This window comes from Nycticebus coucang, chromosome 3 (assembly GCF_027406575.1).
Source record: "Nycticebus coucang isolate mNycCou1 chromosome 3, mNycCou1.pri, whole genome shotgun sequence".
In the NCBI taxonomy this organism is placed as follows: domain Eukaryota; kingdom Metazoa; phylum Chordata; class Mammalia; order Primates; family Lorisidae; genus Nycticebus; species Nycticebus coucang.
In genome coordinates, this window is record NC_069782.1 from 111,248,565 (window position 1) to 111,392,743 (window position 144,179).

The window sequence follows — 144,179 nt, forward strand, 5'->3', positions numbered from 1 at the left end:
AATGTAACAGACTAGTGTGATATTGTGAAAGGAAAAGGCTGTCAAGAGCCTTCAAAACTAAATTATGATGTAGATCTAGCTAGATATTTGCTATACCTCTAGGTGGAATGATGAAGGTACATTTCTGGTCTTCAAAACACCATGCAAGAAATGAAATGAAAGTATTTCTAGTGGTTGCAATGAACAGAAATGGATAAAAATTCATTTGCCATATCAATACCTGCATATTAGGTATAGGGGATATACTAATTTAATCAAACAATGAAACCACATCTGGTATAGCAGCTGTAGTTAAAGTCACCACTTGGTTAAGCCTACATGAATTCACTGTCATTCCACAGGTTCCATCTGTTTCCTGCATGAGCCAAATAGATAAGTTGAATGAGGATGTAGTGGAATCACAACATCTATGTATTGTCCTTGATGGTAACACCATCTCTATAATTACCCCAGAAATGCAGTTTTTCTTTGGGTTTACTCTTTTCCTAGGTAAAGGCTTCCACTTAACCTTTCTCACCAAAATCATCCTCATTGAAAACGAGCCTTGGATTTATGGGATTCTGTCAGCTGATGAGTATATCTATTCCAATTATGCATTTAAGAACTGGGGAAATAATGACAGGATGTTGGGAGCCAGTCGCGCCATTATGAAGTGACCTGAGCTAAATCTCTACCGATCAGGCTCAGCGACTGTAGCACAGTGTTACAGTGTCAGCCACATAAACCGAGGCTGGCAGGTTCAAAAGCAGCCTGGGCCTGCTACACAACAACAACTGCAACAAAAAAAAAAGCTGGGCATTGTGGCGGGTGACTGTAGTCCCAGATACTTGGGAAGCTGAAGCAAGAGAATAGCTTAAGCCTAAGAGTTGGAGGTTGCTGTGAGCTGTGATATCACCGCACTCTACCGAGGGTGAAATAGTAATACTCTGTATCAAAAAAAAAAAAAAAAGGAATACTAAAATAAAAATAAACAAATAAATAAATCTCCACTGATCACCTGACCTCTGCTAAGTCCCATTCTGACTGTGGACGGTAGTGACAGTTGAGTATCCTGGAATTAGTGAAAGTTTAGAGCCAGAGTCCAGTAATCCCTGGAAGATCTGGTTATGACAAATGTTTACTTACCCTGGTAAAAGACTGTAGGTCTCCTGGTTGGGAGAAAGATTAACAGTATCAATGTTTGGCAGTATGCCTGGGTTTTTTCTAAGGAAGGAGTTTCTCTTTCATTCAAGGGGTTCTGGGACTGTAAACTGGCTCTAGTCTTGGAATTCAATGACAGGCTGCAATTCTTTTTATGATTCAGGTTAGGTGTTTGCTCACTTGACCTAGAATTTTTATGCTAATACAGACCAAGTAAGAATTTAGCACATTTTCTATCTACTTCACTTCTGGAAACTTCATAATTAACTAGCTAACACCATCGGTTAGCAAAAGTCATACTACTCTAACTGCTGCTTTGACTTTGCTGTCCACACCCATCTTGCCTTTGGTGTTGAGTGCCTGGACTTGGCTACTGCAGCACCTGTGATCCAATTACTCCCACTGCATTTAGGTTTCTCAAAACAGTAACCACGATTCCCATTATAAGGCATGCCCTATGAAGAGTGGTGACAGAACTCTTCAGAGATGCTAGGTTTCCCCTCATAAATTTATTTCTCACATTCATGGTGAAGAGCATGTCTTCTAGCCCTGCTCTGTGTAGATGAGTATATCTTAAACGACAAATCCACTCTAACATTCCACTCTTCCTAAGTCGTTTAATCCCTTCCTCTACATTAAACCAAGACAGGTCCAGAATTTCCAAGGTGCTCAATGTGAGCCAGCTTTTGTTCTGTTTCAGCCAACCAAATAAACAGAGCTCTTTCTATCCCCGTAAACTATAACACTAAGTGAAGGATCTCTGTGTAGTGAGATTTATCGATAAATTCAGCCTAACCTAACTTTATGTTCCTTCCATCATGATCCTACCCTTGACTATCTACTCCAATTTCTATATATATAAGTTAGAAAACTTAAGTCATCCCTTTTGAGTACAGCATACCATCTCCTGGGTCACACTTTGTTTTTCACCTTAAGGAACTGTTGTGACATAAGTCTAGGAATAGGTGCAGAAGACAAAAAGGGTGATAGGTCCTAAGGATAATCAGTGTTGCCTTGTCTGGCAAATGTCTCAGTGGAAGGCATTCCAGTTAATTCAGATAGTGCAGGTTTAATCCTAGGGTGGACAGGCAGCTTCAACTGTAATAGAGTAAGAAAGAAAGGCCTATTTCAAAAGGTATCATTTGAGCTAAATGATGAAATGGAGGCAGCCCAGTAAGGGTCTGGGAGTGTTCCAGGTAAATAATAGTATGCACAAAGATCCTGGGGTGAGATGGAGACTGGCATATTTGAAAAAAGGAAAAGGTTCAGAACAGTATTGTTGTATAGATGTGTCTTTGATATGAAGTTAAAAATAAGAAGAAAATTTTAGTTTTTTACCCAAGAGGACAGACCTAGTTTATAATTTAGTAAAATTTTCATTAATTTAATACTGACACTGGTTGCTCAAGAATTTTTCTTCACTATAAAATTTTCTACTTGGAATATAACTTGATACATTTCTCCTTTGATATACTGAAGCCCAAAGCCTATTAATTTTTTGGAGTACTACTATCGCTGGTGTCATGAAAATTTTATTTAACTATAAGTTGTATCAGAATCTTTACCAGTTCTGCTCATTTCTACAAATGATATATCCTGACAACATATGTTCTTTGTTTAGAATCAGCAAGAAAAGACTTTGAAAAAAAAAACTAGGATAGGTAATACATCACAATTTCTGGAATGGTTAGTCTAATGTCTTTTTTTGTGTGTATGTGTAATGATTTGTAAATCTCTGTGTGTGTGTGCACTAGAAGTATTTTGCTCAAAGAAAAAACTGACCTTTTACTGTTCGGACATTTTACGTATGTCTCGTTCCTGACCTTAGATTTTGTTACACTACTCCCTCCATTAGACATACAATATAATGTTCATACTGACAAACAGCCTCAATTCATAAGTATTGTTTGCTATTTAAAAGAGAGCACCAAAAATTAAAAAGATGTGATGGAAAGATTTTTATAAGAACTAAAAAGAAACAATAGGATGAGTACATATTTTTCTCATCACTTTTTTCCAAATATTTGTTTCCGGTTTAGCAAGCACTGCATTTCTCTATTTCCTGCATGTATACGACACACACGCAAATATATATATGTAATATATATTAAACATATATAAATATATGTGTATACATAAGGTACAAAAATATATAGACATTTTGAGAAAGAAAAAAACTGTATTAACATTGTAAAAATATATGCAGGCATCAACACTGTTTGTTACCATGTATATTGTATTTTGAACTGTATCCCTTGTAATTGCAGAAGTTAAATGTAACTTGTGCATTACCATTTCAATACAGTTTTTTCCCTTTCTTAAAATTTGTATACATTTTTGGGGTACCTTCTGTATTTCTTTAAATCACAGTAATTTTGTGGATAAGTTTATGAATGTTTGTGTCTTTTATAATATTTAAATTATATATTGATTCATTAATGTTAACTATAAAGTTTCATATTAAAGCATGAATTGAAAAAAGCCATTAGCTACACTTATGGAGCCCATGAAAATTAAATCATAAACATGGAAAATATAATTTCCAAATTCTTTGTGGAATTCTTAATGGCATAAATATTTTTAAGGCTGCCTATGTAGTTCTGGATAGATTTGACAGCAGATGAAATGAATCAATCTAATTAGAGAAAACAGAAAGTTTCTTTAGTCCCAGGTCATTCACCAATATCATACTAGTTGTATACAGGACACTGGTAACTAATATAGATTTGTACTTCTTGGGGACTGACGTAGAGGGAGTGCATGTAGATACTGGGATTTAGGAATAAGCCCTGGCTTAAAAATACATATGATCAAGTTTGAGGTTTGTATATTTATTAATTTCTGGAGTAAAAACTTGAAAAATCCAGAAGATCAATAAAAAGGTCATTTAAATAAAGCAGTAGAAGGCATCCGTTTTTAAAAATATTTTAATACTCTAATGGTACAATGCCATTCATGGCCTACTGCAGAGGTAGAATCAGAAACTAAAGAAAAAAGATGACTTTTTTGTTTTAGTTTATTAAAAATTAAATGAAGTTATGGAAAAAGGGAAATTTTGACTAGCAAGTTCCTTTTTAAAAGGGTAAGTTAGAGTGTGGAAACTTGAACATGTGAACTGTGAAGTGAAAGCTATTTATTCTGGTCAGGAGGTTGACACACTTAAAAGAAAGTATTAATAATGACTATAGAAAATTTTAAGGAAAAAAAAAGTTGACTGAAAGGCCTCCTGAACTCCCAGTTTTGTGACCAGGTGCAAGGGAACCAGAATACAAAAATTCCTGTAGGTTCAAGTCGTCTTTTATTACCAGGGTCAGAATACTAAGAAGATTGGGAAATCATTCTCGAGGCCCGCCTTCCTTGAAGAAAACTTTATAGTGTTCTTATACCCTTCCCTAAAGTTAGTACATTTTAGCTACAGATCATAAAAACCCTTTTGTCACACATTGCAGGACACTAATTGTCAAGCCCTTTTGTCTCAAGTGGTAGGGCACTAGCTATGTATATATATATATATATATTTTTTTTTTTTTTATTAAATCATAGCTGTGTACATTAATGTGATCATGGGGCACCATACACTAGTTTCATAGACCGTTGGACACATTTTCATCATATTGGTTAACATAGCCTTCCTGGCATTTTCTTAGTTATTGTGCTAAGACATTTACATTCCACATTTACTAAGTTTCACATATACCCTTGTAAGATGAACGGCAGGTGTAATCCCACCAATCCCCCTCCCTCTGCCCCCCTCCCCCCTCCCTCTGCCCTCCTCCCCCCTCTCTCCCCTTCTTTTCCCCCTTCCCCCTATTCTTAGGTTGTAACTGGGTTATAGCAGAAGACCAAAAATCACGTCACGACAAAAATATTTGTACCAGCACTAGCTATGTATAATTAACCCTCTTAGCTCAACACCAAAAGACAGAGTACCTAACAGGGTGACTGCATTCCTAAACCACTTGATGTTATCTTCAGCCCGGACCAGGATGGCTTGAGCCAGGGGAGTAAGGGGCAAAACTTGACTCACAGTTAGGTCATTAACTTTTACAGCTCATAGGGGATTGAAGCTGTTTTTCTCTCTTACAGTTTTTTTGTTTGTTTGTTTGAGACACAGTCTCACTATATTGCCCTTTGGTATAGTCACAGATATGGCTCCACAGCTCACAGCAACCGCAAACTCTTGGGCTTAAGCAATTCTCTTGCCTGAGCCTCCGAAGTAGCTGGGAATACAGATGCCCGCCACACGCCCAGCTATATTTTTGTTGCAGTTGTCATTGTTGTTTAGCTGGTCTGGGGGCTGGGTTCAAACCCACCACCCTCGGTGTATGCGGCTGGTCTATAACCACTGTACTACAGGCACCCAGCCTCTCTCTTACAATTTTAACAAAAAGTATGTATATTTTTTTAGCAGTGCCATAAAAACAAACAAACAAACAAACAAAACTTTACAATTTTTCTACTTTGAAAAGATTTTTGAAATACATTTCGGTTATTCTTCTTTCTGTCTTGAAAATTGTAGATGTATGTTGTTTTCCACTATGTTCATTCCAATTCTTTCTGATTTGGGAGTACTATTCAGAAAGATTTTCATAATGTGATGGAAAGAGTAATTTTGATTTCCATGTTGGGAGTATTCAAAGCCAGAGCATGTTTGAATCAGAAGTTAAAAAGAGCCTGTGAGGGAGGAAAATTTCCACTTCAATCCTCCTGGGATACCTATTAGGCTGAGAATTACACTGACATAAGACAAGTTCTACATGACATGGAAGCCCCCACGAGGAAATGAAGACCAGAAAAACGCAGTTTGAGTTACATACCGAACTGGACAAAGAATAGTAAAACTGTGAAAATGTGACTAAATTATGTGAGAAGGCTTAAAAGATGATAATTATTCTAACAAAGTCTATATAAAATTCTCATAGTTTCAATTCTCATCTTTGAGAATAAGGACATTACAACTTTCTTGAAATAAATCATCCTCTGCTTTTAAGAAATAACACCAATGTCAAAGTGGTCTTCTTGCACCTGGTATTTTCCAAGTATCTTTACTAAATAGTCAATATGCCAGAACAACATATTTTAACCCTTTCAAACACTGTTGAATTATCAACAGAAAAATATCCAAACCCTTAAAATAATTTAAAGAGGTTTAGCTATGAGTGACCATGGCCCAAAGCCATGCCCAAGAATCCTTGAGCAAGTAGTCTGGCCCTGGCTGGGTTATAGTTTGGTGCTATACATTTTAAGAAGACAAAAATCACATATGAAGTCACAAATAAATACATGAAAGGCCTACAGATAAGACATCTTGAAGACATGTTTGTTTGGCCCAACAAATAAGACATCTTGAAGAGAGGAATTACAGTTTATAGATGACCTAAAGATTCTTTGATTTGTAATTCATTACAGAAATGAAGCTTTGTCTAAAAGCTTAGAATGATTTAAGCTAAGAGAAATAAATCTGTTAATTAGGAACAAGCCACTGGATGCACACTGGACATATACCCAGACTCAAGTAATCTGTTACATAAATGGAGGAACTGCAGATGTGGTTCAGGCCTTGCCCTATAGGAACTTAGTCCTGTTATTGAGTCACAAAAGATACTTCCAAGAAGGGAAGGGGGCACAATGAGGCATATCTGACCTCCTTTCTCATGGCCAGCCACTTAGCTTTGGGGTGTTTCTTGAGTCCCCTTGGCCAAGAGGGGGTCCATTCAGTCAGTTGAGGGTGTTTAAAATTCTTTCCAGTTCACAAAATAATTATCTTTCACACTAGCTATCAAATTTTAAAGTTAAAAAAAATCAGAATATTGGTGTAAAACTACAGTTATCAGGTTACTTTTTTTACGTCACTATGTGCCGCACCCCCGGCATCTAGCCGTGGTGAGGTGGCGCTGTCCGCGTTGTAAACTACGTGGTTAGGTGGTCTGTGCTCCCCGGAGCGATACCCCCAGCCCCCCTGGCTGCGACAGCAGCGCATAAGTTGCCTAGCATGCCTTTTAGTGAACGTAATGACTCACGAGGTGCGGCATAAAAGCCTAAGAAACCTTTACCCTGAAACCTGTTTGTTGAGCTGAATGCCTGATTGTTTTGAGAAACTAAGAATAAACATAATGACTTACTGATCCACAATTAAACACAGCAAGAATGGCTGTGTCGAACTTAGTGGCTCCAAGTAAGCCTGGTCAACAGCACGTCCCTACCATAAATGTCAGTGACTTGAGACAATGCAGGCACAGCAAACAAGATGTTTCAACATGACATGCACTATCACCGCCTGCAGTAAAACTTTACTTAGAAAAACATCTTACTTCACTAATTTTCATATGTAATACAAATCAATAGAGTAGTTTAATGTTTAACAAACAATTACTTATGAATCAAAGTATAGTTACTAATAGAGGTAACAATATATATAGAAGTAGTCAAGCATTATACGTAAAAGACTATGTCCAGCTATTTTAAAAATAAGATCATAAGAAACTGAAAAGAGTTATAGAACTAAGAGAAGTCACAAACCTTGACATTCCTAGATAAGGGGAAGTAACCAGGTGTTACTGATAAAACCACCTCCCTAGAGCAAAAACCTTGAAAAGATAAGCCACCTCCCCAAAAAACAAAAAACCTTGAAAACATGTAATGCATGATAAACCGCATATGCAGACACAAAGATAATTTGTAAGCATAAGCAAAATAATGATTACATTGTTTAAACCCTGGGAAGAAAATGTATAAATACCAGACTTAAAAATCAGTAAAGTACAACTGTTTTCATCATCACTCGTGGTGTGTGGCAGTTTGTCATTCCATCCTGCGTCGACCTTTCAATCAACCTGTAACGTTCACCCTGAGCACCCTCGGACTGAGGCCCATCGACCGGCGGGCCGCGACAACTATGCATAATTAGAGTAACTATTATCACATCTTGTCTAAACATAGAATACTTTAAAGGTGAAATAGAGAAGAGTAGTTGCTTAGTCAAGACAGTAAGACAACATTGATAAATGAACTACCCAGAGCAAAGTAAATATAATGGTGCCATATAAAGGGGTAATTACCTCTTCTTTGTATATTTGTTCTGTCCTAATACTTGTGGCATGTTCAGAGCCATTGTGAGCAGCATCTCAATCTGCAATCTGTTTTTAACTCAGTCAGTAGCTTCTTTCCCTCTCCTTATTATCTGTGTTTCCACCCCCTCAGGTACAGATACCATAGCATCATAATAACCATTCATGGGAGGCACACATTAGCACTTTCAACTTTCTCTGTTTGATTAGAAAACAGATGTGTTTTCTATCAAGGTAAGTTCGCTTGTTTCTACTTGCTGAAAAGAATCACACTGGAAACAAAAATATGAGAAAAGCTTGGGTACATATTTTCTTATTTAGAAAGGGTTAGAAATGGAAAATTCTAAGATTTCCTATAAGAAGATAAAAACAAATATTTATATTTCCTAATATGTGAAATTCTGCCACCATTTTCCCAGAAGCAAATCTCAAGAATGTCTTTTCCTTTTAAATGTTTAATAATGTGAAAATTTTGATCTCATCATCTTGAGAGAGTGTGAAATGGCAGATTCAAAATTTACCATGATCTCTGATACAAATATATTTTGACTGATATAACTGGTGCTTCTTGCTCCTGGAAATGTAGTATTCATTCAGTAGAGAATTCTTCACATATTAATAGTGAATTCTTATAGTCTGATTGAATTGTTCGAATATCAGCTTGTTAATAACAAAAGTATTTGTTGTCTCTATGGTGATAGAAGAATTATACTCACATTTAGTAGCCATAGCCTAGAGTGTACTGTATTAGAGCTATAAATATATACTATCATATTCTAACCTCTTTCCAAATTTAAGCAGTAAAAATATCTGGGAAAATCAGAGGGGAATTAAGAGTGAATTGGTAGTTATCAATTATAAAAACTGTCTGAAACATAAATACAAGTGGAAGTAGATAATTCTGAATATATTTATCTTATTTTAAATTAGTAGTTGACATTGATTAGCAGTATTCTATTAAGGGATAGGAATATAGTGAAAACTCATAGAAATGTGTTGATGAAGTTGGATGAGATCAAATGGCTGGATAGAAATGGGAAAGACTTTGGAGAAAACATACCTTGGATAATGGCAGGGCATTTGGAAATATTACCTCTGAAGAAAAAAGAAGAAAGTACAATCTCAGTCTTCACTCAAGTTGGAGGTAGGAAGAAATATGAAGTCCTAATGTTGAATACAACTACCTGAATAGTGTGAAAAGGAGAGTCTGGATGTCTTACCCGGCAGTGAGGAAACAGATCTTCATCCAGCATATTTCCAAGATGATATGCCAAAAATTCAGAAGAAGTCATTTAGAGAGACAAAAAATCCAGAATTTCTTTCTCTTCCCTACGAGTTTACTATGTTATTCAGGATGAGGCAGACACTTGCTTCTGCTGAGTCCAGTCCACTGGATCCCTGTATGTCTTCTCAGTTGTGGCACCTTCCTCCTCATTCCTTTTCTACTGACCAAGTCCATTTTTGAATTTGTAGGTCAGAATTATTTTTCTAAAATACACATCTGATTATGTAATTTTCCTACTTCAGTTCATGTAGTGCAGCGGTTCTCAACCTGTGGGTTGTGACCCACAGGAACTGTATTAAAGGGTCATGGCATTAGGAAGGTTGAGAACCCCTGATGTAGTGGCTTCTGATCACCTATGATTTTTGAACTTAGTAGGATGAAATATTTGCATCTACAAACATGTCATACCAAACTCCTCGTGGCTTTTTTTATCCCTGATTTGGTAATACTGAGCCCACTATAAGTACATTCCAGAAATACACATATGTGCCATTTTATTATTCATTTACTCACTAAATACTTCGTAGGTACCCTCAATTTGCACAGAGAAATGCTGGGACGGGGGAGAGAACAATGAACAAGGTGTTTACAGACTCTAAAGTAATTGACCAGGGTTTTTCTTCCCACTGACGGATAAATGCTTCTCTTCCAGGTTCCCACAGCATCTTGTACATACCTCTATCTTAACATTCATCAAAATATAGTGAAATATTTCCTATAATGCCAATGTACCATGAGCTCCCTAAGGGCAGCATCTAAATTATTTGCACCTTCATTCCTTACACATGACATGGTTCTATAAACTGTGTTGAATATAGGAAAAAAATGCTTATATGGTACTTTGAAGAAATATGTGTATAATGATAATTACAAACTGCATACAAAATGTGGGTTATAAAACAACAAATGCTTAGGATTTCACACAAAAATCAAAAATTGATGTAAAACTTGAGAAAAAACTTACATTTTGAAAAAAACTGTGGTTAAGGAGATCTATCACACCTCAAAAAAAAAAAAAGAAAGAAAAGAAAATCAGAGGGAAATAATATGAAACACAGACAACATTAGGAAATGGAGATGAAATAATCGGAATGTAAACTATACTAAGAATCTAGTTATTAAGTGAACCAGCTTGAGGTATGAGATGACAAGTTACAGGATGGATGAACGCTGATGAGAAACGGTGACGTCTCATCAGTCAGTGAGAGAAAAATGATGATGATTTAGTACTGAACATTAAGGATAAGAAATACTTAAATGAAAATATGGAAACGAGTTTGGATGAGGAATATAAAAGGGGAAGATATCAAAAAGGGAGAGCATTTTTTGTTTATGTACTTAAGCCAATTATGGACAAAATCTAGTCAAGAGGATCTGTGATAAAGCAGATGAATTGGCATACAATATCTTGTTCAGGTTCTGAAGAGCTAGAGAATTATTAAGAGTAGGGCTGGAGGGGGACAATATACAAGTTAGCATTAACAAACACTAGATTTTATGCAAGCAGGAGTGTTGGGACATCTTGTGGATCACAACTATTTAGGTAGTACAGGAGAAGGGATTAAGGAGTCAGAAGGAAAAATCCTGAAGCCAGTGAGAAATGGAGAAGACAGGTGGGCACTCAGGAGAGAATCAATTCAAGGTCAAGAGGAGATGTGGGTAAATGGCAGGTGGGTCAAATGCTTTGCTGAACAGGCAGGTCCAGACTTCTAGGAAGAGTGAATTGGAAACATCTCCTTGGCTGTAGGATTAAAAACTGCATCATACTGTTCACCTTTTGTTGATGGTTGGCTTTTGAGTTTTATAATCACTATACAAAAAGAAATGGCTTCTAGTTCCAAGACAAAACATATCTGAACAGACAAAAAAAAAAAAAAAAAAAGAAAGAATAAAAGAATAACCAGTGGCAGGAAACACAAATATCAAGGACAGAACTTCCATTTAAGGTAAATGAATATAAACAACAGTAGAACTAAAGAAAATAACTATCAAAATAATAGAAAATGGTTTTGTCCATTTTCCTTTTTCCATCAACTTTGAAATGTACAAGGAAAAGATTATGAAAGATAACAATGAAATGAGCATGCAACCTGTAGTAGATAGAGGATGCCAGATTCACAGTACAGAGCACTAACCATTATATGGAACTATTTCCCAAAATTAATTCAAGATAGGTTGACTTAAATCTAAGACAGGAAACATTAGAATTGTAGAAAATAATGTTGGGGAAACTCTTCTAGATATTGGCCTAAGCCAAATAATTTATAAAGAAGGCCCTAAATGGCAATCATAGCAATAGCAAAAATAAACAAATCAGACTTAATTAAATTAAGAAGCTTCTGCACAATGAAACAATCAACAGAGTGAACAGACAACCTACAGAATAGGAGATAAGCTTTGCATGCTGTCCATCTGATAAAGGGCTAATAACCAGAATCTACAAAGAACTAAAGCAAATCAGCAAGAATAAAATCAAACAACCCCAGTAAAAGGTGGGCAGATGATATAAACAGAACTTTTTTAAAAGAAGGTGAACTAATGCCAAATAAACATGAAAAAAATGTTCAACGTCTCTAATTACCAGGGAAAGGAATATTTATACACTGTTGGTGGGACTGTGACATAGGACAACCTCTGTGGAAAATAGCATGAAAATTCTTCAAAGAACTAAAAGTAGACCAACCATTTGATCAAGCAATTCTACTATTGGGTGTTTACTCAAAGGAGGAAAAGTCATTTTTTTCAAAAAGAAACATGCACTTGAATGTTTAATAAAACAGATTTATAAATGCAAAGATGTGAAATCAACTTGAGTGTCCATTAATGCATGAGTGAATTAATAAAATGTGGTGTTTGTATACAGTGGAATACTACTCAACCATTAAAAATGAATTATTGCCTTTTGTACAAATCTGGGTGGAAATGGAGAACATTCTCCTTAGTGAAGTGTTGCAAGATTGTAAAAACAAACACCACATGCACTCACTGTTAAAGTGACCAGGACTCATGTGCACAGATAGAAGTAAAACTCAATGGAAAGTAGGCAGATGAGAGGCAGATGGGTGAAATCATACCTACTGAGTACAAGGTATACTCTCTGGGTGATGGTCACAGTGATAACTATTTCAAACAGTACAAAAACAATGCATGTACCAGGAGTGTCCAACGTGAGACCTGTGGGCTACATGCTGATTTTGTGAGGACTTTTTTTGCTTAGCTGTGGTGTCAGATATCATGAAAAGTAAACATGGGCCCTTTTTTTGCTAATAAGCTTTCTTTAGTGTTTGTGTATTTAAAATGTGGCCCAAGACAACTCTTATTCTTCCCATGTCTGGTAGAGGAAAAAAAAAAAAAATTCAGGTGTTTGGATATACTTGAATTGTAACCAAAATATTTGTACCCCAGTACTATTCTGAAATTTAAGAGAATTAGAGTATGCTGAGAACGATGTGAAAACAATAACTAGTAACAATTTAATATGCAGATAAAATATGCTAAATAGAAATAGCATTAACAACAACAAAAAGGAGCCATGAGCTCATGTGACAAGAATGATGTTTCAATAAAAATGCAAGAAAAAGTGACAACTGTCATGAAGAATCAATATAGCTCCCAAGGAGGATTAAACAATTTTTCAAGTGACTAACTTTAAAAAAGTAATAATAATTACTGCTTTAATATAACCTTTTATATTTATCCACCAATCTTGAAATACCATGAGAACAAGTACATTTGATGTGTCTAGACATTTAAAAGTAGACATGGTATATTTTTTGTACACAATTTGAGATAATTCTCCTTTGAAAAACAACTTCTGTTCTGACAATCAGCTTTTAGGTCTTTGTTCAGCGGAAGCCACATTATCACATTAAAACCAAAGGTCAGACATCTGTGAAACATTGTATTAAAAGCCAAGAAGCTGAGACTGACAAATTATTTCTCCTTCATCTCAATATAAATTGCAGATCAAACAGTGATCTGGATTGACAATGGCCATCCAGTCTGAAATGAATTGTATTCCATTTAACATCTAAAATGTCATATTGGGCGCTGCATGTGGCTTTAATTTTCAACTGCCCTAGTCTTATTCTTGGTATTTGTACCTTCCAAATATGCTTTTTGACCTTCACATGATAGGATTTTGTATCTGTTATGAGCAAGCAAAATCTTTGACATATTCATTGTATCCAGTAATTGCTTATTTGCTTATTCATTTGCTTTTAAAAAATATATTTACTTTGTGAATCAACAAAAAGAAAGAAAATTTTAATGAAATTATTTTTAGCAGATGGTAACATATGGAGAAAAATATTTTAACGTTCTGGGAAATGAGAAATATTTGAAAATGGGCATGTGAAACACATTTTCTCAGCAGAATCAAGAATTAACAGATATAACTATAACAATGAGCATACATTTCATGTTTACTCTATGACACATACTTTATATTCAGAGTCACTAACTAAACCTCGCAATGTAGTTGTTAAAAATGTTTTTAACTTTTTCATTGTATGCAAAAAAACAGGTAATTATGAAGATAAAATAAAACCACCAGTACAGAGATTTCCTTGAAAAAACAGGTGCATTTTACAAGGGTATATGTCAAATCTACTAAGTGTAGAGTATAAATGTCCTAACACAATAATTAACAAAGTGCAGTGAAGCTATGTTAACCAGTTTGTTGTAAGTATTTCAAATTGTATGTAAAATAAGCACATTGTATCCCATAAATGCATTATTGTACACAATTATGATTTAATTAAAAAAAATAGAGAATATTTTACTTTCTGCTCTTTGCATCAGATTTTTCCAGTCTTCTTTTCAATACATGCCCACTTAAAAGGAATTCTCAGGAAAAAAAACTAAAAAGAAAGAAAAAAACAAAACCCTTTCCCCATTAGGGTAAAGTAATGCTAGTACATTGTACACTTTCTGGGTGAAGGAAACAACTACCACTGGGACTTTAACCTTACAAAAGGAAACTATGTAACCTAATCATAAGAACCCCCATTTTAAATGGAAATTAAATAAAAGCACTACTTCACTATTTACCAGAAGTGAGGATTGATGTGAAAGTGAAGATACAGGCAGCTAATTAAATCAGAGGTAACAGACACAAAGCTAACAAATGGGCTTTGGAGGCACACTAGTGTTAGAGAATCAAGCTCTACTGTTTACTAGTTTTGCTATGTGGAACAATTTACTTTCTAAGCCTCAATTTCCTTATCTATAAACTGAGTCTGATGACACTTGCCTCAGAGAAGTGTTCTAAGAAACATACTATCTAATGCTTAAAAGTAGAATCAATAATGTTTATTTTTCTCTACCTAAACCATTTTTTTTTTTTTTTGAGACACAGTATCACTTTGTCACCCTCAGTAGAGTGCTGTAGCATGATAGCTCACAGCAACCTCAAACTCTTGGGCTGAAACGCTTCTCTTGCCTCAGCCTCCCAAGTAGTTGGGATTATAGGTGCCCACTGCAACACTGGCCTATTTTTCGAGATGAGGTCTTGTTTTGGCTCAGACTGGTCTTGAACCCGAGAGCTGAGGCAATCCACCTTCCTCAGCTTCCCAAGTGCTAGGTTTACAGGCATGAGCCACCAGGCATGGCCCCTAAACCATTTTTAAATAAGCTTGATTTAGTGTAATACAGTTAGCAAAATAAATATCTTTCTCATTGTTCTTTGAGGCAATCTCACAGTTTTTCAGGCCATTTTTCTGTCCTGAATAATGTTTAAATAATTAATATCATGTTCAACAAGGACATGAACCAGTCAGAGCTAACATGGACCATGGTTCTACAGAACCCCTGCTATGCCAGGCACTAAAACAACAGTTGATGAAAAATGAGTATTGTTACAATGTCCATACTTCCCAAAGCAATCTACAACTTCAATACAATCCACCTCGAAATACCAGTTACATTTTCCTCAGAATAAAGAAAAAATAATCCTAAAATGTATATGGAACCACCAAAGATGCAGAATAGCCAAAGCCTTCCTGAGCAATAAGAACAAAACTAGAGAAATCACATCACCTGACTTTAAATTATAGTACAGAACCAAAGTCACAGTAACAAAAACAATATGGTACTGGCATGAAACAGACACACAGGCCAATGGAAGAGAGTAGAGAACCAAGAAGTAAATCCATACATCCATCTCAAACTTGTCTTCAACACAAGTGCCAAGAATAGACAGCGGGGAAAGGATAGTGTCTTCAATAAATGGTGCTGGAGAAAGGGTATATCCATATGCAGGAGAATGAAACTAGACCCTTATCTCTCACCATATACAAAATCAAATCAAAATGGATTAAAGACATAAATATAAGAAGAATATATGAAGCTAGAAGAAAACATTGGGGAAATGCTTCGGGACGTTGGTCTGGGCAAGAACTTCTTCAGTAATAATCCTAAAGAACAGGTAACAAAGGCAAAATTGGGCAAACAGGATCACACCAAGCTACAAACTTCTGCCTAGCAAAGGAAACAACCAACACAATAAAGAGACAGCCTGGAGAATAGGAGCAAATATTTGCAAACTCCCCATCTGAGAAGGGATTAATAACTAAAATATATGAGGAGTTCCAACATCTTGATAGAAAAAATCAAATCTGATTAAAAAATGATCAAATGATTGAAATAGACATTTCTATAAAAAGACATGCAAATGGTCAATAGATACATGAAAAAATGTTCAACACTATTCGTCATCAGAGAAAAGTAACTCAAAACTATAATGTGATATCATCTCACCTCAATTAAAATAGGACGTGGGGGAAAGAGAACCCTCATACACTGTTGGTGGGAATGTAACCTAGTTCACTCTGAAGAACAGTATGCAGGTGCTTCAAAAAACCATATAGAGAAGTACCATATGTTAAGTGAAATAAGCCAGGCAGAGAAAGACAAATCTCTCATATTTTAATTCATATATGGGTGCTAAATATTAAAAATAATTGATCTCATGGAGACAGACAGTAGAGGAACAGTTACCAGGGATGGCAGAGGGCAGCACGGAGAGGGAATAAAGAGAGGATGATTAATGGGTCCAAAAACATAGTTAGATAGTTACACAGAATGAACAATACCTGATGGCACAGAAAAGTGACTATAATTAACAATAAGTTAGGTATTAAAAAATTAATAAACAAAAAGCTGAATTTTGTATGCTAATAAAGATTTAAAATCTCTATTGAGATTTAGTATTTTATTAACACTAATTATATATTTTTAAATTTAACTGAATATATCTTATCAAATTCATAATATGGATATTTTATATCTTACTATAATTTTCTTAAAATCTCTATCTATATCTAGGTTATTTTAATTTCTTCATTTTAGAAATAACAAAGTACAAAAATAAGCTTCCACTGAGTTAGTTGTAAAATATTCAAGGAAATAACTTAAAAATATGAAAAGCATAGAAATATGTTTCATGGAGACATTTTCTTAAATCATTGCTTTACTTCAATTTTCTTCTAAATTTGTTTTCAGAATTGTTGTTCATGTTCTACTTTATTTTGTTCCTAAAGTCTGGAACCCTGTTTTTTCAGATTCTTAAAAGGCATAAGGAACAGGATAAAGACACTGTTTTGGTGACTTTGTCAGTGATGATAAACTGACATTGTTATAAATTCTATAAAGCAAATCAGTAATGTTGCTCATTTTGGAATCTGGGATTTTAGTCAAGAGAGCAAAGTAACATAGTCATGAAGATGAGGAGATTAGGTTAAAACTTTGGAGTCCTAAATTTAAATTGTGACTATCACTGTGAACTCATGACATGTTTTCCCATTTAAAAAAAAAAAAAGAGAGAGAGAGAGAGAGAAAGTCTAGATACGTTTATGCTAGGCCAAAAAATGCTCCCCAAAGATGTCAAGTCCCTAATTGCCAGAACATGAATATTAACTTATATAATAAAAGTTCTTTTGAAGGTATAATTAAGTTAAAGATCTCGACATGGGAGATTATTTTTCATTATCCAGACAGGCTCCAAATAATCAAAAGAGTCTCTGTAAGATGGAGTCAGCAGAGTTAGAGGCAAAAAGATACGTGATGACAGAAGCAGAAGGATGGAGGCAAAGAGGTTGGATGGATGCACTGCTAGCTTTCAACATGAAGGGTGGGATCATGAGCCAAGGAAGTACGCAGTCTGGAGAAGACAGAGAACATAAGATGCTCCCCTACAGCTTCCAGAAGGAACACAGCCCTGTCCAACCATTTAAGACTTCTGACTTACAGAACTTTAGAAGACTACAATTTGTGCTTTTTAAAGCAACAATGTTTGTGTTAATTTGTTACAGTAGCAATACAGTCACTGAAAAAGATCTAGAAATAGTGAGCAATGAATTTCCAAAGTGTTCACTAACCACTTAGATTGTGTTATCTGGATACAATTTTCTACCAAAAGGAATCAGTCAAGTATCCTTGGAGAAGTGCCTGATTGTGGGATGAGTCAGAAAATGTACAAGATGCTCTTGTAAAACTAGATAGCAGAAATGATATGATACTGTTGGATCATGTATCCTTGAACCAATTTGAAGAGCCTGTCCCTGGATATAGTTGAGATAATAAGAATAATAATTGTATCTATAAGTACATAATTATATCAAAAACGAAGTCAAAACCAACACAAAAAAGTTCATTGGTCACTATTAGAGAATGATGGGTAACCAAATTAAAAACTGAGTAGAGAGGGAAAGAATCATAGAACTTATCTCTCTTTACTATAAAAACTGTAACTCAGTTTAAATGAATAATTAATAGAAAAAGGTTTTTTTTTTATAAAACTACACCAGTTACTTCTTTTTTTTTTTTTCGTTTTTAAATAATTTTTAATTCCAGGTAACACTTGCCAACAAAAAAAGTTTTACTGCATTAGTAATCATATTAATATCAAATTATTTGACTTTAATCAAATCATAACAAAATCAGGATAGGGAAACATAAACTAGTAACTTGTTCCCTTACAATGTATAATTTTAACATATTTTCTAAATTTAGGAGGCTAAAATGAAAGCATGTGTGTAAATTGTGGACTTTCAAATATATAAAATACTATTGACTTACAAGAGTTTTTTTATGCTGATAATTGAGATCTAAAACTTTTAATACAGTTAGTATCTATAATTAATGTTGTGTTTTATGGCCCAAAGTTACTGGGAAACGAGTGAATAGTCAATGCTGTTTTAATTTGTCTTAAAAGCCAGTTTGTTTGTTTTCTAAGTAGGCAATTTAGTATTGATACACGAATCCAACTAATCACTATCACATGTTTTTTTTTTCCATTGCAGCTTAATTTTATCATTTTTTTTATTAAATCATAGCTGTGTACATCAATATGATCATGGGGCACCATATACTTGTTTCATAGAATATTCGACACATTTTCATCTCATTAGTTGACATAGCCCTCCTGGCATTTTCCTAGTTACTTTGCCAAGACATTTACATTCCACATTTGCCAAGGCTCACATGTACCCCTGTAAGATGCACCACAGGTGTGATCCTTTCAATCTCCCTCCCTCTACCTATCTCCCTCCTCCCTCCCCACGCTTTCCCCCTTCCCCCGTTCTTAGGTTGTAACTTGGTTATAGCTTTCATGTGAAGGTCCTAAGTTAGTTTCATAGTAGGGGTGAATACATTGGATATTTTTTCTTCCATTCTTGAGACACTTTACTGAGAAGAATATGTTCCAGCTCCATCCAGGTAAACATGAAAGAGGTAAAGTCTCCATCTTTCTTCAAGGCTGCATAGTATTCCATCGTGTACATATACCACAATTTGTTAATCCATTCGTGGATCGATGGGCACTTGGGTTTCTTCCATGACTTACTTCTAATGATGAAATATACAAACGGAATATCACTTTTATCCAACTCCCACCAATATAATAGCTTCTAGAAAAGAATACTAATGACAATTAACACCATATAAAGACAACTAGATGTTATGTATTTTCTGATAAAAATGCATAACATCTAAGAAATAATCTTGCTAAGAAAATGGACCTGAATCTCTGAATCTAATTTCTTTTTTTCTCCAGAAATACAGGTGAAAGTGTAACATGTTCAGCATTTATGCAAGGCTACATGTGATATACAAATTCTGAGACCTCTAGTGACAAGTTACCTAAAATTAAATAATATTTCTTTAGATATTATAAGGATATCATTGCTATGTCTATTTAAAACAATAGAGATACTTACTTATATTATTATAAAGTAAATGATATAATGGCTCAGATTTATTCTAAAGTAATCCAATACAGAAGTACAAATGAAATGAGATTTGCCCTGAGTTGGTAATTAATTATTAAAGGGTAGATGAAACAACTTTTTTTATAAGTTTGAAATTTATCCTGATGAAAGGTTTTAAAAATTGTGATTACAGTAAAACTTCTGTAAGTTGACCACCCAAGGGACTGTAACAAACTGGTCAACACGTAGATAGATGGATAGATAGATATCATATATATACATATAATCAGATTAACTTTACAACAAATTTATATATATATTATATAAAAAGAGAGAGAGAGAGAGAATATACAGGATGTACATAAAGGTCATGTTCAATCTACTATGTTAAACTATTTTCAATTACTCACGAACTTTTTGGATACTCTGTACACACACACACGCGCACACACACACATATACACACATATAGGGCTTCATATACAGTCTTACGCTTTTCTTCTTTTGTTCCACTCCAATGATATGTGAATTTTATTGAATACTATCTATAAAGATAATCTTAGTCGTCCTCACAATTGCTCCAGAAACATAAAACAAAGGTAGTGCTTGTTTTTTCTTTGTGTTTATTAATTTGGGCAGGGTAAATGTTGATAGCAAAAAATAAGGTGAATGACAAACTGATAGAGCACAGCTGAGAGAAGAACTACATAGCTGCAATTCAGGCAGATGAAGTTTTACTGAAATGCCCTAATTTCTGTAGCTGAAACCCACATTTATGAAATAATGCTGTGAGTCTCTTTAAAAACTGGTAATAATTCAATTGATAGAATTCAAAAGAATATTACAGAAAAGTAACACCTATTATGTTTCAGAATTCTAACACATGTAATCAATAATTCATAATAATATCTAGTCTTCAACCTTCTATTATTAAATAAGTAAACAAAGAATTATGCCAATCAAATTGTTATAACCATTCTATTTTACTTTTAAGGAATATGATTAACTCTCCTCATTGATGGCTTTCATCTATGATTTAACAGAAGGATTAGAGTCATAACATGGAGGATGAGATTCTGCTTGTTATTTATTAAAGATAGGGAATGTGGAGCAGGTTCTGACTTTTCCCGTTCCACAGTTTTCCCCAAGAAGCAAATGAACTTCTGGCAACACCCTGTACTTTAAATGAAAGTAAAACTGGAGGGGAAAAGTGTGGGAAGAAAGTGAAATTCTGTTAAATCGATTAGAAGAAACCACTGAACAGACAAAAAATTAATAGGAAAGTGATTTTTATACAAGTCTGTATTGCTTACACCTTGGATTTAATAACCTAGTAGATATAACTATACTTGAAAAATCTCCAGAATCACTATGGGGTTCAAGGTTTAAAATTACTTTTTCATGCATTTATAAGTTTATCCTTACGTAAGCTTCTTAATATATTTTTAAAAAATTACAATTTCCTCTTTTTACAGATGATGAAACAGAAGTTCAAAGAATAATTAATTAGTTCAATATTGACAAAACTATATTTCAACTTTTTTCATTTAATTCATTTATCTATTTATTTAATTATCACAAATTTATTTGTTACCTTTTATGTTCCAAGTAGTGTACTGTTCCAAGTAGTTTAGTATACAGTGGTGAGCAAAAAAGACAACATATTTGCCTTAGCAGGATTTATTTCACATTCTAGAGGGAGACAGACAAAAGAAATGTAAGCAAACAAATAAATATATACTCAAAGTTATATATACTCATTACTCAAAGTTTTCCAGAGTACAAGAACCAGTAAACAATTATATATAATATAGAGATTTTATATATGTCTAACACACAGTAAATGAGCGTTTGTATATGTATGCATAGAGAGAGATTATAAAGAATTGGTTCACACAGTTATGGAGGCTGAGAAGTCCTGTAATTTGTCTCTGGAGAGTGAGCCAGTGGTATAGTGCCCATCCCTGTGCAGGTGAAGACAATGACTCAGCTCAATAGCAATCAGGCAGCAAAAGTCAATTCTCCCTTACTCCACCTTTTGGCCTATTCAGGCCTGTGACAGGTTGTATGAGTGAGGCCCATTCACACTGGGAAAACAATCTGCTTTATTCAGTCTACTAATTCAAATGTTAATCTCATCTATACACATTCTCACAGCAACACAGAAAACAACAGCCACACAGAGATAATTTTTAATAAAATTTTAAATAAAATTTTAAAATTTTATTTTTTAATAAAATATTTGCATGCCATATGGCCCATTCAAGTTGGCACAAAAAATTAAGCATCATATAAATGCTATAAAAAATACCACCCGAAGGCCCATTTGAAGGTCTGTTGAGACTGGAAGGATTAGAAAAATTATCAGTCAAGTGAGAAATGATGAGAATAGTGAGTGCTCCAAGCAAAGAAAACATCATATTTGAAGGACTTCACCTTCTATGTGCGTGTCTGTGTGGGAGAGGGCATGCTGGGAGAGTCCTCCACATTTGTCAAGACCTAAAGCCATGTTTACTTTGAAGCCTCACATAAGACTATAAAGTGGGAGGGACCAAAGGGAAGACAGGAGAAAACAGTAATGTTTAATACATGGTTTAGTAATGTTTAGTACATGGTTGAGAAATCTCAACTCTAGGAAGCTTTCCATCCAGTCTGCAGGCTCTCATATGGGATTTTCTGAACCAAATTACCTAAGCTGAAGAGACAAGGACCACATCAATAAGATTTTCCATATTTAGTGGCCTAATTCTATCTTGTGAAATACCTATAACACTTTATAATTTCTTCTATGTCATGGCAAAGTGATATCTCTGTAGGGCTTCCTGGGATGTAGAATTTCCTCTCTCTCTCTCTTTCTCCCCCCACCCACCATTTAATTACTTATCTATTTTTTTGTTTCTTATAACGTGTATCCTCCATCAAGGAAACCTATTTGACTTTTCATAAAATCACTGAAAACATGGATAAGTGCTTTGAAGCTTCAAAGCCTGTCTCATTAACTATATAAGAGTTTTTCCCCCCTGAGGAAAGATTAAAGTATAACTTGTGAAAATGAGAGAAATACAAAAATGAAAAGAACCATTCAACAAAAGTGCCTCATTCTCATGCCATTCAAGTAATATATTTCCACAAGTGTTTGATTTCAAAGGAAACTATATCTAAAGAAGCAAAGAAAAATTTACTAAAATGATTATATCCTTTCAAGGGCCTCATCTCCAACTGTAACTAAATGTAACATGGTGACATTATGAGCACGACAGCATTTTATATATTATTGAGTATAATTTTAGGATTTGAAACTCTCGTGTGGCAGATCTGGGAAGATTAATTTCATGATTAATCATGAATTAATCATGAAAGACAGGGCAAGTGATTCTTACTCACATGAAGAGTCACTTTTGCATACAGACACTCAAGTCTGGTGACAAGAGGAAAGATATGGACAATTCTAGAATAAGAGCCCAGCCCCACAAGGCAACAGAATGGAAGTTAATTCATGGTTGAAACTGTTGCCATCAACAAGTAGCTTTTAACACAACCCTAGAAGCTGTAAGTATCCATGTTTATCTATCTGCCTAGAAATTACTGCCTTTCAGTCTAGGCACTCTCTTGCCTGATGTACATACACAGATTTTGTCTGTCTATTAAATATTTACTCATCTTTTAAGAGTTAGCTTTATCACTTATATTTTGACACTGAAATCACTTCATGCAATTATTTGTATAAAGAACCTATGATGGTTAATTTTAGGCATCAACTTGGAGGGTGTTTTAGATGAAATTAACATTTAAATTGCTTATCTTTGAGTAAACAGAATGCTCCCCCAAATTTGCATGGGCCTAATTCAATCAGTTGAAGGCTTGACTAGAACACAGTGACCTGCCTCTCAGACCGCTTTCAGGCTCATCCATTCTCCTGGGCTCTATCTATTGGCGGTAAGAATGGAATTGCCCTGTCAACTTTCCTAGGCATCAAGCCAGCTGACTCAGCTCACAGCTCATATTCCCAGGCTCCATAATCACATGAGCCATTCCTTATAATCAATCAATCTCTCTATATGTATGTGTGTGGATACAGTGTTCCATTTCTCTGAAAAACACTAGTACAGGAACTCTTAGTACTGGTAGGAGGCAATAGGATGGATATTCTTTATCAGTATATATATATTTTTTTAAATGTCCAAAATTTACTTAAGTAGTCCACAATATAGTTAATTCATTATCTATGTTCTCTTACACTGATGACTTCTTTACAAATGGAATGACTACAATGTTAAGTGTTGGGTTGAAATAATGGGAATAATTTCTTTTAAGAACAAATATTAAAATTAATTTTTGATAAAGATAAAAATTAGAGACATGAAAAATGTATTTGCATTGCTAGAGGACAAACTTTTAGTAATTTTGCATGGTCTGGTTCGATTCTACAGCAACTCTGTTAGAATTTCAGAATGTGTTTCTCATTGCACTCATCAGATTCCATTCTGAATTTTTAAAGAGGAAATACTATCATAAAAGAAGAAAAAAGTGAGTAGTAGTAACATTATCAGCTAACAGAAAGTAAGCTTAATTAAAAGACATTGAGCCTGTTTCCTTCATTTTAAACTTGAAGGCATGTCAGCTTGTAGAAGTAAAGCAGTTCATCCAAAACTATGCAGCTGAATGCAGGAGAATCCAAGACTACCAGTCTTTTGGTTATAAATTCAGTTCTCTATCTGTAAATTGGATTCATGTCCTCGTTATGAATATTAAGGCCAAAACGTATTTAATTTAATAAAGCACAAAGATAATCAAATCCCTAGAAACCCTGTTCTCCGTTTCTTTTCCTTCTGGAATTTTGGCCCAGAAGCAGATAACCCTTGTTTTTTCTTCACTCTGCTTCTATTTTAATTGTTTCCATTAATTTAAAAACCTCCAAATGCATGAAAGATTAAAATGTGATCTGCCTGGCTACTGCCGGGCGCATTTCCACCATGGCAGTGTATCGCAACCGGCTCGCGTGAAACCATTAAAATGTGATCTGCCCTTCACCCACAAATTTAAGATAGGTACATGGTAGGTATAAAATTTCATTAGTGAAACCTGGTTAATTACACACTGAACTTCCACTTAAAAGTTTTTCAGAAAGAGATATACCCATGTACATTCTTTATTCCACAGTTTTATTCATTTTAAAATTATATTCATTTTTATATCTAAATATATTTTTTCATGAAAAACATAGTATAGTTTCCTAAGTATTAAATGTTCCATTATATGTTTTAAATCTAAAATTAAAATAATGGCCGGGCACATTGGCTCACATCTAAGCTATAATCCTACCACTCTGGGAGGCAAGGCAGGTGAATTGCTTGAGCTCAGGAATTTCAGACCAGCCTCAGCAAAAGTGAGACCCCTCCTCTATTAAAAATAGAAAAACTATTAGGGCCTTGTGGTGGGAGCCTCTAGTCCCAGCTACTTGGGAGGCGGAGGCAAGAGAATCTCCTAAACCCAGGAGTTTAAGATTGCTGTTAGCTATGATACTATGGCACTCTACGCAGGATGACAGAATGAGACTCAGTCTCAATAAATAAATAAATAAAATAGCCAGGCATGTGGTGGGCACCTATGGTCCCAGCTACCTGGGAGGCTGAGGCAAGAGAATTGCTTAAGCCCAAGAGTTTGAGGTTACTGTGACCTGTGACGCCTTGGCACTCTACCAAGGGTGACATAATAAGACTCTGTCCCCCCCCAAAATAAAAATGTTCTACTTCCTTTTTTTTTCTGTTTAAGTCATTGTACCACATGCAAAAACATACATCCAATTGCCTTTCCTTCTCCCCATTGTATAACTGAACATATATGTATGAGTATGTATTTATTATTCAATAAAAAAGGCAGTGATTAGGTGTAGTGAAATTGTGAATGAAATTTATGGCTCTTAGTCATAAAACAAAAACTTTTCTTTGCCTACCATATGTTAATTTCAGTGTTGTTTCATGATTCATTTTTATGGTTGGGGCAATAAGGTAAAGCATTCCATTGATTTATAATAAGAAATGAAATTTTGTTCTCAAAAAACAAAGCATGATATTAAAATGGTTGTAGAAAGAGTAAAAATTATCTGATCAATTATTAAATACAGGAATATGATCCTTAGGCTGTGATTAAATGTATAATTCTGAGTGATTTAAAGTTGTGGAATTCTGTTGTTTCAATTGACAAAATGTGTACTTTGGTCAGCCTAGTCTACCATAATAAATGCCACAGACTTGGGTGGCTTAAACAGCAGAAATGTATTTTCTCACCGGCTTGGAGCCAGGAAGTCCATATCAATATGTCATGATTTGTTTCTGGTGCGATCTTGCTCCTTGGCTTGCAGACTGCAGCCGTCTTGCTATGTCTTCACGTAATCTGTTTCCTCTGTGTGTGCCTTACTGGTGTCTCTTTTCTTAAAGGACACTAGACTTATTTATTGTATTAGGGTTCCACCATTATGACCTCATTTAACATTAACTACCTCCTTAAATGCCATATCATCAAATGGAGTCATACTGGGAGTAAAAACTACAACATGTAAATTTGGAAGGAAGTCAGTTCAGAACAAATCAATTCAGAACAGCACAGACTTTAAAAAATTATAAAAGACTATATAACATGGATAAAGAGCAGTGACTACAACTCCGATTTAGGGTCAGAACTCTTGGACTAACCTTATATATATATATTTTACTATCAATCTTCCCCGCTATTGTAATGGATCATTATACCCATATTTCTGTCCCAAATTACCATGGCATCGTGGGTAACATAAGAGTACAATGTGAAGGAAACTGAACTGTTCTTATGGTACAATTGATATGTAGTTGATAACATTAGTATTGTTTAATACTAACTAAATATACGCCACATGTTCTGCTAATTTATGTATATTCCTAACCTTCTGGTTGTCCAAATAAGTCTATAAATTTTATGAAATAAAATTATTTTCAGTTATTTACATTTAAAAAAAAAAAGCTGGAGGAGGGCGGAGCAAGAAGGCAGCCGAGTAACAACTTCCTTGCATCTGGGCACCGTGAGTCTGGGGATATAGGACTCCAGGCATCTCTGGCTGGTGGGATCTGCCTATCATCACCCCTGAGAGGATACAGGGAGTCAGCGAGAGACTTCTGGACCCCAAGAGGAGGACTAAAACAGTGGAAAACCGTCCACAGGCACGAGAACTTAAAGAGCAAGAGGAAGTGAAAGGAAAATTAGGGCAAGGAAACAGATAAAAGAAATCACTCATGAGGAAGAATCAGCAGAAAACTCCAGGCAACATGAAGAACCAGTCCAGAACAACCCCGCCAAGGGACCATGAGGTAGCTACTGCAGAGGATTCCACCTATACAGAAATGTTAGGAATGACAGAAAGGGAATTTAGAATACACATGTTGAAAACAATGAAAGAAATGATGGAAACAATGAAGGAAACTGCTAATAAAGTGGAAAATAACCAAAAGGAAATCCAAAAACAGAATCAAATCAGAGATGAATGATATGAAGAATATAAAAAGGATATAGCAGAGCAGAAGGAAATGAAACAGTCAATCAGGGAACTTAAAGATGCAATGGAAAGTATCAGCAACAGGTTAGACCATGCAGAAGAAAGAATTTCAGAGGTAGAAGACAGTTTTTGAGATAACTCAGATAGTAAAAGAGGCAGAAAAGAAGAGAGAGAAAGCAGAATGTTCACTGTCAGAATTATGGGACTTTATGAAGCATTCCAACATACGAGTTATAGGAATTCCAGAAGGGGAAGAAGAATGCCCCAGAGGAATGGAAGCCATACTAGAGAATATTATAAAAGAAAATTTCCCAAACATCACCAAAGATTCTGACACACTGCTTTCAGAGGGCTATCGGACCCCAGGTCGCCTCAACTCTAACGGAGCTTGTCCAAGACACATTGTGATGAACCTGTCCAAAGTCAAGACAAAAGAAAAGATTCTGCAAGCTGCCAGGAGTAAGCGCCAGTTGACCTACAGGGGCAAATCCATCAGAGTGACCGCAGACTTCTCTAATGAAACTTTCCAAGCAAGAAGACAATGGTCATCTACCTTTAATCTACTTAAACAGAACAATTTCCAGCCCAGACTTCTGTACCCTGCTAAGCTAAGCTTCAAAATTGATGGAGAAATCAAATCATTTACGGCTATACAAACATTGAGGAAATTCGCCACAACAAGACCAGCTCTACAGGAAATACTTCAACCTGTTCTGCACACTGACCACCACAATGGATCAGCAGCAAAGTAAGAACTCAGAAATAAAAGGACAGAACCAAACCTCCACACTGATGCAAAAGATAAAACTAAGCAATGGACTCTCACAAAATAAGACGAGTAGAATACTACCACACTTATCAATTATCTCAATAAATGTTAATGGCTTGAATTCCCCACTGAAGAGACATAGATTGGTTGACTGGATTAAAAAACACAAGCCATCCATTTGCTGTCTGCAAGAAACACACCTGGCTTCAAAAGACAAATTAAAGCTCCGAGTCAAGGGTTGGAAGACAATTTTTCAGGCAAATGGAATTCAGAAGAAAAGAGGAGTTGAAATCTTATTTTCAGATACATGTGGATTTAAAGCAACTAAAGTCAAAAAAGACAAAGATGGTCACTTTATATTGGTCAAGGGAAAAATACAACAAGAAGACATTTCAATTCTAAATATCTATGCACCCAATTTAAATGCTCCCAGATTCTTGAAACAGACCTTACTCAGTCTGAGCAATATGATATCTGATAATACCATAATAACAGGGGACCTTAACACTCCTCTTACAGAGCTGGACAGATCCTCTAAACAGAAATTAAACAAGGATATAAGAGACTTAAATGAGACCCTAGAACAACTGTGCTTGATAGACGCATATAGAACACTCCATCCCAAATATAAAGAATATACATTCTTCTCATCACCCCATGGAACATTCTCCAAAATTGATCATATCCTGGGACACAAAACAAATATCAACAGAATCAAAAGAATTGAAATTTTTACCTTGTATCTTCTCAGACCATAAGGCACTAAAGGTGGAACTCAACTCTAACAAAAATGCTCGACCCCACCCAAAAGCATGGAAACTAAACAATCTTCTGTTGAATAACAGATGGGTGAAGGAAGAAATAAAACAGGAAATCATTAACTTCCTTGAGCATAACAACAATGAAGACACAAGCTACCAAAACCTCTGGGATACTGCAAAAGCACTTTTGAGAGGAAAATTCATCGCTTTTAGATGCCTACATTCGAAAAACAGAAAGAGAGCACATCAACAATCTCACAAGAGATCTTATGGAATTGGAAAAAGAAGAACAATCTAAGCCTAAACTCAGTAGAAGAAAAGAAATATCCAAAATCAAATCAGAGATCAATGAAATTGAAAACAAAAGAATCATTCAGAAAATTAATGAAACAAGGAGTTGGTTTTTTGAAAAAATAAATAAAATAGATAAACCACTGGCCAGACTAACGAGGAATAGAAAAGTAAAATCTCTAGTAACCTCAATCAGAAATGATAAAGGGGAAATAACAATTGATCCCACAGAGATACAAGAGATCATCTCTGAATACTACCAGAAACTCTATGCCCAGAAATTTGACAATGTGAAAGAAATGGATCAATATTTGGAATCACACCCTCTCCCTAGACTCAGCCAGGAAGAAATAGAGCTCCTGAACAGACCAATTTCAAGCACTGAGATCAAAGAAACAATAAAAAAGCTTCCAACCAAAAAATGCCCTGGTCCAGATGGCTTCACTCCAGAATTCTATCAAACCTTCAAGGAAGAGCTTATTCCTGTACTGCAGAAATTATTCCAAAAAATTGAGGAAGAAGGACTCTTCCCCAACACATTCTATGAAGCAAACATCAACCTGATACCAAAACCAGGAAAAGACCCAAACAAAAAGGAGAATTTCAGACCAATCTCACTCATGAACATAGATGCAAAAATTCTCAACAAAATCCTAGCCAATAGATTACAGCTTATCATCAAAAAAGTCATTCATCATGATCAAGTAGGCTTCATCCCAGGGATGCAAGGCTGGTTTAACATACGCAAGTCTATAAACGTTATCCACCATATGAACAGAGGCAAAAATAAAGATCACATGATCCTCTCAATAGATGCAGAAAAAGCATTTGATAAAATCCAGCATCCTTTTCTAATTAGAACACTGAAGAGTATAGGCATAGGTGGCACATTTCTAAAACTGATTGAAGCTATCTATGACAAACCCACAGCCAATATTTTACTGAATGGAGTAAAACTCAAAGCTTTTCCTCTTAGAACTGGAACCAGACAAGGTTGTCCTCTGTCACCTTTACTATTCAACGTAGTGCTGGAAGTTCTAGCCAATACAATTAGGCAAGAGAAGGAAATAAAGGGAATCCAAATGGGAGCAGAGGAGGTCAAACTCTCCCTCTTTGCTGACGACATGATCTTATACTTAGAGAACCCCAAAGACTCAACCACAAGACGCCTAGAAGTCATCAAAAAATACAGTAATGTTTCAGGATATAAAATCAATGTCCACAAGTCAGGAGCCTTTGTGTACACCAATAACAGTCAAGAGGAGAAGCTAATTAAGGACACAACTCCCTTCACCATAGTCTCAAAGAAAATGAAATACCTAGGACTATACCTAACGAAGGAGGTGAAGGACCTCTATAAAGAAAACTATGAAATCCTCAGAAAGGAAATAGCAGAGGATATTAACAAATGGAAGAACATACCATGCTCATGGATGGGAAGAATCAACATTGTTAAAATGTCTATACTTCCCAAAGCAATCTACCTATTCAATGCCATTCCTATCAAAATACCAACATCGTACTTTGAAGATTTGGAGAAAATGATTCTGCGTTTTGTATGGAACTGGAATAAAACCCGTATAGCTAAGGCAGTTCTCTGTAACAAAAATAAAGCTGGGGGCATCAGCATACCAGATTTTAGTCTGTACTACAAAGCCATAGTGCTCAAGACAGCATGGTACTGGCACAAAAACAGAGACAAAGACACTTGGAATCGAATTGAAAACCAAGAAATGAAACTAACATTTTACAACCACCTAATCTTTGATAAACCAAACAAGAACATACCTTGGGGAAAAGACTCCCTATTCAATAAATGGTGTTGGGAGAACTGGATGTCTACATGTAAAAGACTGAAACTGGACCCACACCTTTCCCTACTCACAAAAATTGATTCAAGATGGATAAAGGACTTAAACTTAAAGCAGGAAACAATAAAAATCCTCCAAGAAAGCATAGGAAAAACACTGGAAGATATTGACCTGGGGAAAGACTTCATGAAGAAGACTACCATGGCAATTGCAACAACAACAAAAATAAACAAATGGGACTTCATTAAACTGAAAAGCTTCTGTACAGCTAAGGAGACAATAACCAAAGCAAAGAGACAACCTACACAATGGGAAAGGATATTTGCATATTTTCAATCAGACAAAAGCTTGATAACTAGGATCTATAGAGAACTCAAATTAATCCACATGAAAAAAGCCAACAATCCCTTATATCAATGGGCAAGAGACATGAATAGAACTTTCTCTAAAGACGACAGATGAATGGCTAACAAACACATGAAAAAATGTTCATCATCTCTATATATTAGAGAAATGCAAATCAAAACAATCCTGAGATATTATCTAACCCCAGTGAGAATGGCCCGCATCACAAAATCTCAAAACTGCAGATGCTGGCATGGATGTGGAGAGAAGGGAACACTTTTACACTGCTGGTGGGACTGCAAACTAGTACAACCTTTCTGGAAGGAAGTATGGAGAAACCTCAAAGCACTCAAGCTAGACCTCCCATTTGATCCTGCAATCCCATTACTGGGCATCTACCGAGAAGGAAAGAAATCCTTTTATCATAAGGACACTTGTACTAGACTGTTTATTGCAGCTCAGTTTACAATCGCCAAAATGTGGAAACAGCCTAAATGCCCACCAACCCAGGAATGGATTAACAAGCTGTGGTATATGTATACCATGGAATACTATTCAGCCATTAAAAAAAATGGAGACTTTACATCCTTCGTATCAACCTGGATGGACGTGGAAGACATTATTCTTAGTAAAGCATCACAAGAATGGAGAAGCATGAATCCTATGTACTCAATTTTGATATGAGGACAATTAATGACAATTATGGTTATGGGGGGGTGAAACAGAAAGAGGGAAGGAGGGAGGTGGGTGGGGCCTTGGTGTGTGTCACACTTTATGGGGGCAAGACATGATTGCAAGAGGGACTTTACCTAACAATTGCAATCAGTGTAACCTGGCTTATTGTACCCTCAATGAATCCCCAACAATAAAAAACAAAAAACAAAAAACAAAACAAAACAAAAAAAGCTAATGCTTAGAGACATTGAATTCCTTGTCAAAGGATTTAATCTTTGCTTCCTATGGCCAGTCCACTTGTTAGAACTATCCAGACCCTAAAACTTTGCCAAAGCCCTTGACTTCTATTTAATTGATCAAGCCTCAATGTGTACAGCTAAGTTTTTGTAGAATCAGCAATCCATAAGCAAGTTCATTCTTAATAGGAAGAGATAAGAAGAAGAATCAAAGTCAAATCTCTGTTTTTCTTCTTCCAAACTCATCAATTAGACCGATAAACTCGCCTCCTCTGGAGTGGAATGTGAGAGGAAAGGAAGCAAAACAAAACCAGTAGTACTCATGTGAGAAGAAAAATTGGTACAGATCACAGCAACTTTCTCACCCAAATCCAGTCTCAGTAGTGAGTGTAATTTATATGAACTTAATCAATACTGAAATTTTATGTGACTAAAATTACAATATAACCATATTATGCAAATATGTGTGCATGTGTTTGTGTGTAACAGGGGAATATACGACAGCTGGACCCTTATCTGCCATACATATATAATAATACTTAAATTTCAAAGGAATTTTGTGCATATTTGACGTGTAGGGAAGGAACTATCAGGAGAAATAGCTGTAAAAGTTTGAAGTAGTTGTTTCAAAGGAACATAACTCATAAATGGGATAAAGTGGTAGCTAGGAAAATATCTAATTTCTTTTCTTTAATTTTCAAATTAATACAAGGATACAAACAATTAGGTTACATTGTTTGTATTTGTTAGATGACGTCCAAGTTATAGTTGAGTCCTTCACATGGGGGGTGTGCTATACAGCCTTACATTGTGCCCATTAGGTGAAAGCTTAGCAATCCACCTCCCACCTTCCCTTCTCTCTTCCCCTTTCTCCACACTTCAATTGTGTTTTTTTTTTTCTGTCATGTGGGTGTACAGTTGTTCATCTACTGGTTTCATATTAGTATTGAGTACATTAGATAATTCTTGTAATACTTTACTAAGAAGAATATTCTTCAACTTCATCCAGTTTAATACAACAGATACAGAGTCTCTATATTTTTTATGGCTGAAAAGTGGTATAAATATATCAGAGTTTATTAATCCATCCATGGGTTAATGGGCACTTGAGTTAATTCTACATCTTGGTGACTGAAAATTGAACTGAGATCAACATTCTAGCAAATGTCCTTATGGTAAAATGATTTTTTCTTTCTTTTGGGAGATACCTAGGAATAGGATTATAGGATCAAATGGAAGGTCTACTTGTAGCTCTTTGAGGAATCTCTATACCTCTTTCCATTGAGGCTGTATTCGTGTGAAATCCTACCAACAGTGTAAAAGTGTTCCCTTCTCTCCACATCCATGCCAGCAACTGCAGCTTTGGGATTTTGTGATGTGGGCTAGTCTCACTGTGGTAAGGTGATGCCTCAAAGTGGTTTTGATTTGCATTTCTCTAATGATTAGGGATGATGAGCATTTTTTCATGTGGTTATTGGCCATTCATCTATATTTTTTCCTGGAGGTTCTGTTCATGTCTCTTGCCCACTTATGAACAGGATTGTTTTCTCTTTTCTTGTTGATTAGTTTGAGTTCTTTGTCAGATTCATAGATGCAAATATTTTCTCCCATTCCGAAGATTGTCTATTTGCTTCTTAGCTATGCAGAAGCTTTTTAGCCTGATCATGTCCCATTTACTTATTTTTGGTGCTGCTGCAACTGTCAATGGGGTCTTCATTATAAAATCTTTTCCCAGGTCAATATCGTCAATAGTTTTCCTACACTTTATTTTGGAGATTTTATCATTTCCTGTCTTAAATTTAAATCCCTTATGCAGTGAGTCAATTTTTGTAAATGGTGAGAGGTGCGAGTTCAATTTCAGTCTTCCACCATTTACTAAATAGAGATGCTTTTGTTTGGTTTATCAAAAATCAGATGGTGATATGCAGCTGGTTTCATCACTTTCATCTCCAGATTCTCTATTCTATTCCATAGATCTATGTCTCTAATTTCTTGTTTAAAGTTTATATTATTTGATCTAAATATACACTATTGCTTTGATATAATTTTAAAATACCATGGAATAGCAACATCAACAAGAAAATTGAGTCATTACTTATTTTTCTGATACATATAGTCAAGAAAATGACCAAAAGAGAACAAAAAGGATGAAGAAAGAAAACAACAAAAAGCAAAACAAAAACAATTGGGTCTGACAACATGTATAAACTTACAGCTAATTCAATAAAACGCGAAAAAAGAAAGAATGTTGTGGTATAAATATTTTCAAATTGCATTTTTAGAGATCCATAACAGCTATCAAGATTTTTAGAGTTGCACTTTTTTATTTTTTTTGAGACAGAGTTTCTCTTGTTTCCCTCAGGAGTGCCCTGGTGTCTCAGCTCGCAGCAACCTCCAACTCTTGGGCTTAGGCGATTCTCTTGCCCCCACAGCCTCCAAAGTAGCTGGGACTGCAGGAGCCTGCCACAGTGCCCAGCTATTTTTTATTGATGTTGTCACTGCTGTTTTAGCTGGCAAGACTGAGTTCGAACCCGCCACCCTCGGTATAAGGGGCCGGCACCCACTGAGCAACAGGCGCCACCCCTAGAGTTGCACTTTCTAATATAGTAGCCATTGAGCAAGTGTGGCTATTTAAAAGTCAATTTTATTTTTCCTCCTTTTTATTTTTATTAAGTTATAAATACATTAATTATGTATACATCAATGCATTTATGGGGTACAATGTGCTGATTTTATATACAATTTGGAATGCTTACATTAAACCAGGCACAGTGGCTCACGCCTGTAATCCCAGCACTTGGAAAGCCAAAGCGGGTAGAGCCAGAGCGAGACCTTGACTTTCTAAAAAAAAAAAACAAAAAAATAGCTGGGTGTTGTGCAGGCACCTGTAGTCCCAGCTATTTGGGAGGCTGAGGCAAGATGACCAATTGAACTCAAGAGTTTGAGGTTGCTGTGAGCTAAAATGCCACAGTACTCTACTCAATGGCGACCAAGTGAGACTCTTTTTCAAAAGCAAACAAACAAATAAATAAACATAAAAGAATTAAATTTAAATAAAATATAAAGTTCTGTCAGTTACAGTAGGCAAACTTCAAGTGTTCATAAGCCACATGAAGATTATGGTACCATTTTGGAGAGAGCAGAAATAAAAAAAGTTCACCACCACAGAATGTTCTATTTGAAAGCATTTGTCAAAGCTTGTTGTTTATGTGTTGGATGTTTATGTGTTGGAGACTATACACCGAAGACCATGGTCTTGAAGAGAAATGAACGATGTTGTTAAGACAATAAATGTCCTCACAAAACCAAATATTTTAATGTAATTAAGAAACCAGTTTAATATTCTAAGCCCGAATCATGACTAATTTATTTCTGTTCTATAGATATTTGTTGAGCACCAATTGTGTGCCATGCTAGAACAATGTTGGTCAAGATGATCCAAATTCAGAAGTGATGTTAGCCAGATAGTAAATTAGTAAGCTACAGACCTTATTTTCCCCTCAAAACACCAACTTAACAACAAATTGCCCTCAATGAAAAGGCTTTACGAGAATTCCTGAAGTCAGGAAGAGGCAGACGTCTAGGTAAGCTCAAAGTTACAAATAGCTGCCCTGAAAGGGGTAATCAAAGCCATTTAATTTCATCAGTGTCAGCTCTTCTCCCAAGCTGTCACAGCTGATAATTGGAAGGAAAAGCCCAACTTTTCCTGGCTTCACTTCTGGGAGGGAAGTGTTCAGATTAATGGTGGACTGCCTGAGTCATTAACTTTTGTCTTATCTAATTCAAAGCACTGATGGGTAATCATCATACCTTAAGTGCTGGGGGTCACGGAAACCTAGAAAGCTCAGAGGATTGTGATAGTGTTACAGAACTTGTAATACTATAGTCAAAAACAGCACAGCTCACTAGATCAAGAACAAGTGACTAGCTCATGGCTTCTCCCTTAGGAGGAAAAGAAAAGAAAGGAATACGTGTCCAAATTCTGGCTTTAAAGTGGGTTGCCAGAGGGACTGCTTTCAGACTCACCTGACTCAGAGCACTAACAGAACATACTTTGGGTATCTAGGGAGGTATACAGAGAACAAAACAGAGCTCAGTGGCTGGAGTTAGAGACAAATAACCTGCAGCACCAGAGAAAGACACCATAGAGACCAAGAAACTACAACCTTCTGAAAAAGAAACAAGCAAAATTCTCAGATTGCAAAATTGCGTGCACAATGCCACAGAAGATGCATTTCCAGAAAAAGTTTGAGAAACTACTAGAATCTTTAGGCAGGCTGACTGCAGAAGTATTTCCTAATATAAAACCAGTCCAATAAGAATGGAAGAGGTGGCTGTCAAATCAAATGCGTGGATTGCAAGACAAAGTTACAAGGCATATAAATGGGGATACACAGCACAATCACCAAAACAAATCTCCAGAAACTGATATAAAAAATAGAGGTATATTAATTATCCAATGAAGAATTCAAATAACTGTTGTAAAGATTATTTTCAATGAGCTCAGGTAAACAAAGAATGAATAAACTGTAATTATCATAAAAGAGACCATTTTTTTTTTTTCAAATCACATATTTTGGACCTACCAAGACAGAATCATGAAAAGGTAGAAATCTGAACACCTGTAAGTAGAATGTTGATGGAATCAGTAACAAAAACCCTCCCAGCAATAAATAAAAGAATAGCCCAGGACCAAATGGCTTTACTGGAGAATTCTGTCAAACATCTAATGAAGAATTAAATCAATATATTTAAACTCTACTAAAATTAAATAGAAAGAACACTTCTAAATACATTTTATGAGGACAGCATTACCCTTACTCAAAAGAAAATAACTACAAGAAAATCAAACTACAGGACAGAATCTTTAATAAACACAGATACAAAAATCCTCAGAAAATATTGGTAAATGAAGTTTAATAGTACATTAAGGGAGGCGCCTGTGGCTCAAGGAGTAGGGCGCCGGTCCCATATGCCGGAGGTGGCAGGTTCAAACCCAGCCCCGGCCAAAAAAAAAAAAAAAAAAAAAAAAAAAAATAGTACATTAAAAGGTTCTAACACCATGGTCAAGTGGGATACATCCATAAGTTAATAAGGACAATTCTACAAAACTCATTTAATATAATACACCACATTAACAGAATGAAAGATCTTAACAGATGTAGAAAAAGCATTTGCCAAATTCAACATCTTTTCATAATTAAAAAAAACTTAGCAACAAATTAGGTATATTTTTAAAAGTACTTTAACATAATAGAAGCCATATGTGAAAATCTCACAGCTCATCCTTAGGGTGTAAAATTTACAGCCTTTCTTACTAAACTTAGGAACAAAACAAAGGTGCCCACTATAAACTCTTATATTTTTCTATTTAATATAGTACTGGAAGTTCTAGATAGACTGACTGGCAAACAATTTTTTAAAAAAAAGGAAAAAAAAATTCAAATCTGAAAAAAAATTAATAAAATAGCCAGTTTGCAAATTATATAATTTTACATATTATATATTAATATAACATATTATATTATATTTACATATTACATATTAGCTAAGATATCACTAATAATTTCACAAAAAATTAGAATTAATAAACAATTTTATCAAAGATGCAGTATAAAAAACAACATACAAAAAATCAGTGATGTTCTTATATATTAACTGGACAGTCTGAAAAGGAAATTAAGTAAAAAAATTCCATTTACAATAGCATCACAAATAATAAAAACTTTGGAAAACTACAAAACTTTGCCAGAAGACATTAAAGATGACACAAGTAAATGGAAAGAAATCTCATGTTTGTGGATTGGAAGACTTAATATTAACATTTGCATATTACCCAAGTGTTGTACAGATTAAATGCAATACCCATTAAAATCCCAATAGCAATTTTTTGAGAAAAATAAAAAAATCAATCCAAAAATTCATGTGCAATCACAAAAGACTCCCATTAGCCAAAATAATCTTGATAAAGAAAAAACTTGAGGTATCACATTCTGTTGCCTCAAAACATATTACACAAATCAGTGTGAGAGTGTCATAAGGACAGATATATAGACCAATGGAACAGAATAGAGTTCCTAAAAATAATGCCATATACATACATTCAAATGATCTTTTATAAAGATGCCAAACATACACAATGGAGAAAGGATAATTTCTTTAGCAGTTGGTGGAGAAATAACAAAATATCCACATGTAAAATAAAATTGGACCGCTTTTTTACAACATACACAAAAACTGAAAATGGATTAAAGACTTAAATGTAAGACGTGAAATTATAAAAATCTAGTAACAAATATACAGAAAAATCTTCCTAACACCGGTTGTGGCGATGGTTTCTTGGACGTGACACCAAAAACACAAGCAACTAAAGCCAATACAGACAAATCGGACTAAATTAAACTTTTTTTGTTGTTGTTTTGGGGGATTCATTGAGAGTACAAACAAGTAGATTACACTGATTGCATTTGTTAGAAGCCTTGACAGGAAAAAAAAAAAAATCAACAGAGTGAAAAGGCAATGTATGAACTACATGTATCTGATGTAAGGGTTAATACCCAAAATACATAAGGAACTCAAACAATTCGATAACACAAAGCAAAAGACAACTAAAAGATGACCAAAGAACTTGAATAGACATTCTCTAAAGAAGACACAGAACTGGCCAACAGATATTTTAAAAAAGATGTTCCGCATCACTTATCATCAGGGAAATGCAAATAAAACTACAACGGAATATCACCTCACATCTGTTAGGATGCCCTTTATAAAAATTAAAAGAGGAAAAGGAACAGAAAATAAGTATTGATAATGGTGAAACCACTATGGAAAACATCATAGAGGTTCATCAAAAATAAAAACTTATGACTTAGCATTACCATTTCTAGATAATTATCCAAAAGAAAAAAAAAAAAGAAAAAGAAAGAAACTAGGATGTTGAACAGGGATCTGCACTTCCATGTTCACTGTAGCATTATTTACAATGGCCAACAAGTGGAAAGGCCTTAAATGTACATTGATGGATGAATAAATAAAGAAAATGTGGCATTTACATACATGCAGTGGGATATTACTCAGCAAAAAAAAAAAAAAAAATGAAGTCCTTTTACATATTACAATATGAATGAACACTGACAACACTGTGCTAAGTGAAATAAGCCAGTTACGGAAAAACAAATATTTGATGACTTCACTTATGAAAGGTATCTAAAGTCTCAAATTCTTAGAAGCACAAAGTAGAATGGTGGTTGTTGAGGGTTGAGGGTAGGGGAAAATGGAGAGTTGTGTTTAATGGTCACAAAGTTTTAATTATGAAAGATGAAAATGTTCCAGAGATCTGCCATGCAACTATGTGTACATAATTAACAATAATGTAATGTACACATAAACATTTGTTAAGAAGGAACATTTCATGTTACATGTTTTTACCATAATTAAAACCACTTTAAGAGATATTTTAAACTCATGAAAGATTAAATATTACTATATAATATTGTTTACAACTATGCAATATGGGCTATTATAGTACAGTGTACATAAGGGAAGGCAGAGGAAGAACACTTAACTAACATCCAGTGGCCATCAGGGTCACCAGGAAAGCCTTCTCAAACTGATACGAAAGCTAGAGATGATAAATGGATAGTACTTTGCACGTCAATACACAGGTTTAGAAAATGAGATAGTGTTTCAGTCTAAAGGAAGAGCATGTGATGAAGGTTAAGGGCAACCAAAAGCAAGTTTTATTTAGGGAGGCATGTCCCTACTTAGGGAAAGAGAAGAGTTAAAAATAAGGAGAAAAATGTGAAGTTTTAAACAGTCCATATCTTGTAAAGACCGGAAAAACATTTAAAGAGTTCGGTCTCTCAAGCATTCACCTAAGAAACTAACCTTCGTATTTGTTTTATTCACATCCCATACTATACTCCACTATATGTACACAGTGTGTTGCATGCATGAGGTATTTAATAAATATGCATTAGAAGACGAAAAAGCAATGGAAATACCTAATCAGTGTACATGTTAGAAAGTTCTACTTATGTTTAGCAGAAGAGATTCTGTTATTAGAAGCTCTCATATTAACTCTGAATCATCTTTCTACTTGTACCTGAAAAGAGCAACCAGGTTGCTTACATATTCATGGAACACACAACTGTTAAGGATAGTAAATGTATCTACTACATATGCCTGTAGCAGAATTGTGTATGCATGTGTGTATAAAATCTGTTTATTAGCATGGACAGTATTTTAATGACACATTTATATATTTATCTTTATATATTTTCCTGTGTTGACTATTTTATTCCGAATTCCAAGATGTGTTATACTCTTTACCTAGGGTCATTAGTGAATGTAGACAAAAATAGTAAACAGATGTACCCTCAGCATCTTCTTGGTGACTTCTTATATAAAAGTTCAGTTGCTAATGGTACATCAATAAGGCAGAATGTGTCAGTTAAATGTAATATCTTTTGGACTGAGAACAGAAGTTCCAACAAAGGCACAGACTGCATTAGCAGTTGGATGAGCATTAGCCCTGACATGTTTGTCCTTGATGTTCAAAGATAATAGCCACTGGGTAGGTTTCTCTCAATGTGTACACAGATTTGGAAAACCAAAAGAGTATGACCAGCTGCTCACAGGTGAAAGCTCTGTTGTGCCTTTCATTTTTGGCAGCTCAAGTCTTTTGACTCATGCCTTACATATGCCATTGCTTGGGAAAATATACAGAATCTCCTATTGTTTTACACCAATCCAATTGACTTGCTGCTGTTTCCCTGCTACTGCACGGCTGTGTCAAAGGGCTTGCATGCGGCCTCAGGAACTGCGACTATAAGCTTAATAACAGAGTACTTTTAAGTGGAGCATCAATTGTGACTTTCCGAGAAACAGACTGTTTTAAGAGCGAGAGCATACATGACTGGGAGGTATCACAAATTTTATGTAAAGCCTTAATTTTGTTAAGTGAGAAAATAAAAGTTTATATAATTGAAATTCACTGCCATAAATTCTACATTGGTTAGTAACACAAGTAAGGCTGATGGCCATTTCAACATACATATAATGCACTACCAGAATCATCCACTGACAACAGTTCTCTTTTCCTTTCCTTTTTTCTTTCTTCATGCTTTATTATCTTCTTTCCTTCCTATCTTCTTTCCTATTAGATGACCACTCAGTTATTAATTCATTTATTCATAATTTTATTTTTCAAGCGCCTACCATGTTCTAGGATCACTCCTAATTTCTAATGATATAAAAAATGTTAACAGCCCAGCTATCACATTAATAGCTAAGGCTTCAGAAACAAGAAAGTATACATTCACTTTTTCCTGTTCCTTCTAAGCACGACATATGGAAATTACTTAACAGACAATAGTAAGAAGACTCTGAGTCCTGAAGAGAAGGCAGCTGAGCTACAGAGTATAGAACTTGAGAAATAATAAAGCCATGAGTTCCCCGGGTTTTCTTTTTATCTCTCATATACCCAAGTTACTGGAGAGGCCTGCAACAAAGAACTACTAAAAGGCATAAAAGAACAAAAGAAGAAGAAAAGGAAAAAAGGAAAAACCTGCTATTTCTGACCAAAGGACTGGGAAAGTAGAAGCCCAATAGGCCTAGTGGGAGCCCCCAGAATTTTTTCACAAGAGGCCTTTGTTGATGATCCAGTGCACTAACAGCAATGAAGCTTCAGCTATCCCAGCCTCTGCTCCACAACTCAGGCCAGGTAGGTGGTACAATCTGCTGGCAGCCACAGAAACAAAGCCCTAGCTATTCTATCCCCCATTCCAGAACCAGTCCCATCTGCTCACAGCTACAGCAGTAGCAAAGCCCTATGCCTTTCTGGCTTCCACCCAGTGGCATAAGACAAGGCCCAGTGGCTTCTCACTTCCCAACAGAAGATTGCTCAGTGACCCCACAGATGGCACCAGTAGGGATTGAACAGAAGGAGCTCCAGCAGCATCAGAATAAAAAAAATCAGACAAGTATAACATTGCAAGGGTTCAGAAACTAAACGTTATGGGAATTAAAACTCACAGAAGTAGATTATACCAACAACCAGGAAAATACAATTTAATGAGAAAAGACAAAATATACCAATATGGAAATGTATGGAGTTATCTGACAAGAATTTTAAAACAACTATCATAAAAATGCTTTAGAAAACAACCATGAATTCTCTTAAAACATGTTACAATAGGAAATCTCAGCAAAGAAATGGAAGTTACATAAAATAACTAAATGGAAAATATAGCTGAGAGCTACAATAACTGATATTAAATAAAAGCCAATGAATTTCACTTATGTAAACTAACATAAACATAAAATACTCTACACATAATTACTTCAAATGTTAAAATGTCTAAACGTACAAATTAACAGCTACGATCTGACAGAATAGATTAGAAAAAAACATGATCAACTACATACTGTTTTCAAAAAGTTCACTTCAAACATATCAACATAGGCAAGTTAAAAGTAAAGCAAGAAATATATATCCTGCATCCATTAATAAAAATTCTAGTATTACCTACATTAGCATTACAAAATTACTTCGGAGCCAACAAAATTAATAGGAGCAAAAATGGACACTGTATTAAGATAAAAAAGAAATTCATCAAGGACATACAATAGTCCTAAATGTGTATATGCATGAAACAACATGGCTTTAAAATACAAGAGGAAACAACTAAGCTGAAAGGAGTAATAGTCAAACCTGCAAACATAGCTAGGGGTTTTGCCATTTCAATTTCAATAATTGATAGAATGACATGACAATAATTGGTAAGAACATGGAAGATGAATTACATCAAGAGGTTCTATTTGTCATTTACAGAATACCTCAGGAATTCATGTTCAAGATAAGAACATAAATCGGTGATACTAAAAATTGAAAAATCTATAGACACAAAACAATAAACACAAAATTATTTCTGGAAAAAAAAAAAAGTCTACAGATAAAAGCCCAGCTAGACTGATTAGCAATGGGAAAGAGGAAAAAGAGAGAGAAAGAGTGAAATAGAGAAACAGTGAAAGACAATAATTTCAACAAGGGTCCTGAAAAAACTGGATAGTAATAGTTTTTTTTTAAAGTCTTAGCCCTTACCTCATGCTACACTCAAAACAGTACTGGAAACTGATCATAAATGTAAACAAAGGAGTAGGACAAACAAACAAACACCTCTCCAGCAGAAACATTGGAGAAAAATTTGTGTCTTTGGTTTGGACAAATCTTTCTAAGACGATATGGATAAAAATACAAATCATGGGCGGTGCCTGTGGCTCAAAGGAGTAGCACGCTGGCCCCATATGCTGGAGGTGGCAGGTTCAAGCCCAGCCCCAGCCAAAAACTACAAAAAAAAAAAAAAATACAAATCATAAAAGAGAAACTTGATATAATGGACTACAGCTTTTTTTTTTTTTTATTTCAGGTTAACATGAGGGTGCAAATGATTAGGTTACAGTTTGCTTTTGTTAGGTAAGGTACAATTTGTAGTTGAGCCCTTCACCAGGGAGGCATGCCATGTACATTGTGCCCCTTAGGTGAGAGCTTACCTCTCCCCCTTCTTTTGTACCCCTTGCCCCTACTTCAATTTAATTCTGTTTTTCTCTCATGGAGACATACAGTTGTTCACCTACTAGTTTCATATTAGTATTTAGTACATTGAATACCTGCTTTTCCATTCTTGTGATACTTTACTAAGGGAAAATTATCTTTAGCTCCATCCAGTTAATACAAAAGATGTGAAGTCTCCATCTTTTTTAATGACTGAATAGTATTCCATGGTATACATGGACCCCAGTTTATTCATCCATTCATGGGTTGATGGGCACTTGCATTGATTGACTTGAGCTGCAATGAACATTCTAGTGAAAATTTCCTTACAGTAAAATGATTTTTTACTTCTGGGATTAGTAAATCTAATGGGATTGTGGGATCAAATGGAAGATCTACTTGTAGCTTCTTGAGGAGCCTCTATACGTCTTTCCACAGATCCCACCAACAGTATAAAAGTGTTCCCTTCTCTCCATATCCACACCAACATCTGCATGTTGGGACCTTGAGATGTGAGCTCATCGTGGTTAGGTGATATCTCAAGGTGGTCTTTATTTGCATTTCTCTGATGATTAGGGATGAACATTTTTTCACGTGCAATATTATTGATGAGCATTTATAAATTTATGAATGATGAGCATTTTTTCATGTGAAATATTATTGGCCCTGTGTTTGTCTTCTTTGGAGAAGGTTTTGACTCTTGCCCACTTATGCATGGGATTTTTTGCACTTTCCTTGTTGATTAGTTTGAATTTTCTGGACTATAATTTCTTTTTAAATTTGCTTTTTATAAGACACTTTTAAGGAAAGGAAAATGTTAGTGACAGATGAAAAGAAAATCTTTGCAAAACATACATCTTATATGACAAAGGTTGTGTGTCCAGAATACATAAAGAACGCATTAACTCAGTGACAGAAAGTAAAAACCTCATTTTAAAAAATGGACAAAAGTTTTGATCCAACGTTTCACTGAGTGGTCTACTTATATATTTCAGATAATCTTTAATAGCCCCTAAATTCCTTAAATTGTCAAGATTTCACCTCCTTTGCCATACTTTATTTCATAGCCCTTACTACATTCTGATATGCTATGTACTATGTATTTACTTGTCTATTGGTTTATGGCCTACTTCTTCCACTGGTCTGGAAGCTTCAATGGGACACGGAATTTGGATCTTTTTAAATGACATACATTAATGTAGAACAGTATGTGGCACAAAGGAGACTGCCTGTCAGTAGATGGTAAATGTCTGAATGGGTGAATGATCTGCCTAACCATAAATCATGGCTAGTTCCACAGTTAGTAGCAACACATATTTGTGCCTCTTGTCAATCCTTTATGATGTTATGAACTCACGGTGAACTCTGTAGGTTGTACAGGGGAAAATAGTAGTTGATCTGTTTTCTGTCCCCTATGATGGACATAATAAAAGTGTTTCTGACACGTTCTGGAAAAAAAAAAGTTTATAATTACAGAGGTGTCTCAACTGGCTCTTAGGAAAACACAAATCATTAACACAGTCAGCAAAGATGCTTAGTCTCAGCAGAAACTCGAGTAAACATTTAAAAAATATAACAATTTACATTTTTAATGAATGAAAGCATTTCTTATATACCTTTATACGATTTAAATGGTTAATATAAAAATAAGTACCTTTGTATACTTCAATAAAAAAAATTGTATCTGGATATTTAAAACTGCCAAAAGAACTGACAAAATATACCAGTATAGCGTTACTTCTAACATAGCATGGTGCATTATGACAATGAAATAAAGAAAACCAATACTGTAATCACCATAATTTTTTTAAGTTGTAAATAAGTGAAAAAATAAGTGACTATCCAAATTATAATTGATTTTGGACCTACGGCATTTATATGATAAAGAGATACACGGAAAGGGAAAAGGCCAACATGTGGCCTAAGTTTTATTTTTAATGCACCACTTTATTTAATAAAAATGTAAAGTTACCTGAAGATTTATGACTTATTTTTCTCCTAATCATTTTAAAACAAAAATTTTCAAAGAGTTTAGTGACTTCCATATCAACATTGAAAGGTCACAGAGTAGGTAGATATGAATAAGATGGGAGAAAATCCCCAGGTTATGTCCTTGTTCTTTCCCTTGCTTTTCCAAGCCACTCAACTTTGTACACCTATGAAATACTCGCTGTTTCTAGGTGAATACTGATAGCTATTGAGTGGTAAAACCAAGGCAACTCTGTGCATACTTTGAGCTATGAAAAATAACAGATAACTCTTCCTGAAGAGATAGAGAAGAATTTATATAGATAGGGTGAAAATTATCTCCCTTAAAAATTAGACTGAAGCAATAGGAACAGTCTAAACATGATTATAAGTGCAAAAGATGCACAAAAAATGAGTTTGAAACTTAGAAATAGTCCCTTTAGTGCTCAGGCTCTCATCATGATGTTTTAGTTGATTACTGTCATAAAACAAAGAGTAAGAAGCTGGAAGGTTAAATCATGACTAGAAACGATTCAAAAGGCATTCATGGGCTTTGGCTCCTAGTGAGATATCCTCCTGGCAATTTAGTTCAGATGGTCCTTGTCCAAAATGCATGGATGCTGAGCATTGTTAGAGAAATGACAGACTAAAATTGGGAATTGAACAGTGTGTAAGTCAGAATCTATCCATCTGGAACTAGCAAGCCAAGACAAGAATTGCCTTATGATCTGCAATTTAGATGCTTAAACAAGATGAATCTTCCTAAAACAAAATGTAGTATCTTGATCTCAGAATAACAAAGCACGGCTGTAGCTAACATCATTCAGTTACTCTCAAAATCATAGTTCATGGAAGAGCAGTAATAGCTTTCTTACCTAAATGTTAAGCCTCTGGAATGGTATTTCTTAATTGTTTTAGTAAAACCCCAAATTAGAATTCTATTGACCAAGTTGATGTTGAAAAATGAATAGGAAACTGTGAAAGGTAAAGATTGTAAATCATATTAAATATTAAAGCAACTGGAAGAGATACAGTTTATTGGAAAATTGGTCCATTCCTTGTTGTATACCTTTAAACATTTACTAAGCTTTTATATGACAGATTATCCTCAAATTATATTTGTAGTTATTCACGTTCCGGCTTTATTTAAATATATCTCCCAAAAGGGGCTGATAGAAGCAGAAACTGAAATGTTAATAACATCTATTATATATCAAACGTAAGTTGAGACATTTTTCAAAAATTGCCTTTTATGGTTTTCACATACCATAAGAATGAAACATTCTTATCATTATTATCTTTAACTAATAAATGACAAAATTGAATTTTTATTCAATTGTTCAAGGTTACAAAGGTATTGAGTAGTTGAACTGATATTAAACATGGATTTATCTTACTCCAAAGACTACCTTCTTTGCATTTTGCCATGAATCATACTGTAAGAAATCCGATTATAAGCATTTTTAGGGAGTAACTGATTTTCTCTGATGAAATACACCTCTCTTAGTTAAAGTCAGGCTTTGATAACCTGGATATGAACTCTCTTTCCCACTCACTTGACCTATAAAACAAATTTAGATACTATGATAGAAGAGGTCAAATGCTGGAGATGCTAGTTAGTAGAATGCTGTGATTGAAGGGTATTTTAAAAATCATTTTTTACTAAGACATCCCCTCTCTCACCTGTTTTAGTATCTGAAATATCTAAAATTATCAATAAATACTTTTTTAAGATTAAAAAAATCAAGTGTAAGACATAAATATTTTGGCAGTTAAGCACTACTTCATGTATGTAGAACAGGACTAAGAAAAAACAAGGAATATTCAAATTAATTTTTAAAACATTATTATTAGGTAGCAGATAGAGAATAAGATGGTGTTGACCCAAGGGAAAAATAAGCCTTTGACAACTGACTTTTATAACTAAAAACCTCTCAGGCCTCACTCCAGTCAGCACATACAGTAGAGAGGGCACATTTTGGTGTCAGATAGATTTGTTTTAGATTTAGATTTACCACTTACTACTGTGGCTTTGGCTATTTAGCTTTTGTGAACCCCTGTTTCCTTTCTATTATTTTAGAACACTAAGTCAACTCCGAGTTTCTTTGTGGCAATTAATAGAGAAACTATGCATTTTCTAAAAATATATAGTGCCTTTGTGTTAATAAATGTGAATTTTGGTCATGCAGTTCATAATTTCCACAGATGCTAGTTTTAAGGAGGAATTGGCCCATTTTCTTTTTCTGATTTCAAAGTGTATATCTCAGTTTTGAACTTGCTATTGCCTTTTTCAAAGAACTAAGACAATTAGTTCCTGAAATTCAGAGAGGACCATTTTGCTTACATGATTATGAAAGCAAAACAATTCCTAATTGTGTCACAGTAAATTTTTTAGCTTTTCAATATAATCTTACTCTGTGCTAGTAACTAAGGATTTGACCTTTGTGCCTAAGTCCTTCTAAACAAGGCACAAAGGTTTGAGGTTATTATGTCAAATCTTTGATTATAATTTGTTTTTCTAGAAGTCTAACTGGTCTACCTCTATATTTATAATACATAGAGAAATAAGAGCATAATAGCCAAGTCTTCATTCTTATCAGTTCTGGACAATTGCTGGAAATACTTAGAAATAGTTGGTTCAGTGTCTAAAGCAGTAAGAACAATGTCTTGTCTGAAAATTATTTGCAGCCATATCTGATAAAAGGACTTTTATATAGAAGAGAATTAACTCTAACTAAATAGTAAGAAACAAACCACATTTTTAAATGGGCAAAATATGTAAATAGACATTTCATTCAAGAAAAAATGAAAATGAATAATGAGCATAAAAAGACAGCAATTACAATTAATCACTAGGGGAATGTGATTAATTTGATTAACACATAATGACATTAAAAATCCCACACACAATAAAACTAGAGAAAAATATACATTGGTTTATAAAAGTATTTTGCTCATAAAGAGTTTGAATCCCTAATGCACACTTTCAGATTAATTATTTTATAGAGGTTGCCAAAAAAAATACATATTTTAAGACAGGAAAAAAACTGTATTAATTAAAATTGTAATACTCAAGTCATGTTTGACTTCTGCAATTACAGAAATACAAGACACAATATACAAGATAACATTTTGGTCAGGGACTCACAGAGTTGCAATCAAGATATTACCTAGGTAGTTCTAAGCTCAAGAATCTGCTTTCAAGCTCACATTCTGACTGTTCGCATAAACAATCCTCTTGTGGCTATTTGACTAAGGGCTCTGCCTTGTTATAGGCTGTCAACTGTGATTTATTTACAGATCCTAAGAGGCCACTGATACTCGTCATAGGCAATTCATGACATAGCTGTTCGCTTCTTTAAGGCCAGGGGGATCTATTCATGCAGCCTGCTAAAGAGAATTATATAATGAAATAGAGGCATAAGAGTAACATGCCATCTCCTCTGCCTAATGAGTAACCTAATCAACAGAATGACAGCCCATCATCATTACTATATTCTATTGGCCACAGTTTCCATCTGCACTTGAAAGGAAAAGAGCTTACAAGAAAGTGAGTGACTCATTAGTACCCATTCTACTAATTTCTGTGCTGACACCATTGATTAAGAGATTATAGTACATCAGTATATCAGTTGCAGTATCAGTCTAACTGCAACTGATGTACTTCAAGGGAACTATGAAAAATATAATTTGGTTTAATTTCTTCTCTCCCACATTTTATGCTATGTTAAACCCCACATCACATTGTCTCTACTTTTATTTACACAGCCCATTATCTTTTTCTAAAAGATTTAAATATTAAGAAAAAAAAATATTGAGTACATTGAATACTTGCTTTTTCATTTTTGTGATACTTTACTAAGAAGAATATGTTTCAACTCCATCTAGGTTAATACAAAAGACGTAAAGTCTCAATAATAGTATGAAGCCAGTAGATGATCTAATACATGCCCACATAAGACTCAATTCAACTTGGGGGAGCGGAAGGAGAAAGGAAATGGGTGTTCTCCCACTTAATTGTCACAATGTAAGAGTATATGGCACAGCTCTTGGGTTTGGGACACAACTATAAGAGAGACTCTACCTTACAAATACAAACATTGTAACTTAGTTGTTTGTACCCTCACATTAATCTAAAATTAAATATATATATTATATATATATTTACTAATGTAATTAGTATATATATTATATATAATACATATATACATATATATTACATTAGTAAATATATATATAATATATAATATTTATAATATTATATATATATTATATATTTATAATATTATAAATTATTATTATATATAATATAATATAATATATTATAATATAATATATAATATAATATATTATAATATAATATATAATATTTATATTATATAAATATATATTATATATTTATAATATTATAAATTATTATTATATATTTATAATATTATATAAATATATATTATATATTTATAATATTATATAAATATATATTATATATATTTACTAATGTAATATATATGTATATATGTATTATATATAATATATATACTAATTACATTAGTAAATATATATATAATATATATATTTAATTTTAGATTAATGTGAGGGTACAAACAACTAAGTTACAATGTTTGTATTTGTAAGGTAGAGTCTCTCTTATAGTTGTGTCCCAAACCCAAGAGCTGTGCCATATACTCTTACATTGTGACAATTAAGTGGGAGAACACCCATTTCCTTTCTCCTTCCGCTCCCCCAAGTTGAATTGAGTCTTATGTGGGCATGTATTAGATCATCTACTGGCTTATATATTATATATATATTTACTAATGTAATTATTTCTGGTATATTTCACTATAATATATATTACTAATTACATTATATATATATATATATTTACTAATGTAATTATTTCTGGTATATTTCACTCTTTTGTAAACAGCCAAATTTCAAACTAATGTCATTTTCCTTCTGTCAGAAAGATGTCTTTCGTTTCTGACAGTTTAAATTTGACACTGAAAAATTCTTTCCACTTTTGTATATCTAAAAATGTCTTTAATTACCTTTCATTTTTGAGTGGTGCTTGCTGTATAAAGAAATCAAAGTTGACTTTTAAAATTCTAAGATTTCTTAAAAGATGTTGTTCCACCGGCTTGTTGCTGCTTGTTCAACAAGAAATTTCCTATAATCCTTATTTTTGTTTCTCTGTAGGCAACATCCCTCCTCAATACTTACAACTGCCTAAGCATTTTCTCTGTATCCGTGGTTTGGAGCCATGTAATTATGATATGCCTTGGTTCTTCATATTTCTTGGATCTGGAGTTCAGAGCTTCTTGGATATGTAAACTTAAAACTTTCATCTAATTTCAAATTTTGGTCATTACTTTTTTTCTACATCTCTCTTATATTTCCTTCAGAGACTCCACTTGCAAGTATATTACGCTATTAGAAGTCTCAAAGTTCATTGTTGTTTTTTTTAATATTCTTTTAATTTTTAATATTATTTTTAATGTTTTCTTTTATTATTATGTGATTCATTTTGGATAGTTTCTAAAAAATGTTTTCAATTTCATTAAACTTTTATTCTGCAATGTTTAATATGCTATTAATGCCATCTAATTCCATCACATTATAGAGTTTATCTCTACAATTTTGAAGGTCTTTATTATAAGTTTCATGTCTTTGATTAACTTTTTTGAAAGCTTTTAACAACAGTAGTTCAATATAAAGTATAAATTCAATGGCTTTTTGTATAAAATTGTTCAACCCTTTCATAACCTAACTGTAGAATATTTTTATTTACCCCCTTAAAAGATAGCCCATATCCATTTGCAGTCTTTCACTGTACTCCATCAATGTTCCAACCCCACTGACCTCCAGCCCTGGACAACCACTGCAGAAATTTACTTTTTTCTGTAGATTTTCCTTATCTGGACTTTCATATAAATGGAATACTACGTGGTCTTTTGTGGCTGGCTTCTTTCACTTAGTATATTTAATGTTTTCAAGATTTACTCATATTTTAGTATATGGTACCTCATTCTTTTTTTAATTGCTGAATAAAACGGCATTAAATGGATACATTTCTTCATTCACTAGCTAATGGGCATTTAAGTTGTTTCTACTTTCTGGCCCTTGTATATGATGCTGGTATGGACATTTGGGTGTAAGTTTTTGTGTGCACGTATGTTTTCATTTGTCTTGGATATCTAGTTAGGCGTGGAATTGTGGCGCCTAAGGTAACTCTATGTTTACCTGCTAAGAAGCTAAGCAACTTCAGCTGCTAAGAAGCTAAGGTAACTCTGCAAAGAACTGCTAAGGTGCATCATTCCCATCAATGACATGAAGGTCTTACTTTCTCCACATCCTTACCATTATTTATTACCTTTTTGAATATAACTCTGCTTAACTTTTTGAACATGAGATATAGTTATAGAGCTATAATCACTACACTCTCTCTATATACAGTTACATAGATTTAGCCGTTTTAGTGTTCTTGTTTATTGATTCTAACATGTCTTTCGGTTTGAATAAGCAAATGAGTTTTTCCCCTCAGTATAGGTCTTCTTTTCCTCCTTTTTTCTAGCTTGATAATTCTTAATTGAATGCTAGATGTGCACTGTACCTTATTGGTTATTGAACATTTCATATTTCCATATTACTGAAGTTTAGTCTGTCCTATATTTAACAGTCTGAGCCACTTGGGTCTTTTAAGATGTTAGGTGACACCTGCAGAGTGCTCAGTCTAGGGCTAATTATTGTCTACTAAATAATTAGTAAATAACTACAAAAGCAAGACTTTTCTGTGTACTCTACCCAATACCCACTATTTTTGACCCTGTTTTCTCCAGGCATCTTTGTTTTCTCAGACACACACTCCACGGTACTTAGCTGAATACTCAAGAAAATAGCAGAACTCTGAGTTCTCTGAACAGTTTTCTCCTTTGTCCTATAAATTACCTACCTCGGTCTCTCCGGAACTTCAGCTCTATCTTGTCAACCTTAATACTCTGGGCTCTACTTGGCTTCACTCCCCTGCATCACATCTTTTAAAAAAGAACTTTAAAATTGTACGCTTTCTGAGCTCGTGCCATTTGCTCTTAGTATCTTCAGGATAGTAACAGTAATTTATTACTGATGCCCAGCGTCTTAGAAAACAGCTTCTATTTCTAAACAAAGTATGAATTCCGTTAAGTTACCCTGAGACGCAACTCATATCCATATTTTTCATTTTCCGCACAGAGCCAGGCGAATTCAGACCCTGTGCTGCCGAGCCCACGCCCCTCCTACCGTCTCCAGCACCGCCCATTGGCTAGCGCGCAGGCGTAGAACCGTTCGCTGCCGGACTCAACTGCGCCTGCGTCAGGCGGTGGGCCGCACCAAGACGTGAATCCGAGCCTGCCAATTAAAATGCAAGATAATCCTTTATTCCCGCCCAGTGACACGGCAGCCAATCGCCTGTCCCGGCGGGCAGTGCGCGGTGAATACGAAGCCCTCTGAGGCGGGGGTGAAGGTAGCTAACTCGGCGTTCGGAAAGATGGAAGCGACGGGGTCTGACACAGGAGCGGCATCCCTGGAGTAAGTGTTTCGGCCGCGGAACAGCTGGGAACGAGACGGGGCGGATCTTGCGGCATCCTGCGGGCAGTGGTTGGTCCTCTCGATCCGATACAGCTGTTTAGATTCGCCCCTACCCTGAGGTGATCCGATCCCCGTCCCCAGACAGGTTTCTGAGGTGATTGTTGTCCGGCTCTGGGAGTCCGGCCTTGGAGGGACTGTTCTCCGCTCCGCTTCCAGGAGTGTGCCCTGGAAGGAGACGTCTGCCCTAAAGTTCTTTTTAAACGGGACATCCCCGCCTGCCTTCCACATCCCGTCAGGCGTCGCCGTTCTAATAATAGGAGACCTTCCATCCTGAAAGGGCCTTTTAATTTCCGTCTTCTGTCCCAAGACAGTACTTTCCCAATCGGTAATTGTATCCTCATTCCGGCTTCTCAGTAGAGAGCTCCAGTCCTAAAAAGGAAAAACCCGGGACCCTAGAACAAGGCGTCTTGCCCTCTGTCCCTGCTCCAAGGCCAGTGCGTCTGCCAGAGGCTCCCGAGGGCCGTCAGAGCTTTGTCCTCAGCCCTTTCCGCTTTCGTGTGTATCCACCTGTGTATTGGTCTTTGCGGTGGTTTCTATTCAGTGAGACACTCCGTTTAAAATCGCGGCCCCTTCCCCACACTACTTGTTCCCTGTCAGGGTGGCAGCCTGCCCTTGGTTCTGGGCGTGCTTTTGTCCTAAGAATGACTTGATACACCAAAGTGTGAAGTCCAGCCTCCTGGTTCTGTTATCCTGGTTCTCTGGCTGCTTTGGAGGGAAAAATCACCAAAAGGCCAATACAACAGAGGGACCTCAGGCAGTCTTACATAAGCAGCTCTTTATTATGAAAGGTTCTCTGGCTGCTTTGGAGGGAAAAATCACCAAAAGGCCAATACAACAGAGGGACCTCAGGCAGTCTTACATAAGCAGCTCTTTATTATGAAATGGAACAAGTTTGTCTCCGAAAGTAGGGAGAGAGACACTGACTCGTCACTTACTGTCTCAGGTTGTTTCCATTGATTGGCCCAGGCCTGGGGTAGGCCCTTGGGAGTGTAGGTTGTTAGTAAATGAGCAACAGATGTCCTCAATTCCATCTACCTGTATGAGTTCCCGCTGGGAGAGCCCGCCCGCAGGGGGTGAGGGTAATTTTCAGATTGATAAAGCATTCCCGCCTTTCTCTGGTTAGTAGGTGAAGCGGTTGTTCAAGACAGCACCAAAGCAGGACACCCAGGAGATTCTAATTACCTAACAGACTGGCAGATATATTTTCTGTTGGCCCTTATTACCAATGTATGTTCTCCAGGCACACACTATTCCTGGTCTGATGACGTAGACCATCTGGCCTCTATGTAGCCCCTAGTGAAGGCAAGACTCTCAGCACTGATAAACTCATTCACATCTGTGCATGTTCATGTTCTCTAGAACAAGTACGATAGGAGACTGCAGTTTGCCCTGTTTTCTTTGCTCCTCCAGAGTCTTGGCTGAGGTGGCAGGCATCCTGGAGCATATAGGCCTGCAGGAAGAGTCAGAACTGCCAGCACAGATCCTGGCTGAGTTTATGATGGTATGTATAAGATGGGTGCCAGCCTTTCAGAAGTCAGGGGTTGATCCTGGCTCCTCCTGTTGAAATGGAGAGCAGATTGGAAGGCCAGCCTATTTGGGCCATAGGACAGGGAGGTAAAGATGTTCCCTGCTTCTACCCTTCCTCTGAACAGGACTCCCAGAAGAAAGACAGGCTGCTTTGCAGCCAGCTTCAGGTGGTAGATTTCCTGCAGAACTTCCTGGCTCAGGAGGACCCTGTTCAGGGCCTTGACCCCTTGGCTTCTGAAGACTTGAGCCGTGAGTAGGCAGGGGATTGAGGGTGGGGCTGGCCTGGGTGATGTAGGAAAGAATATGTCAGTTAGTTCCTGTGTTTGGCTGATGGTAAGACTGAGGCTCAGGATTGCAGGGAAGCAGGCAGGCTGGCAGGCCAGACTCACTTATGCCTTCATTACTGGTGGCTCATCTCAGGACAGAAGGCAATTGCAGCCAAGGAACAATGGAAAGAGTTGAAAGCCACATACCGGGAGCATGTGGAGGCCATCAAAAGTGTCCTGACACAGGCCCTGACTCGGGAGGAAGAGGTCCACAGGAAGCGGACACAGCTCCAAGAGGCCCATGAGCAGCTCCAGGCTAAGGTGCGCTCAGAGGCATTGAATCGGGGAGGGAAGGGCAGACCGACAGGAAGAAGGGAAGAGTGAACAGACTGAGTTTAGCTCATTTACCACCTCCTAAAAATTCAGCTGGGACAATGCATATCTTTTCTCCCTATCCCCCTTCTTTGCTACCGGCAGAAGCAAATAGCTGTGGAAAAATTTAGAGCAGCTCAGAAGCAGCGGCAACTACAACAGGTAGGTTCATCTCCCTAGGAGATTATCCCTTCCCACCACTATGCTGTTACATAGGCTCTGTCTTCTTTCTAGAAAATCTTCATTTTGTTTCTTCCTTAGAGGTATTATAATTTCCAACATGGGCTTGAATCTCAGCATTACTTACCATTTACCACTGCATGACCTTGAGCAGGTCACCTAACTTTCTTTGTTTATCTATGAAATGGAGACAATAATAGCACCTATGCTATGGAGTTATTAATCACTACAGCAAGGGCTTAAAGAAATACCTGGAACATAGCAAGCAAAAGGAGCTTTATTATCTTTGTGCCCATTTCCTGAGAATGCCTCACCTTAGAACAGCTCACTGTGATCCTTTCTTTTCTGTAAGTTTTGCCTGGTTTTGCCTGAAGTGAATAGGGTCCCTTTTTTCATCAGCGAGTCTGAGCCCCAAGGTAGATTTAGGATGGAAGTGTAGGAGAGATGACTCTAAGACTTCAGCATCTGATATGCCATGTCTGTTCCTCAATCCTGGCAGGAGAAGCATCTTCAGCATCTGGGTGAGGTTTCTACAGAGGTAAAGAAGCGTCAGACAGAAATTCAGCAGGAGCTTGAGCGGCTAAGTCAGGAAGTTGACATCCTGAAGCAGCAGGCAGGATGGGAACAGGACAAGCTACAGAAGTAAGGCTGAGAGCATGGACTGCATACCCAGAATAGTCTAGCTGAGATTCCCTCCTTTTACACCTACCATGTCCTTCCAGGTACCGGACCTTCCTCCAGCTGCAATATACACTTCAGGGTAAGCCGCTGTTCCCTGAGGCTGAGGCAAAGATGCCACAGGAGCTTCCCCTGCATCTGGAACTCCCTGAGGCTAAAACTCAGCTGCTGACCCAGCCCCAGGAACAGAACACTGGTGACAAGGAGAAAGATTGTGCCGTGTCCCTCAAAGTGAATGAGGTGAGATAGATGTATTGGCAGGTAGATAGATTGAAAAATTAGCCCTACCCATATATTATATACCCATATACTATATGTTATATTTCACCAAGGCTTCCATACAACCTGCTGGAGACATGAGCTTGCCACAGCTCCCTGAGGGACAAGGGCATGAGAAAGGATTCTAGAGCAGGTAAGACTCCAACTTAGGCTTTAGTGTTCTTGGCCTGAAGTGTGGAAGGAGGGATGGCCTCTAAGCTACTTCTTTGCGTCTGAGGTCTGCTGCTTACTGAACAGTTGGGAGGTGGGAGGAAAAAGCTTATGTTATGGTTGAAGCTTAACAGCTCATTCCCATGCCTGGGCCTAATCCCTCTTGCTCTTTCCCAGTGTCCTGCCTCTACCCTCATGTCAGGATGGATTGAATTCCTGAGTACAACCTGATTTCTGACCATTATCTAGGGTTGGGGGCAAGCTCTGGCATCTAGATTAAAAGTCCTGGGTTTCTCTCAGTTGCCCATTTGTTCATCTTCATATGCTGGTGGGAAGAACTACAGACATTCTAAAGCCAATAACATGAAAGGAACTGGTACTAGTATGAACAAAGAGTGTGCAGATGGAAAGAGTCCCTGAATGGGGTCTCGGGTTGCTTCACCGTATCATGGAGACATATTGGTGTAACTCAAGGAGAAGAATGCTTTATGCAGTAGGCTAATTGAGAGAGGATAATTTTATTCACCAGCCCAGATTTTTTTAATGAATTCAAATGTTTGAGTCTTTTCCTGGTGCGAGGCCCTTGCTATGACCAGGGTTATAATAGTGGGCTTATTTGACCCTGTTTTAGGATAGAGCGCCTAGTGTTATGTTTCTGATATGTTTATACGTTATCTAATACTTTCCTTGGTCACTATTTTCAGACATTCCTAATGCTACGTTCCTGATGCATTTGTGTAGCTTATTTAATACTTTTCCTTGGTCACTTTTCAGTTATTTATATCTCTTCAAAGATTCAACATATGGCTTTTGTGATCTGCTTTTTTTAGTTTCACTGAATTCTCATGATATTGTGATCATTTCTTCCCTTCTATTTTTGGGTGGAGATGTGCTTTTTTTTGTAAACTCTCATTTTTATCAGATGATAAAGTCATGTATTTGGATTTTAAACTTTCAAGGCTATAGATACCTTCTGTATTTTCGCAATTATTCAATTCATAGCATTTTCAATTTTTGTTATTTCATTGATTCATGAGTTTCTTTGAAAATTGATTTGGTCTTCTATATGTTTGTGGGAGGACAATCTAGTTTAATTTGGTCAGAAAATGTCATCTATATAAAACTAATTTGAGGAAAGCTATTACGCCTTTTGGGTTTTTTTTTTATGATTTCATGCGGATTTGGGAAGAGTGTATTTTAGAATTTTATGTAATGTGTTCTATATATCTGATTGTTTTTTTCAATTTTTATCTTCATAGTTTTTGGTTGACTGAATATCACCTGTGTAAGGTGTGTTCAAGTCTCCAACTATGATAGTGGATTTGTTTATTTGGCATTTCTGGGTTTTGTTTTCATTCAAAATTAGCTTTAATATTTCTTTATACTATTACACACTAAAACATTTACTAATAAGGAATGCCAAGTGTATTCATCACTATTTGAATAGCCTACAGGGGATTTATGATTTCTTTTGTGTTATCTCTTCTCAAAATCCAATCTACTTTAAGTTTTCTAGTCTACACAGGTATTTCTGGAATAAAGGGAATGCTTATAGCAGAATTCTTTTGCTGATGAAGTATTCTTTCAGTATTTATGGGTCATAAGTGTGTAGAGACTATGAACATGGACTATAACTTTGGACCTATTTTGTATATCAGAGGCTTAATTTATTGTCTTTAGTAAAACAGTCAACAAATAAGTTTTTGTAAAAATGCTTCTACCCTTTTCTGCAACTTTGTCACCAGTTTTTTTCATTACATCTGCAGAAGTCCATCTATACCAGTGGTTCTCAACCTTCCTAATGCCGCTGCCCTTTAATACAGTTCCTGTGTGTCACAACCCACAGGTTGAGAACCACTGATCTATACAGTGTTCTACATTATAAACTGAAGTAGTTTTTTAATACTTAGTTATATCCTTCCCAGACTGCTGGCTCCGGAAAAGAAAAGAGGGCAAATTTGCATCTACAACCCCCACAGAGACTGCTAAGGTGGTGGGAGTTGACTTGCCCTCCTCTCCACTCCCCTCCAGCAACCAACAGCCTAGGAAAAAGGATACAAGCCCCACAAATTCAAAAGAGAAGCCAATTTGTATATTTCTATTCAATTTGCTTTATATGCTTTGTAGCTAGTTTATTCACGTATGTACAAGTTTACATGTCTGAACTGCATTTTGACTAGTGTTTTTAGTTTTGAAATTAATACTTTTAATATTATAACTTTGCTAATTCTTTTGGTTACCCTTTGCCTGGCACATCTTTCTTCTTGAGCTTCAATCTTTTTTGAGTTTTAACCTTTATGTATTACTTGTATACAGCGTTTAAAAGGTATGGCTAAAGATTCCAGTTTCATAGCATTTGAATGTATGATTTGGATTTATATAAGTTTTTATTCCCTCTTTTTAAAAATTCTTTTTATGCCTTTTAGTTTTTTTATTTTTTATTTTTGTTTTGTCATTTTCTTCTTCTTTTTTTCCATCCTTTTGTTTTTTGGTAAACTTAGCAAAATCTAAAGTTAATTCTGAAGAATCCTGGTCCTTTTCTTCATAAATGGAAGTCTAAAAGGTGTTACCCTTGGTGGATCATCCCACTCTTTCAGAGCTTTCATGTAGAAAAATTTTCCTATCTGAAATGTCTCAATTTCCTTTAGGTAGGGCCTGTAGTTTGTTTAATGCTTTAGTTTTCTTAGTGTGGAAATATTTTTATTTTGTTCTCATTCTTGAAAGTTTTCATTATGTAGTGAATGTTTGGTAGACAGGCAATTTCACTTATCACATTAAAGATGATTTTTCCATAGTTATCTAGCTTTTGTTGCTGATGAGAAGTCAGTTGCCAGCCTAAAAGCCCTTTCTATGACATCATCTTTTACCTACTGGTTACTTAAAATATCTTTTTGTCTTTGGTGCTCTGTAGTTGTCTGATGTTATGAATAGTTTGGTAATTGTCACTTTTTAAGAATTCTAGAGTATTTTCAGCTTTATCTCTTTAAAAAGTACTAGCTTCTAAGACACCAGTTAGACATCGATTAGATTTTCTAATCTTCACATCATGTAGACTCTTTTGTATTTATCCTTACTCTTTCCCTCCAGATTTCATTCTAGATATTTTAAGTCTGTTGTATTAAGTGTATCCAGCCAATCTATTGTTTAATCATCTTCATTTTTGAATCTTTTTCTTATCAAGAAGTTGCATTAGGATTCATATCCTCATTCTCCTTTCCTGACCTTAGGGATATAGCTGAACTTGTCCAAGTTGCTGCAGCAGGGGTCATGTGCCGTCAGGCCTGTAGCTCCTCATGGGGGCCAATTTCTACTTTTATTTTTTATTTCTCGTCTGTGAAAATCATTTAATAAAGAGATCTGACTTCGGAGAAAAAAAAAAAAGTTGCATTAGATTTTAGATTTTTTTTAGATTTTTAGATTTTTTTTTTTTTTTGGCTTACATTTTGAGCTTTTTTATTACTTTAAAACTAATATAAGTAGACCTTTTATCATCAGTGTTTGAAAGGGTCATAATTTACAAGTTTGTGGCTCTCCTACTCGCTTTTTATTAGTATGGTTTGTATGTTTTACTATGAACTGCCTATGTTTCCTTAACTTTATGTTTGTGACCTAGTATAAAATTGAGGATTTTTGTTTACTTCTGCCAATTGCTTGTGGACCCTAATAACATTTGTAAAAGTTTAAAATACATATATTTTGAATGTTTCTTGTGTCTATATGCTATCCCATTTTTCATTACTGCTGTTTTGAGTATTTTCTTCATTAGAATTTTCCAAAACCTTTTTTCTGTTTTGTGTTTCAAAAGCAGAAGCTTTGTCATTATTTTCTTTAATATTGCTTCTAATATGTTCTTTTTATTTTCCTATTGTCTTAATTATTTTCTTTGGCTTTCTTTGGTTTATTTTTCAATATTTGTATAATTTTAATAACTAATTTTGAGTACAAACATTTTTAATATTCTAATTGCATTTAAGTGTGCATATTTTTGTATGACTACCACTCTGATATTATCTCATGTTTTAGTCTGTAGACTATTATTTCTAAATTGGTTGTGATTTTAGTATTGATTTTATTTTAAATCAAGGAAGTTTCTCTTATTGCTTTTGCTTCTCACATATGTTTAGGATAGTGTTTAGTTCCTAAATGGATTTAAGATAATTTTCATTGTTATTTTTAGACCACCAAATTTTGTAATTTTATTTATTGTATTTCATTTGCCTCAAATAATGACACCTACGAATTCCTTTTTATAATTTTTTATAATTACACGTGTTCATATTACATACGTATTTTAAATGTGTAGATGTAATTATGCTATATGCTCTTAGAAGCATATGCTTTTTTTGTTTTTGTTCACTAAATCCAGACTCAAGGAAAATCCATAGAGGGTAATTACACAACATTTGTTGAAAATGTAAGTGGTTAAAAAAAAAATGGAAGAGGAACAGAACACACCCCTGGGGTATTTCAGGTTTAAGTGTGACTTAGAGGATTCTACGAGATTTCAGAGATTACACCCAAAAAGGCATTTTATTTATATGTTGTGACTTTTGTTCTTTTCATATTTTCATAAATATTTCTTTCAGGCCAAGTTCAAAATATTGAAAATCCTCTGAATACATTGAAGGCAATATTTCTGACCTTTTCCATGCAACTAATTGGTAGAACCAGAGAGGTAAAACTTATTCAAAATGCCATCCTACAATTCTTTATGAATGCGTTTATTTATTTATTTATTTTTTAGAGACAGAGTCTCACTTTGTTGCCCTCGGTGGAGTGCTGTGGTGTCACAGCTCACAGCAACCTCCAGCTCTTGGGCTTAGGCGAGAGCCCAAGAGCTGGAGGTTGCCTCCTGCCTTCTCTTGCCTTTGCCTCCTGAGTAGCTGGGACTATAGTGCTGGGCTGTTTTTTTTGTTGTTGAAGTTTAGCTGGGGCTAGGCTCCAACCTGCCACCCTAGGTATATGGGCCCTACTCACTGAGCCACAGGCACCGCCCCGAATGCCTTTATTTTTGTGACTTAGTCCTGTCAGGCAAATATTTTTTATCTGGATAGGCAGCAAAGCTAATCTGTACACTTTTCTATTAATACACTTTTGAACTTTAACTAAGTTTATTGAATATTCTATCCTGCCACCATAAGACATACTTCTGCTGCTCTTTGTTTCTTACAGTGCTAAACTTGTACTTTTTGCAGTAGTGGTGATTAGTAAAGGTCTTGAATATCCCTAAAAATAAGTGTTTTTTTCCCCTGTGCTGTCAGTATGTATTCTTGTAAATACATATATATATATTTTTATTGAGGTATTGTTTTCATGGACTTAAAGTTCCAAAGGGAAGTAAAACAGATAATCTCCAAAGTATATTGAATTAGTAGTCATAACATCTGAGAAGTTTCTGCTAACTTTGAAAATGGAGTAACTACTTATTTTCACAGTGTTTACTTTCTTTCATTTTAGAGCCTTCCTGGGATTAATAAAGCTCATTCCTGTCATACAGAATTTAAGTAAATTGTGTTTGTCGCTTCTTTATACATAAGTTTTGAATTATGAATGAAGTAAGAAATAAATTGATTTTATTATTCCTAGCCTAGTCTTTTAAATGACCCTTTTGATACTTTGAATATTGGGTCCTTAGGAACTTAAGTGTTGGAGTTTGTAATTCACTAATTAACATGTCCCACTGGTACACTTTGGTTTAGAAACTGTGAATAAGCTAGCAGGGGTAGGGAATCTGTGGGCTTCTGATTTCAAAATTGTTCTTTTTTTAAGTTTTAAAGGAGGCAAGAAAAGCTTCATCTTTCTCTGCTACACCCATTTTTAATAAAGGGATTTGTTATGTGAAATTTGGATTTAGTCAAAAGGCCTCACTTGAGGACCTGGAAGGCTGCAAATTCCCTTAAGGCAGCAGGTTCCACATCCTTGAAGGTAGTATGTGTGGAATTAACATATTGTGGAATTTTCTTGTTCTTTTTAAAAAACTGTCACTGTGAGGAGGTAGAAATTTGTTTGTTACTTTATAACTGTAATTAAAAAAATGATCTTCATGGAGCTTTGCAATACAATGTATGTATGAAGATTTGAGTTTGGGTTCATATACATTTCTACATTTTAAATTGTCAGGTAGACTTTTGCAAACACCTAAAATGTGCGTAATTAATTAATTTATTGTATAGTAATTATACCCATGTGCAGGAGTTGATTTTTTTTTTTTTTTAAACCCAGAGTCTCACTCTATTGCCCCCAGTAGGGTGTTGTGGCATCACAGCTCACAGCAACCTCCAGCTCTTGGGCTTAGGTGATTCTCTTGCCTAAGCCTCCCCACTATCTGGGACTACAGGCACCTGCCACAACACCCAGCTATTTTTTGTTGCAGTTTGGCCAGGACCGGGTTTGAACCTGTCACCCTTGGTATATTGAGCCACAGGCGCCGCCCCAGGAATTGATCTTTTTTAAATGTAAACTGACTTCTAGAGATTCTTCTGGCTCCGTGCCTGTAGCTCTGCGGCTAGGACGCCAGCCAGCAGGGCTGCCAAACAACGACAACCACAACCAAAAAATAGCCAGGCGCTGTGGTGGGGGCCTGTAGTCCCAGCTACTCCGGAGGCTGAAGCAAGAGAATCACTTAAGCCGAAGAGTTTGATGTTGCTGTGAGCTGTGACATTACAGCACTCTACCGAGGGCAACAAAGTGGAACTACTGGTGCATGCTACCACGCCTGCCTGTTTTTACTTTGTAGAGACAGGGATTTGTTTTACTGTTTAAGTTGGTGAATTCCTGGGTTCTAGCGGTTCTTCCTAGGCCCACCAAAGTGCTGGGATTAGTGATGTGAGCTACTGTGCCTGCCCTGAAGTCACGTATTGAGATAGAAAAAGTAAGATTCAGTACAATAATTTCAGAATATGAAAGGACTATTCAAAATATAAGATTATTACATGAAAATTTTAAAGGAATTAAACCTTAGAAATGCATATAACTGGCCCAATGTGGTAACTCACTCCTGTAATCTAGTACTTTGTGTGTTGTGTCAGGCAAATTGCTTGAGGTTGGGAATATGAGACCAGCTTGAGCAAGAGCAAGAACCTGTCTCTACTAAAAAATAGAAAAAATTAGCCATGTGTGAAGCCATGCGCCTATAGTCCCAGCTAGCAAATCGGGGGCTGAGGCAGGAGGATTGCTTGAGCCCAGGAGTTTGAGGTTGCAGTGAGCCATGATCATATTCTTGTACTCTAGGCTTGGTGACAGACCAAACTATCTTTAGTGCATAAATATTTGTGCTAAAAACATCATGAAGTGGAATCGTATTATGTAAAAAAAATAGTATTATACTGTAGATTCCCCATGTTATTCAATACATGAAATTATAAAACTTTGGGTTTAATCATAAGAACCAATCACACATTTCAATTTTATTGACCTTTAAAAAGCAGTGATATTGGGCGGCGCCTGTGGCTCAGTCTGTAAGGCACCGGCCCCATATACCGAGCGTGACGGGTTCAAACCCGGCCCCGGCCAAACTGCAACCAAAAAATAGCCAGATGTTGTGGCGGGCGCCTGTAGTCCCAGCTACTCGGGAGGCTGAGGCAAGAGAATCGCTTAAGCCCAGGAGTTGGAGGTTGCTGTGAGCTGTGTGAGGCCATGGCACTCTACCGAGGGCCGTAAAGTGAGACCCTGTCTCTACAAAAAAAAAATAAATAAATAAAAAGCAGTGATATTAACTTTTTAAGCTTGTTATATGACTAATCACTGAACAATAATTTATGCTTTATGTGTGTACTTAGAAAATAACTTCTCTTTGTGGACAGAGGCTGGTTCGTAGTTTCCATAGCCTAGATTACGCCATCAAGATCCTCTAGAAATAAGAGTAATTTGAAATCATCTATTTACTGAAATATAACATTATCTCTGGTTGTTTTATTCTGTTATGGTATAAAAATAATAGACTGCCGGGGAGAAAATGTATGGGTTTCTAGCTTAAAACTCTGTTAATGATGACTGCAATGCCTAACTTTGTTTCATTGTCCACATAAGGAAGAAATGAAAAGGAAAGAAAGAAATAGTAAATTTAGTAGAGAACTTCAATCATAAAAGTCCTCACATTTTTGGCCCAAAGTCTCTGGGAAAAAAAATTTTCCTGAACATTTTTCATGCAAATTTTTAATTTTTTTTCAGTATTTAGATACTTGTGTTTTGTATTATAAAGGAATTTTGGCATTTATTTTTTAACATTTGGTACTAGAATCTTATGTAACAATTGCAAAACACAAAAACAGATACAAAGTACAAGAAATTTTTTGTACCAGTAGCAATAGTACTACCAATGTATAATGTGCATCCCTATTTTTCCCTAAAAAAATTCGTCAAAAAGTGCACAAAATGCGGCAAAATATGGTATGTATATATTCATACATAAAATGACAATAGAGATGAGAGGAGGAAATTAGAGTGACTGCTTGAAGGTTATCAGGCTTCTTTAGATACAGATCCTGCCATTTATCATTTGTTCTCCTAATTCCAGTTACTAATCAAAACAAGTACATACCTGTGGGAGAACGATGAACCACCTTTCCCATAGCTCAGTGCTTTTCCATATATTAGTTATCGGAGGCACATGGCTTTCTGAGAACATTGTAAGTAGTTTCAGCATTGCAAATATCATTTGTTGTGCCTGAATAATAGCCTTCTTATTGTAGTTTTAAACATTAACCATTGAAAATAGGAGGAAAAAAAATCTACCTCATCTGTAATATAAAATGTCTATATTAAAGCATAGTGACTTATTTCACTTCAGTTAGCAAAATGAGTATGGTTTTTCAAAAAAACCTTATAACTGCCATAATAAATTTAATATGTTAACATTTAGCAATCACTAGAGTTTAAAGATGAGAGGAGCTAAGTATTAGGTGCCTATGTCATCCTTGGTATTAGCAGTAGGCTATTGTAATTCTTTTGAGAAATTGATAGTAAAAATTGTATTTGATTAAGAAATGTTTGGTTAGTATTATAAAAATATTTTATACTTTACCTTGTCCACTCCCACATCTATCTACTCCCATCTCAATAATATTCAGGAACTAATTCACTAATTAAATTCAACTCTTGGTGTGGTAGTGGTGGTGATCTAAAAGTATAGAAATGACAAAAGTTGTAACGGAAGAGTTAGTAAATATTCAGGTAATTCCTAATAGTCATCATTATATGGTATATCATACATCTTTTTATAGGAGGCAAAATAAAACCATAGGGCTCTGTCCTACAAGGCATAACTTTTCTATCCAAATAATTCAATGATTTGGACTTTTGAATTACATGTTATGTATCTCTAGAAACTAAGCCCCCGATAAAGTAAGGGTCTGAATTTTAAGGGACAATGTCTTTATTAAATTACTTATCAATTAAAATAGTACTTTATTAAAATAAAGTACTATTAAAATTAAAGTTAAAAATGTTATAATTAATACTTTGTAATATATTGTACTATTTAATTTTGTCAGTTTAGATTACAAGCTATTTGATGTTTTGGTTTTATTTATTTTTTTGTAGAGACAGTCTCACTTTATGGCGTTTTGGTTTTATTAACTAGGTATATTGAGTGTCAAATATTTTAAATATATATATACATGTGCATCTATTCTGAACTGTTAGGCATCATTCTTCATAACTTCATTTTGCTTTATTTTTTAAGGAGTAATTTCAATTATGAAGACACCTGGAAGCTACAGGAATCTCGTCTTACTTTTTTGTAGTTCTGATTGCTATGAACCGTTTGCTTTTTTTTTTTTTTTTTTTTAACCTGAGTTTATTTGCAAAAAATTAAATAAATGGCAGCCTGGTTTAAAAGTCACACTTATTGTCTTAGAATTCAAAGAGATGTTTGCTTCTTGGATGTTTGTCTGAATTTGACAGTATTAAAGTTTTATAAGGAGAACAATTGTTTTATTTTATGTATGTTGAGGTCTATATAAGATTTCTTATGTGGCCAATTATATTGAAATCATATTAAATTCACTGTAATAATCAAAATATGTTATCTTGGAAGACATTGATACCGGAATTTCAGGTTCTTGGTCTCTGTGATTTGAAGAATAAATCCGCAGACCACAGATCGGTGGTAAAACAGAATTTATTTACAGAAAAGTATATGAAAACACTAAAGCTCCTGGAGAGAAAACCCAAATCGGGGAGAGAAGCTCTCTGTCTCTCTCATCTCTCTTTTTCATCCTTTTGGGTCTAGCGGTATATATCGGTTCATGGGTTCCTTGACCAGGAAATGAATGGACACAGTCTTCCCTGGGGCAAGGTGAAGGAATGTATTAATGAATGGACACAGTCCATTCACAGAATTGAGGCCGAGGAAACTTACTTGAAATTGACCTAGGCATAGGAAATGGGGTTCAGTTTTCAGTCATAAGTGTAAAGGGAAGGAGACACCAAGGCGCCAGTGTCTTCCCCACCAGTTGTTCGGTCCCCTTGGCTATTGGAGCCTCCGGTGTGAGTGGGAGGCTTTCCCCCTTGCCTATGCTCCAGCCAGCTGGTGGTTCTGCTGGCTGCCACCGCACCAAAATGGCCAAGGCGGAGGCGGCAGGTCCTCCAGCTCAGCTTGGCTGAGCTGACTGGGGTGCCACCACGCTACCTGTCCTGTATCAACATTGCCACTAAAATTCTAGTTCTAAAAATTTGGGTCAGTTGGAAATGGTTTTTAAAATACAGATTTCAGTTATCTACCTGGGAGATTGTAATTTTCAATTTCTGGTTCGTATTTTGAATAGCCTAAGGTGATTCTGATGCAGTGGATTCAGAGATAAATTTTGTGAGTACACTACACTACAATTTCCCATTAAGACTTCAGCATATCATCAATTCAGTAGATAGTCCTAATACTATGGAATAATACACATGTGTACTTTGAAAATTGAATCTCCTTTTAGAAAACCAGAAGTTGAGAGGTTTAGTATACTTAGAGTTGGATGTGATGTAATGATGGGAGCACTATGTTCTGACATAAGTCTGAAGTTAATTAAGGATGTGCACCGTGAGGCAGAAAAATGATGCTAAAAGAGTAATATGAGAGTGAAAGTGAAGTTTTGTTTTATAATATTTTGGCAAGATAATATAAAAATCACATGTGTATATATGTATATATACACACACAGACACGAACATATTCACATGCAGTGGCCTGAAAAGCAGACATTTGATAAGGTGAATATAAATATGTTAGCCTTACAGCATATAAACTCAGAAAATAGAAATACTTATTTATGAAGAGATAAATTCCCAATTTATTGACTGTTCATCACACAGCTAATTACCCTATTCTTTGGAGTAGCCATGACTATTATAGCCAAGAGTGTGTAGGCAGAAATGATATGTACCACTTTAAAGTCCTGTTCATGAAAGCCTCCCACATTCCATTTTCCATTCTATTTCTGTCTATTGGCTAAATGGAGAGGACTCCGAACCATAAGGAAGGTAGAGCCACCAAATGGAGGAAGCTTGGGTACTTCTCACTTGGAAGAAAACAGTCAAGGTAATGCACTCTGTGTTGGCAGGGTGGGGGTGGGGGTTGAGTTATGTGAAGCTACAGAAATTGAGGTCTGTGCGTATATAATTTGTAAGTTCTTTCTAATTTTCTCAAGCAGATATTTCAGTAAAGTCCTCTTTAACCCTTGGTGACAATAACTAAACATGTGCTGGACTTAAAAATGACTTCTTAAAGGATCTTCATTTCTAGTTAAAAAAAAAAGGAGGCTTCAAGTGGAATTTTTATCTGACTAATCTTTCTTTTACTGGCCCCTAACCAGATACAAGTTTTGTAAGGTGTGTTTATATTAGTAATATTCTCAGCTTCAATCTGTAGAGCAGGGAAATTGCTAAATATTACCTCAGAGTTTGAAATATTTTGTTCTTCTAGTTTCTTTGGGAAATTTGTTTACTCAGTCACTGCATTTTCTCTGCAGAGTCATTTAATTATACACGTGCCTATCAATACCCCTTTTCCTTATAGCAGTTGCATGACTTTACCTGTGTATCAGTCTCCTGTACCATGAAGAACCTATGAGAAGATGAGTGAACCACCATTATAAATGATTTTTAACCCTTTTTGATCCCATGTCAGACCTTGTGCAACATAATGATTTTCCTGTTCCACTCGAATGTCAGAAGGCATCACTTTTTATTGTGTTTTTGCCTCTGTTATTCAGAAAATGGTATGTGGGGCACCGGCCCCATATACCGAGGGTGGCGGGTTCAAACCCGGCCCCGGCCAAACTGCAACCAAAAAATAGCCGGGTGTTGTGGCGGGCGCCTGTAGTCCCAACTACTTGGGAGGCTGAGCCAAGAGAATCGCTTAAGCCCAGGAGTTGGAGGTTGCTGTGAGCTGTGTGAGGCCACGGCACTCTACCAAGGGCCATAAAGTGAGACTCTGTCTCTACAAAAAAAAAAAAAAAAAAACAAAAAAACAGAAAATGGTATGTGTTTTCTCACATTCTCTCTATTATGGTAAGACAAGAACAAAGTTTTATTTGTCTTGATTTGCCATTTACATCTCGAATAGTGATTCACTTGGCACAAGTTTCTCGAGCACATATGAGTGGTTCAGTGTATCACATCTACACTGGTAGGTTTGAGACAAGCCCTTAACTTGCTCAGGAATTGCATAAAATGAAAATACATATTATGGAAAGTTATAGCTTCTAGGAAGGATTATCCAAGTGATCTGAAAAAGAAGAAACTTAAGAACTATGAATTATGTGCCTATCAATGTGATATGAAAATGATGTGCCTCTTATTCCAAGGCAAGAAGTTAATGACAATGCTGAGTACATTCTTTGGCCCTGAAACACAGTTGATCGCTAATTATAGGAAGAAATAGCCTGTTCAATTTGAAAAAAAAAAAAGTTATTTTAAAATACACCAAGTTTATGGGCAGAGTGGACAGAGCTGATCAGTATTGTGGATGATACAGATTTACAAGGGGGTCCCACAAATGGAAAAAACTATTCTCTGGCTAATGGAAGTTGCAGTTGTGAATAGCTATATCTTTTACTCATTAGATAAGGAGAGTGGAGAAAAAGTGTAGACCTTTCATGCAGGAGAAATCTCATCACTCAGCTTGTCAGCAATATGAGGAACCAATTCAATAAAGAGGGGAAGACCATTATCTTCTGACTGAAGGAAAACTAAATGGGAAAATGCATTTTATACTGCAAAATGAAAAAGCCAACAAAGGATTGCATGGTTTGCAGTGGAAAAAATGACAAATGTAGATGGAGAGAAATCATTTTATGCTGTGTGCAATACATGCAAGATGGTGAGAAACCATTTTATGCTCTGTTCAACACATGCAAGTTTATTCTAAATTTTAGATAATTTAGATAAAAATAATCAGGTGAATTCATATTTGTTTTTCTCTTTTGAAACTATAGGATAATTACAAGTAATCCACTAGACTTTTTCCCACACAAAATAAATAGGAGCTAGGGCATATGTGGCTGGCAGAAAAATTGGATTGGATTAAACTTCATTTTTGTAAAAGAAATACTTGCAGGATCCTGATTTATTGTTATATTGGGTCTTATTTTTGAAGATTTTATATTTCAAGGGGATTTTTTAAATTTAATTTTTTATTAAATCATAACTATACATTTATGGGATACAGTGTGATGATTTGATACGCAGTGTGGAATACTTAAACTAACATAGCCATTACCTCACTTAATTTTTGTGGTAAGACATAGTTTACTCTTGGTTATTTTGAAGTATACCCTTGCATTGTGCACATCAGGTGAGATTCCAGCAAATGCCCTCACTCCTCCCACCAATAGCCCTCCCCTCTCCCATCCCCTCTTTCTCTTCTTTCTCTCCCCCTCCTTTTTCTCCCATCCCTCTTGCTAGACTATATTTGTGTTTTATCATTTGTATGAATATGCATTTATATTTTGGTTTCATAATAGTATTGAGTACACTGGATACTTTTTTTCCCCCCATTGTTGAGATACTTTACTAAGAAGAATATGTCCCAACTCCATCCATGTAAACATAAAAGATATAAAGTCTCCATCTTTTTAAATGGCTGAGTAAGTATTACATGGTATACATATACTACAATTTGTTAATCCATTCGTGGACTAATGGGCATTTGGGCTGCTTCCACAACTTGGCAATTGTGAATCGAACTGCAATAAACATTCTGGTGCAAATATCTTCATACAATAAAGATTGTTATCTTAAACAATAAAATGTTTTTTGTCCTTCTGGATAAATACCTAGCAGTGTAACTGTGGGATCATATGGAAGGTCAATTTTTAATTCTTTAAGGACTCTCCATTCTTCTTTCCATAAAGGTTGTCTTAGTTGCTTATGTGTTTTTTGGCCATTTGTCACCTTCAGAGAAGTTTCTGTTCATGACACACTTCATCAATGGGAAATTTTTTTAAAGGCTGAAATGCTATCCTTTTACCTGCTTTCTCATTTTCCAAAGCCACATACTATTTTTTGCTTTTTAATATTTACTTGGGATTACTTTCCTTAACCTCTCTCTGACCTTAATTCTGCTCAGCTGACGCACATGGGGATAAGAACTATATAGGATGGTAAAGTTTGGGGATAGTTGTTTTTCTTCATTTTTTCCCTCTGAACTTACTGTTCTTGAAGAATTTACCTTTAAACAGTGTCTTTTTTTTTTTTTTTTTTTTTTGAGACAGTTTCACTTTGTCACCTTCAGTAGAGTGCGGTGGCGTCATAACCTCACAGCAACCTCAAACTCCTGGGCTCAAGTAATCCTCTTGCCTCAGCCTCCTGAGTAACTGGGACTACAAGCACCCACCACAACAACTGGCTGTTTTTAGAGATGAGGTCTCACTCTTGCTCAGACTGGTCTCAAAACCGTTAGCTCAGGCAGTCCATCACCTTGGCCTCCCAGAGTGCTAGGAATATAAGTGTGAGCCACCGTGCCCGGCTCGTCTTTTTATTTATTTATTTTTTTAAATTTGAAAAGATAAACATGTATTATCTTTACATTAAAAGTAGGATTAATAATAAAAGTAAAAGTGTTCATTTTCAACAGTGTGATATTTCACTGTAATCTCTGAATATCTCAAAATAAATTGCCATAGCAATACCTGATAGAAGTGCAAATATAGGAAGAACTTTAGATAAGAAATGGTTTGACTGCATCTCTTCCTACTTCATACTGTATTATTTCTATTTTTTTTTTTTTGAGACAGAGCCTCAAGCTGTCACCCTGGGTAGAGTGCTGTGATGTCACAGCTCACAGCAACCTCCAACTCCTGGGCACAAGCTAGTCTCCTGCCTCTGCCTCCCAAGTAGCTGGGACTACAGGCGCCCACCACAGTGCCTGGCTTTTTTTCTTTAGTTGGTTTACAATAATTTAAAGGGGTATTTACCACCAATTAGAAGTGGTTTTATAGATAGTGAAACTATTACATGTATAATTTTAATCTTAAAAATGAAAAATACTTGGGTATTCAACACTTGGGTAAACCATTAAAGGCACAGTATTTATCACATTTATCTTCAGTGTATCTCAAAACACAACCAAAATTTCTTCTGTATGTTGAGTGTGCAATTCCTCCAGTGCTTACTGCATTTTCTATTAAGTACTATTTACATTTCTACTTCAGTGCTAACGTTTTGTCTCCTTTTATTCATTTATTATTGCTACCAAATACAGTGGCTATTAAGTATTCAAAAATTATTTCTTTCCAATGTGATGATATTTATTCTTCTGAACTTTATATTCCAGAGGCTTGGACTGAATTAGAAATGAATGGGGACAAATGGATGGAGCCTTTACAATAATTTCCAAAAGACAGGGATTCTCATTTCAAGCTGTAATATGAATTCTAAAATTCATAGATTTATTTTTTCTGTAAAGAAATACAAAATGCATATTTGACTATTTTTAAGTATACAGTACAGTGGCATTAAGTGCAATCACATTGTTGTGCATATATCATCACAATTCATCATCAGAACTATTCACAAAGTGAAACGTCTTAGTTTCCTATAGTATCAATCTCTTTTGATTAGCTTTGTAGTCAGTTTTGACATAAGGAAGTGTGAATCATCTTATTTCTTCTTTTTCCAAGACTATTTTGTCTATTTGAGGACCACTGAAATGTCATACAAATTTCAGGATGGGTTTTCTATTTTTATTTTAAAAAATTGTGATTTTCATAGAGCTTAATTTATTTTTCAAATTATGAGCTGTTAGTGTATAGAAATACAGTTGATTTGGGGGTTTGATTTTGTATCCTTCAGTTTTGCTAAATTCACATATTATAATTTTTTCCCCATGTGGAATATTTAAGGTTTTCTATATAATAGTATGTCATCTATGAACAGAGATAATTTTATTTATTGCTTTCTAATTTGAAATGTCTTATTTCCTAATTATTCTGACTACATCTTTCAATACTTTGTTGAAATAGTGTCAAAAGTGAGCATCCATGCCTGGTCTGGGATCTTAGAGTAAAAAATATCAGCATTAAGTATGATGTTAATTGAATGTCTTTAATATATGACTTTCATTTTGTTGAAGCAATGTCTTTCTATTTTTCATTTGTTGAGTATTTTTGTCATGAAATGATGTTGAAATCTATCTAATGCTTTCTCTCTTTCAATTGACATAATCATGCAGGTTTTTTCCTTCATTCTATTAATGTGTTGTATTTTATTGCTCGGCTTCTATGTGTTGAACTGTCCTGTACTCTAGGAATAAATTCCATTTAGTCATGGTGAATAATCCTCTTAATATGCTCTTGAACTTGATTTGCTAGCATTTTGTTGATTTTTTGCATCTGTATTCAAAACAGATATTGATTTGGGTTTGAAAATGACTTTATCTTTTTTGATACCAGAAAAAGATACTGCTATCCTCATACAATGACATAGGAAGTGTTCCTGTCACTTCAATTTTTGAAAGTTGGAGAAAGATTGCTATTTATTCTTTTTAAATATTTGGTAGTGAAGCCATCTGTTTCTGGGATTTTTGTTGTTATTGGGAATTTTGGTTAATTTAATCAACTATCATTTATATATTCAGTTTTCTATTTATGATTAAGTCTTGGTCTGTTGCTTGTGTGTGTGTGTTTATGTTTATGTGAAGGAAATGAGTGCCTGGACTTTCTCAGTCCACCATGTTGCTGACACCACTCTCTTTTACACGATTTTTACCTTGTGTTGCTTCTACAACCCTTACTTCTCCCTATTCCCTAACTTATCTACTTATGTTTCTTTTCCTCAGCATCCTCTGATCATATCTTAACACAATGTCTGAGTAGCCAGTGTTAACTCAACTGAGAAATGAGACTGTACACCAGGTATTCTTAGTTCCATTACAAGAAAAATGCTGTCATCCAAGAAAATACACATTAGCAAGTAAAGATTCTCTGGGGAGTTATATAGCGAATTATATTTTAATTAAGTATGCCGTTTCTTTTCTCTTTGTCTTGCAAGGAAAGTTAGTGATTAGAAAACAACTCATATTTTCTTCTTTAGTAGATATATTAATAGCAAAGAAGGCATTAGGATAAATTATTGAAACTTAAGATAACACAGTTAGACTCTTAAGAAAATATAGTTTGTGAATTTTACCCTGAAGAGAAAATAGATCACCTCTCTGGGCATTTTCCTGTAGGGAATGTTCTTTGCTGGCAGGAAGGATCTTTGGAGGATAATATTACATGATGTAGCTCTTATGTCCTTCTATTCAGAACTGGGACAATACAGTACAAGTGTTTAATAAAGAGATATAAATATCTTAATCAGAAAGCCCACCTTTGCTGGAATATAATAAAATATGCAAAGAAAAGACCAGTAAAGAGTAACTTCAACATCAATAGTTAAGCAACTGGATTCACAAAGGAAGAAAAAGCTACATTGCATTACATGTAAGTTCCATTCAGAAAACTCTTTCACAAACTAACCATTAAAATATGTGATAAAATAAGCTATTGCCTTAATATTGCTCATTACTTAAAAAATGAAAGTTACTTTATGATGAGACATTTTTGTTCAACACCACCATGAAGAAAATTTGTGTAAACAAAAGATTATTCTCTGTTGTTAGCAATCATAACATGGAAAGTAAAGCACAAAATATACCTGAAGGGGGTTCTAACACAAGCAAAATTATATAAACAGTTTACTTAAGATGTTAAAAGATAATATTCATGAGTCATAGCTTCAGATCTTTCTTTCTGTTAACATGCTTTTTCATTTACAATTTATACATAACTGAATAAAGGACAATTATTATCCTTTACACATCGCTGTTTGAGATTTTCAGAAACTAGTAAAATATGCAATATCGTCCTTTTTCAAATATTTATTTCACATCTTCACATATATGGTAGTTAATTTATGATACTTTCTCTGCCCGTGAATGTCAATAATAAAGCCGAAGAAAAATAAAAACACTGAAGAGTCTATCCAGATGTGAATAAAATTATTAAAAATAGGTGAAAGTTTATAAATGTTGCAAAGTATTTCATATAAGGTTACTAATATGAATTAAAAACTAGAAATTTTTGAGTGGGATCCTTAGTCTTTAGTCCAAGATGTAACTCCACATTTTCTCTCTATACATATGGGAGATAAATTTATTCAAAAAACAATGATTAGTTTATGTCCTGGACACTAATATATAGAGATATGTTGTCACATCAAGAATTGAAAGCAGTAGGGACAGAGCTGTCAAGGAATAACTTTAATGTTATTAATGTTAAAATGGTAGAAATTAAAATTAGAGTGTTTTAACTTTAAGATGTTAACTGTAATTCCCATGGTAAAGAAAGTAGTTGCAAATTATACACAGAAGGGAATAAATGAATTAAAACATTTATTAAAATAATATAAAAATAGAATAAACGAGAGATAAAAAAGTCACAGAAAAAATGGTAAAGGGGCAGAAGTCCCTATTATCAATAATTACTTTAAATGTCAATGGTCTAAACTTTCCAGTAAAAAATAGAAATTGATAAAATTGATTTAAAAAATTCTACTACATGCTGTCTACAAAAAAAGTCACTTTTAAATCCAAAGCACAAGTATGTTTAAAGTAAAATTAAGGTAAAAAATATTCCATAGATGTGTATAATAGAGTAGGGATGGCTATTACTAGTGTTAGATAAATTAGACTTTTAACTACAAGAGTTTAAAAGAGAAAATGATAATGCAACAAGAAGATATAAAAATTATAAATATTTACACATCTAATAGACCATCAAAATATATGATGGAAAAAGTGATACAAGTGAAGGGACAATACACAATTCTACAATGGTAGTTTAAGACTTTACCTCACTTCCATTAATCGTTAGAACCACCAGACAGAAGATAAGGAAATTCAGTGCTGAAATAATGCAGTAAACCACCTGTAACTAACAGACCCTCTACCAAACTACCACAGAATATATACTCTTTTTAAATGCACTTGGAACATTTTCCAAGATAGACCATTAGTTAGACTACTAATTAAATTTAGAAAGATATATATCATACCATCTTCTCAGATCACAAGAAGGCGAAGTTAGAGATCAATGACTAAAGGAAATCTGGGGAAATTAAACAACATTCTGAACCAATAAAGAGGAAATCAAAGGTAAATTTGAAAATGTGTAGAGACAAATGAAAATAAAAACACAACATAAATTTAGAATAATTCAAAAGAAGTGCTAAAGGAAGGAGGAAATCTTTTTGCTGCCTAATTCTTTTAATACTTTGTTGATAGTACTACTGAGAGTAGTTCTATTGCCTTCTGATCTTAGAGGAAAAATTTTCAGTCTTTCAGCACTGAAAACAAAGATTTCAAATCTAACTTTGCAACTTAAGGAACTAGGGGGGAAAAAGGACAAGCCAAAAGCAATACTATGGAAATAAAGGAAATAAAGAAGAGATAAATAAAATGGACACTAAGAAAAACATGGAGAAAATCAGTAAAATTAAAACTCGGTTCCCTAAAAAGGTAAACAAAATTGACAAAGCTTCAGATTAACTAAGAAAAAAAGATCAAACAAATTACAACAGTCAAAACTTAAAGTGTGGGCATTATTTCTAATTTTATAACAATAAAATATGTAAAACAGTTAAATGAATAACTGTATCAAAAAACTTGATAACAAACTAAAAGGAAAAATTTCTAAAAGCCCCAAACCTGCCAAGACAAAATAATAGCAATGATAGACTCGTAAAGAGTTTGTGTTAGTATTTAAAAACTTTCCAATGAAGAAAATTCTTGGATCTGTGGCTTCAATGATAAATTCTAATAAACATTTAAGAGTGAAGTAACATTGCTCTTTCTCAAACTCTTCCAAAAAGTTGAAGAAGATGAAATACTTTCTAGATTTTTCTCTGAAGTCCAATTTCACAAAGCTACTTCCAATAAAAGAAAATACAGGTTGATATCCTTTATGGACATTGATGTAAAAACTTCTCAACAAGATATTAAACTGAATTCAGCAGCCTATTAAAAGGATTAACCTCCACAACCAACTGGGATTTATTTGTAGAACTTAAAGAATGATTCAACATATGAAAATCGATCTGTAAAATAAACCATGTTGTCTCAGTGCCCATAGCTCAGTGGTTAGGACTTCAGCAACATACACCGGGGCTGGTGGGCTTGAACCCAGCTAGGCCTACTAAACAACAATTACAACAACAAATAACCATAACCGGGCATTGTGGCGGGCACCTGTAGTCCCACCTACATGGAAGGCTGAGGCAAGAGAATTGCTTAAACCCTAGAGTTTGAGGTTTCTGTGAGCTTTGACACCACAGCACTACTGAGGGCAACGTAGTGAGACTCTGTCTCCAAAAAAAAACAGCAAAAAATTAAACCGTGTTAACAGAATGAAGAACAAAATTACACCAATATAATCATCTCAGATATTGAAAAATATTGGACAATTTAACACAATTTCATGCTGAAATCTCAACATACTAGAAATGTGAGAAAATTTTCTCAACATTAATAAAGGACATATATGAAAGATTGCAAGTTTTCAACTTGCTACAAAATGGGTGAACCTTTTTATGCTAAATAAAATAAGTCAAACATAGAAATAGAGACAGAAAGTGGACTGGTGGTTGCCAGATGCTGGGGAAGAGAGGAATGAGCAGTTACTGTTTTTTGAATAAAGTTTTAATTTTGCAAGATGAAAATAGTTCTGGAGATGAATGGTGGTGATGGTTTCACATCATGTACTTAATGTCACTGAACTGCTCACTTAAAAATATTCTCACTTCTTTGCCTAAGCAATGTGCTTGCTGATTTCATCTTGGATTTTATAATATACTTGTGTTCTCACAATAAAATGTGTTTGTTGGAGTTAATACAGTAACTATGTGTATTTTAACACAACAAAAATAGTTAAAGCTAGGAGAATTAATTGCAGCAACATTACAAAAGGAAAAATATCCTTGGCATACTGAAAGATACATGCACTAGGGTGGCGCCTGTGGCTCAGTCAGTAAGGCGCCGGCCCCATATACCGAGGGTGGCGGGTTCAAACCTGGCCCCGGCCAAACTGCAACCAAAAAATAGCCGGGCGTTGTGGTGGGCGCCTGTAGTCCCAGCTACTCGGGAGGCTGAGGCAGGAGAATCGCCTAAGCCTAGGAGTTGGAGGTTGCTGTGAGCTGTGTGAGGCCACGGCACTCTACCCGAGGGCCATAAAGTGAGACTCTGTCTCTACAAAAAAAAAAAAAAAAAAGATACATGCACTAATGCTGAAAGAAAGAGACAGTTTTAAGAGTTGCATTTGAAAGTTTCAAAATCTTCCAAGAGAATAAAGTTTCATGCACCTGGTGCTTGTTCATATCCTTTTATTCTACTCATGGATAGCATCTCCAAGTGGTACTTGAGAGTTACAGTTGACTTTTCTTGATGGCATGGCCTATGGATTTCAAATTTGCCTGCCAGCACCCACATCTGTATAATTCAATTCCCTGCAGTAAACATCTAAACCGATATGTTCTTCTGCTTTTGCTTTTCTTTTTAACACTAACTTTTCCAGTCTAGGGAAAGCATTTCTATAAAGAAGAAAACAGAATAATCCTAGACCCACAAATTGCTTGAAAGTGTTTATTCCTTCCAGAGAAGTTAGAAAATCATCCTAACACAGGGGCTTTGAGTAAAGCACTATGAAACTTACTCAATAGTGCAAAAGAAGAAAAAAAAAGTCAATCTTCAATTTAAAGGCTGTTTTGGGTCCACCCAATAAAGTGTAAAAGTAAATCTCAAAAAACTCATCATTTTTAAGTAATTTAAGTTCATCTCAGAAAAATGCTCAAAAATATTTAAAGAAATACAGAAATATTCAGCACACACAAAATTTACAGTCTTGCATCAAATAAAAAATTACTAGGCATACAAGGAAACTAAAAAATATGCCCCCAGGTGGATAGAAATATTATCAGTAGAAATTAACTCAAAATTATTACAGAAGGTAGAATTAGTAGAAAGGGCCTTAAAACAATTATAACTATATTCCGTATGTTCAAGAAGGAAAACTTGCAATCAGATCAGATATCTTTCAAGAGAATGCAAACACATATATTCATGGACATGATTACCAGTAAAACAGAAATCTGAATGATACATATTAGTGAATTGTATCAATGCCAATATTTTTTAACTTTATACTATGGTATTTCAAAAAGCTAACTGCTTATGAAAACTGGGCAAAATATCTAAGGGATATCTCCATATAATTTCTTGCAAATGAACTTAAAGTTATCTTAATGAAAATTTGATTAAGAATCTATTATGCATCTGAATGTGCAGCCAGAGCCTATTTATACATACCTATTTTCTGTAGTTCAGTCCATATATATATAGCTAATTACCTCACCATTTATTCATCCATTTAGAAGCCTATCAACACAGTACAAACCCTTAGATTTTTTTCATCTGAATGATGAATTTGCGTTGTGTGTGTGTGTGTATATATGTACACACACATATATAGAGACATATATATTTTACAATTTGCTGAGTTATTTACAATGACAGTTATATTTGTAACAAAATGTTAACTTTTCTGAAAATGAACTTATCACAGAATGGATTACAGAGTTAAAATGCTTATTTTAATATGAATGTTTACAGACAATCATTGAAAAACACATTTTTAACATTGCAGTTAATGACTACATAAGATTAAAAAAAAACAAGGAGAATAGAAAACAGATTTTTTTCTCATAAGAGGTAATATCTGTATTTTTCCATTATACATATTATTAACCTATCAAAGATTTATGTATCACATTTATGTGAATGATATTTAAATGGAAGTGGTTCCTTATGTGTTGGTTATAAAGTTACAAAAGTTAAATATCTGAGATAATTTTATAGTTTTATATATAGTTGATATAAGAAAACTATAAAAATGCTTTTAAATTTTCTGCACAAATATTATTTACCATACTTTCATCTTCATTATCTAATTTCTTTTGCTTTGAGGACTAATATGTGTCATTCAATATTGCCACCTCAATAATATATAGCCAATCACCTCTGAACTCAGAGGCTATAAATTATTGAAATTTATCAAGAAAAGTCTATGGGGTCATATAATATGACTGCTTCAGCCTACTCTTTTGATGGTCAGTTTGAACAACATGTAGGCTGGGGTAGCCAAGTCCTATGTTTACCTTTTTCTAGTACATTTTAAAATGATGTATTTATTAGGAATAATTTCTATTTTTTAAGTTATCAAACGAAACAGTTCTATCAAATTATTCTCTAATATATGACACCATTTTTCAAGTTTTTTTTTATACTTCCAGGTTTTTATAGAAGTTTCTTCATTCTTTGGCCAAAGCCACATTCCACAAATTATTGATATTTTCTATAGTAGGGTATAGTTTCATGTTAAATAAATATAACTACAGTAATGTTGTAGAACAAGTCTCAGTGGTGTAAACAACAACACTTTTGTGCTCCAAAATCTATGTGGACAACATGTTTGAATTGCAGCAGTACAGGCTGGCTGAGGAGGCTCTATACAAACGACTTTTATTCTTCTAGACCCAACATCCTACCTAGGCAAGAGAAACAAATTGAAATATGTAATGCCTTTTCAGGTCTAGTTTCTGTATTGGCAGACTGATGTCTTCTACATCTATGGGCCAAAGAAAGTCAATTGGCTAAACCAAATCTCAAATAGTGGAAATAAATGCTCATCATCTGGTGGATGCAGTTTCAAACCTACATGGCAAAAAAGTGCTACAAAATATATTAAGTGCATTTAATAGTATCTTGCCTTCTCCTGAAGAATGCTACTTCATATGTGATTTCCAGTAAGCTGTGGTTTCACCATGATTTATCCTCGATTTTGTACAGAGTTACGATTACTATGTGATTTATTAAATTTTCCTAATTACTGTAACTTCTTCCAGGCAAGGAGTTTAATCTTAATGCTTAATGATAATAAAAAATATTTACCTAAATATTTACCTGAACATTTTTTGTTTCCATTTTGAGAACCTGTAATAATATAGATAATTATTGATTCGGAAAGTTGACTATTGGGTAACTTCAGGGAAAATTTTGAGCCATGCTATATGTCTATCTTGGGTCAATGGAAATTAGTGTTTCCTGTTTTCCTCACCCAGAACAAAGATTCTCCACCATCAGTATTATTGTCAGCCAAAGTGGCAGAAGCAAAGGACTAAGATGATTCTCACACTTGTTCCTAAAGGCCTTTATAAGCAAGCAGCATCCAGTTATCATGTAACAGGCAAAAGGAAATTTTGTTGACTACTTGAAATGATTCTCTCAACTCAAATTAACTTCTGTTATAGAAATATCAATAAAAATAAAATCTGATACAGTAGAACCTCCATAGCTAACTACCTCCCTACATTGATCACCTCCTTAAGTTGACCTAATGATAGGTCAACTGTAATTATAGTTTACACTCTTTATCCATTCAAGTGCATTAGCCATCACTATACTTTTGAAGTAGACTGAGATCTGGCATCAGTTTGGAGGTTACTTGAAATTCTTATATAATCATTACACGTTTTCAGAGTTGGTTGTGGTATCTGTTGACTTCAGATCTGCTTGAGAAATATGCTAATAGGGTTTATAGTTTGGGCCAATTACTCATATCACTGTAAGTTCCTTTTTTTTTTTGGTTTGGCTTAAATAGATTAAAATACCAACAATAGATTTACAAGCTCAGACAATTAAGTACATGAAGTACTCCCCTTGGCCATCTGGTGACCATAGTGATATTCAGAAATGAGGTATGTAGCACTTTTTCTAGGATGAATTTGTGAATTTATTGTCAGACCTTACATGATGACAGCTCTGATGGCCATTCCAGAAAGGAGTTCCAAAATTGCTGTGAAGCATGGACTAGGCCAAGGGAAGTACCTCGAATTAAGTATGAGCTTAATTGTCTGACCTTGCATTGATTCTCAGGGCAATGTCATTGCTTAATAAGTGTTCTGCTTTACTGTTAGCACTTGAGATACAGTGGTTAAAACTAAACAAAGCCCTGACTTGGATGGCATATAAGACTAAGCAATGAAAAAATATAGAACATAATGTGATAATCATACTGTAAGAGGAAAAATGAAGCTAAAGGAATAGAACGAAAGGACTTTTATATTAGATAGTTGACTAACACTGACAATGTGACATTTGAGCATAGATAAGACCAGAACATAGCAGGCAAATAGCCAAGGAAATAGTTTTCTGGAAGGAAGAAGTACAGGGAGAGAAATAGCCTTGAAACAGAAAAATACTTCATGCCTTTGTGCTAGTTGAGGACGCTGATGGATAGAGTAGAGAGTAAGGAGGAGAGAAACAAGAAATAAAGTCTAAAAGGAAGTTCAGGACCAGATCATATGGGAGCTTTATAGTCCATGGTAAAGAGTTTGGATTTTATTCTGAGTGAGTTAATAAACTGGTAAGGATATTGAGCAAGAGAATGGCATGGTTTCACACGTTTAAAAAACATATAGCTGAAAAAACATATAGCTGCTATGTGGAGAATGAAATGTAGGACAAAAGATGTGGTATACAGTGAAATATTATCATTGGAGATGGTGGTAAGTGGTGAGATTATGGATATGTTTTAAGAATAGAGGTGGCAGAATGTGCTTCTCCAAGATTCCTGACATGTACATAGTTATGTTAATGCTCTACGACCAACCTAAGATGTACTGTGTGTGACTCACTGTAGGCAATTTGTCTGAGTCTGGTGAGACAGACCACCTACACAAAATGAATTACATGAAGTAAGTTATTACCTATAGACAGGCAGCAAAGGAAAACAGAAGCCTAAAATTGACTGCGAGCCTTTCCTCCAAGGCTCCAAAAAGCTTCCTAGAACAGATGGAATCTTGTCTGTGTGTGCTTTACTTTTTCACCACAGCTGATGTATTCCAGAAGGCAGCCTGCCCTGAGTTTTATACTCCGGGTACCATGAAACATTGGGCTAAATAAAGTATATGAAGTATATGTTGTTTCTAGGGGATAGTGAAACGGAGGTCAAGCTGTTCTGGCAAGTCCCTCCTTATCTCAGGATATTGCATTCCCAGCATACTTAACTGATATTCTCGAAGACTGCAAGTGAGAAAGAGGGGACAAATAGTTGAGCTAAGTTATCTAGAGAATTGTCCTGCACTATGTTTCTGCCCTATTTAACAGAATTTGTCTAGGCAGGGTCTTGATATTCCTTTAACACTTTTCATGGTACCAAGTGGCAAATCAAAAGTAATAAATACAAGACAAAAGAGTTGAAAGAAAGAAACAGAAGGATGTCTTCTGAAATTGAACCTTTTTTCACTGGAGGGAGGATGCTCAGACTATTGCTGTCAAGCCTGCCTTTCATCACTTGCTAATGATTCCCTTGTCTTAGATGCTTGCAGAGGAATCTGATGGGTCTATCTTTGCTTGACTTTGATAGTCAAGGCTCGCTAAGGAAAGCTAGTGAGAAACGCTAATCTAAAGGTAGCCATTTAGAGAGGGCTTTATTGGGGATAGGACCCACTAAATTTCCAGATAGGTCGTATCTCCATATCTGCACCCATCACTGTGGAGGCAGCTTCTCTCACTGACATATCACCCTCCTCAAGAATGTTTGCCCTTGATACTAAATGCTCCAATCCTCAGGATCAGAGAGTCCTGGAATTTAAGTGCTTGGAAATCTCTTAGAGATTATTTTGTCTGACAGATAAGAAAACTAAGGAATAAATGTCACAGATAATCCTCTATCTATCACCATACAGTTGAGTAGAGACAGAGCTGGAACAAGTTTATACCTTCAATGGAATAGGTGGCCTTTTCTTCTAAAAGTCAATCTGAATTTGTGAAGATTTAATTCAACAAGATTTGTAGATAGAAAACCTATAGGATTGAATTCCATCTTTAACACCATAACATGTCATTATTCTTGGGGGTTTGACAAGAATAGTCTTCATCTCTCTAGTTTGATTAAGTGTCTGAAAATGTAGTTACCCTTTTCAACCTTTGTCCTATATTTTCACAAAATATGCCTTACTGAAAATTTCAGAATTACACAAGTATTTTAAAATAAGTCACAATATTCAAAACTTCCACTATCCTAGAAGACTGTACAAGTAGTCCCCAGAAAATTCATATGAAACATGTACAAGCTATTCTATTTTGTGTGTGTAGAATTGGATACACATAAGGGATTAATGGGCAGGAAATATTTGCTAGCCCCAATTTTTACCTGCTATGTGAGAAATTAAACAAAAAATAATTATGTCAGTATAATTTGCCTGAACTCTTTATATGAACACTTTACCATACTGGATAGAATTCCTACCTTCTGATTGAAATTTTTCACAGACTACTTATGCCAAATTTTTCACAGACTACTTACTGTATAGGTAAACCTCGTCTCTAGGGTCTCTTTATTTTTTGATAATTCATGTTCACTTTGGTCTGTCGGAGTCATTGTGTACCTTCATGAAGGAACATGACACGTGCAACTCAAATGGGACTTTCACTCATGAGTTTTTGTATTTGTTTCTTTGACTCATTTGCAAACCAACAATAATGCTAGTTTCTTACTTTTGTGTATTTGTAAATGTCGCATATTAGAAATTGTGTTATTGAGTAAGGTGAATAACAACATCTGTAATGAAATTGGGAAGTGGACTAGACAGAGGAGCTGCAGGACATGGGAAACTGAGGACATGGTACAGGAATAAGAATAAGAATCACAAACATGTACTTCCTGTGTAGCACTCTGAGACTACCTATTACCATGTTGCTTTTTGTTCTCTAATGTCTTATTTATCCTATAAATAATAATCCATTAAAGTAATATGTAAAATCTCTCATTTATTATTTTTGTCTTAATCCACAGAGTAGGAATTGCAAATGAATGTCATTACTAACTTTCATAAATGCATGCCAATCCATGCTAATAGCTAAATGCTGTTATAAAACAAATACTGCATTAGTACATTATACTGATTTTTTTCATAGTTTATATTTTACACTTTACTTCTAACTCAAAGATAGAGAAACAAAGGCTCAGAGATAACAAGTAGCCTCCCCAAAATGACTAATTACATGATGAAAAAGGAGGATTCAGATTCAATATGCTGATTCCAGTCTCCTTTTTTTTTTCCTGTTATGCTGTAGGTTCCAGTTAAGCCTAGATAGAAAAGAAACTGTTCTTTGTAAAGGTTAATAATTAGTCATACAATTTAATACAACTTCTTGTATCTTTCCTAACCATTTCCTTGAAATTTATTTTTGAGGAAAGGTGAATTTTTATCTTGTTCTTATATTAAACTCAGTCCTCACTTTTAACCCTAGAGAAACAAGAATATCCACTCCCAGATTTCCTCCCTTGAATTTTCCTCTTGAAAATATAACCATTTTTTTCTTTTGAAAATTTTTTGCGTACTTTCAATAAATGTCTTTGGCTCAGAAAGGCTACACTCACTGTGGAGAATCAGACATTTGATAGAATCACCTCCAGAGTTCTGAGAATCAATGAGGAGTACTATTTAAGAGTAGGAGATGATATTTTCATTTTGGCTTCATATGATTCACAGGTTATAAAATAATACATAAGATTTTATCATCATCATTTAATATATTTTCCTTAAAACTTTTAAGGATAAAAACACTAACTTAGGCCAAGTTCTCCCTTTTATATTTCATAAATACAGACATCTAGAACCTGGATCTCATTGAGGAAGGAAGTATGAGTACAGTGATGCCAAGTAATGATAAAGGGGAACAAAACATATTGAGGTGTTTTTGAACCCCAAGGATAAATTTACCCACATGCAATTTTATTTCTAGCTGCTCCGCAAGCCATGGTCCTGCTGAGAAGTATCTGGTTAAGTGTCATCAGCAAAAGCCAGGTGTGGAATGTGAGGTCTCCTGCCAAGTGATAGACCAGGGTGCGCTGCCTGAATGGGGCCTCCTCAGCTGAGCATAACTTTTGGCATATTTGATTCACATCAACTCTGTTTTATATTCAATTCTGCTCATTTATACAGTTCCTAGGGGTATCCTTGCTTGCCAATCACACATACACAATAGCAAATACTTTTCCCAGTAGTAATTTATAGAAATAATGCAGATAAAAGACTACTTTCAGAATTGTTAATGAAATGAAACATAAAAAAATGCCAGTTTTTCTTTTCTGCAAATTTATATTATTTTTTTACAGTGTCAGAAAGCTTTGTTCCACATTTCTTGTGTCTAATTAAAACTGCAACATGGAGGAAACTGTATAAAATAAAATCTAAATAAAATCTAAGTACCAGTGTACCATGTGTTCATTTTTAGGCTTTATTTCCTTTTTCAACATTTTGTTTACGACTTATAACTTTACAAAATGAATTTCACTAGACAAGTATTGAGCCAAAACACAATTGCAGAAGTGGGATGTTTTGCCATTTCATATTTTAGAGGCTCATTTCCTTTCTTGTATCATCTCCTAATACTAGGAACTCATTAACTTAAACTCCCAAAGTCGTTGTTATGTGTTCAGAATATCTTACCTTCTTCTTTTCTGGTATTCTTCTGCTTATATTATAGTGCATATGTTGAAACAAACTAATAAAACAAAGTGGCAAAAGTTTTGTGAATAAAAATATAGCAGGGATGAGTAAGAATACCAGTGGGGGGAAGGGATTGTTGAGTATTGTGATGTCAGCTAGAAAAATATTTAAATAGAGGCAAAGAATGGTACATTGATACAGTGACATTAGAACAAAGGCCTGAAAAGAGAAAGTGAGGCTTGTGGTTATCCAGGGTGACCATAAAGTTTGAACTTTATGGAATATATTATGTTATATATTGGAAGAATTGTTCTAGTCCAAGAGAATATCAAATACAAAGTGATATGTGGAGGATACCGTAGTGTGTTTGAAAAATGGTATGAAAGCCACTAGGAATGGCACAGAATTAGAAAAGTGGGCAGTAGTGACATACAGAGTTTGATGATACAGGGCCTTCAAGGACTTGGCCTACTACTCTGAGAGAGATGCCGCACCCTCGGCATCATGCCGCAGCGAGGTGGCGCTGTCCACGTTGTAAAACGACGGAAAGGAGGTCTGTGCTCCCCGGAGCGAAGCCCCCAGCACCCCCAGTGTGCACAGCAACAGAAATGTTACCTAGCATGCTGTTTTTGTCGCAAAAACTCAAAGGGTATGGCTTTTTCGTTAAGAAAGACCTTCATGTCGTGCTGAATGTCTGTTTGTCCTGATAAAGTAATCAATAAGGAACACAATAGTTTACTGATCCAGATATAACACAAAAAGTATGACTGTGCCAGACTCAATGGCTCCAAGAAAACCTGCACAACAGAACTTTCCCACCATAAATGTCAGTGACTTGAGACAATGCAGGCACAGCAAACAAGATGTTTCAACACAACATGCACTATCACCACCTGCAGTAAAACTTTACTTAGAAAAACATCTTGCTTCACTAATTTTCATATGTAATACAAATCAATAGAGTAGTTTAATGTTTGACAAACAATTAATTATGGATCAAAGTATAGTTACTAATAAAAGTAAAAATATATAGAAAATATATATAGAAGTAGTCAAGCATTATACGTAAAAGAATATGTTCAGCTGTTTTTAAAAGAAATTATAAGAAACTGAAAAAAAATTGCAGGGCTAAGAAAAGTCACAAGCCTTGACATTCCTAGATAAGAGGGAGTAAGCAGGTGTTACTGATAAATCACCTCCCTCCGGAGAGCAAAACCTTGAAAACATGTAATGCATGATAAACCGCATATGCAGACACAAAGATAATTTATAAGCATAAGCAAAATAAAGATTGCATTGTTTGAACCTTGGAAAGAAAATGTATAAATACCAACATATACTCTCAGTAAATTTTGCAGCTGCACGCTTCACTAAGTGCTGTGTGCCAGACTGTCATTCCTGCGTCGACCTTTCAACTTTCCTCACTCCTTCTCCCTGCTTTCCCTCGGACTGAAACCCACCGGCAGGGCGGTCCGTGGCAGAGAGATGCATATCATTGATGAATTTTGAGTAATATGTTATATGGTTTACCTTTTAAGATGATAATTCTGGCTTCTGTATAAAAAAATAGACCCAGGGATAACAAAGATGAAGAACAGAAACTAGATAGATTATGAGAACAATACACTTGAGAAACAATTATGGTTTTGATCAGGGTGTTGGTGGTAGAAAGGAGATAAATGGTTTAATTCTGGATAAAGTTTGAAGATAGAACCAACAGGCTTTCCTTGATTAGATATGGAGTGTTACCGAAAGTGATATGCCAGGGAAGACTCCAAAGGCTTCTTTTTGCCTTTTTGTCCTGAATTATACCATACTGAGATGTAGAAGAATCTTTAGGATGGAGATCTGGGAGAAATATTCAGTTTAATTTGGGGTGTGTAGGTTTGTAGTGCTAATTATAAATTTAAGTGGAATAGAATGAATAATTAGGCAGTTGCATTCATAATTTTGGATGTCAGGGTTAAGATTCAGATAGGAAATACAAATTTTGAATGATCTTATTTGTAAACATTAAAGCAAATGTAATCAGTATGAAGTGAGCATGAGCATTAAATAAATATCAAAATGAGGAATACAACTTTAAAAGATATGCAATGTGAGAAAACTCAACAAAAAAAAAACCTTATAAGGAAGATAGTATGAAAGATGGTGTGCTGGGTGCTAATGGAAACTTTTTTCTGATGGCATTTATTTTTTCAATAAAAAAGCTTCATCAGCTTTTTATGCATTTATGTGTGTTATATTTTTAAAAAACACGAAAAGTTATTGTCCCAGGGGTGGACAGTTGATGAACTGAGAATAAGAACCAACAGGATGTGCTGGGGGTTTGAGTGGAGAGAAGGTCTGAAGTTGTTTTCTAGAAGAGTTAAGAATCATTGAACCATGGATGTGTAGTAAGATTGCTTATTGATACTAAGTGTGAGTTTGAGGTTCATAGCAATAAATTTAATGTTAGACCTGCTTGCTAGGTTTTGCTCTACATCGTAGGCTAAGAATTGAACTTAATTTGATAATGGTTTTGAACAATAAAATATTATGATAAAGAATTTATTCCACTGGGGATGGTCATGATTTTCTGTGATCAAAGAATTGGGGGCAGTATTATGACTTGTGGGCAGAAGCATCATGTTGAAAAAGACTTGCTTAAAGATGTAGTATCTTAGAATGTTGAGCCACAACATGGAGGAACTTCCCTATAGATTCGTAGATCAATGAGATTTTATAAAGAAACCAAGAGTGTAGTTGTTTGTTACCATATCATTATCTATATTCTAAGAGAATATATTTTAGTTGCTTTTACTACAAAAAATAAGTATGTAATGTAATGCCTATATTAAATAACATGATTTGGGCATTCTGCAATGCACAAATACTTAAAACGTCATAAATATGTGTGTGTGTATTGCTTGTCAGTGAAACACAAAGGAAAAAAACGTTTTTCTTCTTTTAAAAGAAAACATACAATTATGGGAGTAAAATGGCTGAGGTAAAAGGAAGGACAATATCAGAAAAACTGCGATATAAAAGTATCATATATATGAAGATTTAAGTCAGCAAGAATTGAGGGTATAAGTGACATTGAGCCAGGAGGTGAAGTGACTGAAGAACAGAGGAAAAGAGCTGAAGGTATGTTAGACGACTGCTTAAGTATATCTGTCTCTCTTATCTTATTGGGAACCAAAAATACAAATCTTTGTGTCTTGTTGCTGTTAGGGTCTCACAGAGAAGCAGTGTCGAGGAGAATATGACCAGCAATTGAAATTGTATGGAAAATAAAGGGGACCATCACTCTCTCATGGCGTGTGGCAATCTTTATTTCTTCCATCAAAACTTATATAGGCACATAACTTAATCAATAAAGACATGACTTAAACCTTGGCCCCAGGCCTCTTACTGCCTGGCCTATGGATAAACCAGATTAACTGATAACCATTTTACTAACATTATCTAAAGCTATCTTTATGGGCTAAGGTTTAACAGGATTAACTGATACTATATCTAACTTAATCCTCCTAAAAGTACATAACTTAATGGAGAACAAGTTGTTAGCCATTACTTCTTTGCTCTTATCTGATAAAGCCTGAGGCTCTGGGGAAGAAAGGTAGATTGAATACCTGCCTTACTGGCCTCACTGTCTGGAGGCAGTTATTTTAATCTTTAAGCAAGGCATAGTCAGGAAATTCCTAAGACATACAGAAACCTGTTTGCAAGCCTCTGCTCCCATGTGGGCCTTAGGTTAGGAGGGTTTTATGCCCGCAACCAACCCGGCCATATGGGATTCTGCCTCAGTTTCTCGCAAGTATGCCTGCACAAAGTCTTTTCACTGCTCCCTCTCAAACAGCTTTTTCCTTTCACCTATAGTGTCTTCTCTGCTCAGTTTTGTTCAGGACCTAAAAGTGCTCTGAAGGGTAAAGTCTACTTACAAAAACTACAGTGTCCCTGTTTCCATTTACCTGAATTTATATTCATTATATTTTTATATCAAAAATTGTGTCACATATTTAATGAAGTAAACCTTTGTCTCTAATACAAAATGAACAAAATGCAAAATGTTTTTATTATTGATTATTTAAAATCGTTTATTTTTATTACTAATTATTTGGCAAAATTTTCTGTGCTCCTTGACTTTGTTTACTACTTTGTAGGATTTAGAAACATGGAGGAGTAAAAGACATCAATAACACATTAGTGTTGCTAATATTTTATTGAACATGATTTGGAGTACTGTAAATGTTAAGTAACAATTATGCCACAAGGTATACAGGGATAAAAGGATCTCTTGCCTTCAAAGGTATTTTGGTGGAACTTTTTATTAATGTCCTTATAAATCCAACTATTCCTTTCTTTTTTTGGCCGGGGCTGGGTTTGAACCCGCCACCTCCGGCATGTGGGACCGGCACCCTACTCCTTGAGCCACAGGTGCCACCACCAACTATTCCTTTCTTTACTTTAAATATAGATTAGAAGTTGTTGTCTAGAAAAGTAACCTTTACAAAAAAATAGGTAAATTTATCTTAACCAATGACCATGATATATGGTTAAAACAACTACAGCATTTATCACAGATGCTATTTAAAATTCAGCTGAAGTTATTTAAGATAATACAATTTTTACAAATATATTCAGTGTAACAATTAAATTTTTATTTTCAATATATTTTAACATTTGCACATACAGAGTAAAACAATTTTTTTTGCCTTCAGCTATTAATGTTAGCATAAATGGATATATGCTAACCGAGCTTGATCTTCATTATATTCTTTAAGAAATGGATAAAAGGGCATTAATTATAAAATACTAATTTTGATTATATAAAATATTTAGAACTTACCCATTTCCTTAATGAGGCAAATTTTTATATAAATCTAGATAAGATTTCTTTATATGCTTCTTTTTAGAATTCACTTTTTCATAAAGTTGTGTTTTACTAGAATAATTTTGGTAACATCTTTAGCTATAAATTCAATGTACTTAATGTGCCATTCTCAGGAAAATGTGAAGCATTTGTCTGAGATCTTCCTATTTGTTACACCTATCACTCTTGTGTTTCCTATTCCCCTTTTTATTATTTTAAATAATAAAATATACCTTGTAAAGTATATTAATGTTTTTAAGATAAAGAAATTTTCCCAGTCAGAATGGGGGTAAAACATTTTATAACTAATTCACTACCAATTGTTAGGCTTTTCCCTGTTCTAAGTTCTGTAAATAATAAGAGAAAGAGAGTTTTTTTTATTATAACTAAATATGTACTATGCTTTTAACAATTTATATTTAACCCTTACTATAACTTTTTGAGAGAAGGTAATTTTCCACTTTTACTGAAATTTAGTGAGTTTAAGTATTGTGATTTGCTAATACTCACATAGCTAAGGTATATCATAGCTACTACCCAATCATGAAGTTAGCTTGGTTTCAAAGTTTGCCTCCTTGCCATCAGCCACTTTTGTCTAAGTATGGTGTTAGGATTATATGATAAACTCCTTTAAATACAGATTCCTGTATCCCAGTCAAGATCTAATGAGTCAGACTCCAGACCAGGTTCCAACAAGAATCTGAATTTTTATCATGTTTTCCAAGTAAATATTTTCCACATAAAATTTGAGAATAATTACATTAACTCTCACATGAGTCTCCCAGCAATGATTGTGGTCTGGTCCTTCTATCTTCATCCGATCTTACTTCTAAGAGCTATTCCACCTTGAGGCAATAGTAACAGAAAGACAGACAGAGAGAGAAAGCTTCAAACAGAATCTTGATGTTAACAAGATTAACATCAACGGTTTCTGTTACTAACAAGATATTTCTGTTACTAACAAGATAGAACTGAGTCTGTCATGATAAAAGTTTTTGCTAAATTAACTTTTACCCAAGTACTTTGCCTTAACTATCCTAGGAAAGAGCCTCTGTAAAATTTTCATAAGCTCACCTCTTTGACTGAGCTAAGTTAGAGCTGTAATCTTTTTTTTTTTTTTTTTTGTAGAGACAGAGTCTCACTTTACTGCCCTTGGTAGAGTGCCGTGGCATCACACGGCTCACAGCAACCTCCAGCTCTTGGGCTTATGTGATTCTCTTGCCTCAGCCTCCCGAGCAGCTGGGACTACAGGTACCCGCCGCAACGCCCGGCTAAGAGCTGTAATCTTTTTAGTGAGAGAGTTCTGATGATACACATGTATCAAATGAATTTTGGCCTATTTACTGCCGGATAGTTTGTCCCAATGATACCAGAATTTCACTCTTCAGTAGGTTCTTGGTCTCCATGATTTGAAGAATGAATCCATGGCCCGCAGATCAGTGGTAAGACAGAAAAGAATACAGAAGTGCCAGAGTTCCCAGCAGAGAGAGAAAACCCAAGTCAGGAGAGAAAAGCTTTCTCTGTCTGTCTGTCTGTAGGCTCTTTGTCTAGGGGGTATATACAGTCGCATGGGGCCCTTGGTAGTTACATTTAGTGGGTCTGGGACATCTTGTCTGGGACATGTCTGAGTCGTGTCTGGGTCCCAAATAAATGGCTACAATCCATTTCATTCCCAGGCCTAGGAAATGGGGCCACCCTGCCCACCCTCCAGCCCGCTGGTTCTGCTGCTTGCTGCCAGCACACCAACATCGCCAAGGTGGAGGCAGCCAGTCTGCACCCCACCCCCACCCCCCCAAGCTCCATGAGCTGGCTGGGATGCCAACTTGTCCTGTATCAACAATACTTTGCCCATTGCCTATTTGGGGATTAAGTTCTACACTTAAGTGCTAAGCCTTCTGTTGAAATTGAAAACTTAGCACATTTATTATTTTTCTTGACTGGCACTTCTTACCATCACATGTAGCTGTGTCTGGAGCCATTGCTTCAGTGACCTGAATTCAGATGACCTCTGTCCTGAGATGTGCCAGGTGTCATTTTTTAAAGTAGAACACAGTGAAATTATCACATATAATTAAGGGAGATGGTAGAAAACAATAGCAACACAAAAACTTTAGTCTAAGCCCAGTGGATGAGTTCTAATAGTCATGCTTTTTCTGGTGACAGGATTAGTGTACTGTAAAGAGTTTTAACCTTACTCATTTAATGTAAGTGTAAACAAAGGTTCTCTAATGTAGCCTTATGTAGGGAAGAAATTATACATTTTACTACATACTTCAAATTTTCAATGTCCCTTAATGCCTTGCATGAGAAATTTCATAATTATAACTATGTACATTTTATCCCTTTCCTAAAGTCACCATAGCAATCTCATTAAGAAGAAAAAAAACACTGTTTGTAGAAAAAGAAAATATTGTTTTGTTCTCTGAACTGGTTTAAAAATATATTTGTCTTGGTCAGGTAGGGATGCTATAACAAATAACATAGACTGAGTGGCTTAAAACAACAAACATGTATTCCTCGTGGTCTGGAAGCTGAAGTCTATTATCAGGGTTCTAGTAACTGTCAAGTTCTTGGCAATATTCCTATTCCTGGTTAGTACTCACCTGGCCTTTCTCAATATGCAGAGAGAGCAATCTCATGTCTCCTCCTCTTTTTAAAATGTCCCACAATAAGTGGTCCACCGTCCTGACCTCTTCTAAATCCCATCATGAGAAGGTCTAACTTCATGACTAGACTAATTAATCTAATTATCTTCCAAAAGTTCTACTTCCAAATACCATTGCATTGGCGATTAGGGCTTCAACATATAAATTTTGGAGGGACACAAATATTCAGTTGTGTTATTAATCTAAACTAAGATCATTAAAAAGTGAAAAAAAAAGCATACTCTGGGAAAAGGATTCATATTTAATAAATGGCTCTGGGAGAACTGGCTAGCCATACATAGAAGACTGAAACTGGACCTGCACCACTCACCACTTACAAAAATTCACTCTCACTGGATGAGATTTAACTTTAAGACACAAAATTATAAAATTTCTAGAAGAAAGTGTAGGAAAAACTCTTTAACAATAATGACCTGGGAAAACATTTTATGAAGAAGACCCCATTGACAATTGCAGCAACACCAAAAGTCAATAAATGGCACATGATCAAACTAAAAATCTTCTTCACAGCGAAGGGTACAGCAACTAAAGTGTACAGCCAAACTTGAGGATGGGAAAAATATATTTGCCTGCTATAAATCTACAAAGGGCCGATAACTAGAATTTACAGAGAACTCAAACTGATCAACAATAGTAGAAAAAACAATCCCATTTATCAGTGGGACGACAGGCGCCCACCTTTATGCCCAGCTATTTTTTTTCTATTTTTAGTAGAGACAGGGTCTTGTTCTTGCTCAGGCTAGTCTTCAACTACTGAGCTCAAGCAATCCACTCACCTAATCCTCCAAGTGCTAGATTATAGGCATGAGCCACCATGCCCAGCTGTGTTCCTTTTCCTCCTTGGTTCTTTCCAGTAGGACTTCAAACCAAAAATAATTTTGAGCAAGTGGGCAATGTGAACTATAAAAAGATGTTGGAATTTCCCATAACTAATTATGCCTGAGAAATGTTAACTATTTTGATTAAGCAACCCAGCTTCAATGTAAATCCTATTTATTCTTGAGTGGTTTTTGTAACATACAAGAAAATAAAAGCAGCACCAATACAAAAGACAGACAAACAAAACTAGTTTTCCCAGGAACAGTTACTTAACTTTATTGCACTTTTGCTTCCTCATTTATAAAAGATAAAATCATGGTATTTACCTTATAGGATTATTGTAAGAATTAAATGCATCGATGTATGTAAAACAGAACAAAACCTCATTCTTAGAATGGAATATTATGTTATGGTTCATCGCTAACTCTAGTTATAAAAGAAGAGACATAATGTCAAAAGAGTTGAAAGAAAGTTACAAAATAGAAAAGTAAAGAAAATAAGGTTTATCAGTTTCCTTTAGGTGCAGTAAGAAGGAACCATACATTGGGTGTTTTAGAACAACAAAAATTTATTGTCTCATAGTCATAAAGTTACAAATGTGAAATCAAGGTATTGGCAGGGCCATGATCCCTGTAACCTATAGGACTAGTATCCTTTTTTGCCTCTTCCAGCTCTGGTAATCTCAGATGTTTGGTTTGTGGCAACATAATTCCACTCTTTCATCTTCAGGTGGCATTCTTTCTGTGTGTCTTCATCATCGTCCCTCTGTGTGTCTCTACCTTTGCATTCAAATATTTTCTTTTCCATAAGGACAAAAAGATAATCAGTCATATTGGATTAAACATTATCTAATGATCTCATTTCAACTTGATTCTCTCTGTAAAGACCCTATTTCCAAATGAGATAACATTCTGAATTGACCTGGGTTAGGATTTTAGCGTATCTTTTTTATAGGAGGCAGTTCAATCTATAGCAGAGGTAATTATTAATAATATATATGCATTATGGATATTTTATTAAAGTGAAATATATGTTATATATATAAAAGATATATATCTGTATATGTGCTCCTGAAAACTTACTAATTTTTGAAATTATGATATTTCAGGATAATCTGGATAATGCACAGAGGATATTTGTGTCTTAACTAAAGTGATGCCACCCATGTGAGAATGTAAACAGAATTTATAATCCACTTTATAAAACAATTCGACTGGCCAAATTTTCTTGACATTTATAATTTGTGATCATGGGGGTGGGGGACAAATATATAATTTTTGCATTGAGTAATTTTTTCTGAATAGCTCATATCATATCAAATTAACATGATTTGATTGGCATAAAATACAACTGCACCATGAAGATTGATAATCTTGGATGGGTTTGTACAAAGCCAACCTTGTTATAGGTAACACCTATTGGGTCAAAAGGTTTTGAAGCTGCTTTAACTTGATATTAAATTCCTAAGTAGTTGAATTTATTATACTTTAAATGATCATGATTAATTAGTGATGTGTAAGAATAATTGCTTTGTCTTTCCAATCACGTTAATTTGCAACAATAGGTTTGATTCATATAGCTATTGAAAAAAGATCAGAAGTATACATTAGACATTTCCTTTCATCATTTTAAATACCTTTGGATTTAAATTTTATTATTTTTTCATTTTTTTACTTGCAAGTTCATAAGCTAGTTAAATGTCATAAATATAGTCATAAAACTGTGCCCTCAAGATGAAACAGAAGGACTCTTCTCTTGTATTTAACTCCATGTTCTCCTTTGTCACTGCAGCATGAATTGAGGGAAAACAGTTGACATAAGATTATCAATGCTCTTGTGATCAAGCATTTTGGAAAAGAGAAACATCAAAAGGATTAATGAATGTACTACTTTGTATCAAGATCTAAGCCTTTGTGGGACAAGCACTAAAGTAATTCAGATGCTTTACCACAGGCCTGATCAAAGAACACCTTATGTGTGTGGTATTGCTTCCATAAGATCCTCTTAAAACTCCAGGGGTTGGGCGGCGCCTGTGGCTCAGCGGGTAGGGCGCCGGCCCCACATGCTGAGGGTGGTGGGTTCAAACCCGGCCCCGGCCAAACTGCAACAAAAAAATAGCCGGGGGTTGTGGCGGGCGCCTGTAATCCCAGCTACTTGGGAGGCTGAGGCAAGAGAATCGCCTAAGGCTAGGAGTTGGAGGTTGCTGTGAGCTGTGTGACGCCACGGCACTCTACCAAGGGTGATAAAGTGAGACCCTGTCTCTACAAAAAAAAAAAAAAAAAAAAACCTCCAGGGGTTGAATTTAGTCAGCTACAAAAGAACAGAAAATTGAAGAATACATGAAGGTATATGTGAGTGTCATATTCTAAGCTATTTATATAATTCAACCTTAAAAAAGCTTGATTTGAAATGCAGATTCTAAGGAATCATTTATAGTCAAATTATTTTTAAGAAATTCAGATTCTTCCAGAATAGGGCAGAATCTCACTATGCTGGGACATATTATACATCTCTATTGTACTATCAGAATACAGAGCAATCACAAATATGTATAGTTAATTGCATCACTAAGATAAATTAGAGCTTAAGATATTCTAGAAGTTCTGTAAATAGGTATGAATAAGAAAAAGAAAGAAGTAAAATGAAATAGAATAAAGGCCTAAGGAAAATTAATGAAATGTGAGGTTAGCCTCTATGATGAAATTCCCCCTAATCATCTAAAGTTAAAAAAAAACACAGATGTATGGGACTTGAGCTTGGTTTGGAATATTACAATATTTAATCATAATATGATATGATAATATAATAATTATAGCCATAGTATTTTGAACAGTCAATATGTATCAAGCATTGGGATAAATGTTTGGTAGGTAGTTCTTTAATTTAAGACAACTATTGAGTTGATAGTATTGTTTTCAGTGTAGAGATAATGAAAATAAGACTTCCATATGTCAAGTGATTTGTTATAACTGAGAAACTTCAATGTAATATCCTGGTAGAAGTCATTCAGTAGCAAGAAAAACCATGTCATCAATGTTTTTTTTTAATTAATATTAAATCATAGCTGTGTATATTAATGCGATCTTGGGGCACCATACACTGGTTTTACAAATTGTGGTAGATGTACACCATGGAATATTATGCAGCCTTAAAGAAAGATGGAGACTTTACCTCTTTCATGTTTACATAGATGGAGCTGGAACATATTCTTCTTAGTAAAGTATCTCAAGAATGGAATAAAAAGTATCCAATGTACTCAGCCCTACTATGAAACTAATTTATGGCTTTCATATGAAAGTTATAACCCAGTTATAACCTAAGAATATGGAGAAGGGGGAGAGGGAGGGGGGAGGATGGGCAGAGGGAGGGTGATTGGTGGGATTACACCTGAGGTGCATCTTACAAGGGTACATGTGAAACTTAGTAAATGTAGAATATAATTGTCTTAATACAATAACTAAGAAAATGCCAGGAAGGCTGTGTTAACCAGTGTGATGAAAATGTGTCATCAATGTTTTTTAGAAGTCCACAGACAGCATGAGGCCATAAGATTTCAGGGCATATGGGAACCAGAAGCCACTTAGTTGCAGCATTAGTCTGAGAAGAAATATGAAAAGGATGAGCACTTCAACTAATTGTAGTGAAGCTATACTATAAGCAAGAGTTGTATACTACTATGTAATGAGTATTAGACACAAAACTGAGTCTATTTAGGACAAAATAATAGTGCTAATACACTGTGTGAATTATTATAAGAGAACTATGCTATACATACACTTTATATTTATGCTGTCTAATTTTGACAAATTACTTACTCTAAGTTAAACACAGTGACTGTCCCAACTGGCATTCAGATCCAAGTTTACTGGATTTCCAAAACTATTTAATTATATTTTACATGTATGGACTAAAATAACAGTGAGGTATAAGGATATTCAGTCAGTTAAGTTGGCAAGACTCAACTAATTTCTAATTTCTTCATCAACCAAATAGAAATAGTTATAAATGCCTACATTATAAATTTGTTGAAATAATGCAGTTTACATTCTAATATCATAATTTTCATCATCTTTTCAGTTTACATTCTAATATCATAATTTTCATCATCTTTGTCATCAGCATACTCCTTTTCTCTCTACTTCACTTATCTTTGTGTTTGGGTATGGAATACTTACTCTCTCCTCTAGAATGTCATAATTTAGACAAAATAAAACAATCCATTACAAATTCTTTTTTTTTTTAAGAGCTTCTTTCACATGCCCAAATACTCATGGCATCATTGAGGTATCTATTCATGAATCAAAGGATTTCAATATTTTACATAATCCCTTACTGAGGATGAAATTTATCTTTTGGTTTTATAGGTTTAATGAAAGTAAACCCTAATTCTAACTAATTTTATTTTATTTTATTTATTTTTTTTTTCCCTCCCAAATGCCAGTGCTGCAGAGGCTTTCCTGTTTGCCTACTCAGGATAGCTTTCTTTATAGAGAGAATGTGCCCTTATTATTGATGGTAATTGAACCAGTACCAGTCATAGTTCTTTCTTTTCTTTTCTTTTTTTTTTTTTTTTAATTGTTTGGGATTCATTGAGGGTAGAAGAATTAGGTTACACTGATTGCATTTGTTAGGTAAAGTTCCTCTTATAATTGTGTCCCAGCCCGGAGAGTTGTGCCATACAACATAAGCCCCCAAACTTCTTCCTCCTCCCCTCTACCCCCACTTTCTTCCCTTACCACCCACCTTGTATTAGATCATCTATTGCCTTCATGTTAGAATTGAGTACATTGGATTCTTGCTTCTCCATTCTCGAGATGCTTTACTAAGAAGAATGTGTTCCAACTCCATTCAGGTTAATACAAAAGATGTAAAGTCTCCATATTTTTAATGGCTGCATAGTATTCCATGGTATACATATACCACAGCTGGTTAATCCATTCCTGGGTTGCTGAGCATTTAGACTGTTTCCACATTTCAGGGATTGTAAATTGAGCTGTGATAAACAGTCTAGTGCAAATGTCATAAGGGGAAAAGGATTTTTTTTTTCTTCTGAGTAGATGCCTAGTAATGAGATTGCAGGATCAAATGGGAGGTCTGATTTGAGTTCTTTGAGGATTTTCCATACTTTCTTCTGAAAAGGCTGTATTAGTTTGCAGTTCACCAGCAGAGTAAAAGTGTTCTCTTCTCTCCACATCCACACCAGCATCTGCAGGTTTGAATTTTTGTGATGTGGGCTATTCTTAATGAGTATAGGTGGTATCTCAATGTGGTTTTGATTTGTATTTCTCTGATGATCAGGGAAGATGAGAGCATTTTTTCAAATATTTGTTAGCCATTCATCTGTCTTCGACAGAGAAGGTTCTTTTCATATCTCTTGCCCAGTGGTAGATGGGATTATTTACTCTTTTTTGTTGATTAATGAGTTCTCTGCAGATTCTAGTTATCAACCCTATGTCAGATTGATACCCTGCAAATATCTTTTCCCATTCCGAAGGTTGTATTTTTGCTTTACTTGTTGTGTCCTTAGTTGTACAGAAGCTTTTCAGCTTAATTAAGTCCCATTTGTTAATTTTTGTTGTTGCGATGGCCACTGCAATCTTTGTCATAAAGACAAAGTCCAATATCTTCAAGAGTTTTCCCCACACTTTTCCCCAAGATTTTTATCATTTCGTATTTTATCCAAGTTTTGTAAATGGTGAAAGGTGTGGGTCCAGTTTCAGTCTTCTATATCTGGTTATCCAGTTCTTCTAGCACTATTTGTTGAAAAGGGATTTCCCCTCCCCCCCACCCCCCATATACTTTTGTTAGGTTTATCAAAGATCAGATGTCAAGTAGAGACTGGTTTCAACTCTGTTTTCTGTTCTGTTAAATATGTCTATGTCTCTATTTCTGTGCCCGTATCATGCTGTTTTGATTACTGTGTACTTGTACTATAGCCTGGGGTCTGGTAGGGTGATATCTCTGGTTTTCTTTTTATTACTAAGAATAGCCTTAGCAAAAAGGGTTTTTTTTTTTTTTTTCTGGTCCCATATAAAAGAAAGTACTATTTTTTACAGTTCTTCAAAATATGATATTTGTGCTTTGATGGGAATTGCATTGAATCTGTAGATTGCTTTAGGTAGGATAGACATTTTATCAATGTTGATTCTTCTCAGCCAACAGCCTGGTATGCTCTTCCATTTGTTAGTGTCTTCTGCAATTTCTTTCCTTAGGATGTCATAATGCTCTTTGAAAAGACCTTTCACCTCTTTTTTAGGTATATTCCTAAGTATTTCATTTTCGTTGAAGCTACTGTTAAGGAAATTATGTCCTTGGTTTGCTTCTCAACTTGGCTATTATTGGCATATACATCAGCTACTGATTTGTGGACATTGATTTTTCTACCTTAAGAGGTTATTGTATTTCCTGATCACTTCCAGAATTTTTGTGTTGAGGATCTGGGCTTTTATAGGTTTAATGAAGGCAAATCCTAATTCTAATTTTCACTTAAACAAAAGTTTATTAATTTTAATTTATTGCAATAGGAATATTTTGCATGTCAAATAGGAATTGATACTGGTTTGAATAGCCCTCACTGGGTCAAAACTTTGCCTAATGTCCATGTCATACATTGATAATCTAGCAGCAGCCTCTGCTATGAAGCCAAGAATGAAAACAGGAACTGACCACAGAAATTCTTGTGATTTTTGCATTATTCAAGAGAGTTTTTATGGATTCTGCATACCTTAACAGCCAGTACTAGTCAGGCAACTTCTTTCAAACATGAATTGTTAAATTTTGAATTCATGAAGATAGTTACCAGATACTAGGAAGGGTAATTGAGGTAAAGGGAAAGGATGGAATGAATAATGGGTATAAAAGTACAGTTGTATCTAATGAACAAAGTCTAGTATTTTCAGTCATTCAAAATGAGTGATTATGTTGTATTTTCAATTGTCGGCAACTGAGGTGGATGGAAAGTCAACTAATAATCAAGTTCTATATAATTGGGGTATTTTGAATTAATATTCATTAGGCAACATTGATTAGCATCACTGGCTGCCATAAGAACAGTAACAGGGAGTTAGGATTAAACCATCATATACAGGAAAGGTTGTAGAGGAATCACACGTCCCAGCCTTTTTTCCATTTGTTGAGGCTGCTTGTGTCTTTGAGGTAAGAAATAAAGCTCTTACCTTACTAGGTCACAAATAGCAAATCAGTATACCAAAAATGACAGAAACTATGCTATTCTATTCATGTAGAAGCCAGATGTTAAATTTTTATTTTCCTGTTATGTATTTCGTTACATATATTTCCTAAGCATATGATAAATTGTATCTTACACATAATTTCAACCTCTTAAGTCAGATTTTAAGATGTTCAAGGTTAGGATACTTTCCAAGCACTTTAAAATAATTTTTTCATAAATTGCTGTAACTTAGAGTATATCTCATTACATTACATAAGCTATTTACCAAAGAAGTAACCAATTAATAGGATTCACAATGATACTAGATCTATTCCTTAAAATCTACTTAAAATTGTTGTAGTGACATTCAGCATTCTACCTTCCATTATATATAAAATTCACAACTGCTGATTAACTCATTATCTGAAAATGGAAGACCATCAATAAATGGACTATACTTTTAGATATTCATATATAGCAATCTCTATCTTTTTTTTAACTTCAGTAACCATTTTCCACGACTAATACATATTATGAAGTATGAATTTATCTGACACTAAATTATAGACATTTATGTGTAAACACCTATAGAGGCATACACAAATAGCGCACATTAATATATACATAAATAAAATAAATCCATAGTGAATATTGTAAAATAATTTCATAACTAAAACTGAACTGATCCTTCTCCTTTCTAAAAGGATATGATAGATGTCTATAGAAACTACATGAAATCTGGTGTCCAGATGCATGTTTCTTATTGTTAAATGTAAAACTTCCCCTTGGCAGCTGGTGATTGCAAATGAATTTAGGGAGCAGATGATGACAATCAGTTAACTCCATACAGAAATCTTCATAACAGCCAGCCACCCTAACTGCTCACATCAGACTCCATCATACACTGGGCTTCCAAACATGACAGAAAAACTTCTCTCAAGAAGTTTCATTTTTATTAAATTAAAACTAAATGCCATGAAAACATTCAGTGTTTCTCATAGGAATGTCACTACAGCTGCCAGATGACTCTGTTGAAATTTAGCTCTGAAAGGAAACCTACACTTTCCCCTCAAATACTCCAGCCCATGTTTCCTTGGTAATATACTTATTTATATTGTACAGAATACATTTTGACTGGATTTTTCCTTAATTGTTTCATTTTTGAGTAGTTAAGAATGAACTATATGTATAAGAGAGAGTTTGTGTGGCATGTGTCTTAATATGTACTGCAAATAGGGCCATCTGGGCATTGTGGGGCTGCCAGAAGTTCACTGAATATGCTTCAAATGTATTTTCCTCTGATTTAAGACTTGGGAGATAGCGAAATGTGAGAAGCTGAGCAGAGATCTAGATTCTAGGCAACAGCTTAATGGCTACCAGACTACCCATTAGCCACACTCCCATTTTTCTGCCACCACTACCACCATAAAGAATTTGTATTGTCTATAAAATTAGGTTATTGGATGCAAAGTCACCTAGTTCAAATAAATAACGTCACGTTAAATGAGGTGTTTCGTTCCAGTTCCAAAGTGTAACAAGTCAGATAAAGTAAAGAACAACGTCATTTACCTTTTAGCATTTCCCTCAGCACTTAACATGCTGAGTTATCACTATCTGTATATCCTCTTGGGAGATTCATTAATATTGTGCTGGTGGTATAATAGATAAATACAAACAAAACAGAAAGTCTAGCTCTGACTTTCTTTTTTGGGTTACATCTCCAATGAACTAAACTGAACTCTCTTAAATATGTATCCCAGAAAACGTGAGAGTGGAAAAATAAAAAGATATACAGACATAGTAGTGATCATTTGAAAACAATGCTAAGCCACGATATGTCAGAGTATGTGTATCTACACATTTTTTTAATCTATTTTACCTTTGTTGCCTGGGAAAGTACTTTGCATAGTTAAAGATGCTCAAGAAATTTTTGTTGACTTCGTTTTATGTTTTATTTACTTGATAATGACAATTATGTTAATGAAACCAGTTAATAAAGCATGCTTACTCCCCTGAAAGAGTGTGTAATATACATGTGGGGAACTATTTAAATGGGTTGGAATTAGGCTTCATCTGAAAGTTTCTTGTCATATTTGTAGACGCTATTGGTGTACCTTGGTCTTGCATCATCATGTATGCAACACAACCAAGGGGACAGAAGTTTAGAAAAGCAGTAAGAATTAAGAATTATATTGATTGTGAAACTGAACCATCAGCTTCTCTGTATAGCTTTAATGCATGAAATGATCATTCTTCCAGCTTACTAGTAGAACAGTAATGTGCCAAAGGTGAAACAAGTACCAAAAATGCCTGGAGGGATAACAGAATGCCTAGAGACAGGAACTGCTTTCTAAATAGTGTAAAAGTTGGTACATCCAATGGACACTTGAAATGGTCTAGTAGAATCATAAATGTACAGGTATTTGGGGAGAAAAAAGAAATAAGGCACTTTTCTTTCAACTTCCTTATAATTTATTAGTAAGGTTCACAGAACATACAACTGTTTTATATACTTTTGTGATGGTAAAAATTTTAAATATTCTTACTTTTAAATGAAATATGAAGGTTGAATATTATAAGTCTTATTTAGGGGTGATGAAAGAGAATTTTAAATCATCTTCTAAAACAGAGATTTAATTAATTCTAAAATATTCAAAGATAACCTTCACTGATTCCCTATTGCTTTTGGAATTAATTATCGATATTACCACATTTTTCTAAAAGTACTATATATTATGTTTCAAATCTACCTATTCTCTACCATCATTTCTCAAGACTGCCTATGTAAAAGTCCAAACAGAAATCATACTTCAATTCCCTAACCACAATCTGTGGTTTCTTGACTCAGTACCTTTGCCTATGTCTAGAATATCTACTAAAAATATTATCTCTCAAGTTTTAAAGTTAATGTCCAAGAACTTCCTGAATATTGTTCTCTGCATCTCCTTCAGAATTGTAGAGATACATTGCTTGTATCCGCCTTTCAAAGTACCAACTATCCAAAGTGGAACCACTTGGCACAAGATAAAGCCTTATATAAATACTAGTTTTTCTTCTTTCCTCTTTTCAACTCTTCACATATTTCATAAGTAGACCACAATGTTGCAAACCATCTGCTTGGTGGCACATATACGTAAGGGACTCAGAGGCAGAGAGAGAGATGTTTATCTTCTAGAACAAAAAAGAGAAGCAGCAAATAAATTGCACAAGAAAACATATAGTTGGGAAACAAAAATAACGGCTTTCAAAAAAAAAAATCAAGTATTAAAGTACACCTAGAGAAAATAATGTATTTGAAGGAATGATAGACGATAAGTGTAAAAACAAATAATGGGAAAAAAAATCACGAACTATCACGTGTAATAAACAAATACCTCAGAACTTTGTTCCAAAAGCTATAATTAGCATGGAAAGGTTGAGTATAGAGAATTAGAGGTACATCATGGAAAGACCATCATGGTAACAGTGCTAGTCATAAAGTAGAAGGGCTAGATTGGAAAAGGGAAAGTCAGTTAGAAGGCTATTTATTGGGTAAATTTTGGCAACAAATAATGAGGACCTGCCTAGAAGGTGGATAGAAAAAAATGGTCTAAGGATAGAGTATACAAATAGAATATATTTTGTATGTCTGGCCAAGGAAATTGCATTACTCTATTTATAGAGTGAACAAATGTGAAAGAACAAAGATAAAGGTGATATTTTCTGCATAGACATGGAAAATTAGCTGGAGATCTTTAGTAAGTATTTGAATATGCAAGTCTGAAATAAGGTTGTTCCTTAAATAAAGATTCCCTGAAGGGGAATGAAAGCTGAAATTCAATCTGTGATTCCAATACAATTTATTCCAGCAAGAAGCTCATCTGTTCAAAGGGAGGGCTGTCTTTTTCTATTTCATATTTCCAGAGCTGGTGATCTTCTAGAATTCCCACCTATTTGACTTATGTAATACGTATGGACCTGCTCAGAATGTGGCATTGGAATGTGGAAATTTATTCTTATTTTTTTATTTGGAGACTCGTTGGAATTGAATTTAAGAACTCAGGTTTTAGAGCTGGATAAAATTTTGTTCAAATCCTCAACATTTTTTACTGAGAAGCAACACAAATTATTTAAACTTTTTCAGAGTTAACCTGGTCATTTACAAAATAAAGATAATAACCAATTCTTAACTTACTGTTATGAAATGAGAAATCAAAGCGAAATATATGTAATGTTCTTACCGGAAATCACATTACATATAAGAAGCTCAGAAAAAAAGAAGATAAATGTCATTATCTACTTATCTTCTTCCTCTTCCTCTTCACCACATCATAATCTTTCACGTTTGGTTCTTACTCAATTATGTTAGCATAAGATAAATTGGCAATATGAGCAACTACACTTCGTGAGATAGAATTTTTGTTGTCTTCTCACAAATAGTTTTGCTTTACATGTTTCCTTCAGTTTTGTTCTGCCCCCAAAATGGATTACCCTTTTCAGATCTTGATATCTCCCTATCGGTTCTTTCTTTCTCTGAGCATCCAACCATGTTTTAAAAATTAAAAAAGCCCTCTGTATCTTCCCCATCTAAAGTTCTTAATTTTTTGCAGTATAGCAAGACTTGAGACTATAAAATGTTCTCAGTTTATATATTTCAAAAATTCCCTTTATTTGTGAATTTTATTATGGCCCCAATTATTTATCTAACAAGATGAATTGATCTTTATTTGTCTTTTTACCCTATGTCATAATAATGTATTTATATTACCAATAATAGAACTTGATATTAAAAGAGTCACTTGTGATGAAAACACAAATTTGAATTTATTAAAAAAATTTATTGCAATGTAAGTATTCATAATTATGGAAATGCCATGTAACTTATAATACTAAAAATACAATTATCCTACATGGTTCATACTTGAGTAAGCACAGAACGAACCACATTTATAGAAATGGTTATATCATAAGGGCAGAAACTGTCTCTAAGTTGTTTCTCATTAATTTTTCCTCATCTTTATGATTTCCCCTAATTTTTAACAATAGAAAAACTAATAGACAAAATATGGATGAATGGACATAAAAAATGTAATAACCTTGAAAGTGTATAGTCAAATTATTAAAACTAGTATTGTCATCTAACTTTTTCATATTCTCTTTGTGAACCCCAAACTGCTCTCCATGTACCACACACACACGCACCCCACACGTTAATGTATATAAGGTTTTTCAGATAATCCGACATAAGTCAGATTATTATTATGTTATAATTAATAACATTTAATGACATGGATCAATGTGTTAGTTTTCTATTGGTACATAACAAATTATCAAAAACATTATTGTTGAAAACAATGCCCCATATTTAGCTCATAGTTCTGTTGGCCAGAAATCTAGCATGGACTGATTGGATTTTCTGTCCGTGATACTTTGTCCAGGCTGGCCTTATATCTGAAGCTCTGAGGAAAATTCTCTTCAAAGCTCAATTAGGTTGATTACAAACTCAGCTCCTTGCAATTATAGTACTGAAGTTCCCCTTTACTTGTTGGCTGTCAGTTCAGGGCACCTTTCGGCTTCTGAGACTGCTTTTGGGTCCTTACCCTGTGGCCCCCTCCCCCTTAGTAACAGAGGATCTCCCTCACATCTCCCTACTCATGCTTTGATCTCTTGACATTTTTCCACAGGTACCAGAGAAGACCCCTGTTGATAAAAGACTTATGTAATTAGGATAGCCCTATCCATGCACTCTCTCCATATTAAAATTAACTTATAAATCATCTTTTTTTTTTATAATTTTTTTTGTAGAGACAGAGTCTCACTTTATGGCTCAGGGTAGAGTGCCATGGCCTCACACAGCTCACAGCAACCTCCAACTCCTGGGCTTCAGCGATTCTCTTGCCTCAGCCTCCCGAGTAGCTGGGACTACAGGCGCCCACCACAATGCCTGGCTATTTTTTGGTTGCAGTTTGGCCGGGGCCGGGTTTGAACCCGCCACCCTCGATATATGGGGCTGGCGCCTTACCGACTGAGCCACAGGCGCCACCCACTTATAAATCATCTTAATCATCTTAGTTACATCTGAAAAATTCTTTTTGCAAGGTGAGATAACGTAATCAAGGAAGAAAGACCAGAGAGTACAGGACATGTGAGAATTCTGCCTATCAAAATGAGGGTTGTCAATGGCCATACATAGTTGCTTTACATAGTTAATTCAGAGGAAAGGTTAACTGAAATTAAAACACTAATGATTTTCCAGAAATATTTTTGATTGTATAAGTCAGTGATTCTCAACCTTCCTCATGCCATGACCCTTTAATACAATTCCTGTGGGTCATAACCCACAGGTTGAGAACCGTTGGTATAAGTATATTCTCATGACAATTATAATAGCTTGTCTCTCTATTAATCCACATTTAGGTATAGCTTATACATAGCTAAATGCAACACATTATAATGGCTTTTATTAATTTATTCTTAAAGGTTGCTGTCATATAGGATGAAAATAGCTATTTTTTCTCTCCTTTTTGCCTATATAATTATGGACCTTATTTTCAACCATCAGGAGAAACTCTAATCTAAAATCTTTAGTAGTTAGAGTGGTAAGTAAGTTTCTGTTTGTATAACCTACTGAACTCAGTTTTAAATATGGGCATCATGCATTTAAATACTCAAAGATAATTTATGGCTTAATTTATGTGACAGGATATCTGAAATACATGGCTTTATTTTAGATGGGATATGCAATATATTTTGTTCCCTGCAGTACCTTGTTGCCTTGAGTTATATCTTATCAAGACCAGACAAGCACTTGGAGTGAACATTACTAGTACAAGGGTATTATTTTGTTATTCAGTGTTAGTTCTCCAAACATTTGCACCTTTAAAACAAAATCTGCCTACACATACAGTTTCTGTAGGTATTTAAGTCATTAAATCAGTTTATTTTTGTTCTAGTTTCTTTCTTTTTTTTTTTTTTTTTGTAGAGACAGAGTCTCACTTTATGGCCCTCGGTAGAGTGCCGTGGCCTCACACAGCTCACAGCAACCTCCAACTCCTGGGCTTAAGTGATACTCTTGACTCAGCCTCCCGAGCAGCTGGGACTACAGGCGCCCGCCACAACGCCTGGCTATTTTTTGGTTGCAGTTTGGCCGGGGCCGGGTTTGAACCCGCACCCTCGGTATATGGGGCCGGCGCCCCACCGACTGAGCCACAGGCGCCGCCCTGTTCTAGTTTATTTCAAACTATAGTCAAAGTAATATTAAATCATAGCTATTCAGGAATGCCATATCACATGTTTTAGACAATATGTTTGCATAGTGATGTTATATTAATTTAGTTGGAATTGCATGAGCTGTTTCCTGGGTAGGCTCCCTTCCTCTTGATCAAGTAAATTGGTGGATTAGAAACTCTGAATTTTTAAAAGAGTCGAAGGTCATATTTCGAAAGTCGTAAGTATAAAATATAGTCTTTGTATAGTGAGGCCACCCTTTCACAAAGAAATGATCAATTTAAGTATTGATTATTAATCAATCAACAATAGCAATACGAAAAACCAATATGGGTGGCTGAAGCAGGCTCAGCTCTTCTCTTTGGGTCAAAACAGTTTTAATCCTATCTTCCTTTAACTTTTTTGATCCTGTTGTACAGCACATACACACACACACACACACACACACACACACACACACCCCTGTCATGTTGCATGTAACAATTAATTGAAGAAAAAAAAACAGAAACGTTGAAGACTAGTCACTAATGTTTGTTGCATTAGATATGAGCCTTTTTCTTTATTTATTAGAGCAAATTTTAACAATAGGATTTCTGTAACTCATGTAGAATTCAACATAAATTGATTATATTTAACAATAAGACTAAATGTTATTCTTTGACTTAACTCTTTGCAAAGTCATAAGAATGATTTAAAGAAACACGATATCTACCATAGAAGAAAAAGTTCTAATACACTTCAACCAGTCTCATAATTCATGTCTTCCAAAACTTAGAATGTTATACATTTGTAAAGAAATTTGAGGATTTACTTTTCAAAATTATTACCAAAATCTTAAATTTGTTATAAGAATAGGTTTTCTTGGGAATTATTTGCAAACCATTAAAGTTAGATGGAGAGGGAATTTTATTGAAAACTAAAGCAATACAAAATGCTTCTGATTTTCCTTTGGAACTTAGGGGGAAAACATATTATCCATATAGCATTCTTCAGAGTATAAAAGAGTCTATCAGAGATAGCTTAATGCAGTGAAAGAAAAATGGCACAGAAGGTGCAGACTCAAACAATTAAAAGCCATGTGGTTATTGTCAAATTACCTGCCATCTCTGAATAATTTATTATCTGTAAAAATATGCCAATGTATTTATAAAACTTTTGGATATTAAATATCTTAATTTATATAGTGGATCTGATGAAGTGCTTATATAAGAGCTTTTTCTTTATGATGTCAAAGATTTCTTCCTTATAAACTTACATACCTAGTGGAGACTATTTCAGTGTTCAAAAGGCAGAAAGAGAAGTCCTCCTTAATCTGATGACATCCATGATCTTCAAATCCATTGTACATTCTCATCTACAAGCTATATATCTTTTCTTTGTTTAAATTTGAATTGTTTTAAGATCAACCAACAATTCTCTTAGTTACATTTCTTCAGTTTGTCTAAGAATAGGAACTAGAAATGAACATCACACTCAAGCCAGGATTTGACTAGTACTAGTTAAGAAAAAATCTACCTTTGTGTTTTTAGGACAGAATACGTCCATTAAAGATGGGGGCAGGGAGAGTAAAAAGGTTTAATCTTTCAATATAACTCAATATAATATATAGATAACTCAATATAACTTTTCGATGTAACAAGCTTCAATATCATATGGGGCTTGTGCAAAACTAACTGTTCTTTACTTTTTAATCAAATGGTGCTGCTTTTTTGTGAAATGTTTCAAACTATTCATGTCTGTATCATATTTAGACCTGCATAATTCACCTAACCTAATTTATACAGAATAATTTTTACTAATAAATAATCTTATTAAAATTCAAATACAAATAGCATAAAGAAAAACAGAGAAGAATTAATTGCATGAAATTCTACCTAATGATCATATTTAAGAACAGAATGATATTATGTCAAAATATGGTGGTGCTTTGATCCTTACTTAAAAGCTCAAATACTTTAGACATATGATTTTTTTCTTAAGGAAATACTTCTGTCATATGCAATGAAAAATTGAAGCCCCTGGTTATTTATGGCATTATCTTGTGTGTGACACTATTGGTATGGAAGCAGGCTTAAAATTATTCTAATAATGTCATGTTGACTTTGAGTTAGCTTAAGAAGGCTCTTGTGTCTAAGTGACTTAGAAAAGAATTCCTAGACTGTCTTCAATTTAGAATAATTGAATAGCCCTTAGAATTAAGATAAATGTGCCTCTCATTTGTGACAGTACTGGACACGTAAAATTTGCATTTAAATCAAAATTTCCCTGGTATTTCAAAACAGTCAGTGATTTTGATCTACTGTTGCTACTAAAATATGTGACACTAACTTCAGCAAAGGTTTGAATAAATTACCAAAGAATTAATTTTACAAAGGGGAAAAATTGAAGCCCTAACTCATAGAAATTAGGTAAGATTAAAGAGATAATAATGTCTTTAAAAAGACTGTTTTTATCTAATTTCTTATTTTGGGACCAGACAAAGTTTAGTGATTATTTTGGAAAATATGAAACAGTATGTCAACACTAAGAGATTAAACTCTGGAGTCCATCTGATGTTTGGATTCCAAACCTGCTCCTATTCCAGCATTATTAGCCATGTGACCTGATGTAAGTGGTTGAAACTATTCATGCCTTAGCTATCTTATTGGTAAAATGTGCATTATGATAATCACTATATTATATTATAATTATTAAATATTAATATATTATTAAATATAATGTAGTGATTATGTTAGTGGATAAATAAGATTGTGTCTTGAATTAACAATAATTACTGTGGAAAAACTGAAATCTACAGTGATAAAAATAATTTATATTTTTAATTACCCTGCTCAATAGCAGGCAGTACTACAGGGCAAATAAATCACTTGTGGACACTGTTAGCATCCTGGGTACAAAGGTAATGACACAGAGATGGAAGTATAGGTCCCAACATCATTATAGCTGTTTATGTAAGGGGGCTGTGGTGCTTGACTATGCTATAGAATTCTAAGCTAGTCCAACCCAGCATAGGTACAGTGTGAAAAGAAAGTCAAAGTCTTAGGGCTGCCCCTTCTCAACTTATTATGCAAAAGAGAAGATAAAAGGCTCAGTCACCTGTGAAGAACTGGTGCCACAGATCATGCATTAAGGAAATTCCATGCTAACTTTCAATAAGCAAGGAGATGAAAATTGTACCTATGTCTAGCAGCTAAAACTAAAGCCCATTTCATTCCAGAGTAATAATAAATTACTAGTTTATCTTATAGATAACAGAACTGGAGGGAAGACAGAATCAGACATTCCTCCACCTACCTAGGACATCTACATGATTGATGCTTCCTCATTCCCTTACTTTATGCACATAAAATGTAGATTTCTTGGTCTTCTCAAGGGTATAAGTGCTTTGCCTCATAAGCACCTCCCTCCAGCCCACCTTTTTCTTTCTCTCTGTTGCCTTTAAAATGCTGAAGTTTCCAACAGTTTATTTGTTTGGCTACAGTTTATTTGTTTCCTGAACATGCCCTCAAAATCTTGGCTTAATAAACCTTCATTGATTGGCATTTTACCTCAGTCATTTACTTGGGTTGACAATAGCAACAAGGATGATTTATTTAGAAACTTGAAGATATGTTACATTTTGGAAAACAAACTTTGCAAGGATAAAGGTAAAAAGTTCATGCCTATCTTCTTCCTTTCCAGGTAAAAACTACTTTCCCAAAAGCCCAAAAATCAGACTGTAATTGCCAGCCTATAGTGTCATATATTTATTTATATTACCTGTTTAGTGGTCATTTCACTGTTTACACATATCTTTGACACTCTTCTCTCTTTCATATTTATGATAAATAATTCTAAGAATTTTATAAGAAAACAATTGTTATCTCCATTCTTCAGATATAAAAATTAAAGTTCAGGATAGCTTAATCACTTATCCAAGATAGATAGTGGATAAATAGTAAGGCCAAGAGAAGATCCCTTAGTTCTATTTTCTTTATTTTACCTTTTCATCATAACTTCCCAACTTAGTCAAGTATTACACTGACTTGCTTCTGCTCTATTAGACAATGTAGAAATATGTTAACATAATGTTTATCCTGCTCCACTAAAGCTCACCAGTAGTCCACATGACTCTTTTAGCTCTTAGAGATGGCATCTTCCTATGAAGGGAAAATCAGAGGTCAAATATCCAGTGGCCATTTAAGAACCAAAAAGTAGAACAGTAACTTGGAAGAGATTCTCCCTCACAGCCTTCAGAAAGAACCAACCATAAAAATATCTCAATCTTAGACTTCTAAACTTCAGAATGGTGAGAAAAAAAATCTTTGTAGTTTAAGCCACCTTGTCTGTGGTACATCATTACCATAGCACTAGCAAACTAACATACTAGCCAAGAAATTTTAAAAAATGGTATTTATTGAGAAAATTGAGTCAAAGATGGCTTAAAATTTCTAGATTTCTAGAAATTTGAGGCAGGAAGCATTTCCTCTTACTGTATAGTTGATTATTTTATGTGTTTATATTTTTTTCCATTCTTGAGAAGTATTGTTACTGAAAATTTTTTAAAAAATAGATATGATACATGTTTATTTAATACCTCCGGTAATATACTTTTAGAGTAAAACTACATGTATGAGAATATGGATGAGATACACAGTGAAAGCAGTGGCCTTGCAAAAATTGCAAAAACAATAGGAAAACACCTAATTTATAATTTCCTAGTAAAAGTTAAAGATCAACCCTATAAATTCTCTTGCTAACAGACACTGTACCCTTTGGGAATTATGTTTTGCAGCTTCTGAAATGGGATGAACGGAGATGTAAATGTTTTGCTTTCAAAATTGTTTTATGAGAATTTGTTTTTACAGAGTTCCTAAGTGAACACACCAGGAAAGGAGCTTCCAGCTTCAGCCATTTTTTGTGGGCAGACTCTTATTCATTTCCTGTGATAATCCTGATAATCCCATCTCCAAAGAAAGGCAGAGGAGCCAGCTCTTGGACTTTGATGGCAGGCCCAGCTAGTTTATGTTATCTACCTGCCACTAAGAAGAAGGAAAGGATGCAGCAGGGCCTGACTTTACCCATCAACTTACAACTGCCCCCAAATTACCTCCATTTGTGTCTCTGGGCTGGGATTTCCCTTCTCTTTCCTTGGCATGCCACACTGCCCTCTCCCTGTTCTCTTTTCTCACTCTCTTTCACTCTCTCACTCCCTCTCTCTTCTAAGATGATAAAATAAACTTTTTACCTTTCTATATCCTAATCTCTGCATGAGGAATTTTTTTCACCTATGCTGTGAACACCTACTAAGCTTTTCACCTTAATGCACACATACTTCAGGATTATCTTTACCTTCGAAGAAGGTAGAAAGGAATGTCATTGGATAGACAGGGGATTTCTGCAATTTTGATATTTTAAGTTTTTAGGAAAACTGAAATACAGTAGGGACATTTTTAACATTTGTTATACTGATGATAGCCACATTAGTCATTAAGTTTATGTCCTTTTACCATTTTTATTATGAAAACATAAAAATTGTCATCATAACCATTTTTTTTGGTGTTAACCATATGCACATTGATTTGCAACATCTCTAGAACATTTCGTTCTAAGAAAAGTGAAATCTATATCTACTAAATAACTGTCTTTTGTGTTTTTATTATATTTTATAATTTTATAGTAATAAAGAATAACATTAAATATGATAATTTTTAACTGTTAGAAGGCAAAATACATTTCTTTTTGATAGTACATATGTAGGGAACGAGACACAATCTCAGGCGGGGCAATGATGGTAGAATTGTTTCAGTAATTCATGGTTTTAGAGCTATGACCTTATATACATAGTTATGCGTAATGGCTATATTTTTCCTTTTAAGTGCATGTCACTGTAGTTTGTATCCCCCCTTTGAGAATTTCAAAGTCACATAAAATGCCAATAAGACATTTATTCTTTTATGACGATGAACTAAATAGGAAACAAGAATACGACAAATATGATATCCAAGATTTCCCCTTTGAAGATAAGGTAGTATCTGTGAGACATATAATGCAAGGCTCAAATGTGCATCATTTTTTAGTGAGATATTAACAGAAAGAATCAAGTAACTCATGGAGGAAATTTGCCTTTCTTCTTTGATGCCTAAGGGTCTACATTCTGCAGAGTCTTTGTCCAGAGGCCTATTACTTCCAAGAAAAAAAAAAATCAACTTTAAAAGCAAAAGACTTTTCATATACCAAAATAATTCAAGAAAACAACTGTGAGTGTGGCTTCACAGACATTAGGGTGAAGGAGATTCATTCTTTACTGTGGTAGATAAAATGCTTTATGCTTTTCTTTAATGATGCTACTTCTATTACTCCTCTCTAAGGAAATTATGATAAGAGACCATTTTAGAGGTAGTCACCTTGCAAAATTATTGATTTTTCTAATAGGCATCCAGGAAGAATTTAGGATATAAATATACATTGTCTTCTTACCTGTAATACTTAGTTTTTTTTTTTTTAATTGTTTGGAATTCATTGAGAGTACAAAGAATTAGGTTACACTGATTGCATTTGTCCCTCTTGTAATTGTGTCCTGCCCCCAACAGGTGTGCCTTACACCATCACTCACTAACCCCCTCTCCTCTCCCCTTCCTGTTCCCTCATTCCCCTACTCCCCCTTGTATTAGATCATCTACTGCCTTCATATTAGAATTGAGAACATTGGATTCTTGCTTCTCCATTCTTGTGATGTTTTACTAAAGAGAATGTGTTCCACTTTCATCCAGGTTAATACAAGAGATGTAAAGTCTCCATCTTTTTTTAATGCCTAAATAGTATTCCATGGTATACTGATACCACAGCTTGTTAATCCATTCCTGGGTTGGTGGAGATTTAGGTTGTTTCCATGTTTTGGCAATTGTAAATTGAGCTACGATAAACAGTCTAGTGCAAATGTCCATATGGTAAAAGGGTTTTTTTTTCTTTTGTGTAGATGCCTAGTAACAGGCATAATTTTACTAAAACTAAAAATATATTTTATTATTAAAAACACTTTATTATTAATATAAGGGGAAAATATCTCCAAACTGTTTTTCCATAAAATTGAAGTAATATTTATGGATATTAAAAATAGAAAAATACTACCTTTTATAAGAAAGAGATAAGGTTTTAGAAACATTCTTTATAGAGTTATACAAAGACTTTTTTAAGTTTTACCTGGGAACTCCTTGGTAAATATTTCTTAAGGCAGATATTTTTGTTTTGTTTTATCCTTTTCCCCTCTGGTGTACTCCTTGAACTTTTAATGTCCATTCCTTCCTTAGAAACATACTAATATATGGGATGTTTCGAAGGGAAAAAAAGTTTGCCAAGAGTAGCAAAAACAGAAATTCTGTGGAGAAAACTAGGGATGTAATAAAATCAGTCTTAACTGTTGTTTCTACTCAGAATTTAGAGCTATAATATTCTGCATTGTTTACATTTTCCATTGAATTGTCTGCACTTATATTTATCTCCCAAGATCCTATGTCAGACTTTGTCCTATGTACCGCTATTTTCCTATTCTGCTCCAATATCAGAAGACAGCTGATACTTCTTTTTTGTTGTTATTTTTGTTCTCCTGCTGTTGGAGCCTGTTTGACATTTCTTTGTGTACAGTGCTAGCCAATAGATAGCTTAGGTTGTACTCTTTCTGTTTCTCTGGAAGCCATGTATTTTGATGTTAACAGATGATTGTGCCTTATATTTATGTGGTTGTGCTTCTAGGAAAATGGCAGGGAGAAGGTGTGTAAGTGATTATGATATTGCAATATGGATTTTTGAGGACAGTGAGATAAAAGGAGAGTTTAGTGATGAAAGTGAGCATGAAGAAACTCTTCTCGTATGCAGTGATATTAGTCCCAGGGAAACTGAAGCTAGTGATGAAGAAGAAAATGATGGTAATATGCAACCTGTAACACGTAGCTAGAAGGTTTATGGTGATGGTGATGGCAATCTTATAAAATTCCTGTACTTTGTCACATAACAGAAATTCTCCATTCCTCAAACTGTTTGGCCAAAAACTGAACTTGAATATTTCAGCTCTTTTCCTCAGATGATCTAATTGGTGAAGTTGTGACTGCAGCAAATATGTATGTAGCGGAAAAAATACAGAAGATGACTCCACTAACAAAATATTCAGTGTGGGACTCATGGAACAATGTTTCTTCAGAAGAAATAAAGGTGGTCTTTGGTGTAATATTGAACATGCCTCTTAATTTGAAGTCAAAAATTAGCTAATTTACAGAAGATTGACCAGACAGAACCCCATTCTTCAAGGATGTTTTTTGTCATCTCTGTTTTTTTTCCAAATATTTTAGGTGTTGCATAGTTCCTCCTTTTGCAGTTCAAGGGAATGTGTATATTCGAGGGAGCAAGGTGAAGAATGTTTGTGAGTATACTGACAATAAATGCAAAGAACTTTTTGTACCAAGAAGAAATGAGCCTATAGATGAGAGAACAGTAGGTTCCAAAGGAAGGATTCAACTCAAGTGTACAATCCAAAGAAACCCACAAAATGGGGCCTATGAAATTTTTGCTTGTATGAGTAGGAAAATGAATATGTGTTTTCTCACATTACCTATTATGGTATGAGAACAACAGAAAGTCTTATTCAACCTGATTTGCCATTTACATCTTGAATAGTGATTCATTTGACATAAGTTTTGCAAGCATATAAAAGTGATTTAGGCTATCACATCTACACTGACAGATTCTATATGAGCCTTGCTTGGATATATAACAAGAACAGTTATGATTTCTAGGAAAGATTTCCAAGTGATCTGAAAAAGAAGAAACTTAAGAAATATGAATTATGTGCCTATCAATGTGATGTGAAAATTGTGTGCCTCTCCTTCCATGGCAAGAGGTTAGTGACAATGCTGAGTACATTCTTCAGTCCTAAACACAGTTCATCACTGATTATAGGAAGAAACAACTGATTCCGTTTTTAAAAACTAACAGTTATTTTAGAATATACAAAGTTTATGGGCAGAGTGGACAGAACTGATGATAAGAATTTGCAAAGAGGTCCTACAAATGGTGGAAAAAATTATACTTCAGGCTGATGGAAGTTGAAGTGAACGGTTACATTCTTTACTCATTAGATAAGGAGAGAGGAGAAAAAGTGCAGACACACCTTTCTGACAGGAGAAATCTCATCACTCAGCTTGTGAACAATGTGACAAAAGAAATTCAAGAAAGAAGGGAAGACTATTATCTTCTGACAATGAAGAAAGGCTAAATGGGAAGATAACATTTTATAATGAAAAATGAAAAAAAAATCAGCAAAGGATTGCATATTGGTTTGCAGAAGAAGATATGAGAAAGGTGGAAGAAGAAAAATCAAGTTCTACTGTGAGACTTGCAAGAGGAAGCCTGGACTTTATCCTTGAGATTGCTTCAAGAAATATCAACCTCAGAAAAATTATAAGCAAAAATAAACAAGAATACTTTTATTATTTTATGTGACCTAAAATAGATAATAAAATCATCAGTTGAGTTCATATTTATATTTTTCACTTTTAAAACCGTAGGATAACTACAAGTATTCACCCCAAATAAGAGCCAAGGAATATGTGGTGGCAAAAATACTGAGTTGAAAAGGGTAAATAACTCACTTCTCCATTTATTTACAAGACTATAAACTGCATTGTCCACAGAAAATCGTAAATAAAGATTCTCAGATGTAGCAGCTCAGATTAAAAGAGGTCACAGACACTCAAGTAATTATGGCAGCATATTATATAGACATAAATAACCATATGGTGATTTACATGGTATATTTCTTTCCCATGTCTGCTATACACATTAACCACAAACTCAATAGCTTAAAATGATACAAATTTTCTTACTGTTTGGGATGTGGAATTCTAAAATCAAGGTGTTGGTAGGGATGTGTTCCTCTGGAAGATTTAGGGAAGAATCTGTTTCCTTGCCTTTTTCATTTTCCAGAGGCCCACTATGTTCTTTAGATCATAACATCTTCTTTGCATCTCTCCAATCTCTTGGTTCCCTTGTCACTTGTACTACTAACTTTTATCTATTACTTCTCTTTTGTAAGGACTCTTTTTGATTACAGTGTGCTCACTCAGCTAATCTAGGATAATTTCCCCAACATCCTCCACCCCCAATTTTTTTTTTTTTTTACATCAGAAAGCATTTACACATAACTCAAAATTTTTAACTTGTGCACATCTACAAAGTCTCTTTTAACAACATAAGGTAATGGATTCTTGAGTTCTGGTATTAGGACATGGAAATCTTTGGTGGCCATTATTCGGCCCACCACAAATGTGCTATGCAAAACAGAAATATTCAGCCTTGAAAGGAGAGGAGCATATGGAAGGCTCCACACAGAGACTTCTTTTAAATAGGTCTTTAAGGGAAAGATGAATCTTCAGCATGACTATGAAATGTGTAGAACAGCAGGCCAGGAGGAACATCTCATAAAAGTGAACATTATGATTCACAGGACTCACTTTGGAAGGTTCTGTTTAATTCAGACATTCACTATATCTAGACTTTTACTGTGGCACTTAATTGCTGTCCAAGAGAATGAGAATAGTCTGACAGAGTCCAAATAATCAGGATACAACCCAGGAGATTCCTGTTGAAAAAAACATGAAACAATCAGATCTTTGTAAATAAGATGAGATGGGGAAAAGGCTATTAAGTACAAATACAATTCTATCCCAAATGCTTTTTTTTGAACTCTAGACTCTATAAACTTCTCTACCTTACCTGCTTGCCATACTATCCTTATATCATAGAATCAATACTTATAAAAAATAACACTTAATATTTTTATTCTCCTCTCTAAACTGTTTTGTTCTCCTGTGATTTGCCTTGTTCTAAGGATACTACACTTATCTCAGCCTCAGTGGGTACAAAGTGAAGAAATGGTTGTTCCTCACTCTATGACATGAATCCAATCCAATTTATTTCCACGTCCTACTGATCTCATTTATCTAACTCCAACAAGGGAGAGTTGAGAGAGTTAGGCAGGCCACTCTGAAGCACTGCAATAGGAATCAGTTTTCCCTTTATTCTGTGGTTCAACATCACTTTCGGTTTCTTGAAATGCTATATTTAATTACTGAAGAACCTTAAGCTTCACGTTGTATATTCTGAGCTGAAACATTTGCATTAGCATTCAGTCGACAGTGTGGATTCATCAAATCCTGAAAGTGCTCCAGACCATTTCTAATCATCAAGACAGGCTCTCTTTCCAGAGTCAAAGGTTTCTACCTAAGACTGAAATAAAAGGGGCTCAATGACTGATGTCTCATTGGTTACTATATGAAGTTTAGGGTAGGACGTAAAGGTGAATTGAAACAGACAAGTAGGGCTAAGCACAGTTGCTCATTGCTGTAATTCTAGCACTCTGGGAGGCCAATGCAGGAGGATTTCTTGAGTCCTGGAGTTAGTAACCAGCCTGAGTAAGAGTGAGAGACTCTACAGAAAATTTAGCCAGGGGTGGTGCTGCATGTCTTAGTCTCTGCTGTTCAGGATTCTGAGGCATGAGGATTGCTTAAGCCCAGGAGTTTGAGGTTTCAGTGAGCCACGATGATACCACTGTATTCTTGCCCAGGCAACAAAGTAAGATCCTGTCTCAAAAACAAAACAAAACGAAACAAAACCCTAAAACCCCAGACACGTGAACAAAGTATTGGGAACATGAATACTGAGCAACAGATTAGGAAAATTAAGTCAGTGAATTAAATAAGCTTCAGGGTTGTGAGCAAGGAACAACCCAGGTGGAACTAGTAGTTAGAGGTATCTGATCCTGGAGCCAACACTCTAGCCAACCTGCACAGCAGACTGTGTGCTAGGAGTCTACTGCATATCAGATCTCTCATAATGAGTGCCACGCAACCATTTGGAATAGAAAATTCTAAAACAATGAATAGTTTTGCTTCAAAAGCACATTAAATGAGATTTTTATTATTAAAAATCAGTTGTAAGACATGAGGTACATCTTACTGGAAAATATTTTTGCCACATTTCTCACAAGTATAGCTATAGCCTAAATTCCCAATCACATAGAAGCTCATGGAAAATTTCTGGTTAAATTTAAATAAAAATTACTAGCTACAGGAGACTAAAATATAATAGCATATTCTCTTTATATGGATACAGTCTCTGTGACCTGCTATGTTTTGAAAAAAGGTTATTTCAGTAAAATTAGGGGCTTACAGTTTATTGAGCTATGAGAGATGGCAGAAGAACAAAATAATTAGATGATTTTCCTTCAGTAGAACAAAAGTGCTTAAATACAATCTATAGTGATTTCTTATTGGTAGTAAATTCAAGAAATCTGGAAAAGCTGACTATTTGAACACAATTTCCCACATTTCCCTTTTATCTTATACACTGAAGCGTTGCTTTTGGTATATAAAGTTCACAAAATTCATATATAAAATCTTTTTACTGAGTGGCATAAGTTGAATGGTATGAATAAATCTAATAAATATATTAATTCAATATTTTAGCATAAGAACCACAAGAAACTTAAAAATAAATATAAAATATTATATGTGGGATGTTTCTGACCATTTCAGTATAAGCTATCAATGAAAGTAGGTTGAGTGTCCAAAAATAGCAAGCAGGATAAGGTAAGTTAGCCAATAACAAAAATGTCTCAATGTTAAATCATTGTGAACTTTTACCCGCACTTTTAAAAAGAGAGCACCAGAAAGGGTGAAACAATATATATTGCTCAATTGCCCTACTGAATCTTTGAAAAATGTCTTGGAAATAAGAAAATTAGAAAAGCTTACATATTGAGCATAATATTTACAAGATAATTTCTCCATCTAAAAAATGATTTAACCAATAAATCTGCCACTTCTACAATGTAATTTGAATATAGAAATAGAAACTTTATATACATATACAGTTAACAAATACAAGCCAGAATATGATTTGTTGTTTTATGCATTTTTAATGATACAAAGAAATTAATAATTTTGTGATCTTGATATTAAGGAAGCTATGAGATTCATACAGCTTAACTCTTCACTAATATTAGCACTAAATCTAGCTATTCTTTAATACCTGGCTTATATAAAAGCATATTTATATTTTTTAAAATTCCTGTATAAGAGCACATAGGTGTATATTGTTTTCTTTGTTCTAGAAAATTATTTCACGTTTTTGTCATACAAATCCTCCAAAAATAACTAATGCACTTTTAGAAGGGTATAATGGTGATGTCTTGCTGTATCTGTTGTTATTTTCATGAGTTATTGTCATATACACACCTAATTCTGTGGCACTCTGTTGTAACTGTAATTAAGTGATACTTTGAGGATAATGTGAACATTACTGATTAATGCTGTGCTAAACATTCTCGTATCACATAGGAATTTTTGTGTCAAAGTTACCTAAAATTTCATTCTTTCTTTTGCTTTAACAGAGCATTTCATACATTCTCTAATTTATCTGCCATTGCAGTGAGATATCACTCTTTAATTTATTAAAACCTGGAAAAACAAATATCAAAGTTTATTTGAAATGTATATAAAGGAAAAGCAAGGCAGTAACCTGTGAAATTTTGTGTTCTACTTTGGGGAAAAAGAAAATCCTTCATTTGAATGAAAGAATTTCACAGTGAATGTTACTTCTAGGGTCAAAAATTATTTTGGCAAAAGAATTTCCTAGGTTTTAAGAGAATTACAAACATATTAATGTAGTTATCACTATACATTTACAGATAGGCAGACCCACATGAGTTCACCATGAAATAACACCAATTTCACAGAAACTCTTTCAGAAAACAGAGGCCAAAACACCTCCCTGCTCATTTTTTGAGTCTGGATTACCTTGATACCAAAACTTGAAAAAAATTCTAGAGGAAACCAAAACCATAATCAATTCAATTCATGAGATTAAACACAAAAATTATTAATAAAATTAAGGCATTCAAAAAATAGAAAGTGAGGCCAGATATAAAATGTTTCCTTTTCATAATTTTAATTATTTTTAATGTATTCCTTGTTTAAATTAAATACAATAACAATGTATTGTGTGTATATAAGACATTTAGAAGTAGAAAGTCTAATAATATATTATAAAGAGTGAGAATTACTTTCGTTTTTTTTTTAAAGGCATTTTTTTTTTTTTGGTTTTTGGCCGGGGCTAGGTTTGAACCTGCCACCTCCGGCATATGGGACCAGCACCCTACTCCTTGAGCCACAGGTGCCGCCCGAGAATTACTTTCTTATACTTCCTACATAATATATAATGTGGTGTAATATTATTTGAAAATACATGATGATTCCACATCCAGCTTCCTTGTTATGTATATAGTCACACTTAAAAAACTGATATTTCAGGTAAAGGGCTGCTTATCAAACCATATGCAGGGTATGCAAAGCACATCGTACCTAAAAGTAATGGAATGCTTGAAGTAAAGAAGGCCCTTTCATTATATGATAATCATATGGAAATAAAAAACTGTTTTGAATTATGCTACTACCTAAATATGGCAGGTTATAATTTCATGTTTTGTATTTTGGGGGAAAAGAAAATGTAGTTCGAATTTTTTGAAAAGATACTATAAAATTTTCTTTCAAAATGGATGCTGACATTATCTTACTTAAATAATTTGTTCCCTATTTCATCATGGTTACTTGATTGCTTAAGAACTGACAGATGAAGCATACAAGGGATAACCAGTAACATAAGCAAACTTTTAAAAAAGCATACTGAAAAGCCAAAGGTTAATGTTAAAGTGTAAATAAGAAGGCAAAATAGCACAAAATTTCAGTTGGGTTCTAAGAATTGTATAATAGCCATTGACCAGGAAGTGCCCTTGAAGACTTACTATATGTGCTTGAATTGATTAATAGCAACATAAATGAAACACATGCTTTGTAGTTAGGAAACGAAACATTGTTAACCTTCCACAGACTGAATCTTACAAATCAGTTCTCAAGCGTTCCAATATACTGAAATTGCGGGAAAGAAATATGCTTTTGAACTTCTGATTACTAGGACAGAATAACTACATTTAGTAATGTATCAGCCAGCTTATCTAAGGAAATGAAAGTATTTATAACAGCACATCTCAAAAGTTAAACAGATTTTTAAACTATAAAAATTAAAGAATTTAAGAGTGTATCATTTTCTATAATGAACAGATGCTAGAATCTCAGGATGAATAAGATAAAATCTGCAACCTTGTTTGTTATATGAGACAACAAAGTCAACTACTTCCTAAAAGAATGCTTCTTACATCATTATTCTGTCCTATAACAGTATCTGTTATACTCTTACTTAAAATATGTTTTCACCTTCTGGGTAGATGCCCAGTAATGGGATTGCAGGATCAAATGGGAGGTCTAGCTTGAGTGCTTTGAGGTTTCTCCATACTTCCTTCCAGAAAGGTTGTACTAGTTTGCAGTCCCACCAGCAGTGTAAAAGTGTTCCCTTCTCTCCACATCCACGCCAGCATCTGCAGTTTTGAGATTTTGTGATGTGGGCCATTCTCACTGGGGTTAGATGATATCTCAGGGTTGTTTTGATTTGCATTTCTCTAATATATAGAGATGATGAACATTTTTTCATGTGTTTGTTAGCCATTCGTCTGTCGTCTTTAGAGAAAGTTCTATTCATGTCTCTTGCCCATTGATATATGGGATTGTTGGCTTTTTTCATGTGGATTAATTTGAGTTCTCTATAGATCCTAGTTATCAAGCTTTTACCCAGAAGGAAAAAAATCCCATAAGGACACTTGTACTAGACTGTTTATTGCAGCTCAATTTACAATCGCCAAAATGTGGAAACAGCCTAAATGCCCACCAACCCAGGGATGGATTAACAAGCTGTGGTATATGTATACCATGGAATACTATTCAGCCCTTAAAAAAAAATGGAGACTTTACATCCTTCGTATTAACCTGGATGGATGTGGAAGACATTATTCTTAGTAAAGCATCACAAGAATGGAGAAGCATGAATCCTATGTATTCAATTTTGATATGAGGACAATTAATGACAATTATGGTTATGAGGGGGGAACAGAAAGAGGGAAGGAGGGAGGTGGGTGGGGCCTTGGTGTGTGTCACACTTTATGGGGGCAAGACATGATTGCAGGAGGGACTTTGCCTAGCAGTTGCAATCAGTGTAACCTGGCTTGTTGTACCCTCAATGAATCCCCAACAATAAAAAAAAAAGAAAAAAAAAACAAAAACAAAAATATCCGGGTGTTGTGGTGGCTGCCTGTGGTCCCAGAAACTTGGGAAGCTGAGGCAAGAGAATCACTTAAGCCCAAGAGCTTGAGGTTGCTGTGAGCTGTGATGCCACGGCACTCTACCAAGAACAACAAAGTGAGACTCTGTCTTAAATAAATAAATAAATAAAAACAAAATGAGAATTGAAAAATAATATATGTTTTCACATCATGGGTAGAATAAATAGCAGAAAAACACATTTTTTGGTGGGGGGGAGAAAATACGAATAAAAAATACTCCTAAACAAACAAAAAAATACCTAAATATTCTCAATAAATTTAAGATGTAGATATGGAAGTAAGCATTTTGGGGAAAGACATCTAACGTAAGACTTTTACTGTTCTATTGCTGTGTGTTTTGATATGTAGAGCCTGTTGCAATTATTGGCAGAGCTGATGCATGGTGGCAAGTCCTTGGAAGAAATATGCCTTTTAGTGCCCAAACTCATTTTTGGTTGATATATAATGACACAGTTAAAGGCAATAATTCTTTGTCAGTAATCATTAAGATTGTGAAAAGATGAGAAAGAAAATCTATAAAGTCAATTACAGTAATATAATTTCATTGTTATTGCTAGATTGCCTGAAAAATCACTGAACATAAAGAGACACAGCAAATAATCTGTATGGCATATGCTAGGTGATCACTTCATCTTTTCAAATGAAGCTCTTATACATTGAGAGAGTTACTTATTCCAGAAAATAAAGAATAACTTTAACATCTATAAATGAACAAAAATTTGCCAAGCAAATCAGTGACTTACTGCACAAATTGTTCTTCACCTATTTCCAGAAGGTGTTTGAAAAATCAATTCAAAAGGAGGAATGAAAGTGAAGGCATAATAGGGTTACAGTTCAGCTCACCCCTGAATATAAAGAGACAAGTAAGGTAGTGATATTTAAAAAAAAAGAAAAAGTCACAAAGGCATACAAATGCATGCCAATAGTTTGTTGTGCAGTTTAGAAAATCATTAATGAAAGACTGAAATATGGATTGATTAAGGGCAGACTATGTGGAGATGGTAGTGGTATAGTTGATAGTCGCACATTGCAATGATGTCAAATGCTAAACTAAGAATATTTCTTGAAGGTTTCAAAGCCTGCTTGATGAGATCTGATTTTAGAAAGATAATTTGTAGGGAGAATAGATTCTGGTGAGGGAAGAATGTTGCAGAGCGGTGGCAATAGTGCAGCAATAAGATAAGTAGGACCCAAATTACAGTAATAACAGTGAGGATGAAAACAGAATTGGGTAGGACAGAGGTTAACAGTGATAAAATAATAGGATTAGAATCCAAATCTCATTTGTTTATTATTGACATTAATAGTTTGGACTTTGACAAATATTGAAAAGTTTATATTTGGGGGGCAGGAAATTTTCAATTAAATTTGACATAATAGTGGTTTTGAGAATTCCTTCAAGGGAAAAAGAAAACTGGCTAATTTGTTCTTGTCTAGCATTTTTCCAAAATTAGTTTGAAAGAAGTCCTTTTTCATGCAATGTATATCAAATGAAAATAGTTTGAGTAAAAATATTTGCTAGTTATTTATAAAAGGTATAAACTTTCTTTCTATAGAGCTACAAACAGTATATAATACATAGTTTTAGTATGAATATATTTTGAACTGCAGATAGGAAAAAATGCTGAGTCAATCGTATCCTATTAGCTTCAGGGTATGTAGAATTAAAACTAAATTCAGTTACATAAAACAATCACTGTAAATTAATATTTGTCATTGGAAATCTCGTTTCAGCTGTAGAAAATGACAAAAATGTGATTCGTACTCTTGAGGATAGTTGTCACCTTAAAAATCAAAATTAATTGCTTTATTGCATCTATGAGAAGCACATCACATAATTAATATGCCTCAGGACTATTGTATTGTCAATAGCACAGCATCTTCTGGTTCATCTAGGTCTAATATTATGTTACACAAACTCATTTCCATGTATTATACATGTTAACAGTACTTGTCATTTTCTGACTGTAAAGAGATCCTCCCGCAAGAAAACCTCTTGTAATTGAAAGATTCATTTAAATATGTCTACTCTATTATTGATTTTGTAAAATTAGGGGTTGTATTACATTGCCAGCATAACATTTAACTAACAAGCTCAGTTGGAAATTGTAAAAAGCAATGCCTTTTGAGAGACATATTAGGAAAATGAGAAATAGCAATGTTCATTATATTGCAGAAAGTTGAAGTTTGTATGTTTGCAAAATTATCTTCTAAAACTGAGGTTCTACTCTTGCCTGTTTTCCTCTTTCTCTACCACTTTGCTGCCTTCTGTAATTTCATCAGGTTTTACACAAAAATGTAGATGTGACCATTTCTCAAATTTTTATAATGTTGGGAAAGAACTAGTCATAATTTAGTATAGTAAGAATGCATTTTTTGAAATAAGTTTACTTACCATTAGTTATCTTTAAAGAAGTAAATCTACTTATTTGCTTGCTAATATTTCTATTAAAAGGTCATGTAATATGTATTACATTCTGCAGTTCTCTATAAATTCTTCAGTTTTTAATTATGAGAGTGAAATTTGTATAATTTTTCCCTATATTCTATATATGAGTTACCAGTACTTATTTCATTTCTTCGTCATTAGAAAAGAATTTGTTCTGATCCATATTATAAATAGAACAAACACATTAAAGGTAGAGTAGAATATGTACATAATAGCTGTTTGTCTTTGCTCATAGTTAGAAATTGCTTTAAGATAATGCCTTTTTTCTTTTCCTTCATTCTCATTCCTCCCTCTTCCCCTTTCTTCCTTCCATTTCGTAAAAAAAAAAATTAATAGCTATTTTGGTGAGATAATAATAAAACAAGAACTTTCGCGCTTTTTCTGGAAAGAAAAATGTCAGTGTGAATCCAGAGCATTAAAAGTTTTTGAATTTTGATATAATAACTGAGTTCTAGAAATGCATTTATTTTAGTTTCCTTGGGCTGTCACAGCACAATACTACACATAGGGTGGCTTTAAAAATGTTTATTGAGCCTAGTACAAAATCAAAGTATCAAAAGTTTTAGTTTTGTCTTTGACATATGAATTGGGGGGGACATATGAGATTGGCCAGTTAAGTTCATGAACTCATCCTAAAAGCAATTTTAGGAATTCTTTTTCTGAAATGGTCATCAGAGCTGTCATTGTTATACTACCTTTCTTATCATGAATGTCTACAAAATGTCTTCCTTTCAAAATTTCTTTTGTCTTTGGGAGAAAGGAAAAAGTCATTGGGAGCCATATCCAGTGAACAGGGAGAATGCTGCAAGACATTTATTTGTTTACAGGCTAAAAACTCCCTCACAGACAGGCTGTGTGAGCTGATGCGTTTTTATGATGCAAGAGCCACACCTTTTTCATGCCAAGATTTTCAGTTAAGAGTTTCCTAATTGTTTGTGTTTACTTGGTCTGCTATGTGTCTCATAGTCGGTTGAAGATTTTGGTGCACAGCTCAATGAATTTTGTAATGTTTTCATTAGTTCTGCTCCTCACTGGACACCCTAACCCCTCTTTATCAGTGACGCTTTCTCTCCCCCCAGAAAAAATGTTTAATCTGTTTGTACACTGTTGGTTTCTTCATGGCATTATCCCCACAAACGTGTACTAACATGTCCTTATGTCACTCCCACTCTTGCCAAATTAACAAGAAATTTATGAATATTTGTTCATCACTCTATTTCAAATTGCAACATTCTCAAGACAGCACACAAAAATAAGCAACAACTATAATGAACACCACATAAGACATCACCACACGTTGACATGAACACAGCTATGAGACACTGACATACTTATCAGGTTTTGAAATCTTCACTGAATTGTTTGTATAGTGCTACTAATTTAAGGCACAGTGGCAAGTTCACTAACTTAATTGTCAGACTTATGTATGTCCAAAATATCACCAAAATAACCATAGAAGTTGAGTAAATTTTACATAAACCAAATGAATCTAAGTATTATTTTCAAAGTAGAAATAAGAGTAAATTAAGTGCCTAGAAATTGACAATAGGTATAAATTGACAATAGCTCTTCAAAGAGCTTTAAAAGTTATGCTACATCCATATGCTTTTAATATTTGTCACTAAAATAAGATTTAGAAAGTATTTTATAATCATTAATACAGTATTTTTTAAGTAGAATTAGCCATTTAGAAAAATATGTGTGCAATAAGTTTTCACCTTTGTATCATATAAACAAATAGAAATACATCAAGAAAATTTATCATATAAAATTGTTATTTTTCTTGGTTAATATACTTAGGAAAAATTTTTCCTCTTTGTATTTTGTCATTACTTAAAAACATCATATAATTTAAAATGAAAAAATTCTTTAAAATATACTTTACTTTCATTAAATTCATGGTTCAAATTAATGAGAATATATAAAAAGAATTTGTATAACCAAATATAAAAAGATTATTAAAATTTTATCTATTATACAATCTCATAAAATATTGTGTACTCATTCAAAATTGAACTCATTTAATTATGATGTTAAAGTAAAAATAATTCAATATGAAAAAATATAACTCAGCTGAACCTCTAGGCACAATTAAAACTTTTAAATTGTGTGTGTTGCTTTCTTTGCGTTTACACCACACTTTTTTCTAGACATAACCAATGTCAGCACAACCTTGTTTGTCCTGGCAGAAGACCACCAGAGAATAGAATGGTCAACTAAAGAGTGAGACTGTCCTTACCATTTGACAGTTAGTGGAAAGCCTGTTAGAGTCTCAGATTGGTCCTGAGAAATTATAAGAGAAGAGGAATGTGAAGCAGGGGCAAAGCAGAACTTAGCAAACTTTTCTTAGTTCTTGGAAACAGTTGTTTAAGAATAATTAAGTCCAAAGAAAGTGGGTTTATAAAACTAAGGGTGGCTTATGCCAGAGGCTTTAAAATTATTTTTACAAAAGGGTATCAAAACTCTCTTTGCAATTTAAACCTTAAATCAAAAATTATTTATTTTGCATTGAAATTGCACATTGCTTAAATTACATATATTGGTGAAGAAAAGGACACACCTTAGGGAAACAACCTTGTCTTTAATATTAACTCTCTCTTTTCTTGTCTTTTGTTTTGCTTGCTAGTGATTCTGTTGTAATGATAAAAGGAATGATTTTCACAGGGCACAATGCTTTATTAGTCACAAATATACAGGGTAGGTAAAGTCTGAAAACACAGATTATGTTCTTTTTTTATTTTTACAGAGTGAAAATTTTTTCTGGGCAGTAATACATATACTCACCTTTTTTCTCACTGACTTGATGGACATATTGTAGTTGAGTCCTTATAAAAATAAGATGACCTCATGAACAATGGGAATGAAAATCAATACAGTGCATGAATGGGATGGACGTAAAAATCAAAGCTCCCTATTGAAAGATATAAAATTCCATAAATACTTTAGAAATTTCTCTTAGTGGAGTATTGCCTGATATTGCTATTTATTTTCTCACAAAAGAGCTTTAGAAACCCAAGTTGCTTGGTGTATACTTCTCTCCGAATTTCCTAAGCTCATGAAAGATTTCTTTTTGTGTTCTTTAAATCAAAATCAAGAATTATAGCTTGTTGACATCCTATTCTATACTTACAGGCTTCTTGTGAAGGGGACTTGACCTTCCTTGGCAAAAGCAAGAAGCAGGGAAAACAACAATCGTGACAATTTATATAGGCCAAAGAATGAGTAATTTCTCTCCCTTTTTTTCAGACCATGTTCCCTCCCATTTAATACGATAGCCAACCAGCACCATTTGTTAAATCTCTCACTGGATTAAAGATTTAAACTTAAGACATGAACCTATAAAAATACTAGAGGAGAGTGCAGGGAAAACCCTTGAAGAAATCGGTCTGGGTGAGTATTTTATGAGTAGGACCCCCCGGGCAATTGAAGCAGCTTCAAAAATACACTACTGGGACTTGATCAAACTAAAAGCTTCTGCACAGCCAAGAACACAGTAAGTAAAGCAAGCAAACAGCCCTCAGAATGGGAGAAGATATTTGCAGGTTATGTCTCCGACAAAGGTTTAATAACAAGTATCCACAGAGAACTCAAAAGCATTAGCAAGAAAAGAACAAGGGATCCCATCGCAGGCTGGGCAAGGGATTTGAAGAAACTTCTCTGAAGAAGATAGGCACTCAGCCTTCAGACATATGAAAAAATGCTCATCATCTTTAATCATCAGAGAAATGCAAACCAAAACTACTTTGAGATGTCTAACTCCAGTTAGACTAGCCTATATCACAAAATCCCAAGACCAGAGATGTTGGCGCGGATGTGGAGAAAAGGGAACACTTTTGCACTGCTGATGGGAATGCAAATTAATACATTCCTTTTGGAAAGAGATATGGAGAACACTTAGAGATCTAAAAATAGATCTGCCATTCAATCCTGTAATCCCTCTACTGGGTATATACCCAGAAGACCAAAAATCACATCATAACAAAGATATTTGTACCAGAATGTTTATTGCAGCCCTATTCATAATTGCTAAGTCATGGAAAAAGCCCAAGTGCCCATCAATCCACAAAATGGATTAATAAATTTTGGTATATGTACACCATGGAATATTATGCAGCCTTAAAGAAAGATGGAAACTTTACCTCTTTCATGTTTACATGGATGGAGCTGGAACATATTCTTCTTAGTAAGGTATCTCAAGAATGGAAGAAAAAGTACCCAGTGTACTCAGCCCTATTATGAAACTAATTTAGGGCTTTCACATGAAAGCTATAACCCAGTTACAACCTAAGAATAGGGAGAAGGGGGAAAGGAGGGGAGGGAGAGGAGAGGTGAGTGGAGGGAAAGGGGTTGGTGGGATTACACCAGCAGTGCATCTTACAAGGGTATATGTGAAACTTGGTAAATGTTATAAGTGTCTTGGCACAGTAACTGAGATAATGCCGGGAAGGCTATGTTAACTAGTGTGATGAAAGTGTGTCAAACAGTCTGTGAAGCTAGTGAATGATGCCCCATGATCATATCAATGTACACAGCTATGATTTAATAAAAATAAAAATTAAAAAAAATACGATAGCCAAGAAGAATAATTGGGCTAACAAGGACCCATAAAACTACTTCTTTTCTTTACACTGTGAACAATACGCCTTTATTACACTCAAGAATTTCTTAAGAAAACGTGCAGAAAAATATTTTGTTTACAGGATATGTTCCTCTCCTCATAAGTGTATTCTTTATGACTCAGAATTTCTTTCCAAAGTCTTATGCAAACTTTTGATCAAAAGATGAGATTTATATTTTACATATGAGCAGCCAAAAATCTGTTTAACTGCCTTGATATTTATTTCATTCTATTACTATTAACATGATCAAAGGATACTTAATCCAAAAGAACCTGCTCCTACTGTGTTTGGCCTACTTCAGGTTTGAGGCCACACACATACGTAGATCATGATTTGGTTTTATCTGTCATCATTTGGTTTTATCTGCTGATAATCAATGAATTTTTTCTACTTTTTCATGCTTACTTGAGTAACTCAGCCACACTTAAAGTATGCCCAAATACTTATAACTACCAAATGAAATATTAATTACTATGCATAGTAATTAGTATTAATCACTAGTAATTAATATTATTAATAGTATTATTAATTATCAATACTATATTATTATTAATAGTATTATTAATTAATGGTATTAATATCATTTTTGGTAATGATATAGCACCAAAAGCATGATTCATGAACGAAAATAAATGAGAAATTAGACTTTGTAAAATTAAAACATTCTAATATGCAAAAGACACTGTTAAATACTGAAGGACAAACCAGACGGACAAAAATAAATTTCAAACCTCACCACTGATATAGGAATTGAATACATAATCTATGAATCAAATAAATAAGAAAAAAAATACTAGGTATGAGATCCAACCTCATCAAAGAAAAGGTATTCAGATTTATTTTATCACTTAATAATCTCAATTATTTGGATGAATCACAGTTTTTTTTATCTACTTACTAAAGTAAATCCTGGTTGCTTCTTATTCAGAGACATTAATGAATCTGTTGCAAATATTTACATGAAGGTTTTATAGATTGCATATGCAAAGTTTCAGAACCATAAAGTAATAGCTCATAATGTTAGTGATAGATTTACAATAAAAGAAAAATATTTTGTCAAATCAGAGAGAAGTAAAAGGAAAAACAATTGTCCAGTTATCTTTTTTTTAAAAGGCTATGCATACCTAAGACCTTCTATAGTACTGGAAAGTGTCAGAAAATTTGTACAGAAAAAAATAAAAGTTTCTAACTTTAGACCTGTGGTTCTGCCCCAAATATTCTCCATTGCTTGCTTACCTTAGATTACCATTCATTGGCTCACCTATCCCTCCTCATGTAGATGTATTGGCTTTCCCTAATTATTGTCACAGAACATATAGAAGCAATCTGTGTTTCTTTGGGACTCATAGGAAAAAATTAGACACATTTCTTTGATAAGTATTTGATGAAATTGAAGCCTAGGTTTTCAGGGTTTATTATTTTCCCCTAAATTGTTGTCAAGTCACCATTTTATGTCTTTTACTTTACTTAAAATGAATACTTAACAGTTTTTTTTTTAAAGTTATCATTGCGTTTTCTTTCTTTCTTTTTTTTTTTCTGTTGAGAAACTTTAATTTATTCCCATGGTGGGGGAAGGAGGATCTGGACTTAGAGCCTGGCTTCCTGCCCCTTCCCCTCTTGTCTCAGATGAAGAGGTCCTTAGCTTATCATTGCATTTTCAAGCTGAAGATTTTTTCTTCCTTCTAAATGTTATTTCAATAAGACCTATACTCGAACTCTCTGAGATCCTATTATTTCCTAGCTTTCTCCAAGTGAATGCAGTAATGAACTAGAAAAAAGGGGGTTGGGGGGAGAGAGAGAGAGAGAAAGAAAGAGAAAGATTTATTTTCCCATATGCAATGAAAAAAACAGGATTGTTGCCCTGGAAGGTGCTTTTGTTGCTTTAGACATTTCTTTCAGTGTTTCTCTATGTTTTCTTCTGGAGTCCTAGTATATGAATTTGCCCAAATTCACCACTTCTGGAAGGTGCCTTGTTAAGCTTTTAAGAAGCTCTCACTCTGCCTGTAAGAAGTAGCCTCTAGGAGCAAATAATTCATATCCAGTCTGTTTTGTGAGATGTAACTTTAGTTTTCCTTCTTTACCAGCTTTACCACTAAGACCTCTTAATGGGTCAGAAAAAAAAGTTGGCTGTAATCTAATTCCTTATAAAACAAATCTTTCCTGATAGTGTATGCACATACACACACACACGTGTTGTGAACACAGTATATATATGAAACTAGGAAAACATTTATTAGTTTAAATTTGCCTATTATTTTTCAAAATCATCAAGAAAACATTCCTTTTGATCCTAAACTCTTCTTATGGTTAAAATTAGAAATTTAAAGAAGAATGTACCAGATAATTTTAGAGAATTAGAACAGTATGATTTCAGGAATTCAGAGTTTGAAGATGACTGAAAAATGACAGAATTGTAAAATAGCACTAAGGCAAATTTTTAATGCTGAAATTCAGGAAAATAGAATATTGATTTTATGGCCTAATGTGACACAGCTATAGATCTAGGAAGTGATTTTAAGTTTACCCTTTGACTTTTTTAAGGTTAGGAATTAAAAAATAAATATTTCTAAAATCGATGTGTCTATATAGGATTAATTATTCAGTTACTGGTGAATTAAGCTTTTGATGCAGAAAAATATTTAGTGATAAAATGCTTTATACCCACAAATACTGAGAGTAATGAAAGAGTCATGAAAAGTCTAAGGTGAAATTCCTACTTTTATGACTATGTTAATACAGTTGCAAACAGTGGAAGTTGCCATTCTTTTCATCCACCCTGTTAGGTACTATATACACCACTGATAGGTGTGGCGTTGAGATTTTTAGCTGTCCCTTTGGAACAGCTTTGTAGTTAGTGCTCTAACTACAAGGTTATTCAGTGCCTGAAATTGTGAGAGAACAAATAGTGATTCAGGTTTGAAGAGCTAGCAGAAAATAACAATGAACATAATTAAAGCTAGGGAAATTTGAGTTCAAAACTCAGTTCCATTTATTTTTAATGTGTGTCTTACACTTATTGCTCCTAAGTTGCTTTGTTATAAAATTTATAAATAATATTTACTCAACTCACCACAGAGGGTCTGACCATGAAGTTCACAAACTCATTCTAGAAAAAGTGCTACATACGTCATTGCTGAATATCACAATGCTCACCTTTGAAGTACTCCCCTGGGGAAGCTGTACACAGACACCAGTGCCTAGTCCACCCTTCAAAGTAATTTTGGAACTCTTTTTCTTAAATGGCTATCAGTTATCATCATATGAGGACTGACAATTAAGTTTGCAAACTCCTCCTAGAAAAAAAAATGAGTTGAAGAGTGTGCCAGGGGCTGGAGTCAGTGCATAACTTGCCAAAGGGAGTACTTTAATGGTGACTGTAGTGATATTCAGCAATAAAGTACATAGCACTTTTTCTAGGATGAGTTCAGCATTGCCCTGAGTGCCTTTCTCATCTTATTCCTTAAACTGTTAATCAGCTTACCTGGGTCTCTCATGTTTTTTCATCAGGGTTTTTAAATAGTTTATACCAGGAAGACAACAATCCTTGTAATTACTATTTGTAATTACAAATAGTGCTACTATTTGTAGCACTATTGTATAAACTAGTGAATTGCTTAAATCTATACTCTATCCTGATGCACCACAGGTGAGAATTTCAGTTGTGATATGATAGCACACCAGCATTTATCACCACATCATCAAAAACATGAGATGCTTATTATTGTCTTCCCAGAGAGTAATCCAATCACTAAATCTGTTTAGGGGTCCTACTTCTAGTATCAGCTGTTTTAAGATTTATTCTCCCAGCAAGAGACTCTGACATAAGTTTGTGGTTTCTAATCTAACAGTTATTTTGTAAGGTGACAGGTAGATGGAAAAGTGATGAAAGTGTGATGAGAGCCAATGTAGTTTTGTTTAGCAAGTTATGACTCTAAGCATTGAAATTTTTGAATTTGGATTATGTGCTTACTTGTAGCCAGACTACATATTAGTTAAAATAATCTCAACTAATATAATCTGTTGTTTGCTGTTAATACTGGTGAGGTACATTTATTGAGCTTTTTCTTTGGAACAGCCACTGGGTTAAGTAATTTATATGCCCTACTATTTGATTCTTTATGAAGTGCTGTTATCCATCTTTTAAGAGGATAAATTTGAAGCTCAGAAGGCTTACCTCAGTTTTGTAAGGTCACATATTTGTTTAGTGACAGAATTATATCTTGAATTCATATACACTTATGAGTAAGTTCATACTTACAATCAAAATACATGCTTTTAGGAGATTAAATCTTTTTTATGCTAGCTGAGATTTTTTAGGTACAAAGAGTGCTATTTACTATTGTACCTCTCTCAACTAAAAGTATATCAGATACTATATTATAACAATTATATCCTCTGACTTCTCACTATTCTTCTACAGGGAAATAATTTCAATCCTTTATTTTCTTTTTTTATTGTTGTCAATATATGTATAAAGTTCATTTAATTTGTTATTTTGTTCATAATTATTTGTGATTATCTGGTTAATAAATACATTCATATTATCAGATTAAAATTAACATATATCAGGAATAAAAATAAAGCATTGGAACTAAGCATTCACTGCTGCTATAATAAATATTCATTCAGCAGACATTTATTGTACGTGCGTGCATTCATCATTTTCTAGGAACTGAGACTTATGAATGTTATAAAAAGGTAAAACTTTCTGCCTTCATGGAGCTTACATTCTAGGGTATCAGCAATAAAAAGAAACCCACTAAATTCTAGGGTATCAGCAATAAAAAAAATAAACACTAAATAATGTTATTTCAGGAAAATCCCAGGACGGCATAAAAAACTACCCTCTACACTCAGATTGTGCCAAGAGACCAAAGTAATAACCCAGCCCAAATTCAGGTTGGTGATTTAAATGAGTTTATTAGAAGTTACTTGCACGGAGCTCTCTTTACTAGTCAAGATAGGAATCTTTAATAGGTTCTACGAACCTGTTAAATGCTATTAATGAACAATATTACAGTGACATATACCAGTCAGGATCAGTAAACAGGTATTCAGTAGAATTTTAGTAAATTAAATTGAACTTTATTTTTCTATTGCATTTTTAAAGGATTTTTCCTTTATACCTGGAAAATTTAAATAAAATGTATATTCAATCTTAATAACTTGTAACTCAAGCAAACAAGATGAAATATTGTTTCTGCATGTGTACTACAATACATTTTTCATGCATATTTGATGAGTCCCTTAACTTTACAGAGTATCTCCTTATGAAATCTGTCATATGTTTTTACAAACAGAAATGATACATCTTTCATATTTGATGACAATAGATCTTATATCATTTGAGCAGCAATTCTAAATTAAGAATACTAGAAGAATGCCCACAATGTAAAAATACGAGAGCTTCTGAACATCCATTCTGCCCAGTTTTTAGAATGTATGAGTGTTTGGATCACAATTCTCTACATTCCTCCCTCATCTGTTTCTATTTTTCTATGGTGGATCTTAGTATGGCTACTGAAACTTAAGTATAAACCCTACTGTTGGGAAATAGCATAGTTTTGGAAAGATTTTTTAAAACTGTAATATTTTTAGGAGTATATGGCTCTCTGATTAGTAACTGCAAACAGAGGAAATGTGCTAGAATACTGATTAATGTGAGAAATTCAAGAATGGTCACAGGCTTCTTTAGTCCTCTTGCAAATCTGTCTTTTCTAAATTATGTTACTACGGGCAATGCTTATTTTGGAAAATGGGTCTAGAAAGCCAATGCAAATACAGGACAATAATTAATCGAATAGATTGTTAAGCCATATGAGTCTTGTAAAACACAAATGATGTGGTCTCTTTGCAGAGAGGACCAACCTAAAAAACAAAGACAGACCCCCTTCAGCTAGAAAGCTATGAAATTGCAATAATTACTAAATACTTCTTTGACTTTTATATTAATTAAATATTAATTGGCCACCTGCAATGTGTAGGCATTGTTATAATTACTGGAGATAGAAAGGTTAACAAAGTAAAACCAATTATTTTAGAGTCCGAGTCCCTAACATGGAGAAGCTCAGCCCTGAGCAAAGGAGAAGCCATGGTGCACAGTCCCTACAGTGATGGGTGGCACAGGCTCCTGCTGTTAATTCTACAGCAGATTGCCAAAAGACATGCAGGTGAATGCCTAAATACATATTTGGGAGTCAAGAAAGGCTTTTATGAGAAACTGGTATCCAAGACAAGACAGAGAAGTTAACATTCTGTTGATTGAAGAGAGAAAGTGTTGTACACGCTGAGGAAGAAACTTTTGAATAGTTTGAAATTCAGACAAAATCTGGTGTCTCTGAGAGTTTTTCTGGTAAATCCAAAAGAACATATTCCACATAACTTTGGAGAATTAAAGATTAAGCCGGATCTTCTGTGTAACCTCTGTTATTTCCTAATTCTTTGTTGGTATAGTTCTCTTCTAAGATTGGAATTCTACAACTTCTCTTAACCAGAAATCTTTATGCTTCTATCAGTAAAGCTTAATCACCAGGGGTAGCTTTTTTGTCACCTGTCATTCATATCAATTTGATAGATTAACACATTATCCTTAGGAAAACCTATGTCAGAAAAGGGGTTTTGAGAAAAATAGAAGAAAATAAGATAGTAATATAGAGAGTAACGTGAGGAAGAATAAAATTTGTTTGAGAAGATTGGGAGTTAAAGTATTTCACTTTAATAAATTAGAACTATTATAACAAACTTAAATAGAAAGAAAGCTTAAATTGCTTCAATTTATTCAAACATTCTAAAATGGGATATGGATACGCAGCACTAAATGAATGTGTTTTCAAAGGTTACTCATTATTAGCTTTTACCCTTATGTTTGCTCCATTTAATCACAGAAAATTAGAAAGATTCTGTGTGACTCAGTTCAGAAAATACACAGAATAATAAGTTAAAAATAAAATCGATTTCAAAGGCTATGAAAATATATAATGGCATCAACTTGGACTTTTTGCAAACTGCAGCCATTATTGTTTGTATTTATTGTTACTTGGTATTGAACTAAGATGCTTTTTCATATGGAACAAAGATGTGTACAGTAGTTCAATATCTTCAAAAATATGAACATATGATAAAAATTAAGAATAAAGAGATCCTCTGATACATATTAATTTTTTATTAAAATTATGTGTACCTCAAGAATATTTCCAGAAATGAAAGTCATACAGAATGTTAAAGAAAAGAGAAAGTTGTTACAAAGAGGCTTGGTGTGGAAAATCCATACCTGATAATGATGTCAGGAGTGTCTGTACGTTTATGTGCTTTATCAGTATAGGTTTCAATAATAAAAATGGGCATATACTTCTTCTTTTTATTTGAGACAGAGTCTCACTATGTTGCCCTTGGTAGAGTGCTATGGTGTCATAGCTCACAGCAACCGCCAGCTCATGGGCTTAGGCAATTCTTTTGCCTCAGCCTCTCAAGTAGCTGGGACTACAGGTGCCTGCCACAACACCTGGCTATTTTTTTTGTTGCTGTTTGGCCGGGTCCAGATTTGAACCCACCACCCTCGGTATATTGGGCCAGCACCCTACCCACTGAGCCACAGGCACTGCCCAAATGGGCATATACTTCAATTTATTTTCTGTGGCTAAAATTTTTTATAATTCTCATTTTCAAAATTGGAGTCCTGACCCCAAGCTTAGACCTCACTGATCTCTCTTTTTCTATGATAAATTGAAAAAAATCTTTCCAACACATGAAATTAGGTAGAAAAGCAAGGATAAATTATTAGTACAAATCTCTTAATAATATACTACTATAAGAGAAAAAAAAAAGTCCAAAGACATCTATTTTTGGATATTAGGATACTTTTAATTTAACTCAGAACAAAGAGCATATAATTATTATAGTGACTGAATCAAACATCAAACAGCCATATCACACCTCATGAATAGTGAAGTAGTAATTCTATTGATTCTTAACTTTTTTCATTGAATTTTCCAATAATTAAATAGTTTTGGAATCGCTGCAATTTTGGAAATGTGACATACATTTCATACTGATTTCACAATGTGTATAACATAAAAAAGAGACAACTCCTGTTTTAAATAATTCCATATAATTTTGTTTTAATCTGCATATTGTGCAGTTGTTCTCTGTTGTATAACATCTCAACTAAATCTTTGCACATTCATTTTCAAAATGAGAAAGCAGACAGAGCTAACTGTTGGCGTATTTATAAAATATTTATGATTTTATCAAATGTTTACATTATCAAAAGTTTATATTACTTTTACAGTCAGAATATGCATTAAAGTTACTTCTGGAGCATGGGTTTCAATGTACAAATTATAGAATTTGAAAAATATAAAAATACTGTGAAATAACTTTATTAGATATTTAAAATAGTGTGAGCATGGCACAGGCATATATTGGGTTTTGATATTTTGTTGGCTTGCAGAAAAAATGATTTGTTAGTTTTTTAGAATTCTCTGGGCTGGGAATTGGTTGGCGGTAGGGGAGCTGGCTAGCTGTGTGGCTCCTCTGCTAGTCTTGGTATCAGCTGGAGTCACACAGGGCAGGTTTCATCTGCGTGAGTTTTACGTTCTAGGTCAGCTTAAATTGTGTGTCTGACTTCTCAAGGCTTCCCTGTGCTATCTTTAGTTATTCCAGCATCTTGCCAGAGCTTCTATTTAGCACAGCAGCTGGCTTGGCAGCTTGACTTTTTAATACTAGTATTTTAAACTGTTAGTGAACGTATTATGCATTTTATAACTGGTGAGAAAAGGCAGAAGGTTCAATAATTTTAAGAGATTTATGTTAAGTTTCAGATGCTGCAATTTAATCTTTCTTTTGTTCAAGTGCAATCCATAGCTTTCAGTTTCTCAGATGACAGATTTTCCCTCCAAAATAGATCATTACATATAATTTTAATATGGCTCTATAAGATTAGTTTTTGCTTAAGAGTGTGGATAGCAGGATTTACAACAAATTACAACTGACAATTTGCACTTAAAAATTGAAATGTAACCTTTCAGACTTTTTAACATTTATATATCAAAAATGAATATCTTTGGATGATATTAGGGGCAACTTGCTACTTGGACTGGTATGCTCAACTGCTAGGGTTTCTTTTTTATTGTTGTTGAAAAGGTGTCCAGATCTTGGTATTTCCCTACATAAAATTATGTTAAAATTATAATTTTGGGCTTCACAGAAATTTGATGTAGGCAATACACCAAACATTTAAGAGAGTAATAACACTCATTCTTTACAACTTCTGCAGAGATTAAAAGAAGGAACACATCCATCACTGTATGAGGCAAGCATTTTCCTAGTGTTTATGAGGCATTACAAGAAAAGAACTTCCTTATGAACAGAAATTCAAAAATTTTCAATAAAATATTGAGTTCACAAGTAGAAAAGATGGCATCATCCCATGGAGGAAAATTTTATTCAACATTTAAAAATCAAACAATATAAGTTACCATGTTATCAGATCAAAAAATAAAAAAAATCAATAAATTAAGTAAAATATTGACATAATTCATCACCAGTTCAAGGTAATAACTCTTAGAAAACCAAAAATCTAAGGCAACTTCCTTAACTTGGTAAGAGGTATTTCCAGAGCAAATATAAAAATAAAAAGCAAGATTTACAACTAATATTACATTTAAAATTTGAGATCTAAAATGATTGCCTTTCAGATTTGAAATTAAGCACCACTCCTATAGGTATCTTGTAGAAAGTCCTTGCTAGTATAATACAGCCATTAAAAAAAAGGAAGTCATGCAGATTGGAAAGAATGAAATTTTGTCTTTTACATATAACATGACTGCATAGAAACTATCAAAGAATCTAAAAAAAAATCAATTAAAAACATTTGCTTTGCAAAAGACACTATTAAAAGGCCACTATTAAAGGCCAGCCACAGACTTATAAAATATTTTCAAATGACATTTCTGACAAATAGATTGTATCTAAAATACACAAACATATGTTAAAACTTAGCAGCATGAAAATAAGTAACCCAACCAAAAAGTGTGAAAAAAGATCTGAAAAGGTACTTCATCCAAAGATGAAGATGACAACTAATTGTATGAAAGATGGTCAACCTCATTAGTCATCAGGGAAACTCAAACCAAAAACTCAGTGAGATGCCACAGTGCACTCATTAGAATGGTGATGCATGTACATACAGTAATCACACCTGAATTCTAAGTTTTGGTGAGGATGCAGGCAGACCTCTACTTTCATACTTTACCAGTGGAAATGCAAAATAATAGAGACACTTTGCAAGCATTTTGGCAGTTTAAATGTCTAGTTAAATGTACATCTATCACAAGGTCAAAGAATTCTCCTTTGAAAAACTGATGTAAAACTATATATAAAAACTGATCATCACCCAAATATCAGTATGCAAATACAACAGATTAGTGCACAATAACCAATAACTGGACACAGTCCATATCTCCTTCAGTCACTTAGAGATAAGCATCTATACTATGGCATTCTACTTACCAATAAAAAAAAATGAAGCGTTAATTCTCAAAACAATGTTAATGGATCTTAGATGTACACATTGAAGTAAAAAAAAAAAATCCCTCCTAAAGAGCTACTTATTGTATAATTATGTATATTAAGACACTCTGTCAGAGGAGAAACTATTAAAGGGGACTGACTATAAAGTAGAATCACCAGGAGATTTTGCAATGATAGAACTGTGCCGTGAGAGACAGAATGCATGACTCTATTTATTTGCCAAAACCCACAGAACTGCATACCACAGAGTAGACTTTATAATGTATATAAATAAAAATGTTTGAAATTCTATGTACAATAATATCAACCAGGAGATGAGGAGAATTTAGATTGAATCCAGACTATGACAAATAAATCTAACTATAAAAAATGAATTGTGGAGAATTTGGGCAAGATGGCAGACTGAGAGCAGCTTCTGAGGGAGGCTCCTGTCCAAAAGGAAAGATAACGTCCAGAAGCAGCCCAATTAAGCTGAAGACTGGGAGCCCAGCCGAGAGATAGATGATAACTGCAGGTCACCTCTGCTAAGGCAAGCTACAACTCCAAGAAACTAAGCTTCAGGTACAAAATTCATCAGAAAGGAGGAGTGTCCATCCCCTTCCCCAAGAAAGCTGTGATTTTTCTTTGTTTTCTGTCTCCTTTCTTTTCTTTCTTCGTTTGCCCCTGCGGGTTTTCTACAGAAAAGTGGTGAACTGTGGACATCTTGCCTCACCCCACGGGTGAGTGCTTTGGGAAGTGGGAACTAATTCCTCAGAGGGACTCTGCTGTGACACTGAACACTCTCTTGCTAGGCAGAAATATCGAACTAAATTCTTCCCTGCCATTCTGGACTTCCAGTATGCCCTTCCCGC

General features: G+C 34.6%; 1 protein-coding gene and 1 long non-coding RNA gene across 5 annotated transcripts; one reads left to right on the plus strand and one right to left on the minus strand.

Moving 5' to 3' along the window:
• Nucleotides 1-19,080: 19,080 nt before the first annotated feature.
• Nucleotides 19,081-52,889, minus strand: LOC128582008 (uncharacterized). The gene is made up of 4 exons (XR_008378965.1): nt 52,588-52,889; nt 45,025-45,115; nt 21,295-21,392; nt 19,081-19,338 (listed from the first exon to the last, which is right to left on the minus strand). It is a non-coding gene; the product is annotated as an uncharacterized LOC128582008 (long non-coding RNA).
• Nucleotides 52,890-53,109: 220 nt separating this feature from the next.
• On the plus strand, nt 53,110-66,552 carry ZWINT (ZW10 interacting kinetochore protein). 4 transcript variants are annotated; one of them, XM_053584596.1, is made up of 9 exons: nt 53,110-53,201; nt 54,672-54,762; nt 54,914-55,037; nt 55,209-55,375; nt 55,532-55,588; nt 56,106-56,248; nt 56,329-56,524; nt 56,617-56,696; nt 66,396-66,552. In XM_053584596.1, exons 1-8 carry the CDS (start codon nt 53,161-53,163, stop codon nt 56,689-56,691), a joined length of 894 nt encoding a protein of 297 aa, XP_053440571.1. In that variant the 5' UTR covers nt 53,110-53,160; the 3' UTR covers nt 56,692-56,696; nt 66,396-66,552. The 4 variants fall into 4 exon arrangements, with proteins under 4 accessions (XP_053440571.1, XP_053440573.1, XP_053440574.1 ...); XM_053584598.1 differs by lacking the exon at nt 66,396-66,552 and adding an exon at nt 58,639-58,877; XM_053584599.1 differs by lacking the exon at nt 66,396-66,552 and adding an exon at nt 56,891-56,987.
• Nucleotides 66,553-144,179: the final 77,627 nt, after the last annotated feature.

Bases quoted from the DNA above. Each gene is read 5' to 3' on its own strand.
- ZWINT (XM_053584596.1), top strand. From the start codon at position 53,161: ATGGAAGCGACGGGGTCTGACACAGGAGCGGCATCCCTGGA. The intron at 53,202-54,671 runs GTAAGTGTTTCG...TTGCTCCTCCAG, and splicing joins ACAGGAGCGGCATCCCTGGA to AGTCTTGGCTGAGGTGGCAG. The intron at 56,249-56,328 runs GTAAGGCTGAGA...ATGTCCTTCCAG, and splicing joins GAACAGGACAAGCTACAGAA to GTACCGGACCTTCCTCCAGC.